This window comes from Chiloscyllium punctatum, chromosome 11 (genome assembly GCF_047496795.1).
Source record: "Chiloscyllium punctatum isolate Juve2018m chromosome 11, sChiPun1.3, whole genome shotgun sequence".
NCBI classification, from domain to species: domain Eukaryota; kingdom Metazoa; phylum Chordata; class Chondrichthyes; order Orectolobiformes; family Hemiscylliidae; genus Chiloscyllium; species Chiloscyllium punctatum.
In genome coordinates this window covers 34,255,049-34,399,227 of record NC_092749.1, presented here as the reverse complement: position 1 = coordinate 34,399,227, position 144,179 = coordinate 34,255,049, and the positions used below count along the sequence as shown (strand labels likewise).

At 44.4% G+C, this 144,179-nt stretch overlaps 1 protein-coding gene across 1 annotated transcript; it reads right to left on the bottom strand.

Annotated features, from left to right (window-relative positions):
* Nucleotides 1–28,060: 28,060 nt before the first annotated feature.
* LOC140482587 (potassium channel subfamily K member 12-like) lies at nt 28,061–118,613 on the bottom strand. Its single transcript, XM_072580117.1, has 2 exons — nt 118,280–118,613; nt 28,061–29,316 (listed from the first exon to the last, which is right to left on the bottom strand). Exons 1-2 carry the CDS (start codon nt 118,611–118,613, stop codon nt 28,418–28,420), a joined length of 1,233 nt encoding a protein of 410 aa, XP_072436218.1. The 3' UTR covers nt 28,061–28,417.
* Nucleotides 118,614–144,179: the final 25,566 nt, after the last annotated feature.

Below are 144,179 nucleotides of genomic sequence, written 5' to 3'. Positions count from 1 at the left end.
AGCAATTAGGTGAAATTACTGAGATTTCAGCAGGTGGATAATATACCTTGAAACAGTTTTTTGGAACATATCAAAATGCCACCATCATTCCCTTTTTAGTTTCACAGATTGAAGAGCATCATCACCCTATTGACTATCCTTATTATCTGCTCAGCTTCTCAATAGTTTCTCAATAGGATTTCAAGGTTCTATGAGCTGGCCAATTTTATTTTAAATAACATAAAATTGCAGAGCTCCAGATATATTGAAAATTGATATTTTCTGACAAGTAAGTGAAAGTTAGTGATGTCCACTTGTTCTCACTAACTCCAAACTTGTCAGAGTAACTCAGAATGTCTTCTGGTCGTGGTTCTTTGGATTCAAAATTGGGCTGTCAGTATTTGACATTGTTCATTTTCCTTAATTTTTTAACATCCATGCATTCCTCAGTTTAGTTTCAGAAAATGAATGCAAAATCAGCTGCAGATATATTCTGATGGGTAAGTATGACACAATGGTTGGAGGGGACAGGGCACAGCTGTGTCTCTGACCATTGTGGTACAGACAACTCACAGCAGCTCAAATGTACCGGCACATGATGGGGTGCAGTGTACTCAAGGGCTATGTCTGAAGTGTGTCATTTGCTTTCCGTGCCCTAGAGGGGACAATCTGTCCTTTGTAATGTGGTACAGCAATGAAGGTCAACAGTCTTGAACTTAGAGTGTCATTCCAGGTACTCACAGGTGAACCATATAATCTTTTGCACTGTGAAAGAACGACAGATTAAAGTTCAGGTAAAATTATTTTAATTTGGTGTGCTGTGAAATTTTTGAACATTTTGAATGTGTTTGTACATACGTTTGCCTCTTGCATGGTTTAGAATTCACTTTTGTATACTAAGAACTCCTCTGTTTGAAGGGTAGATTGCTTGTTATTTGAGCATATCCAAACTGTACATGACTTCATTGTCTTCTCTTGGTTCTTTCATGCCAGCCGGCTGCACAGACTACTAGAGAGCATGAAGACTGGCAGATGTTCTGCCACTTAATGCATCAATGCTGGAATAATTCTTTGCTGGAGAAAACACAGAAATCTTTGGAGAAACTCAGCAGGTCTGGCAGCCTCTGTGGCAAGAAAGCAGAGCTGATGGAATGCTGTGTTTTCAAATGTGATACCTTCTGCTTTGTCACTTTCGCATAATCTACACAATGGCAAAGACCTCAGGTTTAAGTTCCTCCATGACTTCATCCCTTCCTCATCTCTATAATCTCCTCCAACTTTACTATCTTTCCACAGCCTGTGATCCTCCCTGATGTGGAGGAGCCAGTGTTAGACAGGGGTGGGCAAAGTTAAAAATCACACATCACCAGGTTAGAGTCCAACAGGGTTATTTGGAAGCTTAGCTTTCAGAGCGCTGCTCCTTCATCAGGTGGTTGTGGAGTATAAGATCATAAGACACAGAATTTATAGCAAGAGTTTACAGTGTGATGTAACTGAAATTATTTATTAAAAAAGACCTGGGTTGTTTGTTAAGTCTCTCATCTTTTAGAATGAACATGTTGGTTTCAGTTCTTTCACATGGAAATAGCAGAACATTTAAAAGTTACATTCTCAAGTGAACTTTAACAATTGGTGTCATGTTGGCCCAGATAATGCATTTTAGGTGTGAGCTGCTCTGTGTGAGGCTGTCTGTGTCACAATGGTCAGACTGATTCTTATCTAAAAGAAAATGATTTACAGAATCTTACATGGAGTCATGCAGTTTTTGAGCAAAGTAAAATGTAATTCTGCAAGTACAAATTCACCCCACAAACGTATATGTGTATGTGTGCATGTGGGTGTGTGTGTAGGGAGGTCGGGGATAAACGGGCGTTATGAGTGTCTGTGAAAGTGTGTGTGAATGTGTGTGAGTGTGAGTGTAAAGGAGTAAGTCTGTGAGAGGGTGCATGTGTGAGTGTGGGAGTGTATGTGTGAGCGTATGAGAGAGGGTCTGTGTGAGAGTATGGGTCTGCAGGAGATTGTATGTGTCTGGAGGAGTGTGTGTGTGTGTGTGTGTGTGTGTGTGTGTGTGTGTGTGTGTGTGTGTGTGTGTGTGTGTGTGTCTGTGTGTGTATACAGTGCAATGGGATCATGTGTAGTGTGACATGAACCCAAGGTCCCGGTTGAGGCCCTCCCTATGGGTACCGAACTTAGCTATCAGCCTCTGCTCTGCCACTTTTCGTTGTTGCCTGTCCCAAAGTCCACCTTGGAGGATGGTCACCTGAAGGTCCAAGGTCGAATGTCCCACGCCGCTGAAGTGTTCCCCAACTGGGAAGGAACCCTCCTGTCTGTTGATTGTTGTGCTGTGCCCATTCATCCGTTGCTGTAGCCTCTGTTTGGTCTCACCAATGTACCATGCCTCAGGGCATCCTTGCCTGCAGCGTTTGAGATCGACAACATTGGCCGAGTTGCATGAGTACCTGCCACGTACATGGTGGGAGTTGTCCCCACGTGTAATGGTGGTATCTGTGTCGACACTCTGGCAGGTCTTGTAGCATCCATCTTGACAAGGTTGTATGTGTTGGCCTGAAAACCGCACAGTTTGCTGCGAACAATGATCTGTTTGAGATTTGGTGGTTGTTTATAAGTGAGGAGTGGAGGTGTGGGGAAGGTCTTGGCGAGGTGCTCATCCTCATTGATAATGTGTTGCAGGCTGTGAAGAACATGGGTACCCTGCAACTCGTGTCTGTCTCCTGAGGAGGTCCTTACGGTTTCTCGCTGTGGCACGTCGGAACTGGCGGTCATTGAGTTGAGCATCGTGCCCTGTTCTTATGAGGGCATTCTTGAGTACTTCCAGAAGCCTGTCACAATCCTCCTCATCTGAACAGATCCTATGTATGTGTTGGGCTTGTCCATAGGGGATGGCTGTTTTAATATGTTTCAGCTAGAAGCTGGAGAAATGTAATATCGTGAGGTTATTCATGTGTATGCAGTAGAGTGAGGTGCTGAGGTGTCCATCCTTGATGGAGGTGCATGTGGCCAAGAATGAGACAGATAGTAGAGAGTAGGCCATGATGAGTTTGATGGTGGGATGAAACTTGTTGATATCACTGTGTGCTTGTTTCAGTGACCCCCTGCCATAGGTCCAGAGGAAGAAAATGTCGCCAATGTCCCTGGTATATAGTGTTAGTTGGAGGTTCTGCTTGTTTGAACCTGTGCATGAAAGTGTTGGCATATTGGGGTGCAAATTTGGTCCCCATGGCTGTTCCGTGTGTCTGGATGAAGAACTGGTTGTCAAAGGTGAAAATGTTGTGGTCGAGGATAAAGTGGATGGGTTGTAGGACAGTGGTCAGAGATTGGCAGTTTTTGGTGTTGAGTATTGAGGTTGTGGCCGCAATGCCGTCGTGGTGGGGGATGCTGGTGTAGAGAGCTGAGACATTCTCCAAGTCTGGTTTCTTGTGCATCCCTCACTTAATATGTCTCACAAGTGGTGACTAGCTTTCAACTGTCAAGGTTCAATGTTTTACACCTTATTGCCTCTCCACCTCACTCCCTCCCCACCTTTATAACCATCCTTTTTACCATCTTTTTAGTCGCCCTGCTAAAATTTTCTCTTTGGCTTGCCATCATTTTTTATCATTTCCATTGCTTGGGCACTATATAAAGAACAAAGAGAACAAAGAAAATTTACAGCCCAGGAACAGGCCCTTTGGCTCTCCAAGCCTGTGCCGATCCAAATCCACTCTCTAAACCCATAGCCCAATTCCTAAGGATCTGTATCCCTCTGCTCCCCACCTACTCATGCATCTGTCCAGATGCACCTCAAATCAATCTACCATACCTGCCTCTACTACCTCTGCTGGCAACATGTTCCAGGCACCTACCATCCTCTGTGTAAAGTATTTTACCCCCTTAAAATATTCTCCTCTCACCTTGAACGGATGACCTCTCATTATTGAATCCCTCACCCTGGGATAAAGCTTATCTCTATCTATCCTGTCTATATCCTTCATGATATTGTAGACCTCAATCAGGGTCCCCCCTCAATCTCCTTTATTCTAATGAAAACAATCCTAACCTACTCAGCCTGTCTTTATATCTAGCACCTTCCATACCAGGCAACATCCTCATAAATTTTCTCTGCACCCTCTCCAAAGTGTCCACATCCTTTTGGTAATGTGGCGACCAAAACTGTACTCAGTATTCTAAATGGGGCCGAACCAAAGTCTTGTACAATTTTAATATGACCTGCCAACTCTTATCCTCAATACCCTGTTCAATGAAGGCATGCATACCGTATGCCTTCTTGACCACTCTATCCACCTATGCAGCCACCTTCACATTACAATATACCTGAACTCCCAGATCACCCTGCTCATCAAATTTTCCCAAGGCTCTTCCATTTACAGAATAGTTTGATAAAAGCAGATTACTGCGGATGCTGGAATCTGAAACCAAAAGAGAAAATGCTGGAAATTCTCAGCAGGTCTGGCAGCATCCATAATGAGAGAAAAGAGCTGACGTTTCGAGTCTAACTGACCCTTTGTCAAAGCTTTGACAAAGGGTCAGTTAGACTCGAAATGTCAGCTCTTTTCTCTCCTTACAGATGCTGCCAGACCTGCTGAGATTTTCCAGCTTTTTCTCTACAGAATAGTTTGATCAGGAATTAGACCTTCCAAAATGCATCACCTCACATTTGCCTGGATTGAACTCCATCTGCCACTTCTCAGCCCAACTCTCCAGTCTATCGATATTCTCCTGTATTGTTTGATAGTCCCTTATGCTTTCTACTACTCCACCAATCTTCATGTCACCTGCAAACTTGCAGATCATACCAACAGTGCCCTCTTCCGGATAATTTAAGTATATTACAAACAACAGTGGCCCCAGCACTGATTCCTGTGGAACACCACTGGTCACCTTTCTCCATTTTGAGAAACTCCCTTCAACTGCTTGGACCGAAGGGTCTGTTTCCATGCTGTACATCTCTATGACCCTGTCTCCTGTTGCTCAACCAGTTCTTTATCCAGCTAGCTAGAACACCCTGCACACCATGTAACTTCACTTTCTCTATTAGTTTACCATGGGGAACCTTATCAAACACCTTACTGAAGTCCATGTATATGACATCTACAGCCCTTCCTTCATCTATCAACTTGGTCACTTCCTCTAAAAACTCTATTAAGTTGGTAAGGCATGATCGCCCCTGCACAAAACCATGTTGCCTATCACTGAAAAGCCCATTCTTTTCCAAATATAAATAGATTTTATCCCTCAGTATCTTCTCCAGCAACTTTCCTTCCACTGACGTCAGGCTCACTGGTCTGTAGTTACCTGGAATATCGCTACTACCTTTCTTGAACAGGGGTACCATATTAGCAACTCTCCAGTCACCTGGCACTTCACCTGTGTTTAAGGATGCTACAAAGATACCTGTTAGCTATTTCCTCTCTTGTGTTCCTCCGCAACCTGGGATAGATCCCATCGAGTCCTGGGGATTTGTCCACCTTAATATACTTTAATCTACCCAACATATCTTCCCTCCTTATGTCAATGTGATCCAGAGTAATAAAACTTCTATCTCTAATCTCAACATTCATCATGTCCCTCTCCTGATGCAAAGTAATTGTTGAGAATCTCACCCATTTTCTCAGGTTTGACACACAACCTTCCTTCCTTATCCTTTAGTGGACCAATCCTTTCTCTAGATACCCTTTTCCCTTTTATATATGAATAAATGGCCTTTGGATTCTCCTTAGTTCTGCTCACTAAAGTTATTTCATGACCCCTTTTAAGATTGGTCCCACTCTCCCAATATTCCTCCAAGGCCCGTTCTGTTCTAAGCTGCCTGGACCTTATGTATGCTTCCCTTTTCTTATTGGCTAGTCGTACGATTTCTCCTGTCATCCACGGTTCACGAATCTTGCCTTTCCTATCCTTTGCTTTCAACAGGACATGCCTTTCCTGCACTATCTTTAACCTATCTTTGAAAGCCTCCCACATGTCAAATGTCGACTTCCCTTCAAATAGGTGTACAATCCACATTTCCCGGCCCCTGCCTGATTTTGATATAATTGGTCTTGGCCCAGTTTAGTACTCTCCCCTTTAGACCACTCTCATCTTTATCTACGAGTATTCTAAAACTTACAGAATTGTGGTCATTATTCCCAAAGAAATCCCCTCCTGCAACTTCTATCACCTGGCCTGGCTCATTCTCCAACACCAGGTCCAATATGGCCTTAATTGGATTATTGACATACCGCTCTAGAAAGCTTTCCTGAAGGCCACCAGTTCCTCGGTGTTTGTCTGCTCTCTGTCTACTCTTCCCCTTGGTAGTGCTAACTTCATGATCCTGTTCCTTACAGTCTCTAGTTTCCACCTTACTGTATACTAATCTTCTCTTCTGGTTCCCAGCCCCCTGCCACTTTAGTTTAAAACCTCTCCAATTTATAAATTTTACCCCATCCAGACCTCTGACACTAAATGTATCCCAGTCAATGTTGGGAAAATTAAAATGTCCCATCACCACCACCCTGTTGCCTCTACATCTTTCCATAATCTGTTTACCTCTCGCTCACTGTTGGGACGCTTGTAATACAGCTCCAACATTGTAATTGCACCCTTCTTATTTCTCAGCTCTTCTCAAAGTGCCTCACTGCTCAAGCCCACCATAGTGTCCTCCTTTAGCACAGCCGTGATATCATTACTGACCAGCAATGCAACTCCTCCCCCACCCCCCCCTTTTACTTCCCTCGCTGTTCTGACTGAAGCATCTATATTGTGGAACATTTAGTTGCCTTCCTTCAACCAAGTCTCTGTGATTGCAATAATGTCATACTCCCAGGCACCAATCCTAGCCCTAACTTCATCTGCCTTGCCCACTATACTCTTTGCAATAAAATGTATGCACTTCAGGCCATGAGTTCCTTGGCGTTTGTCTGCTCTCTGTCTAATCTTCCCCTTGGTAGTGCTAACTTCATGATCCTGTTCCTTACAGTCTCTAGTTTCCACCTTACTGTATACTAATCTTCTCTTCTGGTTCCCAGCCCCCTGCCACTTTAGTTTAAAACCTCTCCAACAGCAGTAGCAAAAACTCCCCAAGGACATTAGTTCCGGTCTGGTTCATGTGTAGACCATCCAATTTGTAATAGTCCCACCTTCCCAGAACCGGTCCCAATGTCCCACAAATCTGAATCCCTCCCTCATACACCACCCCTCCAGCCATGTGTTCATCCTGCCTATTTTTTCATTTCTGACCTGGCTAGCATGTGGTACTGGTAGCAATCCTGAGATCACTACCTTTGAGGTCCTCCACTTTAACTTCTCTCCTAGTTCCCAGAATGCTGCTTTCAGGACCTCATCTCGTTTTCTACTTATATTGTTGGTGCCTATATGCACCAAGACAACTGGCTGTTCACCCTCCCCCTTTTAGAATGCTCTGCAGCCAATCGGTGACATCCCTGACCTGGGAGGCAACATACCATCCAGGAGTCCCGTTTCTGGCCACAGAACTGCCTATCTACTCCCCTCACAATAGAATCCCCTATGACTATGGCCCCTATGAGTCTTTTTCCTGCCCTCCTGAACAGCAGTGCCCACCACGTTGCCATGATACTGGCAACTGCTGCCCTCCCCTGGTGAGCCATCTCCCCCAATATTATCCAAAATGGTATACCTGTTTTGGTGGCAGATGACTGTAGGGGACACCTCACTGCCTTCCGACTCTTTTTCTGTCTTTTGGTCACCCATTCACTGTCTCCCTCAGCAATCCTAACCTGCGGTGTGACCAATTCACTAAAAGTGCTATCCACGACCTCCACAATATCGTGGATGCTCCACAGTGAGTCCATCCGCAGCTCCAGAGCCGTCGTGCGGTCAAACAAGAGCTGCAGCTGGACACACTTAGAATCACAGAGTCAAAGAGATGTACAGCACGGAAACAGACCCATCAGCCCAACCCGTCCATGCTGACCAGATATCCCAACCCAATCTAGTCCCACCTGCCAGCACCCGGCCCATATCCCTCCAAACTCTTCCTATTCATATACACATCCAGATGCCTTTTAAACGTTTTAATTGTACCAGCCTCCACCACTTCCTCTGGCAGCTGATTCCATACATGTACCACCCTCTGTGTGAAAATGTTGCTCCTTAGGTCTCTTTTATATCTTTCCCCTCTCACCCTAAACCTATGCCCTCTAGTTCTGGACTCCCCCACCCCAGGAAAAAGACCTTGCCTATTTATCGTAACGTGCCTCTCATGATTTTATTAATCTCTATAAAGTCACCCCTCAGCCTCTGATGCTCCAGGGAAAACAGCCCTAGCTTATTCAACCTCTCCCTGTAGCTCAAAACCTCCAACCCTGACAACATCCTTGTAAATCTTTTCTGAACCCTTTTAACATCTTTCTAATACGAAGGAGACCAGAATTGCACACAATGTACCAAAAGTGGCCTAACCAATATCCCGTACAGCCACAACATGACCTCCCAACTCCTGTACTCAATGCTCTGATCAATAAAGGAAAGCATACCAAATGCCTTCTTCACTATCCTATCTATCTGCGACTCTACTTACAAGGGGCTATGAACCTGCACTCCAAGGTCTCTTTGTTCAGCAACACTCCCTAGGACCTTACCATTAAGTGTATAAGTCCTGCTAAGATTTGCTTTCCCAAAATGCAGCACCTCACATTTATGTAAATTAACCTCCATCTGCCACTTCTCAGCCCATTGGCCCATCTGGTCCAGATCCTGTTGTAAATCTGAGGTAACCTTCTTCGTTGTCCACTACACCTCCAATTTTGGTATAATCTGCAAACTTACTAACTATATCTCTTATGCTCACATCCAAATCATTTATATAAATGACGAAAAGTAGAGGACCCAGCACCGATCCTTGTGGCACTCCACTGGTCACAGGCCTCCAGTCTGAAAAACAACCCTCCACCACCACCCTCTGTCTTCTACCTTTGAGCCAGTTCTGTATCCAAATGGCTAGTTCTCCCTGTATTCCGTGTGATCTAACCTTGCTAATCAGTCTCCCATGGGGAACCTTGTCAAACGCCTTACTGAAATCCGTATCTTGCAAGTGTAAGTGTCAGGGACATCAGCCACGTCCTGAGCTCCCACATCAAGCAAGAGGCACTCTTGCAGAGCAACAGGTCTGAGTTCCCCTGCCATTGTAAGCCTTAGCTTTAACTCAGCTAAGTCATACCAAACAATGCATTTAGATATATAAATGAAAAGGGAAAAAAAAGAAATGTACCTTACAGAGTCCTTTCATTCGGGTTAGAGGAGCGGGGTGGGAAGGAGACGCTATATGTGTAGTATCTCAGATTTAGCTGCTGCCCAAATATATACCAAGTCCTTCCCTTCCCAGTAACCTCCTGGTCCCAACGTCACCTCCGCTATATGCAAGTGCAAAGTTGTTGTTATATGATTGCTATTTCATCATGTCTTCTTCAGGGCAATTTGAGATGAGCAATAAATACTGGCCTAGCCAGTAACACCCATGTCCCACAATCAAATAAAATACATAACACTTGTGGAGATTACATTTTTGAAAATGGCACACTCCCTTGATTTTATTAGCAAGCTATCAGAAAAGATGACTCACTTTTTAATGAAGGAAATAACTCTTTCTATCCTGTATTAGTAATGAGCTCCCTGAGTAAGATGTACAGCTGGGGAGTTTTATATACTGCCTTAAACCAAAGAGGTACTGGAATGTACTTCAGATGTAACCTTTCTTCAGGACTGAGTGGGAGTAAGAGGGAGCTGCGGATTAAGGGGTGGAGGGTGGCAGGGTGGTGAAGTGGGGATAAATGAAGACAGGTAGAGGGTCAATGGGAGGAATGAATCTAGCAGGTGGCTAGGAGGGATAGAAGAGCTGGGAAGGAGTCGGGGGATGGGAAGGGAGGTTATTTGAAATTGGAGAGCTCAATGTAGAGTCCTCTGGGCTGTAGGCTGCCCAGGCAGAAGATGAGGTTTTGTTCCTCCAAGTTGTGGTTTGGTTCGTTGTGGCAATGGAGGAGGCCAAGGATGGTCATGTCAGAAAGGGAGTGGAAAGGGGAATTAAAATGGGCGGTGATTGGGAGGTCCGGTCGGTCCCTGCTTGGTGAACTGTCCCTTAAGTTTACAATTGGTCTCCCCGATGTGGAGAAGAACTGCTCTTCACCCTCAACAACATTTCCTTTAACTCCTCCCATTTCCTCCAAAAGCAGGGGGTAGCCATGGGCACCCAGATGGCCCCCAGTTGCGCCTGCCTCTTTGTTACCTACGTCGAACAGTCCCTCTTCAGTACCTACACAGGCACCATGCTGCAAATCTTCTGCCATTATATCAATGACTGCAATGGCGCAGAAACCTGCACCACCCAGGCTGAACTGGAGCAGTTCATCAACTTCACCCACAACTTCCACCCTGCCCTCAAATTCACTTTGTCCATCTCGGACACTTCCCTCCCCTTTTTTGACCTCTCCATTTCCATCTTCGGCAACAAACCTGCAGACTCCCATAACTACCTAGACTACACCTCCTCCCACCCTGTATCCTGCAAGAACTCCATTCCATTCTCCCAATTCTTCCGTCTCCACCACATCTGCTCGGATGAAGAGACATTCCACTCCCAAGCATCCCAGATGTCCACCTATTTTGAACAACATGCTTTCCCTCCCTCTGTCATCCAGACACCCCTGCACTGCACCACCTTCATTCCACATTCCACTGCTCTAAACCCCCCTCAAGCGCAATAAAGACAGAGTTCCCCTTGTCCCCATCTACCACCCCACCAATCTCCACATCCAACACAGTATCCTTAAACACTTCTGCAAACTCCAACTAGACCCCACCACCAAGAACATCTTCCCCATCCCACTCCTCTCTGCCTTCTGCAAGAACTGTTCCCTTCGACAGTCCTTGGTTTGGACCACTCTCCGCTCCAAACCTCCCGAACCCCCCTTCCCCTGTAAGCGGAAAAGACATAAAACTTGCTGGCACGCCTCTCCCCTTCACCTCCATCGAGGGCCCTAAACAGTCCTTCCAGGTTAGCCTCTCTTCCAACCTACTTCACTACATCAGGTGCTCCTGGTGTGCACTTCTCTACAACGGGGAGAATAAACGTAAACTTAGGGAACGGTTCACCAAACATCTCAGCCAGGCCCACAGAGGCCAAATGGACCTCGCAGTCACAGCCCAGAGGACTCAACATTGAGTTCTCCAATTTCAAATAATCTCCCTTCTCATTCCCCGACTCCTTCCCAGTCCTCCCCCTCCATTCCACCCCTCCCAGCCACCAACCGGCTTCATTCATCCCATTGACCAACCAATCCATACCCTCTGCCTGTCTTCACCTCACTCCACTTCACCACTCTTCTTCCCCCCCCACCCCTTTATCTGCAGCTCCCCCTACACCCACCCCCAGTCCTGTAGAAGATTTATACCCTAAATGTCGACTTCTCCACCTCCTGATGCTGCCTGGTTTACTGTGTTCTTCCAGCCTCCGACTTGTGTGCTTTGCAATTTTTAAAAGGCATGCTACTTAAACAACTTGACAATTTGATAGTTCTACAGACCTTATCTGCCTTTTATAATCCTTTCCGTCTACTCCAAAACCTCATGATTCTCACATTGTATGGTCCAGCCTTTGCTCCAGTCAAGAAAAGAGATTGTTTGACTATGCACTGGTTGAAATGGCCCTGTTCAGTTTGGTTTTCCCACATGTGGGAGTCATGTCCAAACCTCATTCCCACAGCTCTGTGAAATCTAAGTCTAACTCAGGAAAAGATACAAAGTTAATCGGTAAGCAGGGGATATACTTTACTGAAATTATAGGAAGCTTTCAAATTGTGCTGCATTTTTAATTTCCACTAAACAAAATCAGCTTCTTTTAATACACAAAATTGGTTCTTGCAGTTTAAATGCTGAGACCTCATCATTTTTTAACAATGAGGTCTCTTCAATGTTTTCTTTGCTTTGTTGCGCTTTGAAAAAAGTAAAGTATCAGGCTACTCTCTCGTTGGACAGAGAATTGGTTTAACCTGAGCGTCACAATATCTCAGGCAAGGGTAGAGATTGAGGAGGAGGGACCTTCTTGGTAATGTCAGCTGGTACAGGAACTGAACCCATGCTGTTAGTGTTATTCTGTATGCCAAACTGTCCAGTCAACTGAGCAAACTAACCCCCTTGTTCTACTTAAGGTATGATGAGAAATACCTAAGAATGAGTATAATTGAAGGATTAAGAGACTATTCCAAATCATAAATACTCATTACCACATTCTCAAATATAAACAATTGGCCTTGTCAGTAATGTTCTCGTGCCATGACCCCAAGGCCTGACATTGCCTTGGGCATATCTGCTTATCACCAACAAGATGCAGATAGCAATTGGGCAGCTTGCAGAATCCACAAGGAGCCAGTATGGGAAAGTCAGTCAGCCTTTCCAGAGCAGTTGGGTTGACCCTGGAAAGGGTGGAATGGGGGTGGGGGGGAAAGGCATTCTGGGGGGGCAGAGGTGATTAGGTGGGCTCCCACAAATGGTTCTGGGGATCATCATAGGACTGCTAGAGGAGGACCTCTCCTCCTGGCTGCACAATCAGCTAAATATTTAAACAAAACCATCCTTTCTTATTGGCAGCCTTCAGCAGTCTCTGCAAAGGCCATTAGTATAGTGGCAGGTAAACAGATGGCATAAGGCTGAATGCACATGCCTAGCTCCTGCTGTGTTCAGAGTAGCTCAGATTTTGGAAGGGAGCCTCATACATGTGCGAGGCCCCTGATTTGCACAGGCAAAGTCCTGAATGCCTGCTTCAGGCCTGGAACACCTCTTCTAGTGCCTTGACCAATGTGATAGGCAGTACCCAATGAAGAGAGTATTGTTGGGGTGGAACGATCCTCAATAATGTGCCAGCAAATGAGAGAAACACCACCTTGGTCATTTGGTGGATCCTGCAGAATTTTCAGCCAATTAGTTAATGTCAGGTATCCTGTCCCTTTAGAAGACCAGTGTCTGCTTGCAAGATCTGCAAACCAATTGGAGGTCTAGCAGCACCTGAGTCTCAACAACGCCACAGTGCATAGTGGCCTCGGCTGGGACTGCACCCAGCCACAATAGTGCAGTGATGGACACTACAATGGGAGGATGATGGACACCCCACCCCATACCTTCCCTTGGCAACCCCAGCCACTGCCCAATCTTAAAGGTTTGGTAAAATCTATTCTGCTTACACAGAATGATCCTCACACCATATCAGATTACTTAAAGGACTGTGATTAACCCTCTAGCCAAATAGGCCCACAATTAAATTATAGTCACTTGAGTGAGGACTGCAAGCTGTTGGTTTCTGTGGAATTATATACGAGTATAAGTCATTGCCTTCATAACAATGCAGAAAACCAGAGGGAAAGAAGTGGAGTGTTATTATGAATATAATTTAATTAGGATAGAATGGTTTTCTGCTCTTATGAAGCAATGCCTTTATGCTATTCCAGTAATCCTGCACTTGAAATGAAATGCTTTCTTATTATTGAAGTAACAATTTCTGTGGTTCTTTTTTAAAAATTTGTTTATTGCCCATAGGAAGGTTAAGCGTAAACCACATTGCTCTGGGTCTGGAGTCACGCGTAGGCCAGACCAGCTAAGGATAACAGTATTCTTCCTTCAAGGACATTAGTGAGACCAGATGTGATGACCCTCAAACCATGGCTTCATGTTTATCATTAGACCCTTAATTCCAGATTCTTTGTTGAATACAGAATCCACCATCTGCCACGTGGGATCTGAACCCAGGTCCCCAGAATATTAGCAGAATGTTTACATTAACAGGTGAGCAATAATACCACTAGGTTATTGCTCCCTTCTTGATATTATGAGGGCTGTTCATATTAGCAACAAGGTACCACTGCCATGAAATAGGGTAACCATGGGACAGAGGCATTATTTATCACCAATCTTAATAGTCAGTCCAGACATTTTTATGAAAAAGTTGTTTAATTGACAAGTGTTTTCATTAACGTTAATGTGATAGAATGACAGGCAATAATTCACATCAACTGTTTTCATGTTCTGTGGTTACTTCTGTTGACTTGTCAAGAATATATTACCACTACATTCTGTAATAACAGCTGCATAAAAGGCCATCATCTTTTGTTGCCTTGATTAATGAACAACGTACTCTTATATTACTTTACCAACAGATAACCAAACTTGAATTAACTGTACCTTTCAGCAATTGTAGTTTCTAACAAAACATTTTTGAAAAACATTTCAGTTTTGTTTTAAAACCTCCAGCCATTAACCACGTAAGGCTTCATACACTTGAAAATATACAAGGGGACTGCTCCAGGTCACTAAACTGTACGATGTTCAAAACAATATTGGTCGATAACCACTAATGGATCAGTTCAATACCACAACATTAGAAAATCTCTCTACTCAAGGAAACTGAGTGGTGTCTCGATCACCGAAGATCATGAATAAAAGATATGAGTGTGTGGATGTGACCCATCTGGATTCAGGAGACTCCAGATTCGATCACAGACTGTATTGGTTTAGTTGACTTCATCCAGAATAATGGCAACGTCCTCTATAATTGACTTTAGTGCTCCTGGCATGGAAACAAAATTGTGGGGATCTCATTCCTAGCAATTATCTAGTCATCCAGTCAAATGAATCTGGGTAGACACCAGATTGGTAAAGGATTGGAGTCAAGCCTACCTTCTGCTAATACTTTTCTCAGTAGGATAATGAGATACTGACAAATTGCAAAAAGGCACCTGTGTAGGAATTAAAGGTACAGATCGCCCATGATTTACCTGAACAGTGGAGCAGGATTGATCAGTTGAATGGCCTACTCTTGTTCCTATCTCCCTGTAGTCTGCAGGGAAAGAGGCAGCAAAAGAGAAACTCATAGAAAACAATGTACACTAAAAGAACAGGGGAAAAAGACATGTTGGCAATAATGAGCACTTACTGGTCTGTGTCAATAAATACCATTGACTATTGATAACTCTGAGGGATCAGTATGAGAAGTCTTTGAACATTCACTGCCAAAACTTCAACTTAAACTTTATTGAATTAGAAAAGTACAATCATTGGTATAAATGTGCAACTTGAAACAAATATTCATTTCGCATACACTGGTGCAGCACAATGCAAGCACTAAATTACTCATAAGAAAATTACACATACGAATTTTCTGGGTTTATGTCATTGCTTTGCATGTGCTGAAACTGTTGTATCCTTTTGTACTTGTGTGTCTTGGAGAAGGGTGTGCACATTGCTTATTCTAATTTATTGTAATCAATGGGAATATATTTTGCCAATGTAAAAACAATTGAAATGTGGTCATTAATTGAAAAAGTTTGCTTCCTAGTGAAGTTGCTATATTTTGCCAAGACAAAAGCAGGACAGGGTATAGATTTTCTCTGTGGTCTGGGTTCTAATATTTTTGCTGTCACTAATGAATGTTTTTTGAAAGTGTTAAACTTAATGATTGACACCTTCACATTATAAGGCAAAGTAGAAAAATAGCACTTGTAAAGTAAAAATACAAGTTTTGATGTGATTTTGTGCAACTTACAGACCCACAAATTGTACCGACCAGTCCAGAATGAAAGAGGTTCCATATCTTGTCCTGATTTTTAAATGGGTTGTAATTTAAAAGGAAGAGAGTAAATGCATTTAAAATAACTGTCATTTTCAAAATTACAAAGGTAGACATGCATCATCGTACAGATAACAAAATATTTTTTAAGTATGTATGGCTGCAAACCTTCAAACGAGCAAGAATCTTTTTGTTTATTTCCTCTATTTAGAGATATCGAGGAGATCTTTTTCCTTCTTTACATGCACGCATGCATTGACATGAATTTGTGCCTTCAGGAAGTATCCATTACAAACCAGCAAGAAGATAGATCGATGAAATTTCTTAAAACTGGTGAAGTGGATTTAATTCAGTAATTTTGTGCACTTATTCAATATCTCCTATTAATGTTTGGATACAAATATGAATGTTTATAAAAAGGATTATTAGTCATCTATGAATACTTTTGTTGTTCAGCATTTCTTTCACCTTTTGGACTATGATCAGTGTAAACATGGTGAACTACAGGGTGAACATTCATTTGCTTATTCAGATATGTTGAATCAGTTTGTTTAACTTGAAACAGCAAAATGAGGGACAGATGGGATCATTAAAATGAATGAAGTGCATTCCCTGGTAGGATAAAACAGCAATACTGCAGAATCATCAGTGCCATAAATCCATAATTATATAACTATCTGTGGGTGGAATCCAACAGCTAACAATACAAAGACATTTACGCACACAAAAGGGATTTTGAGGATTGAAAATAATGTGAGGAAAATTGCACCATAAAATTATGATGAACTGTTTTGCTTGCTTCAACAAAAAAGGAAGAAGTGTGTGCTGATACAGTTATTGTAAATGTTGGAATACTTGCATCTGCTTTTGTATTTGGAGTGGTAAATTTTCTATCACTGGTGGAGAGCTGTCCTTGCAAGAAACTCTAGCTGGTCTCTGATCTCTACCTCCTTGACTGAAGCTTGCCTATCACAAATATAAATAAGATAGAAGTGTAGAATTTACTTTATAACATACTTATTTGCTTATATATTCATTTTTAATTGTTTAATGTATACCCATTGATGCAATTCAATTGACAATCATCACCTGGATAATTTGCACTGATCACAATACAGTCCTTAATCTTCATTATAGATACCCTCACTCATGAGTAACATGGCACTTATTGTACATTCTGGCCCCAATTAGCTAGAAAAGAAAAGAGTTAAATTTGATGATGGGTGGGTATTGGGATGTAAACTGGGAAACAAACTTGTTCCATTTCTATCTCCAGAGTCAGCTTCATCCCACCAGGCTAGTTGGAACATCACCATTGGCACAGAAATGTTGCTGTAACAATTTGCATTGAACTCATACCCAGAAGGCTAATTTTAATACATCAGTGCAATTTCTTTATTATTTTCCCCCACATAAGGATCTTTTACTAACCTTTTTTGAGGGAGATGGACCATTTAATGCAAAGTTTTAGATAGATTCAAACTCTATGGCAACAAACACTGGAAACTGGACTAAAATGTCCAAGCTCATTTCACGGAGGACCCTTACAGTAATTAAAGTGGGTCTCCAAAATACACACAATGTTTGTCTGTCTGTTTGTGTCATTGTGAGGTTGAACCATTGTGAAGGTTGACCATGCTGCATTTCACCTCTCTAGGGTAGGTGGAAATTTGGTCTAACTCCACACAGACCAGGCCAAAAAGTTGAGCCTGGTTTGAAGAAGGCCTCAGACTAGGGTTTATGAATGGGGATAGGGGCAGGAGGATCAGGACAGCTTGGTGAATTGTATTGAGCAAGTGTCAATTCTTTTCATGGGAAAAATGCAGGTAAAATTAGCAAGAGGTTCAGTCACGATTCATGATATTCACTATAGTCAGTGTCTGGAAATCACATTCTCACATGCTACACATGTAGCACTGTAGATTGAAAGGGTCAGATATATGAACAGCAATGGTAGCTAACAGGAGATACTGCTAAGGGTTATATATGCTCTGCTTTGTTCCTTGCTGATGCTATTTATTCAACTTAGGACTTTGGACATCATCAACATTGAGAAATACGTTAAATAAAAACAGGAAATGCTGGAATTACTCAGCAGGTCGGACAACATCTATGGAGAGAGAAGCAGAGTCCATGTTTCAGGTAAATGATCTTTTTCCATGTAGTCATCTGAAACATAAACTCTATTTTCCTCTATCTCCTAAGATGCTGTTTGACATGTTGGTTCTTTCTAACCTCTTCTGTTCCTTTTTCATATTTTCAACATTTGCAGTACAAAGAACAGAGAACAAATAAAATTTACAGCCCAGGAACAGGCCATTCGGCCCTCCAAGCCTGAGCCGATCTAAATCCACTGTCTAAACCTGTCGCACAATTCCTAAGCATTTGTATCCCTCTGCTCCTTACATACTCAGGTATCTGTCCAGACACATCTTAAATGAATCTACCATGCCTGCCTCTACTGCCTCTGCTGACAATGTGTTCCAGGCATCTACCACCCTCTGTGTAAAGTACTTGCTGCTTGTATCCCCCTTAAACTTTTCATCTCTCACCTTGAACAGGTGACCACTTGTTATTGAATCCTTCACCCTGGGAAAAAGCTTATCTCTATCTGCCCTGTCTATACCCTTCATGATATTGTAGACCTCAATCAGGTCCCCACTCAATCTCCTTTTTTCTAATGAAAACAATCCTAACCTACTCAGCCTGTCTTTATATCTAGCACCTTCCATACCAGGCAACATCCTCATAACCTTTCTCTGCACCCTCTCCAAAGCGTCCACATCTTTGTGGTAATGCGACGACCAGAACTATACACAGTATTCTAAATGCGGTCAAACCAATGACATGCATAATTTTAACATGACCTGCCAGCTCTTATTACTCAATACCCTGTCCGATGAAGGCAAGCATACCATATGCCTTCTTGACCACTCTATCCACCTGTGCTGCAACCTTCAGGGTACAATGGACCTGAACTCCCAGATCTCTCTGCTGATCAAATTTTCCCAAGGCACTTCCGTTTACTGTATAATTCGCTCTAGAACTAGACTTCCCAAAATGCATCACCTCACATTTGCCTGGATTGAACTCCATCTGCCACTTCTCTGCCCAACCCTCCAGTCTTTCGATATTCTCCTGTATTCTTTGACAGTCCCCTATGCTTTCTACTACTCCACCAATCTTCGTGTCATCTGCAAACTTGCTGATCATACCAACAGTGCCCTCTTCCAGATAATTTAAGTATATTACAAACAACGGTGGCCCCGGCACTCACCCCTGTGGAACACCACTGGTCACCTTTCTCCATTTTGAGAAACTCCCTTCAACTACTACTCTGTCTCCTGTTGCTCAACCAGTTCTTTATCCAGCTAGCTAGAACACCCTGCACACCATGTAACTTCACTTTCTCTATTAGTTTACCATGGGGAATCTTATCAAACGCCTCACTAAAGTCCATGTATATGACATCTACAGCCCTTCCATCATCTATCAGCTTGGTCACTTACTCAAAGAACTCTATTAAGTTGGTAAGGCATGATCTCCCCTGCACAAAATCATGTTGTCTCTCACTGATAAACACATTCTTTTCCAAATATAAATAGATTTTATCCCTCAGTACCTTCTCCAGCAACTTTCCCACCACTGACGTCAGGCTCACTGGTCTGTAATTACCCGGAATATCCCTACTAACCTTGGACAGGGGTACAACATAGGGAACCCATCAGTCTTCCAGCACCTCACCTGTATTTAAGGATGCTACAAAGATATCTGTCAGGGCCCCGCTATTTCCTCTCTTGCCTCCCTCAGCAACCCATGACAGATCCCATCCGGTCCTGGGGATTTGTCCATGTTAATAACTTCTAGCCTTCCCAACTCATCTTCCCTACATATATCAATGTGATCCAGAGTAATCAAACTTCTATCTCTAATCTCAACATTCATCATGTCCCTCACCCCAGTGAACACTGATGCAAAGTAATCGTTGAGAATCTCACCCATTTTCTCAGGTTCGACACACAACCTTCCTTTCTTATCCTTTAGTGGACCAATCCTTTCTCTAGTTACCCTCTTCCCTCTTATATATGAATAAATGGCCTTGGGATTCTCCTAAACTCTGCTCACTAAAGTTATTTCATGACACCTTTTAGCCCGCTTGATTCCTCGTTTAAGAGTGGTCCCACTCTCCCAATATTCCTCCAGGGCCCGTTCTGTTCTTAGCTGCCTGGACCTTATCTATGCTTCCCTCTTCTTCTTGGCTAGTCGTATGATTTCTCCTGTCATCCACTGTTCACAAATCTTGCCTCACCTATCATTTGCTTTCAATGGGACATGCCTATCCTGCACTACCGTTAACCTATCTTTGAAAGCCTCCCACATATCAAATATGGGCTTCCCTTCAAATAGCTGTGTCCAAGCCACATTGCCCAGTTCCTGCCTAATTTTGATATAATTGGCTTTGGCCCAGTTTCCCTAAGGACCACTCTCATCTTTGTCTACGAGTATTTTAAAACCTGCAGAATTGTGGTCACTGTTCCCAAAGAAATCCCCCACCGCAACTTCTACCTCCTGGCCTGACTCATTCCCCAACACCAGGTCCAATATGGTCCCTTGCCTCTTTGGACTATTGATATACTGCTCTAGAAAACTCTCCTGGATGCTTCTTACAAATTCTGCCCCATCCAGACACTAAGTGTATCCCATCACCACCAGCCTATTGCCTCTACATCTTTCCATAATCTGTTTACATATTTGTTTTTCTATCTCATGCTCACTGTTGGGAGGCCTGTAATACAGCCCCAACAATGTAACTGCACCTTTGAAGCAGTATTTTGCTTTTATGTTAGAAGCCAAACCTTACATAAATTCTGAAATTCAGCTCAAATTTGGAGGTTTGTTTTCTTAAATGGGAGAAACATCATGAAAAACTGAACATGCTTGAACTAAAAAAAAGCTCATCAACACTTGAAAGAGAAAAGTTATTTCTGATGAAAGCTAAATACTTTCAAGATGGTGGTGCCAGCATAGAAGGCAGTGCTTGGGTTTGTAGGAGCTCATCCACTCCAGGATGGCAGCATTCTTTCCCCATGTACTTCTTGTCCTTCTCTGTTTTTTATCTTCCATCATCTTCGAGGCCGTAGTGGTGTTGGTGGAGTGGTGGCTGCAGAATCGGCAGCATGGATCAGGACTCCTAGTGGCTGTAGCTGTGCCTGGACTCTTGGTGGTGGCAATGACTGGAGTAGAGACAGCTGGTGGCAGTAGGCCTGGCGCCTGGACTCGTGGTGGTGGCAGTGACTGGAGTAGAGACTCCTGGTGGCAGTAGGCCTGGAGCCTGGACTCTTGGTGGTGGCAGTGACTGGAGCAGAGATTCCTGGTGGCAGTAGGCCTGGAGCCTGGACTCTTGGTGGTGGCAGTGACTGGAGCAGAGACTCCTGGTGGCAGTAGGCCTGGAGCCTGGACTCTTGGTAGTGGCAGTGACTGGAGCAGAGTCTCCTGGTGGCAGTAGGCCTGGAGCCTGGACTCGTGGTGGTGGCAGTGACTGGAGTAGAGACTTGTGATGGCTGTTGCAGTGCCTGGACTCTTAGTGGTGGCAGTGACTGGAGCAGAGACTCCTGGTGGCAGTAGGCCTGGAGCCTGGACTCTTGGCAATGTCGGACAGCGGCAGAGCTGGGGTCTCCTGGGGCATTAGCATTGTCATTAACTGTTCCCGGAACGGGACTCCTTGAGGACCGGAACACTTTGCAGAAACTTTGTAGAAGCCCTGGAGCTGTGCTTGAGGTTTCAGTTTGTACAGAAGATGAAGTATTATTTAAGTAATTTCTTTTTATTCTGTTTGTAACTCAAAATGGTGCCAGATTGTGGTGACAAAACACTTCTCACTCTATCTTCAAGATGTACATGACAATTAAATCATTCTTTCATTGATTAATATTTAACTGCATATCAAACAATTACTTAAAATCTAAGCAAAGTTTTACTTGACAAAGTTTTTAAAAATCTGTCCTAATATTTTCTTCTGTGGCTCAAAGCTAAATTGTGATTTAAAACACTCCTGAGAAGCAGCTTTGGACATTTTGTTATGTCAAAGGCACTACATAAACACAAGTATTTGTTAAATAATAAAATAGGCCTGAAGGACTATTTAGCCTATTTTTGATCTTATTTCTTATAGTTATAGTTATAGTTCTTATGTCAGGGTCAAGTACGCAGTTTTGAACTCCACAGTATAGAATGAATGTTAAAACAGTTGAAAGCATACAGAGGATTTACCAGGAAGATACTTGGATAGGAACTGGTAGTTTGCAAATGGAGACAGAGAGATTGGACAGGATTTATTCACCAGGACGAGGAAACAGAAGTTGGCACTGTTTCCAGGTACTGCAACTGCTGTGGAGTAGAAAACAGTGGGGCAGGGTAGCACAGTGCCAGGGACCTGGGTTCATTTCCACCCTCAGGTGTGGAGCTTGCACATTCTCCCTGTGTCTGCGTGGGTTTCCTCCAGGTACTGTGGTTTCCTCCCACAGTCCAAAGATGTGCAGGTTAGATGCACTGGCCATGCTAAATTGACCACCGTGTCTAGGTGGATTAGCCATGGGAAATGCAGGGTTACAGAGATAGGGTGGGTCTGGGTGGGATGCTCTTCAGAGGGTTGGTGTGGACTCGATGGCCCAAATGGCCTGCTTCCCCAGTGTAAGGATTCTATGGATTCTCTGAATTAAAGTCACTCACCTGTGAGTTTCACCAGAGCAGCAAATAATGGGCATCTGGTTGGGTCCCATTAAGAGTGGAAAGCAGAAACTTGGAGGCAGTTAGAGAACCATCTGCTTGAAAGGATCAGCTTGTTGCTCTTGTGGGTCAGTAAGAGGGTACTTGGATATAGAGGAACCCTCTCTCCAATGTTTTAAAATCTACTTAAAAATATTGATTCAGCAGCTAGACTATTACTCTGCCTGTGTTTTTTCCTGCACCCACATTGGCAGGAGCCCTGGGCCCCTGTTTGGTTACTGTAAGGTGCCTGCGTCCACAGGCCTAAACCAGGCTTCTGTAGGAAGCCAGAGGCAGTCTGGAAAATTCCAGCTGGCCTCTTTCATTTTCCTTCAATTCAGTTTGCAGTGAGCTCGATGATCTACCTGTTCTGTGTGCCCAGTATTGATTGTGTCCAATTCAGCTTCTTCCAAAATAGTCAGTGAGCAGGATGGAGTTTGGGAATGGGCCCACTGACTGACAGGGCAGTGGTGAAGATTTGGCCCACTAAGTGAGCGGGTAATATGATGGCTGAATGAGTTCAGCATGGGGAAGTGTAAAGTATTCTACATTAGATGTAAATAAAACACAACTTGTTACATTTTCTTTGTGGTGAGAGACCAGAAGTTGGAGGAGCCAGAGGATATATGTCTCCTTGCACACAAGCCAGGGATAAAATGCTAATAAAAAAATGGAATGTTATCCTTTATCATGAGGTGTTTGTCTCCAAAGGAGAGAAATTTGTTGTATAGAGCCAATTCTACATCGACTTGGTCAGACCTCATTCTGGAATACTGTGTCCAATTTCGAAAAGTACATTCCAGGAAGGATATATGATTCTTGGATGAAGCCAGAGTGATTGCAAGGCTTTATCATCATAATCAAACATGCACTAAGCTCAAAGGCAAACCCTGAGTGCAAACTAGCATTTGCACAGCACTATATCTCAAGCCATTCTTTGCAGTTGCTAATAATTTACTTTAAGTTTGAAGTCATCCATCATTGATAGTCTCAGCCTCCTCTTCTTTCTTCAGGTCTATCCTCCACAACATGTCTTACAAAATCACTTCCTTTTAAAGTTGGACTTTGCCTTTTCCTAATTATGTTCCACAAGATTCTTTGTTCATTCACGCTCCACAGAACTTTACCATTTTTTGCATTGATGCACAACGTAAACTTGTCAAACTGTTAACTGATTGACTGATGTCTGGTCTTGCATAACCTCTGCTGTAAAGAAAGCAAAATGTTCAACCAGTAGTTCCAATCTCTATTTTTCTGATTGGGATGCCAACAATCTTTTCAATAGTCTACGTGACCTGTTCAGGGTCATATATTTCAGGAGCAGTAGCCCAATGAAGGTGTAAACTATCTGACAATAAGTCATCCTCAAGAGCTGCTGGCGTCCAGTAGTCCCGGCAGTGTGATTAACTCAGCAGCAGGAGCTGCCAGACTGCAAACATTTCCATGAAGAGGAGTGATAGTGATTGAGGTGTATTCGGCTTTGGACTTCTGAGTGATGACTTAGTCTGAGGGTGTCAATGGAGGAGCGAGACAAGAAGGTGATGATGGGTTTAAAGGCCAATTGGGGAGGAGAGAAAAACAGGGGGTGACATCTTGTCACTGCCCCTGATGTGCACTGGGCACCATCTCATCAATATGGTTCTCACCTTCCTTCTTTTGAGCAACTGCAATGGCAATGGAGTCAGGATTTTAATTGACACTTAATTGGGCAGTTAAGTACCTCTTCATAGAAGAAGAGTCCCTACAGTGTGGAAACAGGCCATTTGGCCCAACGAGTCCACACCAATTCTCCAAAGAGTAGCCCCCAACTCCAGACCCGTTCCTCTACCCTTTACATTTCTATAGGAGGAAACTCATGCAGACATCAGCGGATGTGCAAATTCCGCACAGGACATCACGAGGGTCCCTGGTGCTGTGAGGCAGCAGTACTAACCCCTGAGCCACCATGCCACCCTCTGTAATTCAGGAACCATGGTGAACAAATTAATTAAGAGACACAAGGCTCATGTAAGATAACATGTTTACCCAAATAATGTAAGAAAAGGTTTCATACAGTATATGAAGCAGTGAAAAAAGGAATATAAGAATGCTTGCAAGAGATTTCACAGCTAACTTCATGTTTTCTTATTAAAATATTTAGAAAAATAGAATGGTAAAAGCAAATGAGGGCCTGTTAATGACTGATGCAGGTAAAATGAGAATGGAAATAAGGAATTGAAAGACTGGTCACATTAATACTTTGTATTTATTTTTACATTAGGACAAGAAATAATATCGACAGCACAAGATTCTGGAAATAAATCAAGTGCAGGAACTTTGTGGGTTAAATCTAACTTTTAAACATTAATAAAGAAAATAAAGGAACTTAAGATAAACAGCCCTCCAGGGCCTGCTATGCTCACTGTTTCCATGGAAACAAACATTAACAATTAATTAAATTAAGATAACACTTGTTACAGACTTCTAAGGCCTTCATGAATGGCCAACTTTAGAAGCCAAGTGAAATAATTAAGTTTCTTTTGAGTGAGTTATAATCGAATCCATGGGAGTTTTCAAACGTCAATCTAGTTAATATTTTTTGTCTAAAAATAATCTAAATATATATAATACCACTACATGAACACGCACAAAAAAAGAATTAAAACAAGGGGGAGATTGAATATATTCTATAATTGATATAAAAATACAGTGATTGTGTGGAAGTAAAAACGTCTTGTATAAAAAAATAAAGCCATTTGACATGCAAAGATATTTTCAATAAATTTCATTTGATTTTAATGAAGAAGTAGCAGCACTTTTTAAAAGATTCAAGTATGATAATACTAGTTCTATTCACTGAGTGTTAACTTTCTACTGGATATATTTGTACTCAAAATCTCTGGCTTCTGCTTTAATGATGGCCATGTTGTTTGTTCTGCTCTATTTTACTTAAAAGCTTTACGGGTGTTTTGAGCTTGGTGTGTTAGTGTAAAGTTGACATTAATGACTCAATACACATTTTACATCTCTTCCAAATTTTATTTTGATTGAACTCAAAGAAAATAGCAACTGGAGAGAGATATAAAATGGTAGCCACGTCATTATGACTAATTTGACTCTGTTGTGCAAAGTCAAAATTATCTCCCATTTTCTTTTTGGCACAACCAACAAATCATATGCAGGATATATTCACCTAGGGAAATGTTATAATTCATTGAATGGGGATGGTGTTTGAGTGTTATGGGACCTGTTGTCGTTGCAGGAATGTGGCTGTTGAGGGCATGGCATGTATAGACCCAAGAAACTTTCCTGAGGTGTCTGAAATTACCTCTTGTGGTTCGTTCCTTCTACATGTTGCTTTTGTTCCATTCCTAAATGCACATCCCTGCGGCCACCCCCAAATAGGTGAAGAAATGATGTGTGGCTTCTGAATCACTGACACATTGGCTGTTGTTCAGAAGCATCTGAGATCACCACACTGATATGTGTGCAATGATATCATGTGTTTTGTGGTCCAGTTGCTGAGACTTTCTTAAGCAGTACCTGTCGGTAATTGCATTGGACAATGTGATAGGCCAGAGACATCACTACTCCTGTCAGTAGAAGCTTCCTTTGCTTTGCTATGCTACTGGAGACACATAACTGACTGAAGGTAGAACAAGGAGTGTCCATGATGTATGGGAGATTCCAATAATGCCTTATCCTCATTGACATGCAATAGCTGTAACATATCTGAAGCAAGTGCAGTGATTTTGCTTCATTTTCATTGGAAACTGTTGGCCAATATGTTGTCTAAAGAAGACAGCAGATGGGACATTATTAGTGTTTGCGTACATTTCTCCATTTGGAAACTGTATTTTCATTCATTGAACTATGAAGAACCGAAATATATAACGAGGGCTGAAATATATAAAGAGGATAGTACATACCATCCCTCCAAGAGTTCCCATTGCCACAAACTCACTACATGTTAATCATGTTTTGATTGAGGTTTCTTCCAGTCAGTCCTGCTTCATACATTGCCCTAGTATTTAGAACAAAGTGGCCTTCAATCATAAGAAGAACATACATTAACAATTGCACTGCATTCATGGTTTTACTGGTGTGAAAACTGCATGTCCTTCACTGAGTTTGATACCAAAATGTAAAATCTTGAACTCCACATTACAGTTCATGTGGTTTATGGCATTATATTCATCAGTTGGCTGTTAAAAATAGTATTTAATACATGTTAACAAAATATACTAAAGAGAATTCTTAGCATGTGTCCTTCAATACAGATTAAGATATGTTAAAATACGTAACGCAGCACCCAAATTCTGGTATGCTTTTCAGATCCAGTATAATCTTCTAGATGTCTCTCTCACCACTGGGACCTTCAGGCTTGGACTGAAACATTTAGCACTTTATCTTCAGAAAACTATCTATTGGAATCTCAAAGTCCAAGTCCAAGCTGTTAATTTCTATTTTATTGGGTTTGTGCATGTCACAGCTTGATCAATCAAATACTTACTGTCTTTAACAAGGACACGGTCTGTGTCCATGGTTCAGTCTAGTCATGTTGGTCCCTCTCAGTTGCATTCAGATAAAATGGAAACATCAAGCAAAACCAAAATGGCCAACTGCCTCAAATTCAGCACAAATTGGCATAAAATCTGATCAGCACCCTCAGTTTTAGAGGCTGTTGATCAGATGGTAAGGATATAATGGAAATACCACTAATGAAGTCGAGGGTGAGGCTCAGACACATTGAGGGGCAAAGATTTGTTCTGAATCCAAACCACATGAATACAAATTGAGAAAAACCACACGATATTCATTTTAGCCTCGGGTTTTCCACTCCGTTTCTAACTAGTTAATTTTTTTTTATCACCTTCTCAACAGCTACCATGTTCCATGAACTGATAGGAATTATTTTTACATTCATCTATTTAATTCTCAACTCAGTTCAAACTCTGAAATTTGGCAGGACCTTTTTAACTCCAAAACTGTTAATTCCCTTTGGATGTGTTTTTCAAATGCATTATTGGAAATTTCTTAGGAATTCAGAAAGTGGCTGATTCATGAATAGTAATTACTTTCTAAATTTAATGTTTTGCTTGTTCAGCACTTTGGTGTCCCTGTTTACCTACCAAATATCCATATGTAACATTGCTTAGTCACAGTGTGATGTGAAATACAGTAAAAGCAAAATACTGCAGACATTGGAAATCTGAAATAAAAACAGTAAATGTTGGAGAAGCTCAGCTGGTCTGGCAGCATCTATGGAGAGAGCGACAGAGTTAATGTTTCAGGTCTGTGACCTTTCATCAGAACTGTTCTGATGAAGGGTTGCAGAGTTGAAAGGTTAGCTCGGTTTCTCAGTGGGAGGGATTGTTAACAGGCAGTCAGAATGGATGTGGAGTTGGGATGGAGGCTGGGCCTGTCCGGGTGAGTAAAAACTGGCTCAGCATTTCTGTGGAACCAGAATCTGTCTTCTTGGTGCCAAAAGGGATTGAGGTTTTGATGTGGACAGGCTACTTTAAACTCCTCCTGGTAGAAATGTGCAGGGTATTCACAGCACAAGCCCTTCTAGAGAATCGTGTGGAACCCTAACTTGCACATTTAAAAATATCTCTTATCCGAAACAAGGGGATATGTACTCATTCACAATAATGGGTGAAAATTGCTTCAACAAAAGCTTAGAACCTCCGAGAAAGTCTCAACTTCTTTCCCTCCTGCTATATTCTCATGAGAAATGAGTGAGCAGCAGTTCCAAATTGGTGCTTTTGTGTCTACTCCAGCCCTAGCAAGGCTGCCATTCATTTCTGAGGAATTGATCTTCCTCTAAATGCCCCATTGATGGAAAGAATCACATAAACTTATGGCCAGCCAAAGAAAAGCAGATGAGAAGAGGAAAGCACTCTCTAAAAACCTCTAGTAATAATCCAGATGTTTCCTCAGAAATTTATTCATTTTAAGTGGATGTTCTGTAGACCTTATCTAGACTGAGAGATAATGCTTCAGACTGGGTATAATGGAGATTGGTTGTAGAAAACACTAGGATGCCTTGGAACGTCAGAATAAAAATCGGACTGTCCTGATTGTGCTAAAGCTATTGTTTATTTATCACCTACTTTCACTGGTTTCTGCCAACCTGTTATTCATAATGGCTAAAGCACCCACCCCACCTGAGAAGCCGTTCTGCCTTGTGTTGACACACACTGTCCGAGGGTGACCATTGGCAGTTTCTGACAGCTGCTTCTGCAGGATGGCAAGTGACACCTTGTTGGAGGCAGTGAGGTCCCTCATGGAGATCATTTCTCCAGAGAGCCTCCGTCCCTCCCCGTCACTGTCACATGGCCCCTCGGCATCTGCAAAGACCTGGTTTCTACGGATACGAGATTGCCCTGGGGTGATGGCATTCCGCCGTCCAGTCCGTATCTTTCCTCTCCGACACCTTGGGCAGCATCTACACTCCAGTTTCTTCAATAACCAGTTGAGGAACTGTTTGATCACAATGGAGATGACATTGAAGAGTGAATAGATGCAGCACACCCCCAAGAGTATGAATACAAAATTACCAAATCTGTACAATCCCTGATTTGTATAGGCTGCGTTCTGACTGCTGACCAGATCCCCAAAGCCAATAGTACTGAAGGTGACAAAGCAGAAGTACAAAGAGTCAGCATAATTCCATCCTTCCACTGGTGTGTACATTGCTGATGCACAGCAGGAGATTATAATGGCTGCGATGCCAAGGATCAGCATAATGTAGTACACGGATGGCTTCCATCCGCTCAAGCTAGCCATGTCTGTTACGGCTGATTGCCGGCGAATCGTAGGAGGGAGCAGGTCTTTACTCCTCAGCTGCCTCTGGTGGCACGCCTTCATGATGAAAGCCAGCAGGGTGATGGTCCGCTCCAGGAAGAGGTTAAAAAACAAAATGGTTCCTGCACATCCAAGAAGGCCGTAAAATATCAGAAACACTTTTCCTGCCATGGTTGCTGGAGTCGTCATGCCAAAACCTAAAGCGAAACCAAGAAAAAGAACAGGTTTTATGATTTTGTCAATCACACTTTATAATTGTTTAAGAGTGTAGTGAGGAGCAATCAATTACCAGGTTCCCCATTTCCCAATCATATAAACTGTCCAGAACGTCCTGTATGATTAATTAGCGAACAGCTTCAATGTGTCATTAACATAACTTAGAACAGTTCAACACAAATTATTATACTTTCAGTTCTATAAATTATTAATTTATGCAAATAGGGTTGTTTCCCAAAGGGAGAACAAATTGTATTCCATTAAACATTATTTTCTGTTTTAGCTGCCAACAGGTTTATTAAACAATAAAGAGGTATATATAATACCGAATCACGTATATTTTTCACAGAAATAGTTAAACTCATTTGGTTTTTCATTGAAGAAATTAATTAGTGACTTGCACATTTTGTGCTAAGCTAACTTTGAATTGAATTTTATGCCTTGCTGTTCTCTTTATCTTGACATGAACTGCAGCAGTTTCTGGCTAACTAATGGTCACAAAGACACAGGAGGAAAGTAGACTATTTGACAACTCCAGTTTGCTCTGCCACCTGAGGAGCTCATGATTGATCTGATTAACCTCAACTCCACTTTCCTGATTTTTACCCATAACACTTTCTGCTCTTAATGATAAGGAATCTGGCTATCTCAGCCTTCACTGGACTCAATCACAGCCCTCTGTGGTGAAGAATTCCACAGATTCACCACCACATGAGAGAAACAAATTCTCCCTCATCTGTTTTAAATTGGTCACAATTTGCTCTGAGATTATGGCCTCTGGTCCTAGACTCTGCCATTAGGGAAAACAACCTCTCCACCCTCAATCCTTGCCAAGCCTCTAAGAATCATATATGTTTCAGTAAGGTTGCCTCCCATGTTTTTTAAAGCCCAGTGAGCACATGCTCAAACTGCTCAATCTCTCCGCATAAAAAAAATCCCTCCATACCAAGGATCATCTTGTCTGAACTGCCTCCAATGCCAGTATATCTTTCCTTAGATGAGGGGACCAAAGCTAATCATTGATTCCACCTGGACTCCAACTTGTGCCTCATATTATAGTTTTAATGTCAAGAGTGTGGTCCAGGAGAAGCACAGACGGTCAGGCAGCATCCAAGGAGCAGGCGAATCAACATTTTGGGCATTAGCCCTTCATCAGGAAGGGTTCTGCTCCTCGGATACTACCTGACCTGTTGTGCTTTTCCAGCATCACACTCTTGACTGTGATCTGCAGTCCTCACTTTCTCCTCATACAGTTTTAGCAAAACTACTCTAATTTTGTACTTCATTCCTTTTGAAATAAAGACCAACATTCAATTTATCTTTCCTATCACTCACTGAACATAGATGCTAATCTTTCACCATTTAAATATCTGTTCATTCATTCTTTCTGTCAAAGTGCATAACCTTATATCTTCCCACAATATATTCCATCTACCAATGCTTTGCTCGCTCATTTAACTAGTTTGAATCCCTCTGTAGACCCCTTGTATCATGCTCCCTACTTGCCTTCCTACCTATTTTTGTATCATCTGCAAACTTAGCAACAAATATATTTACTTCCATCACCCAAGTCATTAATATATTTTAAATAATTGACCCCAGTACGGAACTCTGTGGTACTCTATTAGTCATAAATTGTCATCCTTAAAATGCCCCCTTATCCCTCTATGTGTCCTCTATTAATTAGCCAATCCTCTATCAATGCTAAATACTACCTCCAACACCAAGGGATTTTATCTTATTTCACAGCCTAATGAATTGTGCCTTATCTAATGCCTTTTTGAAATCCGCATAAATCACATCTGCCGGTTCCCCTTTATCTACCCTACTTGTTAGTTGTTCAATGAAGTATAATAAATATGTCAGAGATGATTTCTCCTTTAGATTCTTTGGAAATTTCTCATGGATTTACTTTGAAGATCTGTATTAACTTATGGTATATATCTTAGCATACATGACTGAGCCAGACGGTAATGCTTTCAAGTCCCACTTTTTGAGTTCAGGTCAAAATTCAAGACTGACACTCCAGTGTAGTGATGCACAGCTGGAGGTACCATTTTTCTGATGAAATATTAAACTGTGGTGATGTCCTTTCCCTCTTAGGTGAACATTTTAAAAATCCCTAGGCACAATTTCAAAGGAGAGTAGGAGTGTTGACCAGAAATTCTGTCCAAAGTTATTCCTCAGTCAATGACACAGAAAAAATGACCTGGTCATTATTACACTGCTCTTTGTAGGAGTTTAGTGCACAATTTATCTGTTACATTTCCTATACTGTAGGAGTGACTACGTTTCAAAAGTAGTTGCTTGGTTTTTTTTATTACAGTCACCCTTTGCCTTTATGAAGGCATCTTGGAGACATTAATTAGAAAAAAATCAGACAGATTTATCCCTTTAAAAACAGTAACTAGAGACATATGGAAGCTAAATAGCTATTTATTAAATTCCAAAAAGCTGAAGACCAGACACATATTTGAATAAATAACACTGTATGATAATATTTCAATTGAATAACTCACCTCCTACATAAATCAAGCAGCCCATCAACAGACTAACTGTGCCAGCCATGTCTTGAATTAAAGTAGATTCTGAGTTCTGTGAGTGGCTGTCTTTAATTTATTTTTGTGCTTTGACAGAACAAAGGCCAATATGAATTGAATCTTCAACATAAATGCTTAATTTTCCATAAAGATTATATTGAAACTAACGCACGTATGATATGAACTAGTCTGTTTTTATTCCACACAAATCCTCTCAACGCTAATTATCACCCACACACACACACCCACGCTGTCTTGGCTTTCTCATCCTTTCTCTTTATCTATGAATGCCTCACCCCGAAGATATCAATGCTTTGATCATTCCATGCTTTCACTACTCTCCATGTAAAAAAATCCTTCTAAATTCTTCACTTCATCTGTTTACATTTAACCTTTGTTTAATATTAAATTTATATGACTGATTTTTAAAGTTTAATTCTAATATTACAGAAATATAATGTAACACTTCCAAATATCAAAAAGGGAGACAAAAATCAGATAAGCTAGCTAGTATTTGTAATTGAGAAAATGTTAGCACATACTATTAGAGTATTTGAAAATGCATAACATAATCAAACAGAGTTAGCTTGGCTTCATAAAGGGGAAATCATGTCTGATAAATTTATTAGAGTTCTCTGACGAAGTACAAGCAGGATAGCTTTGCATTTAAGAATGGCTTTCCATTAGATCCTGCACGTAAGTCTACTTCAATAGATAACAACCCACAGTGTTGGGGATAACGGATTAGCTAACTTATAGAAGACCAAGAGTTGGAATAAAGGGCATTTTCAGGATTGTAACATGAACCGAATGGAGTGCCACAGGGACTCAATTATGTACAATATATACTAATGATTTGGATAATGGAAGTAAAGATGTTATCTCCAAATTTGCAGATTGCACAAAAATAGGTGGGAAACTAACTGGTGAGGATGACTCAAAGCATCTGCAGAGGGATATAAAGATTAACTGAGAGGGGTCAAATCTTGGCAGAAGGAACATAATAACAGCAGGGAGGGCAGCACAGTGGCTCAGCGGCTAGCACTGCTCACTCACAGCGCCAGGAGCCCAGTTTTGATTCCAGCCTTGTGACTGTCTGTGTGGAGTTTGTGCATTCTCCTTGTGTCTGCTCTGGGTGTTCTGGTTTCCTCTGGAAGGGGAATGGGTTTGGGTGGGATACTCCTCGAAGGTTTGGTGTGGACTTGTTGGGCTGAAGGGCCTGTTTCCATGCTGTAGGGATTCTAAATTTAAAGAATATTATGGGACAATATGAGGCTATGCAGGTTGGTGTGAAGAGTAGAGGAGGTGAATATTACTTAAGTGCAGAAAACCTGCAGAAAACTACTGTATAGAGTAATCTGGGAACCTCAGGTATTAATCACAAAAAAATTATCCTCCGTTTTCAGCAAGAGTAGGAGCAGTGAATTTGAGGACCATGGGACTGCTGGGAAGCTAAATGTCCCTCTAAAAGGACTTACCTTAAGACTCAGCACCAGCGGGAGGAACGAGAGTGAGGACCAGGGGGCTGCTAGGAAGGTAAATTCTGTCTTTAAAAACTTACCTCATGAATAGGAGGAGCAGACACAGGACAGCTGAGGTAATATTTTCGCCGGTTGCTTTACTTGAAACACTATTTGGGTAGTATCACCTAGGTCCTCCATGAACCAAAGAAAACGTTCTGTGTGCCTGATTGGTAAAGTTACTACATTTTTTTCAATAGTCTCTTTGGAATTCATAACAGTGGGAATGGATGTTAGGGCAGTTGAACGCTCCTCCTGTAGAATGTGGGAGGTAAGGATCATCACTAGTATCCCCACTAACTTCATCTGCAGGAAGTGCACCCAACTCCAGCTCCTCGGAAACAAAGTTAGGGAACTGGAGCTGGAGCTGGAAGAACTTTGGATCATTCCTGAGGCTGATGGGTTAATTGAGAGGAGTTACAGGGAGGAAGTCACACCTCAGGTACAGGAAAAAGGTAGATGAGTTACAGTCAGGCGATGGAAAGGGAATGGGCAAACAGTGCCGTTCCCCTCAATAACAAGTGTACGGTTTTGGATACTGTTGGGGAGGGATAACTTACCAGGGGTAAGCCATGGACTTCAGGTCTCTGGCACAGAGTCTGTCCCTGTTGCTCAAAAGGGAAGGGGAAAGAGGAACAGAGCATGAGAGATTGGGGACTCCATAGTTAGGGGGACAGATAGGAGATTCTGTGGGAATGAGAGAGAGTTGCGGTTGGTGTGTTGCTCCTAGGTGCCAGGGTCTGTGATGTCTCCAACCATGTTTTCAGAATCCTTAAGGTTGGGGGGGGGTGGGGGGAGCAGCCCCAAGTCATAGTCCACATAGGCGCCAATGACATAGGTAGGAAAAGGGATGGGGATTTAAGGCAGAAATTCAAGGAGCTCGGTGGAAGCTTAGTTCTAGAACACCGGTTTGTTACCCATGCCACATGCTAGCAAGGTGAGGAATAGGGAGAGAGAAGAGTTGAACATGTGGCTACAGAGATGGTGCAGGAGGGAGGGTTTCAGATACCTGGATAATTGGGGCTCATTCTGGGGTAGGTGGGACCTTTGCAAACATGATGGTCTACACCTGAACCAGAGGGGTACCAATATCCTAGAGGGGGAGTATTGCTAATGCTCTTCGGGAGGATTTAAATTAATTCAGCAGGAGGATGGGAACCTGAATTGGAGCTCCAGTGTACAGGAAGTTGAGAGTAGTGAGGTCAGAAATAAGGTTTCAATGTTGCAGGAATGTACTGGCAGACAGGAAGTTGATTTGAAGTGTGTTTACTTCAACACCAGGAGCATCTGGAAAAAGGTAGCTGAACTTGCAGCATGGGTTGGCACCTGGGACTTTATGTTGTGACTATTTCTGAGACATGGATAGAGCAGGGACAGGAATGGTTATTGCACTTTCCGGGAGTTAGATGTTTCAGTAAGATCAGGAAAGGTGGTAAAAGAGGGGGAGGTGTGACATTGTTTGTCAAGGACAGTATTACGGTGGCAGAAATGACATTTGATGAGGACTCATCTACTGAGATAATATGGGCTGAGGTTAGAAACAGGAAAGGAGAGGTCATCCTTTTGGGAGTTTTCTATAGGCCTCCAAAAGTTCCATACACATAGAGGAAAAGATTGCAAAGATGATTCTGGATCGGAATGAAAGTAACAGGGTAGTTGTTATGGGGGACTTTAACTTTCCAAGTATTGACTGGAAACGCTATATTTTGAGTACTTTAGATGGGTCAGTTTTTGTCCAATGTGCACTGGAGGGTTTCCTGACACAATATTTAGTTAGGTCAACAAGAGGTGAGGCCACATTGGATTTGGTACTGGATAATGAACCAGGCCAAGTGTTAGATTTGGAGGTAGGTGAGCACTTTGGTGATAGTGACCACATTTCAGTTATGTTTACTTTAGGGATTGAAAGCGATAGGTATGTACATGGGTGAGAGTTATAGTTTGGGGAAAGGCAATTACGATGCAATTAGGCAAGGTTTAGGATGCATAGGATGTGGAAGGAAACTGCAAGGGATGGGCACAATTCAAGGTTCAGCTACTGGAGGTCCTTGATAAGTATGTACCTGTCAGGCAGGGAGGAAGTGGTCGAGCAAGGGAACTGTGGTTTACTAAAGAAGTTGAATCTCTTCTCAAGAGGAAGAAGGAGGCTTATGTAAAGATGAGAGGTGAAGGCTCAGTTAGGGTGCTTGAGAGTTCCAAGTTAGCCAGGAAGGACCTAAAGAGAGAGCTGAGAAGAGCCAGGAGGGGACATGAGAAGTTGTTGGCAGGTAGGATCAAGGAAAACCCGAAAGCTTTGTGCAGGTATGTCAGGAATAAAAAAAATGACTAGAGTAACATTAGGGATAGTCAAGGACAGTAGTGGGAAGTTGTGCGTAGAATCCGAGGAGATAGGGAATGCGCTAAATGAATACTTTTCATCAGTATTCACAAGGGAAGAGACAATGTACTCAAGGAGAATACTGAGATACCGGCTATTAGTCTAAATGGGATTGAGGTTAAGGAGGAAGTATCAGCAATTCTGAAAAGTGTGAAAATAGATAAGTATCCTGGGCCAGGTAGGATTTATCCAAGAATTCTCGGTGAAGCTAGGGAGGAGATTGCAGAGTCTTTGGCTTTGATCTGTATGCTGTCATTGTCTACAGGATTAGTGCCAGAAGACTGGGGAATAGCAAAAGTTGTCCCCTTGTTCAAGAAGAGGAGTAGAGACAACCTTGGTAATTATAGATCAGTGAGCCTTACTTCGGTTGTGGGTAATGTCTTGGAAATGATTACAAGAAATAGGATTTAAAGTCACCCAGAAAGGAATAACTTGATTAGGGATAGTCAATATGGTTTTGTGAAGGGTAGGTTGTGCCTCACAAACCTTATTGAGTTCTTTGAGAAGGTAGCCAAATAGGTGAATGAGGGTTAAGTGGTTGATGTAGTGTATATGGATTTTGGTAAGACATTGATAAAGTTCCCCATGCTAGGCAAGTGCAAAAAATAAGGAAGCATGGGATTGAGGGTGATTTAACTGTTTGGATCAGAAATTGGCTAGCTTTTTCAGACAGAGGGTGGTGGTTGAAGGGAAATATTCATCCTGGAGTTCAGTTACGAGTGGTGTACCGCAAGAATCTGTTTTGGGGGCCATTGTTGTTTGTCATTTTTATAAATGACCTGGATGAGGACACAGAAGGATGGGTTAGTAAGTTTGCAGATGGCACTAAAGTGGGTGGAGTTGTGGACAGTGCAGAAGGGTATTATAGGTTACAGCTAAATTTAGATAAGCTGCAGAGCTGGGCTGAGAGGTGGTAAATGGAATTTAATGTGGAGAAGTGTGACGTGATTCACTTTGGAAGGAGTAACAGGAATACAGAGTACTGGGCTAATGGTAAGATTCTTGGTAGTGTGGATGAGCAGAGAGATTTCGGTGTCTGAGCACATTGATTCCTGAAATTTGCCACCCAGGCTGATAGGGTCGTGAAGAAGGCGTATGATGTATTAGCTTTTATTGGTAGAGGGATTGAATTTTGGAACCATGAGGTCATGTTGCAGCTGCACAAAACTCTGGTGCGGCTTGGAGTATTGTGTACAGTTCTGGTCACCACATTATAGGAAGGATGTGAAAGCATTGGAAAGGGTGCAGAGGAGATTTACCAAAATGTTGCCTGGTATGGAGGGAAGGTCTTATGAGAAAAGGCTGAGAGACTTTAAGGCTGTTTTCGTTAGAGAGAAGAAGATTAAGAAGTGATTTAAAAGAGACATACAAGATTATTAGAAGATTAGATAGGGTGGAGAGTCAGAGTGATGGTGATGGCTAGCATGAGGGGACATAGCTTTGAATCGAGGGGTGATAGAAATAGGACAGATGTCAGAGGTAGTTTCTTTACTCAGAGAGTAATAAGAGCTTGGAATGCCCTGCTTGCACAGTTGTAAACTCGCCAACTTTAAAGGCGTTTAAATGGTCATTGGATAACCATATGGATGAAAATGGAATAGGTTAGATAGACTTCAGATTAGCTTCAAGGTCAGCGCAACATCGAGGGCTAAAGGGCCTGTGCTGCGCTGTAATGGTCTATGTTCTATGTTCTAAGATCAGCAGGTTATAGGAAGGCAAATGGAATATTGGCATTAATTTAAAATGGAATGGAATATAAACATAATGAAGTCTAGCTAAACTATACAAGGCGCTAGTTAAACTCTATCTAGAATACTGTGAACAATTTTGGTCCCTTTATCTAAGAAAAAATGCACTGGCATTGGAGGCATTCCCAAGGAGATTCACTGGGCTGATTCCAGACATTCCAGATTTACTTGTCAGAAGAGATTGAGCAGATTGGGCCTGTACTTATTGAAGTTTTGAAGAATGAGAGACAACTTTATTGAAATATACAACATTCTTTGAGGGCTTGACAAGGTAAGTATGGAGGTTATTGCCCCTTGTGGGAGAGTCTAAGATCAGCGGGCACAATATCAGAGTAAATGGCCACCAATTTAAGACAGAAATGAAGAGGATGTTTTTCTCTGAGTCCATGGTGAATCTGTGAAATTCTTTACGAAAGAGTTGTTGGGGCGGGGTCATTTACTGTATTCATGGCTGTTATAGACAGAATTTTAATCAGTAAGGGAAGGAAGGGCTATTGGGAAAAGGCAGGAAAGTGGAGTTGTGTACCATCAGATCAGCCATGATCTCATTGAATGGTGAAGCTGAATGGCACACACTAGGTCCTTCATTTTAGTTTCTTATAGATTTACTTATCTCTTTTATTTCTATCTGCCTACCAACATCGTCATAGCAGATATTATTCACTCATAATGTGAAGTTACTTCCTGACATCAGTTTCAGACAAGTTTACATCTCTGTCACCTTAGCCTGCAGCTGTGATTTGAGACAATTGTGTTGAGAAAGAATGACTTAAGTGTAGTTTTAATACTGTGTAGTTTGTTTCTCACTGAGGACCTGAATACTGCCAAAATCACCTTATTTGGGAGATTGTAACTCCAAAACAATACAACAGCATATAAAACAGTAATTGCTCCTCCTGGAATTTGAGGAAATCACCTCCAACACCTAAAATACCTGAAAAAAGGAGCAGCTCTTACAGCCACAATTTTTCCCGTCTTCCATCTTGGATTACCCAGAATCCTGTTAATTTAGCTGCTCCTCTAAGACCTCTGTAAATCTCCTCTGCACCCTTTTCCAATGCTTCCACATCTTTCCTATAATGTGGTGTCCAGACCTGTATGCAAAACTGCAAGCCACACCAGAGTTCTGTGCAGCTGCAACATGACCTCATGGCTCTGAAATTCAATCCCTCTACCAATAAAAGCTTATACACCATACGCCTTCTTAACGACCCTATCAGCTTGGGTGGCAACTTTCAGGAATCAATACACTTGGACACCGAAATCTCTCTGCTCATCCACACTACCAAGAATCTTACCATTAGCCCAGTACTCTGTATTCCTGTTATTCCTTCAACAGCCTACAGTGGTTCCTGGTTGAGCAAGACCTTAATTCTGATCTTTAATTCTGACTTCTTGTGAATTCCCAGTTACAATTACCCACTGTTTTATATTCCTAGCTTGCACTCCTCCTTTATCAGGTGAAGTTACTTTACTTGACAAGGGAGCAATGCTCTGAAAACTTGTGATTTTAAATAAACCTGTTGGACTATAACCTGGTGTCATGTGACTTCTGACTTTGTCCACCCTGTCTAACATCGGCACCTCCACATTACAGTAATGGAAGACTGTGTATGGCAGATCAGGAGCCAGATGGTGATAGACAAATGACATTGATACACACGAGAGGGCTATCACAGCCAAAGGACAACTGCTTAGCCAGGGTACTCAGTGATATTCATCTCAGTGATGTTCATATCAGAAGGGTACAGTGAATGGAAGATTCATGAGAACAGGGAAAGTTACTAGTAAGTATAATTATTGGATAAATGTCCAAATTAATGGACAAGAAAAAAGATCTAAGGACTAATAGAATTGGGTGAAAGAGTTGAAAGTAAGAAATTGTAGTGTGAGATCTCATTGTGAATATAGAAGTGACTCCTGTGCTGGAAAAGGATCCCATGGATCTTCAGATCATGGGATGGAGAGATTCTGTAGCTGTAGTGCAGTAAAATATCAAAGACAAAGTAGAGGCTGAGGCTTGACTAAATGATGTAATACAACGAGGGCTACAGAACAATCAAGAACATAGTTTTCATCGATTTTCATGGGTGTGTATTTTTTCTCTTGATAGGGGATCGATTAAGTTTAGTAGGCTGGACAGCTGGTTTGCGATTCAATGTAAAACCAATAGCATGGGTGTAATTCCCAATGTCACCATGAAGGTCTCTCCTTCTCAACTTTGCCCCTCATTTGATGTATGGAGATCCTCAGGATAAACTCAACACCAGTCAGCTCTCCAATGCTGGCGTGAAACGATGGTCATTGTAATTTTTCTCTTACCTGGGGTGGGAAAGTGGGGAGCTGAACATGTTTCAGAGAGTAAAGGATTTTGTCAAAAGTCAACACAAATTTCATGGAAAGAAATTCTAAATCAACACTTAATAATTTAAATAAATAATTTATAAAAATTATGATTAAAAAGTGTGAAGCAGCAGGACTGAGGGGAAGTGAATGTACTGTCATATTGTCACTGGATTTGTAAGGCAGAGACCCCAGCTAATGCTCTGGGAACATGGGTTCGAAACCCACCAGAGCAGATAGTGACATTTGAGTTTCATTGACTTGGAATTTTTAAAGAATTTACTTTAATGACTAGCTAATAAAATATTTTAATTTTGTCTTTTGGTTAAGGAGAAGTGAGTTAAAAAGATCAGGCCCCAAGGTCTGATCAAAAGGGAAGGGGCTAGGATCAGACAAGCAAAGTATTTGAGTTTAATTAACCACAACCCCAGTTCATGTCTGGTCAGGCACATTATGAGCTGGTCTTTGGGGAAGTCACATGGAAGTGGGGGTTAGAAGTGGGTTGCCTTTCAGCCTGCAAGTTCCTCATCTCCCAGCCTGTTTGGGTCTTTGAGGATGGAGAGCAGGACGAGAAGGCTGGCTGTATGTCTTGCTCAGGATCATTCTCTCAGCCAGTCAGCTATTCACTCACTCACTCACTCACTCACTCGCTCACCCAGCTATTCACTCAATCAGTCAGTCAGTCACTCACTCACTCAGCTACTCACCCAATCACTCACTCACTTGCTCACTCATTCACCCACTCACTCACTCATCCAGCTACTCACCCAATCACTGACTGACTCACTCACTAACCCATTTACTCACCCAATCAGTCACTGACTCATTAACCCAGCCAAACAATCATTAAGCCAGCCACTCATTCCTTCAGCCAGCTGTCCCAGGCTGTGCCGCTGCTACAATTGCTTCTCCTTATGAGTTCCTTATTTCTCTCCTGCCAGTCATTACTGAAGATAAGGATTTACTTTCTCTGCCTGCAGTTCCCTCCTTAAATAAAAAAACCTTCTTCAGCATGCTGCTCCTGGGAGGCAGCTCAATCCCAATGCAGGGTTGATCTGCTGATGCCCTGGAAAATTGATCCTTAAAAACAACTGTCGAATATTTCAATTGACTTTCTGGCAACAGGAATTATATCCTTAGCCAGTTACTGCAAGTAATATTCCCCCATGTGGGCTGGCCAAATACTCCCTGTCACTCACTGCTAGGAAGACAGATGAACTAATAATTCTCAAGATTCTGTTAATTGCTATTTTTCCTAAGGCACAAGTCAGACTCTCAAACCTGCTCCTTACATTAGTAACCCGAATCTTGTTCCACCCTTGAGGAAGCCTGACTCTCAATCTACTTTCATTGATCGACCAGGTTCTCAATACCAACCCCTCCCACTAAATCCCACTGGCTGCCTTGGTGGAATGTGAAGGCTTGTCTCCAGTATTTTAGCCTGACCCTCCGAAATCCTTGCCTGGTGACATTATGCCAGCCTAAAGAGGCAAGTCTTACACAAAGGAAGGCATGGAGATTAAAGCAGTTCATTTATGGATTGAATGGTACATTAAGGATACGGTATTAGTTTGAATCTGTCTTACAGAATGTAGGATATTCTCAACTGAAAGCATTTCCAGCATAGATCTGCTGGTACCACAAAGGGAAACTTATGATTCATGTTAATGGTTTTCTATGGATGGTGTGTGAGGGGAGGTTTTATGGAATTTGATAAATTGATATAAATAAGATTAAAGGGAAATTTAAGAATAGGTCTGTAGTAACCTTGAATCAATGATCTTATCTAGAAAGATCAAATCCCAATCAATCACATTATGTTCTCGCAGAAACGTTACTTCACATCTGAAAAAGAAGCAGAGTGGTTCAGAAGTTTGATTGGTCAGTTAATTGGCTGGGGATTTAGATAAGACCAGATGCTGGTTTTGATGTTTTGGAACTAACTACAGTGATAAAACAAACATTAAAATATTGAATACTGAAAAATGTGTACTCAAGTTTCCAGACTTGGTAGACCCAAAGGACACAAAATGGTCATTTTTAGATATGTTACCCATGTCTACCTTTTGGATGGGTATTCAAGCATTGATAGTCATATAATATTCTTGGCAGTCCCTTGGCATGGGAAGCTGAGAAAATGAAATGGGTGCTTCAAAGTATTTTAGCTGCAGAAACACAGGCTCATTTATAAGCAATTGGTGTGGGGTGCCACTTGTCAAATATTTTAGGCAAAATTCTATACAAGGGGGCATTTTACAAATAGTTTGCCCAATAAGTGATTTTACACCATTATTTCTTGAGTGGTGACAAAAATGTGACTGAAAGAAGATTCAAGATTGATCTTGTTATCATGAATGTGGAACTAGAAAGCATAGTGATCTCTAAACTAAAATTGGTTCATTTAAGTCATCAGCTGTCGGATTACTTTACAAGAAGGAATGCACGCACAACGAGATTATTCAAAGTCCTCGAAGAGGAATGGCTGGCATTATATTGTGGGATTGAGAATCTGGAAAATCTTTTTTTTGGCTCTTTCCCGAGACTTGTTTTGAAATATTGTTTGGAAGTCATAAAGATTTGAGTTATACAGAGGGGCATCTGTTTACGGTATGCAAATGATATTATTACGATTAAGGACATATTGATGTACTAATACAACTCTGTCAGGTTACTGTTAAATCAGTTGGAAACCAGTTGGTGAAGTAGGGAACCAGACAACTATCTTTGATACTAGATTTATTCATAGAATACAACATTATATATGTCTATTCCTTGCCTTGCCTTGCCTTGTCAACATTGAGAGCTATTTCTTTAAAACTGATTTAAATCATGAAACATGACTTTAAAATATACTAAGTCATTTACTAGTGTCATCGATGTACACTAGCCAGTTTCTTAGAAGATGAAAACATGTTTGAAATGTACAAAGTTAAACATCACACAACACCAGGTTATAGTCCAACAGGTTTATTTGGAATTTTTAGCTTTTGGAGGGCACTGCTTCAACAGCTGCTCCTTCATCAGGGGCAGCGCTCCAAAAGCTAGTTCTTCCAAATAAACCTGTTGGACTATAACCTGGTGTTGTGTGATTTTTAACTTTGTACACCCCAGTTCAACACCGGCATCTCCAAATGATGTTTGAGATGAACAGCTTTTAAAATGTGCCTACTGCTATCTGTTTGGAGAGCTGATTTTTAGCTGTCCTGCTGGGAAGAAGTCAAGAGCAATTGGCTAGCTCCTTGGAGTCAGGAGTTAGATGTCTTGCAGAGCTGCAAAGGTAGCACAGTCACTGGCTTTATCTTGGTGGAGGCTACGGGAGGCTTGGAAGAAGCCTGTGAGCTTTAAACCTCAGTGCAATGAGAAAGAATGAGGATCAAAAGGTCAAGCAGTCTTTGCATCTTACAATTGTGCAAGATTAAATCTAATGGTTGGTGAAAACTGCAGTTACCGAAAGGTTATGTCAGTGAGTAAGTACCGAATTGCAAGTTCTCGAAAGGGAGTTTTAAGAAAAATGGATAAAAGAGAAGATTGTAAATCCTTGAGAAATTTAATGAGATTTGATTAGAGGGAAGTGCTGCAAAATCTTCAATTTTCTATTTAACATGCACTGCAGGGTATTCAACCACAGTCCATTACCTTGCTTACAACATTCATACTGGGTGTTAGAAGTAAGTTGTACATGTATTGTAAATTTCATTACTCTTCTAACTTGTATAACAAATTATGTTGAAGGAGAAGGTGAGGGCTGCAGATGCTGGAGATCAGAGCTGAAAATGTGTTGCTGGAAAAGCCTGAAGAAGGGCTCATGCCCGAAACGTCGATTCTCCTGTTCCTTGGATGCTGCCTGACCTGCTGCGCTTTTCCAGCAACACATTTTCAGCTCTAATAAATTATGTTCCAAACTTTGGAAACTTGTGGCTTTATTCTCTTAGTAATCACCTGAATCTTACCTTTTGTGTAGTTTAATAATAAAGGTTATTGGTCTCTAACCAGATCGTCACATAATTCTGTGGGCTCATTCAGGAGATAATAAGGAGATAATGTTAGCAGTCTGGTCTGGGTTCATAACAACTGTTAAATAGAGTCAAACATCATTAACTATATATAAAAAATTGGCAATACTTTCTACTCCTTATCTTTGCACTACTTCATCAAATTATCTTCTAATGTTTTCTTACACATATGAGCCATTCTGCCTGTTCAGTGTCCTCTTTCACGTTTGTGAATTCAGCTTCTCAGTTATTGCTCATGTTGGGGTTATAGATGCAAGGGTTGGGACTTGGTCTGCCCCCTTGTCTGCCCAGTGTTGCACATTCCCTGCTTTTTCCCACTGACAATGCAACTCTCTTCAAAGGGGTTGCAGGCTGCCTTTTATCATAGCAACCACAATGTCTTATTTCACACTTTCTCAATCAGTGAGCTACCCACTGAGAGTGTTTTTAGTTCAGGCTACTCGCTGAGATGAAATAAAAAGTCTCAAGTTGTCTTCATAAATATCCAGGTACATGCTGTACCTATGGTATAATTAATGCTGGAACCCAAAGTGTGACTCTAAAGGCATCAGTCCAATTTCAGAGTTAGCAGAAAATGACAATACTCAAATATTACATTTCTTTGATGCATGTCATCTGAAATCCACAACTGGATTAATGGTCTACAATTCACAAAGATGAAACCATCATTCGCAGAGCACTTATCTGGGAACCAGCCCTGTAAACAGCAAAAACCAATGAGTTGTCACAAGGTAAACTGCCATAGTTATAACCATACATTTTTGGAATATATCAGTGCAAATGCTAGAAACATAGAATCCCTACAGTGTGGAAGCAGGCCGTTCGGCCAATTAAGCCCACACTGTCAATCACCTAAGGGTGGAATTGAACCTGGGCCCCTGGCACTGTGAGCCACTGTGCCGCCACTACCAACTGTAGCAATTTGGTTGGGTCATACTTTATATGTTTGGGAGCAAACAGCTCAATGGAAGTGAGGAAAAGGCAGCAGGATGCAGTTTAGACCATCCTAATACTGTAGAGTTTAGAGATGTAATTGAGGTATATAAGATGGTAAAGGAGATTGACAAAGTGGACGTAGAGAAGGTGTTTTCTCTTGTGGATCAGTCTAGAACAAGAGGTCATAGTTTGAGTTGTGAATCTGTGGAATGCACTACCCGAGAGTGTGGGGGATGCTGGGACATTGAGTAAATTTAAGGTGGAGAAAGACAGATTTTTAATTAGCAACAGGTTGACGTTATGCAGAGTAGGCAGGAAAGTAGTGTTGAAGCCGAGGTGAGATCAGCCATGATCACATTGAATGGCTGAGCAGGCTCAAGGGGCTGAATTGCCTAGTCCTGCTCCTCGTTCTTAAGTTTTTATGATAGGGTTGTCTGAAATTGTAACCTGGCATCAGAGGTTTGGCTTGCTATATGTACAGTGAATGTATACTAAGCTTTTAACAAAGGGACCTTGGGAACTGTTGCACAATGGTGTGAGCCATTTGACTTAGATGAAAAATCAACACCAAAAAAATGTCAGGTAATTAGTTTGAAGTTACTTTATATGTATAGTTTTCAAATCTAACAGCCTGTGAGCAGGATTTTTCTCTTCAAACCAGAGATCAGGCAGAATGGCTCATACATGGTCAATTACAAATTGGAGGCTGGAATTTTCAGTCTCTTGCCAGTTGTATCCCAGAAGAATGAAACGCACTGACCTACAATCCTGTCACCACAATTACTGTCATCATAGTGATGTTCTAGGCCAGGGCAACCCATGAGTCAGGAAGTAGTCCCATTTTCCAGGGTCCTGTACTTAGAGAGCTCCAGCCACCATTATGAAGTGGTTGAAATAAGTCCAGTTTACACTCGAACACTATGTGTGAATGGACTATTCTATGAGGATCCCCTCAGTAAAACTATACATGACATTGTTATGGTCTCCCTACCTAAAAGATATGGTTGACATAGAGGGAATGAGGTGAAGGTTCACTGGGCTGGTGCCAGGAATGACAGGACGGTCCTGTGTGGACAGATTGGATTGACTGGCCTGTATTCATTGCTGTTCACTGGAGAGGGGATCTGATTAAAGCATGTAAAATTCAAACAGGGCCAGACAGAGTGGATTCAGGGAGGATATTTTTCCTGTTTGGAGAGTCTATAATCAGGAGTCACAGTCACATGATGCGGGGTAGGCCATTTAGACTGAGATAAGGAACTATTTCTTCACTCAGACAGTGGTCTGCCTGTAGAATTTGCAACCACAGAATGCTGCGATTGCCGAGTCTCTGAGCTTATTCAAAAAATAAATTGATTAAACATCAAAGACATCAAGAGAAATGGAAGGAAAATGGGAGTATGGCATTGAGATAGAGGATCAGCCATGATCAGACTGAAGGCAGATCAGGCTCAAAGGGCTGAATGGCCTGTTCCTGCTCCTAGTTTCTATGTAAATGTATGTGGAATTGCAAGATAAAGACTGGATCACTTCTGGTTCAACTCTGGACATCCTCTCCTCTATTACTCAGGCCCATCCTCTTACTGATCTTTGATAGCTAGACACTGTCTGGTTTGCTCAATGCTGCCTGGGATCTGAGTAGGCACCCAGCATGAGGGCACTTGCCTTCATTTGTATCTGATTACAAAGTGCTTCTGCACATATGTGAGCAAACACATTATCTGAAGCAAATCGCCACGAACATAAGATTCTGGAAATGGAATGAGGTAGTGAGGAACCAACAATGGTCAGCTACAGTGATCCAATTCTCCTCAAGTTTCTTCAGCTATGCAGGATGCAATTCAGAATCCCATCTCCCTGGTGCAGTGGGCATCTCAGTCCCTGATATGAGTACCATATATTATGTCAAATATCAAATAACTCCATCCATGTGATTTGGGATTAGGCCAGTGTCAGGACAAGGAGGTCAGCAGAAAATGGCACTCCCCACTGCACTTCTGCCCCCTCAACAGTATCTGTGAAATTTCAGCAATTTTATTTGGCTTGAGAATCAGAAAAACTGAATGGGTTTTGATTCCAACAACCTGGCAGTAGATGCAGTGCATTAATTTTCCTGGCAACCCATTAAAATGACCAGATGGTATCAAACCTCAGCATTCTGCTCAACCTTCAGCTGTCCTTCCGACCCCTAGATCTGGTCATCTGCCATTTTGGATTTGCATCTCTCCCCATTGGCTTCTCATCAATTCCAGGTTTTACTAATCTTCTTCTCAATCGTCATCACATTCCTATCCTTCACAAATTTCACTCAACCAAGAATTCTTTAGGCACACTTCTATTCCATCAAGGAGAAAGTGAGGACTGCAGATGCTGGAGATCAGAGTTGAAAAGTGTGGCACTGGAAAAGCACAGCAGCTCAGGCAACATGTGTGGAGGAGGATTTTCTGTTGAAGGGCTTTATGCCCAAAACATCGACTCTCCTGCTCCTCGGATGCTGCCTGATCTGCTGTATTTTTCCAGCATGACATTTTCAAATCTATTCCATCTATCCAACACGCTTGTTGACGTAAAATATCTTAATTTTCTTGTCCACCAGTGAATCAATATCAGGATCATAATCTTTATTTTCAAATCTCTCCCTATTTTTAGGCTGCTTCATCTGGGTGATCTGCAGATAAATGTCTTAGTCTGCAGTCCACCTCCACATTGCATTATGACACCCCATTCTTGAGTTTTCAGCCACTGCCCTTTGGAAATATCTCCCTAAATATATTTTAATCTTTTCCCCTTCTACTAACACCTTGCAGGAACCCATCTTCTTAACTGTGTGTGGGTTTGCAGATGCAGACCTCAGTCTGTGCCCTTCTGTTAGGTACTCTGAGGTGGTCATCTGTCTTTAGGCATTATGAAAATGTACATCTTTTTATACCAAACATATGAATTATAATCCTCAGTCACCATCAGGTGCTGTTCCCTAAGGATAATCTCCTGTTGCCCTGAATCGTCCCTCCCACTTCCTGACCAGACAACATTTTCTGCTAGGGTTGGATGAGATTTGGAGCCTGGAAAAAAAAGGAGGTTCAGGAGTTCAAATCTCTCCAAGCGGTGATGTGTGAACACTTTGCTTGTCTAAATCTAGGGCACAGCATGATCCCACCAGGCATTCAAGTCAACACAATTGATACTTCAAAACTTGTTGTAGCAGTTAAGCAGCTACTTTTCTGTTTTTGAGACTTTAAGATATCAATGATACACCCAGAACAGTGTTGTCCAAAACACTCATCCCTCATTACTTGCTACAAGCCCCAGGTGACACATAGTAGTGAATGGTTGCTGTCATTTGTAAAGCCACAGAACATGGAATTGTTTTAAAGTTGCAGCAGTGGGTACAATTAAGGGTGTCATTCACTAAATTGCTATTTGTAATCTGTCTGAGCAAGGAAGATTGAACAATACTTCTGTTCGACAGGAGTCTATGTTTAGCAGAATACAGTTCAGTGGTTGAGTTTCTAGTGACTTGGAAGCTGGGGGAGGAGGAGCATTTGTTCAATGAAATGAGAAAAATAGTTTGCTGTTTATTACCTTCTCTGTTTCTTTTTCATTGGTGCTTCAAAATGTCAATGTGTTTCTGTCAATGGGATGATTTTGTGGAACGCTGTGAAGACATAGCCAGCCTCCAGAAGGACAACACTGCAATCACTTTGGAAGCTTTTACAGGACATTCAGTGGCCCAAAACTAAGTGGTGACCTTTGTTTGGATCATTGTTTACAAGGCAGCAATGGGTTAGGGTTAGGGTTAGGGTCAGGGTTAGGGCCTGCCAGTACAATGTGTGATTAAGTGCAGCAACATCCAAATACATTCAGGCTTCGTAGAACGTAAGAGCAGGGGTAGGCTATTCAGCCCTTTAAACCTGCCCTGCCCTGCCATTATGACCAGACTGATTATCTGACTCAATAGCCTGATCCTGATTTTTCCCCATATTCCTTGATTCGTTTCCCCCAAGACCTATATCCAATTCCTTCCTGAAATCACACAATGTTTTGGAATTGACTGCTTTCTGCAGTAGTGAATTCCATAGGCTATCCACTCGCTGGGTGAAGAAATTTCACCTCATCTCAGTCATAAGCCATTTACTCATTATCCTTGGACTGTGATCACTGGTTCAGAACTCTCCCTGCCATCAGCAATATAGTTCCTCCATCCACCATGTTTCGTCCTGTTAGAATGTTATAGGCTATGTGATTCCCCCTCAATCTTTCAAACTCCAGCAAATGTGATCCTAACAAATTCAGTGACTCTTTATCATGACAGCCACCTCAGGAATCAGTCTGGTAAATCTTCGCTGCACTCCTTCTATCACAAGAACACCTCTGTTCAAATAAGATGACTAAAACTGCATAAAATACTCCAGGTCTGGTCTCACCATGACCGTGTACAATTGCAGCAAGACGTCCCTGCTCCTGTATTTGAGAGCTTGTGATAGGGTTACAATTACCGATGGTGGGTGGCACAAAGAGGGGTGATGGGCCTTGTTCAGAGACACTCAGTGCCTCATTGAGTGACTAGGCATCAGGAAGCAGGACTAGTGCTGGGGGTGGGGCCACTCTTCTGTTCTTTCTTCCCACCAACTCCCTGCAATCCCTGGTACCACACTCACCTTTTTCTTATCAGGGATCTATTGATGATCTCTGAAAAGGTGAAGCTTGTCACCGGGCAGCAGCAAGTGGCATTACCAGTAATGCCAGACTCTGACGTGACTGGCAGCTCCAAGCGGCAGGACTTCTGACCTATTGAGTGAGGTGCATCAATTTAATCAGGATCAGGAGCCCTGGTGCCGTGGCTCCCACCTGCCAATGAGGGATATTATTCTCTCCAGGCTCCCGGAGACCAGAGATGGGAAGGTCACTGGTTTTGATGGTGGAAAAATGGCGAGCACATCTCTGAAATTCCAAACCAACATTTCGAGTGTGACTTGGTATAAGGTGGTAACTTAGGTATTAGAGTCATAGAATCATAGAGATGTACAGCATGGAAACAGACCCTTTGGTTCAACCCGTCTGTGCCGACCAGATATCCCAACCCAATCTAGTCCCACCGGCCAGCACCCGGCCTAAATCCCCCCAAACCCTTCCTATTCATATACCCATCCAGATGCCCTTTAAATGCTGCAATTGTACCAGCCTCCACCACTTCCTCTGGCAGCTCATTCCATACACGTACCACCCTCTGTGTGAAAAAGTTGTCCCTTAGGTCTCTTTTATATCTTTCCCCTCTCACCCTAAACCGATGCCCTCTAGTTCAGGACTTCCCCACCCCAAAGAAGACACTTTGTGTATTTATCCAATCCATGCCCATCATGATTTATAAACCTCTAAAAGGTGACTATTGACTGCAACTGAAATCCATTTGAAGAAGTTATATTTAGTTAAAACTTGTTCAAAAGTAATTGAAAGTCATTTAAAATCATGAAGAACCAAATGAGGCCATTAATTTCCTTCCAGTACACCCAAATCCTTCCCTATAGTCCTGCAACCAGCTGCTTTTCCACAGGTCTGAAGTACAGGGTCTTGATCTTCAGAACTGGTGACTTGTCAGTCCTCCGAATTGAGGGTGAATAGAGATGAGACCAATTGCATTTAACAAAGCTGGATTCCCTGCAGAAACGAGCATCTGTTAGCTGCTGAATGGACAGTTGACATGTCTAATGCTTGGCAGGAACGAAGCAAAGCTCTTCACTTTCATCTGACGAGGCTTGATAGGAGGGAGAAAGTGATAGGAGGGAGAGTGGAGAGTGGGTCAGGAGGTAGAGTAAAGAGTGTGATAGGAGGGAGAGTGGAGAGTGTGATAGCAGGTAGAGTGGAGAGTGTGTCAGGAGGTAGAGTAAAGAGTGTAATAGGAGGGAGAGTGGAGAGTGTGATAGGAGGTAGAGTAAAGAGTGTAATAGGAGGGAGAGTGGAGAGTGTGATAGGAGGTAGAGTGGAGATGTGATAGCAGGTAGAGTGGAGAGTGTGATAGGAGGGAGAGTGGAGAGTGAGATAGAAGGGAGAGTGGAAAGTGCGATAGCAGGTAGAGTGGAGAGTGAGATAGGAGGGAGAGAGGAGAGTGTGAAATGAGGTAGAATGGAGACTCTGATAGGAGGGAGAATAGAGAGTGTGATAGAAGGTAGAGAAGAGAGTGTGATCGGTGGTTGAGTGGAGAGTTTGACAGGTGGAAGAGTGGAAAGTGCAATAGAAGGTAGAGTGGAGGGCGTAATAAGTGGTAGAGTGAGAGTGCGATAGGAGGTAGAGTGGAGAGTGTGATAGGTGGTAGAGTGGAGAATGTGATGGGAGGTAGAGTGGACAGAGTGATAGCAGGTAGAATGGAGAGTGTGATAGGAGGTAGAGTGGAGAGTGTGATAGGAGAGAGAGTGGAGGGTTTGATAGGAGGTAGAGTGAAGAGAGTGATAGGTGGTAGAGTGGAGAGTGCAGTTGGAGGTAGAGTGGAGATTGGTTAGGGGGTAGAGTGGAGAGTATGATAGATGGTTGAGTGGAGAGTGCGAAAGGAGGTAGAGAGGAGAGTGCAGTTGGAGGTAGAGTGGAGAGTGTGTTAGGGCGTAGAATGGAGAGTATGAGAGGAGGTTGAGTGGAGAGTGCGAAAGGAGGTAGAGAGGAGAGTGTGATAGGAGATAGAGTGTAGAGTGCAGTTGGAGGTAGAGTGGAGAGTTTGATGGGGTAGAGTGGGGAGTGTGATAGGAGGTAGAGTGGAGAGTGAGATAGGATATAGAGTGGGGAATGTGATAGGAGGTAGAGTGGGGAGGGTGAAAGGATGCAGAATAGACAGTGTGATAAGAGGCAGAATGGAGAGTGCGATAGGAGGTAGAATGGAGAGAGTGAGAGGAGGTAGAGTGGAGAGTGAGATAGGATATAGAGTGGGGACTGTGAAAGGATGCAGAATAGGCAGTGTGATAGGAGGTAGAATGGAGAGTGCAGTGGGAGGTAGAGTGGCGAGTATGACAGGAAGTAGAATGGACAGTGTGTTAGGAGGGCAAATGAAAACGGCGATAGGAGGTAGAATGGAGAATGTTATAGGAGGTAAAGTGAGTGCGATAGGAGGTAATGTGGAGCATGTGATAGGAGGTCGAGAGGAGAGTGTGATGGTAGGTAGAATGGAGAGTGTGATAGGATGTAGAGTGGAGAGTGCAGCAGGTGGTAGAGTGGGGAGTGTGATAGGAGGTAGAATGGAGAGTGTGATAGGATGTAGAGTGGAGAGTGCAGCAGGTGGTAGAGTGGGGAGTGTGATAGGAGGTAAAGTGGAATCTGTGAGAGGAGGTAGAGTGGAGAGTGCGATAGGAGGTAGAGTGAAGAGTGTGATATGAGGTAGAGTGGAGAGTGTTATAGGAGGTAGAATGGAGAATGTGAAAGGAGGTAGAGCAGAGAGTGTGATAGGAGGTAGAGTGGTGAGTGTGAAAGGAGGTAGAATGAAGAGTGTGATAGGTGGTAGAATGGAGAGTGAGATAGGAGTTGGAATGGAGAGTGTGATAGGAGGTAGAGTGGAGAGTGAAAAAGGATGTAGAGTGGAGAGTGCGGCAGGAGGTAGAGTGGGGAGTGTGATAGGAGGTTGAATGGAGATTGTGATAGGATGTAGAGTGGAGAGTGTGATAGGAGGTAGAGTGGAGAGTGTGATAGGAGGTAGAGTGAGTGCGATAGGAGGTAGAGTGGAGAGTGTGATAGGAGGTAGAGTGAGTGCGATAGGAGGTAGAGTGGTGTGTGTGTTGGGAGTCAGAGTGGAGAGTGTGATGGGAGGTAGAGTGGAGAGTGTGATAGGAAGTAGAGTGGAGAGTGCGATGGGAGATAGAATGGAGAGTGCGATTGGAGGTTGAATGGAGAGTGTGATAGGAGGTAGAGTTGAGAGAGTGATAAGAGGTAGAGTGGACAGTGTAATAGGACGTAGAGTGGAGAGTGCGTCAGGAGGTAGAGTGGGGCGTGTCATAGGAGTTTGAATGGATAGTGTGATAGGATGTAGAGTGGAGAGTGCGAAAGGAGGTAGAGTTGAGAGTGTGGTAGGATATAGAGTGGAGAGTGTGACAGGAGGTAGAGTGGAGAGTGTGACAGGAGGTAGAGTGGAGAGTGTGGTAGAAGGTAGAGAGGAGACTATGATAGCAGATTGAGTGGAGAGTGCGATAGGAGGTAGAGTGGAGAGTGTGAGAGGAGATTGAGTGGAAAGTGTGATAGGATGTAGATTGGAGAGTACGAAAGGAGGTAGATTGGAGAGTGTGATAGGAGGTCGAGTGGAGAGTGTGATAGGAGATTGACTTGAGAGTATGATTGGAGGTAGAGTGGAGAGTGCGATAGGAGTTAGAATGGAGAGTGTGATAGGTGGTAGATTGGAGAGTGTGATAGGAGATAGAGTGGAGAGTGTGTTTGGAGGTAGAGTGGAAAGTGTGAGAGGAGTTAGAGTGTAGAATGTGATAGGAGACAGAGTGGACAGTGTGATAGGAAGTAGAGTGGAGAGTATGATAGGAGGTAGAATGGAGCATGCGATAGTGAGTAGAATGGAGAGTGTGATAGGAGATAGAATGGAGAATGTGATAGGAGGTAGAGTTGAGAGTGTGATAGGGTGTAGAGTGGAGAGTGCGATAGGAGATAGAGTGGACAGTGTTATAGGAGGTAGAGTTGAGAGTGTAATAGGACATAGAGTGGAGAGTGCGGCAGGAGGTAGAGTGGGGAGTGTGATAGGAGGTTGAATGGAGAGTGTGATGGGATGTAGAGTGGAGAGTGCGATTGGAGGTAGAATCAAAAGTGTGATAGGAGGTAGAGTTGAGATAGTGAGAGGAGGTAGAATGGAGAGTGTGATAGGAGGTAGAGTGGAGAGTGCAATAGAAGGTAGAGTGGAGGGTGTAATAGGTGGTAGAGTGAGAGTACGATAGGAGGTAGAGTGGAGAGTGTGATAGGTGGTAGAGTGGAGAATGTGATCTGAGGTAGAGTGGAGAGAGTGATAGGAGGTTGAGTGTAGAGTACGATAGGAGGTAGAATGGAGAGTGAGATAGGAGATAGAGTGGAGAGTGTGATAGTGGAGTGAGTGGAGGGTTTGATAGGAGGTAGGGTGAAGAGAGTGATAGGTGGTAGAATGATGAGTGCAGTTGGAGGTAGAGTGGAGAGTGTGTTAGCGGGTAGAGTGGAGAGTATGATAGGAGGTTGAGTGGAGAGTGCGAAAGGAGGTAGAGGGGAGAGTGCAGTTGGGGGTAGAGTGGAGAGTATGATAGGAGGTTGAGTGGAGAGTGCGAAAGGAGGTAGAGTGGAGAGTGCAATAGGAGGTAGAGTGGTGAGTGCAGTTGGAAGTAGAGTGGAGAGTGTGATGGGGGTAGAGTGGAGAGTATGATAGGAGGTTGAGTGGAGAGTGCGAAAGGAGGTAGAGAGGAGAGTTTGATAGGAGGTAGAGTGTAGAGTGCAGTTGGAGGTAGAGTGGAGAGGGTGATGGGGTAGAGTGGAGAGTGTGATAGGAGGTTGAGTGGAGAGTGTAATAGGACGTAGAGTGGAGAGTGTAATAGGACATAGAGTGGAGAGTGCGGCAGGAGGTAAAGTGGGGAGTGTGATATGAGGTAAAGTGGAGAGTGTGATAGGAGGTAGAGTGAAGAGTGAGATAGGAGGTAAAGTGGAGAGTGTGATAGGAGGTAGAGTGGGGAGGGTGAAAGGAATCAGAATAGACAGTGTGATAGGAGGCAGAATGGAGAATGCGATAGGAGGTAGAATGGAGAGAGTGAGAGGAGGTAAAGTGGAGTGTGTGATAGGAGGTAGAGTGGAGAGTGCGGCAGGAGGTCGAGTGGGGAGTGCGATAGGAGGTAGAATGGAGAGTATGATACGAGGAAGAATGGAGAATGTGATAGGAGGTAGAGTGGAGAGTGTGATAGGGGAGAGAGTGGAGAGTGTGATAGAAGGTAGAGTGGAGAATGTGATGGGAGGTAGAGTGGAGAGTGAGATAGGAGGTAGAGTGGAGAGTGTGATGGGAGGTAGAGTGGAGAGTGAGATAGGAGGTAGAGTGGAGAGTGTGATGGGAGGTAGAGTGGAGAGTGCGATAGGAGGTAGAGTGGAGAGTGTGATGGGAGGTAGAGTGGAGAGTGAGATAGGAGGTAGAGTGGAGAGTGCGATAGGAGGTATAGTGGAGAATGCGATAGGAGGTAGAGTGGAGAGTGCGATAGGAGGTATAGTGGAGAATGCGATAGGAGGTAGTCTGGAGAGTGCAGTCGGAGGTAGCGTGGCAAGTATGACAGAAAATAGAATGGACAGTGTGTTAGGAGGATGAATGAAAATGGCGATAAGAGGTAGAATGGAGAATGTTATAGGAGGTAAAGTGTGTGCGATAGGAGGTAATGTGGCGTGTGTGATAGGAGGTCGAGAGGAGAGTGTGATGGTAGGTAGAATGGAGAGTGCAATAGGAGATAGACTGGAGAGTGTGAAATGAAAGAGAATGGAGAGTGTGATAGGAGGTTGAATGGAGAGTGTGATAGGAGGTAGAGTGGAGAGTGTGATAGGAGGTAAAGTGGAGAGTGTGATAGGAGGTAGAGTGAGTGCGATAGGAGGTAGAGTGGAGTGTGTGTTGGGAGGCAGAGTGGAGAGTGTGATAGGATAGGAGGTCGAGAGGAGTGTGTGATGGTAGGTAGAGTTGAGAGAGTAATAAGAGGTAGAGTGGAGAGTGTAATAGGACGTAGAGGGGTGAGTGCGTCAGGAGGTAGAGTGGGGAGTGTGATTGGAGGTTGAATGGAGATTGTGATAGGATGTAGAGTGGAGAGTGTGATAGGAGGTAGAATGGAGAGTGTGAGAGGAGGTAGAGTGGAGAGTGTGGTTGGATGTAGAGTGCAGAGTGCGATAGGAGGTAGAATGGGGAGTTTGATAGGAGGTAGAATGGGGAGTTTGATAGGAGGTCGAGTAGAGAGTGTGATAGGAGGTAAAGTGGAGTGTTTAATGGGAGGTAGAGTGGGGAGTGTGAGAGGAGTTAGAGTGGAGAGTGTGATAGAAGGTAGAGTGAGTGCGATAGGAGGTAGAGTGGAGAGTGTGATAGGAGGTTGATTGGAGAGTGTGATAGGAGGTAGAGTGGTGAGTGCGATGGGAGATAGAATGGAGAGTGCGATAGGAGGTTGAATGGAGAGTGTGATAGGAGGTAGAGTTGTGAGAGTGATAAGAGGTAGAGTGGAGAGTGTAATAGGACGTCGAGTGGAGAGTGTGTCAGGAGGCAGAGTGGGGCGTATCATAGGAGTTTGAATGGAGAGTGTGATAGGATGTAGAGTGGAGAGTGCGAAAGGAGGTAGAGTTCAGAGTGTGATAGGATGTAGAGTGGAGAGTGTGATAGGAGATAGAGAGGAGACTGTGATAGCAGATTGAGTTGAGAGTGTGATTGGAGGTAGACTGGAGAGAGTGATAGGAGGTAGAGTGGAGAGTGTGTTTGGAGGTGGAGTGGAAAGTGTGAGAGGAGTTAGAGTGAAGATGTGATAGGAGACAGAGTGGACAGTGTGATAGGAAGTAGAGTGAAAAGTGTGATAGGAGGTAGAATGGAGAGTGAGATAGGATGTAGAGTAGAGAGTGTGATAGGAGGTAGAGTTGAGAGTGTGATCGGGTGTAAAGTGGAGAGTGCGATAGGAGGTAAAGTTGAATGTGTGATAGGAGATAGAGTGGAGAGTGTTATAGGAGGTAGATTGGAGAGTGTAATAGGACGTAGAGTGGAGAATGCGGCAGGAGGTAGAGTGGGGAGTGTGATAGGAGGTAGAGTGGAGAGTGTGATAGAAGGGAGAATCTAGAGTGTAATAGAAGGTAGAGTTGCGATAGTGATAGGAGGTAGAATGGAGAGTGTGATAGGAGGTAGAATAGAGAATGTGATAGGAGGTAGAGTTGAGAGTGTGATAGGGTGTCGAGTGGAGAGTGCGATAGGAGGTAAAGTTGAGTGTGTGATAGGAGATAGAGTGTTATAGGAGGTAGAGTGGAGAGTGTAATAGGAGGTAGAGTGGAGAGTGTAATAGGACGTAGAGTGGAGAGTGCGGCAGGAGGTAGAGTGGGGAGTGTGATAGGAGGTTGAATGGAGAGTGTGATGGGATGTAGAGTGGAGACTGCGATTGGAGGTAGTGTGATAGGAGGTAGAATCGAGAGTGTGATAGAAGGTAGAGTTGAGATAGTGATAGGAGTTAGAATGGACAGTGTGATAGGAGACAGAGTGGAGAGTGCGATAGGAGGTAGAGTGGAGAGTGCAATAGAAGGTAGAGTGGAGAGTGTGATAGGTGGTAGAGTGGAGAATGTGATGGGAGGTAGAGTGGAGAGTGTGATAGGATGTAGAGTGGAGAGTGTGATAGGAGGTAGAGTGGAGAGTGCAATAGAAGGTAGAGTGGAGAGTGTGATAGGTGGTAGAGTGGAGAGTGTGATAGGATGTAGAGTGGAGAGTGTGATAGGAGGTAGAGTGGAGAGTGCAATAGAAGGTAGAGTGGAGAGTGTGATAGGTGGTAGAGTGGAGAGTGTGATAGGATGTAGAGTGGAGAGTGTGATAGGAGGTAGAGTGGAGAGTGCAATAGAAGGTAGAGTGGAGAGTGTGATAGGTGGTAGAGTGGAGAGTGTGATAGGAGGTAGAGTGGAGAGTGTGATAGGAGGTAGAATGGAGAGTGTGATAGGAGGTAGAGGTGAGAGTGTGATAGGGTGTAGAGTGGAGAGTGCGATAGGAGGTAAAGTTGAATGTGTGATAGGAGATAGAGTGTTATAGGAGGTAGAGTGGAGAGTGTAATAGGACGTAGAGTGGAGAATGCGGCAGGAGGTAGAGTGGGGAGTGTGATAGGAGGTTGAATGGAGAGTGTGATGGGCTGTAGAGTGGAGAGTACGATTGGAGGTAGAGTGGAGAGTGTGATAGGAGTTACAGTGGAGAGTGTGATAAGCCGAAGAGGGGAGAGTGATAGGAGGTAGAAAGGAGAGTGTGATAGGAGGTAGAGTGGAGAGTGTGAAAGGAGGGAGAATGAAGAGTTTGATAAGTGGTAGAATGGAGACTGTGATAGGAAGTAAAGTTGAGTGTTTAATAGGAGGTAGAGTGGGGAGTGTGTTGGGAGGTTGAGTGGAGTGTGTTATAGGAGGTAGAATGGAGAGTATGATAGGAGGTAGAGTGGAGAATGTGATAGGAGGTAGAGTGGAGAGTGTGATAGGAGATAGAGTGGAGAGAGTGATAGGTGGTAGCGTGAAGAGTGTGATAGGAGGTAGAATGGAGAGTGTGATAGGAGGTAGAGTGGAGAGTGCGATACGAGTTACAGTGGAGAGTGTGATAAGCCGAAGAGGGCGAGTGTGATAGGAGGTAGAGAGGAGAGGTTGAAAGGACATAGATTGGAGAGTCTGAAAGAAAATACAGTGGAGAGTCTGATCGATGGTAGAATGGAGAGTGTGAAAGGCGGTAGAGTGGAGATTGAGATAGGAGGTAGAATGGAGAGTGTGATAGGAGGTAGAGTGGAGAGTGTGAAAGGATACTGAATAGACAGTGTGATAGGAGGTAGAGTGGACAGAGCGGGAGAAGGTAGAATGGAGAGTGCAATAGGAGGTAGAGTGGAGTGTGCCATAGGAGGTAGACTGGAGAGTGCAGTTGGAGGTAGAGTGGCGAGTGTGACAGGAAGTAGAATGGACAATGTGATAGGACGTCGAATGAAAACGGCGATAGGAGGTAGAATGGAGAGTGTGATAGGAGATAAAGTGGCGTGTTTGATAGGAGGTAGAGTGGGGAGTGTGATAGGAGTTAGAGTGGAGAGTGTGATAGGAGGTAGAGTGAGTGCGATGGGAAGTAGAGTGGAGAGTGTGTTGGGAGGTCGAGTGGAGTGTGTGATAGGAGGTCAAGAGGAGAGTGTGATGGTAGGTAGAGTGGAGAGTGTGATAGGTGGTAGAGTGGGGAGTGTGATAGGATATAGATTGGAGAGTGTGATAGGAGACAGTGTGGAGAGTGTGAGAGGAGGTAGAGTGAGTGCGATGGGAGGTAGTGTGCAGAGTCTGTTGAGAGGTAGAGTGGAGTGTGTGATAGAAGGTAGAGTGGAGAGTGCAATAGGAGATAGAATGGAGAGTGCGATAGAAGGCAGAATGGAGAGTGTGCTAGGAGGTAGAGTTGAGAAAGTGATTGGAGGTAGGGTGGAGAGTGTGATTGGAGGTAGAGTGGAGAGTGCGATCGGATGTAGAGTGGAGAGTGCGATAGGAGGCAGAGTTGAGAGTGTAATAGGAGGCAGAGTGGAGAGTGTGATAGGGGGTAGAGTGGAGAGTGAGATAGGAGATAGAGCAGGGAGTGTGATTGGATATAGAGTGGGGAGTGTGAAAGGATGCAGAATAGACAGTGTAATAGGAGGTAGAGTGAAGAGAGCGGCAGGAGGTAGAATGGATTTTGCGATAGGAGGTAGAGTGGAGAGTCCAATTGGAGGTATAGTGGAGAATGCGATAGGAGGTAGACTGGAGAGTGCAGTTGGAGGTAGAAAGGGGAGTGTGACAGGAAGTAGAGTGGACAGTGTGATAGGATGTTGAATGAAAACGGCAATAGGAGGTAGAGTGGAGAATGTGATAGGATGTAGAGTGGAGAGTGCGATAGCAGGTAGAGTGGAGAGTGCGGCAGGAGGTAGAGTTGGGAGTGTGATAGGAGGTAGAATGGAGAGTGTGATAGCAGGTAGAGTGGAGAGTGTGATAGGAGATAGAGTGGAGAATGTGATTGGAGGTAGAGTGGAGAGTGTGATAAGACGAAGAGTGGAGAGTGTGTTATGAGGTAGAGTGGAGAGTGTGATAGGAGGTAGAAAGGAGAGTGCGATAGGAAGTAGAATGGAGAGTGTGATAGGAGAAAGAGTGTAGACTGTGATAGGAGACAGAGTGGAGAGTGTGATAGGGGATAGAGTGGAGAATGTGATAGGAGGTAGCATGGACAGTGTGATAGGAGTTATAATGGAGAGTGTGATAAGACGAAGAGTGGAGAGTGTGATAGGAGGTAGAGAAGAGAGTGTGATATGAGGTAAAGTGGAGAGTGTGATAGGAGGTAGAATGGTGAGTGTGATAGGAGGTAGAGTGGAGAGTTCGATAGGAGGTAGAATGCAGAGTGCGATAGGAGGTAGAGTGGAGAGTGTGATAGGAGGTAGAGTGAAGAGTGAGATTGGAGATAGAGTGGGAAGTGTGATAGGTTATAGAGTGGGGAGCGTGAAAGGATGCAGAATAGACAGTGTGATAGGAGGTAGACTGGAGATTGCAGTCGGAGGTACAGTAGCGCGTGTGACAGGAAGTAGAATGGACAGTGTGGTAGGAGGTCAAATGAAAACGGCGATAGGAGGTAGAATGGAGAGTGTGATCGGTGGTAAAGTGGAGTGTGTGATAGGAGACAGTGTGGAGAGTGTGATAGGAGGTAGAGTGGAGAGTGTGATCAGAGAAAGAGTGCAGACTGTGATAGGAGACAGAGTGGAGAATGTGATAGGGGTAAGAGTGGAGAGTGTGATAGGAGGTAGAGTGGAGAGTGTGATAGGAGATAGAGTGGCGAGTGTGATAGGCGGTAGAATAGAGAGACTCATAGGAGATAGAGTGGAGAGTGTGATAGGATGTAGAGTGAGTGCGATAGGAGGTAAAATGGAGAGTGTGATAGGAAGTAGAATGGAGAGTGGGCAAGGAGGTAGAGTTGAGAAAGTGATAGGAGGTAGAGTGGAGAGTTTGATTGGAGGTAGAGTGGAGAGTGCGATAGGATGTAGAGTGGAGAGTGCAATAGGAGGTAGAATGGAGAGTGAGATAGGAGATAGAGCGGGGAGTGTGATTGGATATAGAGTGGGGAGTGTGAAAGGATGCAGAATAGACAGTATGATAGGAGGGAGAGTGGAGAGTGCAATAAGAGGTGGAATGGAGAGTGCGATAGGAGGTAGAGTGGAGAATGCGATAGGAGGTATACTGTAGAGTGCAGTTGGAGGTAGAAAGGCGAGTGTGACAGGAAGTAGACTGGACAGTGTGATAAGATGTCGAATGAAAACAGCGATAGGAAGTAGAATGGAGAGTGTAATAGGACGTAGAGTGGAGAGTGCGGCAGGAGGTAGAGTGGAGAGTGTGATTGGAGGTGGAGTGGAGAGTGTGATAGGATTTACAGTGGAAAACGTGATAAGACGAAGAGTGGAAAGTGTGATAGGAGGTAGAGTGGAGAGTGTGATTGGAGGTAGAATGGAGAGTGTGATAGGAGATAAAGAGGAGAGTGTGGTAGGAGGTAGAGTGGAGAGTGTGATTGGCGGTAGAATGGAGAGTGTGATAGGAGGTAGAGTGGAGAGTGTGATAGGAGGTAGAGTGGAATGTGTGATAGGAGGTAGACTGGAGAGTGCAGTTGGATGTAGAGTGGCGAGTGTGACAGGAAGTAGAATGGACAGTGAGATAGGAGGTCGAATGAAAACGGCGATAGGAGGTAGAATGGAGAATGTGATAGGAGGTAAAGTGGAATGTTTGATAGGAGATATTGTGGAGATTGTGATTGGACATAGAGTGGATAGTGTGACAGGAGGTAGAGTGGAGAGTACGATAGGAGGCAGAGTGGAGAGTTTGACAAGCGTTCGAGTGGAGAGTGCGATGGGAGGTAGAGTGGAGAGTGTCATGGGGGGTAGAGAGGGATGTGTGATAGGATGTAGAGTGGAGAGTGTGATAGGACGTAGAGTGGAGAGTGTGATAGGATGTGGAGTGAAGAGTGTGACAGGAGGTAGAGTGGGGAGTGTGATAGGAGGTAGAATGGAGAGAGCGATAGGAGTTAGAGTGGAGTGTGTGCTAGGCGATAGAGTGGAGATTGTGATCGGAGGTAGAGTGGATAGTGTGACAGGAGGTAGAGTGGAGAGTGTGATAGGAGATAGACAGGAGAGTGTGATAGGAGATAGAGAGGAGTGTGTGATTGGAGGTAGAATGGAGAGTGTGATAGGAGGTAGACTGGAGAGTGCAGTCGGATGTAGGGTGGCGAGTGTGACAGGAAGTAGAATGGACTGTGAGATAGGGGGTCAAATGAAAACGGCGATAGGAGGTAGAATGGAGAATGTGATAGGAGATAAAGTGGAATGTTTGATAGGAGATAGAGTGGAGAGTGTGATAGGATGTAGAGTGAGTGCGATAGGATGTAGACTGGAGAGTGTAATAGGACGTAGAGTGTAGAGTGCGGCAGGAGGAAGAGTGGGGAGTGTGATAGGAGGTAGAGTGGAGAGTTTGATTGGAGGTAGAGTGGAGAGTGCGATAGGATGTAGAGTGGAGAGTGTGATAGGAGGTAGAATGGAGAGTGTGATAGGAGGTAGAGTGGAGAGTGAGATAGAAGATAGAGTGGGGAATGTGATTGGATATAGAGTGGGGAGTGTGAAAGGATGCAGAATAGACAGTATGACAGAAGATAGAGTGGAGAGTGCGATAAGATGTAGAATGGAGAGTGCGATAGGAGGTAGAGTGGACAGAGCGGGAGAAGGTAGAATGGAGAGTGCAATAGGAGGTAGAGTGGAGTGTGCCATAGGAGGTAGACTGGAGAGTGCAGTTGGAGGTAGAGTGGCGAGTGTGACAGGAAGTAGAATGGACAATGTGATAGGACGTCGAATGAAAACGGCGATAGGAGGTAGAATGGAGAGTGTGATAGGAGATAAAGTGGCGTGTTTGATAGGAGGTAGAGTGGGGAGTGTGATAGGAGGTAGAGTGGGGAGTGTGATAGGAGTTAGAGTGGAGAGTGTGATAGGAGGTAGAGTGAGTGCGATGGGAAGTTGAGTGGAGAGTGTGTTGGGAGGTAGAGTGGAGAGTGTGATAGGTGGTAGAGTGGGGAGTGTTATAGGATATAGATTGGAGAGTGTGATAGGAGACAGTGTGGAGAGTGTGAGAGGAGGTAGAGTGAGTGCGATGGGAGGTAGTGTGCAGAGTCTGTTGAGAGGTAGAGTGGAGTGTGTGATAGAAGGTAGAGTGGAGAGTGCAATAGGAGATAGAATGGAGAGTGCGATAGAAGGCAGAATGGAGAGTGTGCTAGGAGGTAGAGTTGAGAAAGTGATTGGAGGTAGGGTGGAGAGTGTGATTGGAGGTAGAGTGGAGAGTGCGATCGGATGTAGAGTGGAGAGTGCGATAGCAGGTAGAGTGGAGAGTGCGGCAGGAGGTAGAGTGGGGAGTGTGATAGGAGGTTGAATGGAGAGTGTGATACCAGGTAGAATGGAGAGTGTGATAGGAGATAGAGTGGAGAATGTGATAGGAGGTAGAGTGGAGAGTGTGATAAGACGAAGAGTGGAGAGTGTGTTATGAGGTAGAGTGGAGAGTGTGATAGGAGGTAGAAAGGAGAGTGCGATAGGAAGTAGAATGGAGAGTGTGATAGGAGAAAGAGTGTAGACTGTGATAGGAGACAGAGTGGAGAGTGTGATAGGGGATAGAGTGGAGAATGTGATAGGAGGTAGCATGGACAGTGCGATAGGAGTTATAATGGAGAGTGTGATAAGACGAAGAGTGGAGAGTGTGATAGGAGGTAGAGAAGAGAGTGTGATATGAGGTAAAGTGGAGAGTGTGATAGGAGGTAGAATGGTGAGTGTGATAGGAGGTAGAGTGGAGAGTTCGATAGGAGGTAGAATGCAGAGTGCGATAGGAGGTAGAGTGGAGAGTGTGATAGGAGGTAGAGTGGAGAGTGAGATTGGAGATAGAGTGGGAAGTGTGATAGGTTATAGAGTGGGGAGCGTGAAAGGATGCAGAATAGACAGTGTGATAGGAGGTAGACTGGAGATTGCAGTCGGAGGTACAGTAGCGCGTGTGACAGGAAGTAGAATGGACAGTGTGGTAGGAGGTCAAATGAAAACGGCGATAGGAGGTAGAATGGAGAGTGTGATCAGTGGTAAAGTGGAGTGTGTGATAGGAGACAGTGTGGAGAGTGTGATAGGAGGTAGAGTGGAGAGTGTGATCGGAGAAAGAGTGCAGACTGTGATAGGAGACAGAGTGGAGAATGTGATAGGGGTAAGAGTGGAGAGTGTGATAGGAGGTAGAGTGGAGAGTGTGATAGGAGGTGGAGAGGAGAGTGAGATGGTAGGTAGAGTGGAGAGTGTGATAAGAGATAGAGTGGCGAGTGTGATAGGCGGTAGAATAGAGAGACTCATAGGAGATAGAGTGGAGAGTGTGATAGGATGTAGAGTGAGTGCGATAGGAGGTAAAATGGAGAGTGTGATAGGAAGTAGAATGGAGAGTGGGCAAGGAGGTAGAGTTGAGAAAGTGATAGGAGGTAGAGTGGAGAGTTTGATTGGAGGTAGAGTGGAGAGTGCGATAGGATGTAGAGTGGAGAGTGCAATAGGAGGTAGAATGGAGAGTGAGATAGGAGATAGAGCGGGGAGTGTGATTGGATATAGAGTGGGGAGTGTGAAAGGATGCAGAATAGACAGTATGATAGGAGGGAGAGTGGAGAGTGCAATAAGAGGTAGAATGGAGAGTGCGATAGGAGGTAGAGTGGAGAATGCGATAGGAGGTATACTGTAGAGTGCAGTTGGAGGTAGAAAGGCGAGTGTGACAGGAAGTAGACTGGACAGTGTGATAAGATGTCGAATGAAAACAGCGATAGGAAGTAGAATGGAGAGTGTAATAGGACGTAGAGTGGAGAGTGTGATAGGAGGTAGAGTGGAGAGTCTGATAGGAGGTAGAGTGGAGAGTGTGATAGGATTTACAGTGGAAAACGTGATAAGACGAAGAGTGGAAAGTGTGATAGGAGGTAGAGTGGAGAGTGTGATTGGAGGTAGAGTGGAGAGTGTGATAGGATTTACAGTGGAAAACGTGATAAGACGAAGAGTGGAAAGTGTGATAGGAGGTAGAGTGGAGAGTGTGATTGGAGGTAGAATGGAGAGTGTGATAGGAGATAAAGAGGAGAGTGTGGTAGGAGGTAGAGTGGAGAGTGTGATTGGAGGTAGAATGCAGAGTGCGATAGGAGGTAGAGTGGAGAGTGTGGTAGGAGGTAGAATAGAGAGTGTGTTTGGAGGTAGAGTGGAGAGAGTGGAATGAGGTAGAGTGGAGAGAGTGAAAGGAAGTAGAGTGGAGAATGTGATAGGAGGTAGAGTGGTGAGTTTGATGAGGGTAGAGAGGAGAGTGTGATAGGACGTAGAGTGGAGATTGTGACAGGACGTAAACTCTAGAGTGTGAAAGGAGGAAGAATGAAGAGTGTGATAGGAGGTAGAATGGAGAGTGCGATCGGAGGTAGAATGGAGAGTGTGTTTGGAGGTAGAGTGAAGAGAATGATAGGAGATAGAGTGGAGAGTGTGATATGAGGTAGAGTGGAGTGTATGATAGGAGATCGAGTGGAGAGTGCGATTGGAGGTAGAATGGAGAGTGTGATTGGAGTTAGAGTTGAGAGAGTGATAGGAGATAGAGTGGAGAGTGTGATAGGATGTAGACAGGAGAATGTAATAGAACGTAGAGTGGAGAGTGTGGCAGGAAGTAGAGTGGGGAGTGTGATAGGAGGTAGACTGGAGAATGTGATAGGAGGTAGATTGGAGAGTGTGATAGGTGGAAGAATGGAGAGTGTGATAGGAGGTAGAATGGAGAGTGCGATAGGAGGTAGAGTTGAGAGAGTGATAGGAGGTAGAGTGGAGAGTGCCATAGGAGGTAAAGTGGAGAGTGTGATGGGGGTAGAGAGAAGAGTATGATAGGACGTAGAGTGGATAGAGTGATAGGACATAAACTCTAGAATGTGATAGGAGGTAAAATGGAGAGTGTGATAGGAGGTAGAGTAGAGAATGTGATAGGAGGTAGAGTGGACAGTGTGATAGGAGGTAGAGTGGAGAGTGGGATAGGAGGTAGAATGGAGAGTGTGATAGGAGGTAGACTGGAGAATGTGATAGGAGGTAGAATGGATAGTGCGATAGGAGGTGGAGTGGACAGTGTGATAGGAGGTAGAATGGAGAGAGTGATAGGATGTAGAGTGGAGAGTGCGATAGGATATAGAGTGGTCAGTGTGATAGGAGGTAGAGTGGAGAGTGGGATAGGAGGTAGAATGGAGAGTATGATAGGAGGTAAAATGGAGGGTGTGATAGGAGGTAGAGTGGAGAGTGTGATAGGAGGTAGAGTGGAGAATGTGATAAGAGGTAGAGTGGAGAGTGAGATAGGAGGTAAAATGAAGAGTGTGACAGGAGGTAGAGTGGAGAGTGTGATAGGAGGTACAATGGATAGTGTGATAGGAGGTAGAATGGAGATTGTGATAGGAGGTAGAGTGGATAGCGTGACAGGAGGTAGAGTGGAGAGTGTGATAGGAGGCAGAGTGGAGAATGTGACAAGAGATAAAGTGGAGAGTGCGATGGGAGGTAGACTGCAGAGTGAGATCAAAGGTAGAGTGGAGAGCGTGATAGGAGGTAGAGTGGAGAGTGTGATAGGAGGTAGAATGGAGAGTGTGATGGGGGTGGAGAGGAGAGTGTGATAGGATGTAGAGTGGAGAGAGTGATAGGATGTAAACTCTAGAATGTGATAGGAGGTGAAATGGAGAGTGTGATAGGAGGTAGAGTGGAGAGTGGGATAGGAGGTAGAATGGAGAGTGTGATTGGAGGTAGAATGGAGACTGTGATAGGAGATAAAGTGGGGAGTGAGATATGAGATACAGTAGGGAGTGTGATAGGAGGTAGAATGGAGAGTGTGATAGGAGGTAGAGTGGACAGTGTGATAGGAGGTAGAGTGGAGAGTGGGATAGGAGGTAGAATGGAGAGCGTGATAGGAGGTAGAATGGAGAGTGTGATTGGAGTTAGAGTTGAGAGAGTGATAGGAGATAGAGTGGAGAGTGTGATAGGATGTAGACAGGAGAATGTAATAGAACGTAGAGTGGAGAGTGTGGCAGGAAGTAGAGTGGGGAGTGTGATAGGAGTTAGAATGGAGAGTGTGATAGGCAGTAGAATGGACAGTGTGATAGAAGATAGAGTTGAGAGAGTGACAGGAGGTAGAGTGAAGAGTGTGATAGGTTGTAGACTGGAGTTTGTGATAGGAGGCCAAGTGGAGTGTGTGATAGGCGATAGAGTGGAGAGTGTGATAGGAGATGGAGTGGAGAGTGTGAAAGGAGGTAGAGACGAGAGTGTGATAGGAGAAAGAGTGGAGAGTGTCATAGGAGGCGGAGTGGAGAGTTTGATTAGGGTAGAGAGGAGAATGTGATAGGTCGTAGAGTGGAGATTGTGACAGGACTCAATTTCTAGAGTGTGAAAGGAGGTAGACTGGAGAGTGTGATAGGAGGTAGATTGGAGAGTGTGATAGGTGGAAGAATGGAGAGTGTGATAGGAGGTAGAATGGAGAGTGCGATAGTAGGTAGAATGGAGAATGTGATAGGAGGTAGAGTTGAGAGAGTGATAGGAGGTAGAGTGGAGAGTGCCATAGGAGGTAAAGTGGAGAGTGTGATGGGGGTAGAGAGAAGAGTATGATAGGACGTAGAGTGGATAGAGTGATAGGACGTAAACTCTAGAATGTGATAGGAGGTAAAATGGAGAGCGTGATAGGAGGTAGACTGGAGAGTGTGATAGGAGGTAGAGTAGAGAATGTGATAGGAGGTAGAGTGGACAGTGTGATAGGAAGTAGAGTGGAGAGTGGGATAGGAGGTAGAATGGAGAGTGTGATAGGAGGTAGACTGGAGAATGTGATAGGAGGTAGAATGGATAGTGCGATAGGAGGTAGAGTGGACAGTGTGATAGGAGGTAGAATGGAGAGAGTGATAGGATGTAGAGTGGAGAGTGCGATAGGATATAGAGTGGTCAGTGTGATAGGAGGTAGAGTGGAGAGTGGGATAGGAGGTAGAATGGAGAGTATGATAGGAGGTAAAATGGAGGGTGTGATAGGAGGTAGAGTGGAGAGTGTGATAGGAGGTAGAGTGGAGAATGTGATAAGAGGTAGAGTGGAGAGTGAGATAGGAGGTAAAATGAAGAGTGTGACAGGAGGTAGAGTGGAGAGTGTGATAGGAGGTACAATGGATAGTGTGATAGGAGGTAGAATGGAGATTGTGATAGGAGGTAGAGTGGATAGCGTGACAGGAGGTAGAGTGGAGAGTGTGATAGGAGGCAGAGTGGAGAATGTGACAAGAGATAAAGTGGAGAGTGCGATGGGAGGTGGACTGCAGAGTGTGATCAAAGGTAGAGTGGAGAGCGTGATAGGAGGTAGAATGGAGAGTGTGATAGGAGGTAGAATGGAGAGCGTGATAAGAGGTAGAATGGAGAGTGTGATAGGAGGTAGAATGGAGAGCGTGATAAGAGGTAGAATGGAGAGTGTGATAGGAGGTAGAATGGAGAGTGTGATGGGGTAGAGAGGAGAGTGTGATAGGAGGTAAAGTGGAGAGTGTGATAGGAGGTAGAGTGGAGAGTGTGATAGGAGGTAGAATGGAGAGTGTGATAGGAGGTACAGTTGAGAAAGTGATAGGAGGTAGAGTGGAGAGTTTGATTGGAGGTAGAGTGGAGAGTGCGATAGGATGTAGAGTGGAGAGTGTGATAGGAGGTAGAGTGGAGAGTGTGATAGGAGGTAGAATGGAGAGTGTGATAGGAGGTAGAATGGAGAATGTGATTGGAGGTAGAATGGAGACTGTGATAGGAGATAAAGTGGGGAGTGAGATATGAGATACAGTAGGGAGTGTGATAGGAGGTAGAATGGAGAGTGTGATAGGAGGTAGAGTGGAGAGTCTGATAGGACGTAGAGTAGAGAATGTGATAGGAGGTAGAGTGGACAGTGTGATAGGAGGTAGAGTGGAGAGTGGGATAGGAGGTAGAATGGAGAGTGCGATAGGAGGTAGAATGGAGACTGTGATAGGAGATAAAGTGGGGAGTGAGATATGAGATACAGTAGGGAGTGTGATAGGAGGTAGAATGGAGAGTGTGATAGGAGGTGGAGTGGAGAGAGTGATAGGAGTTAGAATGGAGAGTGTGATGCGAGATCTAGTGGAGAGTGTGATAGGAGGTAGAGTGGAGAGTGTGATAGGTGGTAGAATGGAGAGTGTGATAGGAGGTAGAGTTGAGAGACTGATAGGAGGTAGAGTGGAGAGTGTGAGAGGAGGACGAGTGGAGAGAGTGATAGGAGAAAGAGTGGAGAGTGTCATAGGAGGTAGAGTGGAGAGTGTGATGGGGGTACAGAGGAGAGTGTGATAGGATGTAAAGTGGAGATTGTAATAGGACGTAAACTCTAAAGTGTGATAGGAGGTAGAATGGAGAGTGCAATAGGTGGTAGAGTGGAGAGTGTGATAGGGGGTAGAGTGGAGTGTGTGATAGGCGATAGAGTGGAGAGTGTGATCGGAGGTAGAGTGGAGAGTCTCATACAGGGTAGAGAGGGGAATGTGATAGGATATAGAGTGGAGAGTGTGATAGGACGAAGAGTGAAGAGTGCAACAGGAGGTAGAGTGGGGAGTGCGATATGAGGTAGAGTTGAGAGACTGATAGGAGAAACAGTGGAGTGTGTCAAAGGAGGTAGAGTGGAGAGTGTGATGGGGTAGAGAATAGAATGTGATAGGATATAGAGTGGAGATTGTAATAGGACGAAAATTCTAGAGTGTGATAGGAGGTAGAATGGAGAGTGCGATAGGTGGTAGAGTGGAGAGTGTGATAGGAGGTAGAGTGGAGAGTGAGATAGGAGGTAGAATGGAGAATGTGATAAGAGGTAGAGTGGAGAGTGAGATAGGAGGTAAAATGGAGAGTGTGACAGGAGGTAGAGTGGAGAGTGTGATAGGAGGTAGAATGGATAGTGTGATAGGAGGTAGAATGGAGATTGTGATAGGAGGTGGAGTGGATAGCGTGATAGGAAGTAGATTGGAGAGTGTGATAGGAGATAGAGTGGAGAGTGCGATACGAGGCAGAATGGAGAGTGTGATAGGAGGTAGAGTGGAGAGTACGATAGAAGGCAGAGTGGAGAGTGTGACAAAAGGTAGAGTGGAGAGTGTCATAGGAGGTAGAGTGGGGAGTGTGACAGGATGTAGAGTGGAGAGTCTGATAGGATGTAGAGTGAAGAGTGCGACTGGACTTAGAATGGTGAGTGTTATAGGAGGTAGAGTGGAGAGTGTGATGGGGGTAGAGAGGCGAGTGTGATAGGACATAGAGTGGAGATTGTGATAGGACGTAAACTCTAGAGTGTGGTAGGAGGTAGAGTGGAGAGTGCGATAGGAGGTAGAATGGATTGTGTGATAGGAGGTAGAATGGAGATTGTGATCGGAGGTAGAATGAAGAGCGCGATAGGAGGTAGAATGGAGATTGTGAGAGGAGGTAGAGTGGAGAGTGCGATAGGAGGTAAAATTGAGAGTGTGACAGGAGGTAGAGTTGAGAGACTGATAGGAGGTAGAGTGGAGAGTGTGAGAGGAGGACGAGTGGAGAGAGTGATAGGAGAAAGAGTGGAGAGTGTCATAGGAGGTAGAGTGGAGAGTGTGATGGGGGTACAGAGGAGAGTGTGATAGGATGTAAAGTGGAGATTGTAATAGGACGTAAACTCTAAAGTGTGATAGGAGGTAGAATGGAGAGTGCAATAGGTGGTAGAGTGGAGAGTGTGATAGGGGGTAGAGTGGAGTGTGTGATAGGCGATAGAGTGGAGAATGTGATCAGAGGTAGAGTGGAGAGTCTCATACAGGGTAGAGAGGGGAATGTGATAGGATATAGAGTGGAGAGTGTGATAGGACGAAGAGTGAAGAGTGCAACAGGAGGTAGAGTGGGGAGTGCGATATGAGGTAGAGTTGAGAGACTGATAGGAGAAACAGTGGAGTGTGTCAAAGGAGGTAGAGTGGAGAGTGTGATGGGGTAGAGAATAGAATGTGATAGGATATAGAGTGGAGATTGTAATAGGACGAAAATTCTAGAGTGTGATAGGAGGTAGAATGGAGAGTGCGATAGGTGGTAGAGTGGAGAGTGTGATAGGAGGTAGAGTGGAGAGTGAGATAGGAGGTAGAATGGAGAATGTGATAAGAGGTAGAGTGGAGAGTGAGATAGGAGGTAAAATGGAGAGTGTGACAGGAGGTAGAGTGGAGAGTGTGATAGGAGGTAGAATGGATAGTGTGATAGGAGGTAGAATGGAGATTGTGATAGGAGGTGGAGTGGATAGCGTGATAGGAAGTAGATTGGAGAGTGTGATAGGAGATAGAGTGGAGAGTGCGATACGAGGCAGAATGGAGAGTGTGATAGGAGGTAGAGTGGAGAGTACGATAGAAGGCAGAGTGGAGAGTGTGACAAAAGGTAGAGTGGAGAGTGTCATAGGAGGTAGAGTGGGGAGTGTGACAAAAGGTAGAGTGGAGAGTGTCATAGGAGGTAGAGTGGGGAGTGTGACAGGATGTAGAGTGGAGAGTCTGATAGGACGTAGAGTGAAGAGTGCGACTGGACTTAGAATGGTGAGTGTTATAGGAGGTAGAGTGGAGAGTGTGATGGGGGTAGAGAGGCGAGTGTGATAGGACATAGAGTGGAGATTGTGATAGGACGTAAACTCTAGAGTGTGGTAGGAGGTAGAGTGGAGAGTGCGATAGGAGGTAGAATGGATTGTGTGATAGGAGGTAGAATGGAGATTGTGATCGGAGGTAGAATGAAGAGCGCGATAGGAGGTAGAATGGAGATTGTGAGAGGAGGTAGAGTGGAGAGTGCGATAGGAGGTAAAATTGAGAGTGTGACAGGAGGTAGAGTCTAGAGTGTGACAGTAGGTAGAGTGGAGAATATGATAGGAGGCAGAGAGGAGAGTGTGACAAGAGATAAAGTGGAGAGTGCGATGGGAGGTAGACTGCAGAGTGTAATCAGAGATAGAGTGGAGAGCATGCTAGGAGGAAGAATGGAGAGTGTGATAGGAGGTAGAGTGGAGAATGTGATAGGAGGTAGAATGGAGAGTGTGATAGGAGGTAGAGTGGAAAGTGACATAGGAGGTTGAGTGGAGAGTGTGATAGGAGGTAGAGTGGAGAGTGTGATAGGAGGTAGAGTGGAGAGTGTGATAGGAGGTAGAATGGAGAGTGCGATAGGAGGTAGAATGGAGACTGTGATAGGAGATAAAGTGGGGAGTGAGATATGAGATACAGTAGGGAGTGTGATAGGAGGTAGAATGGAGAGTGTGATAGGAAGTAGTGTGGAGAGTGCGATAGGAGGTACACTGGAGAGTGTGATTGGAGGTAGAGTAGAGAGCGCGATAGGAGGTAGAATGGAGAGTGTGATAGGAGGTGGAGCGGAGAGAGTGATAGGAGGTAGAATGGAGAGTGTGAGAGGAGATAGAGTGGGGAGTTTGATAGGAGGTAGAGTGGAGAGAGTGATAGGAGGTAGAATGGAGCGTGTGATGGGTGTAGAGTGGAGAGTGTGATATGAGGTAGAGTGGAGTATATGATAGGAGATCGAGTGGAGAGTGCGATAGGAGGTAGAGTGGACAATGTGATAGGAGGTAGAGTGGAGAGTGGGATAGGAGGTAGAATGGAGAGTGTGATAGGAGGTAAAATGGAGGGTGTGGTGCGAGATCGAGTGGAGAGTGTGATAGGCGATCGAATGGAGAGTGTGATAGGAGGTAGAATGGATAGTGTGATAGGAGGTAGAATGGAGATTGTGATTGGAGGTAGAATGAAGAGCGCGATAGGAGGTAGAATGGAGATTGTGAGAGGAGGTAGAGTGGAGAGTGCGATAGTAGGTAAAATTGAGAGTGTGACAGGAGGTAGAGTCTAGAGTGTGAGAGGAGGTAGAGAGGAGAGTGTGATAGGAGGTAAAATGGAGGGTGTGATGCGAGATCGAGTGGAGAGTGTGATAGGCGATAGAATGGAGAGTGAGATAGGAGGTAGAGTTGAGAGACTGATAGGAGGTGGAGTGGAGAGTGTGATAGGAGGTTGAATGGAGAGAGTGATAGGAGAAAGAGTGGAGAGTGTCATAGGAGGTAGAGTGGAGAGTGTGATGGGGGTACAGAGGAGAGTGTGATAGGATGTAAAGTGGAGATTGTGATAGGACGTAAACTCTAAAGTGTGATAGGAGGTAGAATGGAGAGTGTGATAGGCGATAGAGTGGAGAGTGTGAAAGGATGTAGAGTGGAGAGTCTCATAGAGGGTAGAGAGGGGAATGTGATAGGATATAGAGTGGAGAGTGTGATAGGACGTAGAGTGAAGAGTGCAACATGAGGCAGAGTGGGGAGTGCGATATGAGGTAGAGTTGAGAGACTGATAGGAGAAACAGTGGAGTGTGTCAAAGGAGGTAGAGTGGAGAGTGTGATGGGGTAGAGAATAGAATGTGATAGGATATAGAGTGGAGATTGTAATAGGACGAAAATTCTAGAGTGTGATAGGAGGTAGAATGGAGAGTGCGATAGGTGGTAGAGTGGAGAGTGTGATAGGAGGTAGAGTGGAGAGTGAGATAGGAGGTAGAATGGAGAATGTGATAAGAGGTAGAGTGGAGAGTGAGATAGGAGGTAAAATGGAGAGTGTGACAGGAGGTAGAGTGGAGAGTGTGATAGGAGGTAGAATGGATAGTGTGATAGGAGGTAGAATGGAGATTGTGATAGGAGGTGGAGTGGATAGCGTGATAGGAAGTAGATTGGAGAGTGTGATAGGAGATAGAGTGGAGAGTGCGATACGAGGCAGAATGGAGAGTGTGATAGGAGGTAGAGTGGAGAGTACGATAGAAGGCAGAGTGGAGAGTGTGACAAAAGGTAGAGTGGAGAGTGTCATAGGAGGTAGAGTGGGGAGTGTGACAGGATGTAGAGTGGAGAGTCTGATAGGATGTAGAGTGAAGAGTGCGACTGGACTTAGAATGGTGAGTGTTATAGGAGGTAGAGTGGAGAGTGTGATGGGGGTAGAGAGGCGAGTGTGATAGGACATAGAGTGGAGATTGTGATAGGACGTAAACTCTAGAGTGTGGTAGGAGGTAGAGTGGAGAGTGCGATAGGAGGTAGAATGGATTGTGTGATAGGAGGTAGAATGGAGATTGTGATCGGAGGTAGAATGAAGAGCGCGATAGGAGGTAGAATGGAGATTGTGAGAGGAGGTAGAGTGGAGAGTGCGATAGGAGGTAAAATTGAGAGTGTGACAGGAGGTAGAGTTGAGAGACTGATAGGAGGTAGAGTGGAGAGTGTGAGAGGAGGACGAGTGGAGAGAGTGATAGGAGAAAGAGTGGAGAGTGTCATAGGAGGTAGAGTGGAGAGTGTGATGGGGGTACAGAGGAGAGTGTGATAGGATGTAAAGTGGAGATTGTAATAGGACGTAAACTCTAAAGTGTGATAGGAGGTAGAATGGAGAGTGCAATAGGTGGTAGAGTGGAGAGTGTGATAGGGGGTAGAGTGGAGTGTGTGATAGGCGATAGAGTGGAGAATGTGATCAGAGGTAGAGTGGAGAGTCTCATACAGGGTAGAGAGGGGAATGTGATAGGATATAGAGTGGAGAGTGTGATAGGACGAAGAGTGAAGAGTGCAACAGGAGGTAGAGTGGGGAGTGCGATATGAGGTAGAGTTGAGAGACTGATAGGAGAAACAGTGGAGTGTGTCAAAGGAGGTAGAGTGGAGAGTGTGATGGGGTAGAGAATAGAATGTGATAGGATATAGAGTGGAGATTGTAATAGGACGAAAATTCTAGAGTGTGATAGGAGGTAGAATGGAGAGTGCGATAGGTGGTAGAGTGGAGAGTGTGATAGGAGGTAGAGTGGAGAGTGAGATAGGAGGTAGAATGGAGAATGTGATAAGAGGTAGAGTGGAGAGTGAGATAGGAGGTAAAATGGAGAGTGTGACAGGAGGTAGAGTGGAGAGTGTGATAGGAGGTAGAATGGATAGTGTGATAGGAGGTAGAATGGAGATTGTGATAGGAGGTGGAGTGGATAGCGTGATAGGAAGTAGATTGGAGAGTGTGATAGGAGATAGAGTGGAGAGTGCGATACGAGGCAGAATGGAGAGTGTGATAGGAGGTAGAGTGGAGAGTACGATAGAAGGCAGAGTGGAGAGTGTGACAAAAGGTAGAGTGGAGAGTGTCATAGGAGGTAGAGTGGGGAGTGTGACAAAAGGTAGAGTGGAGAGTGTCATAGGAGGTAGAGTGGGGAGTGTGACAGGATGTAGAGTGGAGAGTCTGATAGGACGTAGAGTGAAGAGTGCGACTGGACTTAGAATGGTGAGTGTTATAGGAGGTAGAGTGGAGAGTGTGATGGGGGTAGAGAGGCGAGTGTGATAGGACATAGAGTGGAGATTGTGATAGGACGTAAACTCTAGAGTGTGGTAGGAGGTAGAGTGGAGAGTGCGATAGGAGGTAGAATGGATTGTGTGATAGGAGGTAGAATGGAGATTGTGATCGGAGGTAGAATGAAGAGCGCGATAGGAGGTAGAATGGAGATTGTGAGAGGAGGTAGAGTGGAGAGTGCGATAGGAGGTAAAATTGAGAGTGTGACAGGAGGTAGAGTCTAGAGTGTGACAGTAGGTAGAGTGGAGAATATGATAGGAGGCAGAGAGGAGAGTGTGACAAGAGATAAAGTGGAGAGTGCGATGGGAGGTAGACTGCAGAGTGTAATCAGAGATAGAGTGGAGAGCATGCTAGGAGGAAGAATGGAGAGTGTGATAGGAGGTAGAGTGGAGAATGTGATAGGAGGTAGAATGGAGAGTGTGATAGGAGGTAGAGTGGAAAGTGACATAGGAGGTTGAGTGGAGAGTGTGATAGGAGGTAGAGTGGAGAGTGTGATAGGAGGTAGAGTGGAGAGTGTGATAGGAGGTAGAATGGAGAGTGCGATAGGAGGTAGAATGGAGACTGTGATAGGAGATAAAGTGGGGAGTGAGATATGAGATACAGTAGGGAGTGTGATAGGAGGTAGAATGGAGAGTGTGATAGGAAGTAGTGTGGAGAGTGCGATAGGAGGTACACTGGAGAGTGTGATTGGAGGTAGAGTAGAGAGCGCGATAGGAGGTAGAATGGAGAGTGTGATAGGAGGTGGAGCGGAGAGAGTGATAGGAGGTAGAATGGAGAGTGTGAGAGGAGATAGAGTGGGGAGTTTGATAGGAGGTAGAGTGGAGAGAGTGATAGGAGGTAGAATGGAGCGTGTGATGGGTGTAGAGTGGAGAGTGTGATATGAGGTAGAGTGGAGTATATGATAGGAGATCGAGTGGAGAGTGCGATAGGAGGTAGAGTGGACAATGTGATAGGAGGTAGAGTGGAGAGTGGGATAGGAGGTAGAATGGAGAGTGTGATAGGAGGTAAAATGGAGGGTGTGGTGCGAGATCGAGTGGAGAGTGTGATAGGCGATCGAATGGAGAGTGTGATAGGAGGTAGAATGGATAGTGTGATAGGAGGTAGAATGGAGATTGTGATTGGAGGTAGAATGAAGAGCGCGATAGGAGGTAGAATGGAGATTGTGAGAGGAGGTAGAGTGGAGAGTGCGATAGTAGGTAAAATTGAGAGTGTGACAGGAGGTAGAGTCTAGAGTGTGAGAGGAGGTAGAGAGGAGAGTGTGATAGGAGGTAAAATGGAGGGTGTGATGCGAGATCGAGTGGAGAGTGTGATAGGCGATAGAATGGAGAGTGAGATAGGAGGTAGAGTTGAGAGACTGATAGGAGGTGGAGTGGAGAGTGTGATAGGAGGTTGAATGGAGAGAGTGATAGGAGAAAGAGTGGAGAGTGTCATAGGAGGTAGAGTGGAGAGTGTGATGGGGGTACAGAGGAGAGTGTGATAGGATGTAAAGTGGAGATTGTGATAGGACGTAAACTCTAAAGTGTGATAGGAGGTAGAATGGAGAGTGTGATAGGCGATAGAGTGGAGAGTGTGAAAGGATGTAGAGTGGAGAGTCTCATAGAGGGTAGAGAGGGGAATGTGATAGGATATAGAGTGGAGAGTGTGATAGGACGTAGAGTGAAGAGTGCAACATGAGGCAGAGTGGGGAGTGTGATATGAGGTAGAGTTGTGAGACTGATAGGAGAAACAGTGGAGTGTGTCAAAGGAGGTAGAGTGGAGAGTGTGATGGGGTAGAGAGTAGAGTGTGATAGGATATAGAGTGGAGATTGTGATAGGACGAAAATTCTAGAGTGTGATAGGAGGTAGAATGGAGAGTGCGATAGGTGGTAGAGTGGAGAGTATGATAGGAGGTAGAGTGGAGAATGTGATTAGAGGTAGAGTGGAGAGTGAGATAGGAGGTAAAATGGAGAGTGTGACAGGAGGTAGAGTGGAGAGTGTGATAGGACGTAGAGTAAAGAGTACGACAGGAGTTAGAATGGTGTGTGTTATAGGAGGTAGAGTGGAGAGAGTGATAGGATAAAGAGTGGAGAGTATCATAGGAGGTAGAGTGGAGAGTGTGATGGTGGTAGAGAGGCGAGTGTGATAGGACATAGAGTGGAGATTGTGATAGGAAGTAGAGTGGAGATTGTGACAGGACGTAAACTCTAGAGTGTGAAAGCTGGAAGAATGGAGTGTGCGATAGGAGGTAGAGTGGAGAGTGTGATAGGAGGTAGAATGGAGAGTGCAATAGGAGGTAGAGTGGAGAGTGTGATAGGAGGTAGAGCGGAGAGAGTGAAAGGAGGTACAGTGGAGAGTCTGATAGGAGGTAGAATGGAGACTGTGATAGGAGATAAAGTGGGGAGTGAGATATGAGATACAGTAGGGAGTGTGATAGGAGGTAGAATGGAGAGTGTGATAGGAAGTAGAATGGAGAGTGTGATAGTAGGTAGAATGGAGAGTGTGATAGGAGGTAGAATGGAGAGTTTGATGAGGGTAGAGAGGAAAGTGTGTTTGGAGGTAGAGTGGGGAGAGTGAAAGGAGGTAGAGTGGGGAGAGTGATAGGAGGTAGAATGGAGAGTTTGATAGGAGGTAGAATGGAGAGTTTGATGAGGGTAGAGAGGAGAGTGTGATAGGATGTAGAGTGGAGATTGCGACAGGACGTAAATTCTAGAGTGTGAAAGGAGCAAGAATGGAAAGTGTGAAAGGAGGAAGAATGGAAAGTGTGATAGGAGGTAGAGTGGAGAGTGTGAAAGGAGGTAGAATGGAGAGTGTGTTTGGAGGTAGAGTGGGGAGAGTGTAAGGAAGTAGAGTGGAGAGTGTGATAGGAGGTAGAATGGAGAGTTTGATGAGGGTAGAGAGGAGAGTGTGATAGGACGTAGAGTGGAGATTGTGACAGGACTTAAACTCTAGAGTGTGAAAGGAGGAAGAATGTAAAGTGTGATAGGAGGTAGAGTGGAGAGTGTGATAGGAGGTAGAATGGAGAGTGTGATAGGAGGTAGAATGAAGATTGTGAGAGGAGGTAGAGTGAAGAGCGCGATAAAGGTAGAATGGAGATTGTGAGAGGAGATAGAGTGGAGAGTGTGATAGGAGGTAGAATGGAGAGTTTGATAGGACGTAGAGTCTAGAGTGTGACAGGAGGTAGAGTGGAGAGTGTGATAGGAGGCAGAGTGGAGAGTGTGACAAGAGATAAAGTGGAGAGTGCGATGGGAGGTAGACTGCAGAGTGTGATCAGCGATAGAGTGGAGAGCGTGCTAGGAGGTAGAATGGAGAGTGTGATAGGAGGTCGAGTGGAGAGTGTGATAGGAGGTAGAATGGAGAGTGCGATAGGAGGTAGAGTGGAGAGTGTGATAGGAGGTAGAATGGAGAGTGTGTTTGGAGGTAGAGTGGGGAGAGTGAAAGGAGGTAGAGTGGGGAGAGTGATAGGAGGTAGAATGGAGAGTTTGATAGGAGGTAGAATGGAGAGTTTGATGAGGGTAGAGAGGAGAGTGTGTTTGGAGGTAGAGTGGGGAGAGTGAAAAGAGGTAGAGTGGGGAGAGTGATAGGAGGTAGAATGGAGAGAGTGATAGGAGATAGAGTGGAGAGTTTGATGATGGTAGAGAGGAGAGTGTGATAGGATGTAGAGTGGAGATTGTGACAGGACGTAAATTCTAGAGTGTGAAAGGAGGAAGAATGGAAAGTGTGAAAGGAGGAAGAATGGAAAGTGTGATAGGAGGTAGAGTGGAGAGTGTGATAGGAGGTAGAATGGAGAGTGCGATAGGAGGTAGAGTGGAGAGTGTGATAGGAGGTAGAATGGAGAGTGTGTTTGGAGGTAGAGTGGGGAGAGTGTAAGGAAGTAGAGTGGAGAGTGTGATAGGAGGTAGAATGGAGAGTTTGATAGGAGGTAGAATGGAGAGTTTGATGAGGGTAGAGAGGAGAGTGTTATAGGACGTAGAGTGGAGATTGTGACAGGACGTAAACTCTAGAGTGTGAAAGGAGGAAGAATGTAAAGTGTGATAGGAGGTAGAGTGGAGAGTGTGATAGGAGGTAGAATGGAGAGTTTGATAGGAGGTAGAATGGAGATTGTGAGAGGAGGTAGAGTGAAGAGCGCGATAAAGGTAGAATGGAGATTGTGAGAGGAGATAGAGTGGAGAGTGTGATAGGAGGTAGAATGGGGAGTTTGATAGGACGTAGAGTCTAGAGTGTGACAGGAGGTAGAGTGGAGAGTGTGATAGGAGGCAGAGTGGAGAGTGTGACAAGAGATAAAGTGGAGAGTGCGATGGGAGGTAGACTGCAGAGTGTGATCAGCGATAGAGTGGAGAGCGTGCTAGGAGGTAGAATGGAGAGTGTGATAGGAGGTCGAGTGAAGAATGTGATAGGAGATAGAGTGTGAATTGTAATAGGACATGGTGTGGAGAGTGTCATAGGAGGTAGTGTGGAGAATATGATCGGAGTTAGAAGGGAGAGTGTGATAGGAGGTAGAATGGAGAGTGTGATTGGAGGTAGAGTGGAGAGTGTGATAGGAGGTTGAGTGGAGATTGTCATAGCAGGTAGAATGGAGGTTGTGATAGGAGGTAGAGTGGAGAGTGTGATAGGCTGTAGGATGGAGAGTGTGATGCAAAATCGAGTGGAGAGTGTGATAGGAGGTAGAGTGGAGAGTGTGATAGGCGGTAGAATGGAGAGTGTGATTGGAGGTAGAGTGGAGAGTGTGATAGGAGGTTGAGTGGAGATTGTCATAGCAGGTAGAATGGAGGTTGTGATAGGAGGTAGAGTGGAGAGTGTGATAGGCTGTAGGATGGAGAGTGTGATGCAAAATCGAGTGGAGAGTGTGATAGGAGGTAGAGTGGAGAGTGTGATAGGCGGTAGAATGGAGAGTGTGATAGGAGGTAGAGTTTAGAGACTGATAGGAGGTAGGTTGGAGAGTGTGATAGGAGGTCGAGTGGAGAGAGTGATAGGAGAAAGAGTGCAGAGTGTCATAGAAGGTAGAGTGGAGAGTGTGATGGGGGTACAGAGGAGAGTGTGATAGGATGTAAAGTGGAGATTGTGATAGGACGTAAACTCTAAAGTGTGATAGGAGGTAGAATGGAGAGTGTGGTAGGAGGTAGAGTGGAGAGTGCGATAGGGGGTAGAGTGGAGAATTCGATAGGAGGTAAAATGGAGAGTGTGATAGGAGGTAGAATGGAGATTGTGATAGGAGGTAGAGTGGATAGCGTGACAAGAGGTAGAGTGGAGAGTGTCATAGGAGGTAGAGAGGGGAGTGTGTTAGGATGTAGAGTGGAGAGTGTGATAGGACATAGAGTGAAGAGTGCGACAGGAGGTAGAGTGGTGAGTGTTATAGGAGGTAGAGTGGAGAGAGTGATAGGATAAAGAGTGGAGAGTGTCATAGGAGGCAGAGTGGAGAGTGTGATGGTGGTAGAGAGGCGAGTGTGATAGGACATAGAGTGGAGATTGTGATAGGACGTAAACTCTAGAGTGTGATAGGAGTTAGAATGGTGTGTGTTATAGGAGGTAGAGTGGAGAGTGCGATAGGGGGTTGAGTGGAGAGTGCGATGGGGGTAGAGTGGAGAGTGCGATAGGAGGTAAAATGGAGAGTGTGACAGGAAGTAGAGTGGAGAGTGTTATAGGAGGTAGAATGGATATTGTGATAGGAGGTAGAATGGAGAGTGCGATAGGTGGTAGAGTGGAGAATTCGATAGGAGGTAAAATGGAGAGTGTGACAGGAGGTAGAGTGCAGAGTGTGATAGGAGGTAGAATGAAGATTGTGATAGGAGGTAGAGTGGATAGCGTGACAAGAGGTAGAGTGGAGAATGTCATAGGAGGTAGAGAGGGGAGTGTGTTAGGATGTAGAGTGGAGAGTGTGATCGGACGTAGAGTGGAGAGCGCGATAGGGGGTAGAATGGAGATTGTGAGTGGAGGTAGAGTGGATAGCGTGACAAGAGGTAGAGTGGAGAGTGTCATAGGAGGTAGAGAGGGGAGTGTGTTAGGATGTAGAGTGGAGAGTGTGATAGGACATAGAGTGAAGAGTGCGACAGGAGGTAGAGTGGTGAGTGTTATAGGAGGTAGAGTGGAGAGAGTGATAGGATAAAGAGTGGAGAGTGTCATAGGAGGCAGAGTGGAGAGTGTGATGGTGGTAGAGAGGCGAGTGTGATAGGACATAGAGTGGAGATTGTGATAGGACGTAAACTCTAGAGTGTGATAGGAGTTAGAATGGTGTGTGTTATAGGAGGTAGAATGGAGAGTGTGACAGGAGGTAGAGTGGAGAGTGTGATAGGACGTAGAGTGAAGAGTGCGACAGGAGTTAGAATGGTGTGTGTTATAGGAGGTAGAGTGGAGAGAGTGATAGGATAAAGAGTGGAGAGTATCATAGGAGGTAGAGTGGAGAGTGTGATGGGGGTAGAGAGGCGAGTGTGATAGGACATAGAGTGGAGATTGTGATAGGACGTAGAGTGGAGATTGTGACAGGACGTAAACTCTAGAGTGTGAAAGGTGGAAGAATGGAAAGTGTGATAGGAGGTAGAGTGGAGAGTCTGATAGGAGGTAGAATGGAGACTCTGATAGGAGATAAAGTGGGGAGTGAGATATGAGATACAGTAGGGAGTGTGATAGGAGGTAGAATGGAGAGTGTGATAGGAAGTAGAATGGAGAGTGTGATAGTAGGTAGAATGGAGAGTGTGATAGGAGGTAGAATGGAGAGTTTGATGAGGGTAGAGAGGAAAGTGTGTTTGGAGGTAGAGTGGGGAGAGTGAAAGGAGGTAGAGTGGGGAGAGTGATAGGAGGTAGAATGGAGAGTTTGATAGGAGGTAGAATGGAGAGTTTGATGAGGGTAGAGAGGAGAGTGTGATAGGATGTAGAGTGGAGATTGCGACAGGACGTAAATTCTAGAGTGTGAAAGGAGCAAGAATGGAAAGTGTGAAAGGAGGAAGAATGGAAAGTGTGATAGGAGGTAGAGTGGAGAGTGTGAAAGGAGGTAGAATGGAGAGTGTGTTTGGAGGTAGAGTGGGGAGAGTGTAAGGAAGTAGAGTGGAGAGTGTGATAGGAGGTAGAATGGAGAGTTTGATGAGGGTAGAGAGGAGAGTGTGATAGGACGTAGAGTGGAGATTGTGACAGGACTTAAACTCTAGAGTGTGAAAGGAGGAAGAATGTAAAGTGTGATAGGAGGTAGAGTGGAGAGTGTGATAGGAGGTAGAATGGAGAGTGTGATAGGAGGTAGAATGAAGATTGTGAGAGGAGGTAGAGTGAAGAGCGCGATAAAGGTAGAATGGAGATTGTGAGAGGAGATAGAGTGGAGAGTGTGATAGGAGGTAGAATGGAGAGTTTGATAGGACGTAGAGTCTAGAGTGTGACAGGAGGTAGAGTGGAGAGTGTGACAGGAGGTAGAGTGGAGAGTGTGATAGGAGGCAGAGTGGAGAGTGTGACAAGAGATAAAGTGGAGAGTGCGATGGGAGGTAGACTGCAGAGTGTGATCAGCGATAGAGTGGAGAGCGTGCTAGGAGGTAGAATGGAGAGTGTGATAGGAGGTCGAGTGAAGAATGTGATAGGAGATAGAGTGTGAATTGTAATAGGACATGGTGTGGAGAGTGTCATAGGAGGTAGTGTGGAGAATATGATCGGAGTTAGAAGGGAGAGTGTGATAAGAGGTAGAATGGAGAGTGTGATTGGAGGTAGAGTGGAGAGTGTGATAGGAGGTTGAGTGGAGATTGTCATAGCAGGTAGAATGGAGGTTGTGATAGGAGGTAGAGTGGAGAGTGTGATAGGCTGTAGGATGGAGAGTGTGATGCAAAATCGAGTGGAGAGTGTGATAGGAGGTAGAGTGGAGAGTGTGATACGCGGTAGAATGGAGAGTGTGATAGGAGGTAGAGTTTAGAGACTGATAGGAGGTAGATTGGAGAGTGTGATAGGAGGTCGAGTGGAGAGAGTGATAGGAGAAAGAGTGGAGAGTGTCATAGAAGGTAGAGTGGAGAGTGTGATGGGGGTACAGAGGAGAGTGTGATAGGATGTAAAGTGGAGATTGTGATAGGACGTAAACTCTAAAGTGTGATAGGAGGTAGAATGGAGAGTGTGGTAGGAGGTAGAGTGGAGAGTGCGATAGGGGGTAGAGTGGAGAATTCGATAGGAGGTAAAATGGAGAGTGTGATAGGAGGTAGAATGGAGATTGTGATAGGAGGTAGAGTGGATAGCGTGACAAGAGGTAGAGTGGAGAGTGTCATAGGAGGTAGAGAGGGGAGTGTGTTAGGATGTAGAGTGGAGAGTGTGATAGGACATAGAGTGAAGAGTGCGACAGGAGGTAGAGTGGTGAGTGTTATAGGAGGTAGAGTGGAGAGAGTGATAGGATAAAGAGTGGAGAGTGTCATAGGAGGCAGAGTGGAGAGTGTGATGGTGGTAGAGAGGCGAGTGTGATAGGACATAGAGTGGAGATTGTGATAGGATGTAAACTCTAGAGTGTGATAGGAGGTAGAATGGAGAGTGTGGTAGGAGGTAGAGTGGAGAGTGCGATAGGGGGTTGAGTGGAGAGTGCGATGGGGGTAGAGTGGAGAGTGCGATAGGAGGTAAAATGGAGAGTGTGACAGGAAGTAGAGTGGAGAGTGTTATGGGAGGTAGAATGGATATTGTGATGGGAGGTAGAATGGGGAGTGCGATAGGTGGTAGAGTGGAGAATTCGATAGGAGGTAAAATGGAGAGTGTCACAGGAGGTAGAGTGCAGAGTGTGATAGGAGGTAGAATGAAGATTGTGATAGGAGGTAGAGTGGATAGCGTGACAAGAGGTAGAGTGGAGAATGTCATAGGAGGCAGAGAGGGGAGTGTGTTAGGATGTAGAGTGGAGAGTGTGATCGGACGTAGAGTGGAGAGCGCGATAGGGGGTAGAATGGAGATTGTGAGTGGAGGTAGAGTGGATAGCGTGACAAGAGGTAGAGTGGAGAGTGTCATAGGAGGTAGAGAGGGGAGTGTGTTAGGATGTAGAGTGGAGAGTGTGATAGGACATAGAGTGAAGAGTGCGACAGGAGGTAGAGTGGTGAGTGTTATAGGAGGTAGAGTGGAGAGAGTGATAGGATAAAGAGTGGAGAGTGTCATAGGAGGCAGAGTGGAGAGTGTGATGGTGGTAGAGAGGCGAGTGTGATAGGACATAGAGTGGAGATTGTGATAGGACGTAAGCTCTAGAGTGTGATAGGAGGTAGAATGGAGAGTATGGTAGGAGGTAGAATGTAGAGTGTGACAGGAGGTAGAGTGGAGAGTGTGATAGGACGTAGAGTGAAGAGTGCGACAGGAGTTAGAATGGTGTGTGTTATAGGAGGTAGAGTGGAGAGAGTGATAGGATAAAGAGTGGAGAGTATCATAGGAGGTAGAGTGGAGAGTGTGATGGGGGTAGTGAGGCGAGTGTGATAGGACATAGAGTGGAGATTGTGACAGGACGTAAACTCTAGAGTGTGAAAGGTGGAAGAATGGAAAGTGTGATAGGAGGTAGAGTGGAGAGTGTGATAGGAGGTAGAATGGAGTGTGCGATAGGAGGTAGAGTGGAGAGTGTGATAGGAGGTAGAATGGAGAGTGCAATAGGAGGTAGAGTGGAGAGTCTGATAGGAGGTAGAATGGAGACTGTGATAGGAGATAAAGTGGGGAGTGAGATATGAGATACAGTAGGGAGTGTGATAGGAAGTAGAATGGAGAGTGTGATAGGAGGTAGAATGGAGAGTTTGATGAGGGTAGAGAGGAAAGTGTGTTTGGAGGTAGAGTGGGCAGAGTGAAAGGAGGTAGAGCGGGGAGAGTGATAGGAGGTAGAATGGAGAGTTTGATGATGGTAGAGAGGAGAGTGTGACAGGACGTAAATTCTAGAGTGTGAAAGGAGGAAGAATGGAAAGTGTGAAAGGAGGTAGAGTGGAGAGTGTGATAGGAGGTAGAATGGAGAGTGCGATAGGAGGTAGAGTGGAGAGTGTGATAGGAGGTAGAATGGAGAGTGTGTTTGGAGGTAGAGTGGGGAGAGTGTAAGGAAGTAGAGTGGAGAGTGTGATAGGAGGTAGAATGGAGAGTTTGATAGGAGGTAGAATGGAGAGTTTGATGAGGGTAGAGAGGAGAGTGTGATAGGACGTAGAGTGGAGATTGTGAGAGGAGGTAGAGTGAAGAGCGCGATAAAGGTAGAATGGAGATTGTGAGAGGAGATAGAGTGGAGAGTGTGATAGGAGGTAGAATGGAGAGTTTGATAGGATGTAGAGTCTAGAGTGTGACAGGAGGTAGAGTGGAGAGTGTGATAGGAGGCAGAGTGGAGAGTGTGACAAGAGATAAAGTGGAGAGTGCGATGGGAGGTAGACTGCAGTGTGTGATCAGCGATAGAGTGGAGAGCGTGCTAGGAGGTAGAATGGAGAGTGTGATAGGAGGTAGAATGGAGAGTGTGATAGGAGGTCGAGTGAAGAATGTGATAGGAGATAGAGTGTGAATTGTAATAGGACATGGTGTGGAGAGTGTCATAGGAGGTAGTGTGGAGAATATGATCGGAGTTAGAAGGGAGAGTGTGATAGGAGGTAGAATGGAGAGTGTGATTGGAGGTAGAGTGGAGAGTGTGATAGGAGGTTGAGTGGAGACTGTCATAGCAGGTAGAATGGAGGTTGTGATAGGAGGTAGAGTGGAGAGTGTGATAGGCTGTAGAATGGAGAGTGTGATGCAAAATCGAGTGGAGAGTGTGATAGGAGGTAGAGTGGAGAGTGTGATAGGCGGTAGAGTGGAGAGTGTGATAGGCGGTAGAATGGAGAGTGTGATAGGAGGTAGAGTTTAGAGACTGATAGGAGGTAGATTGGAGAGTGTGATAGGAGGTCGAGTGGAGAGAGTGATAGGAGAAAGAGTGGAGAGTGTCATAGAAGGTAGAGTGGAGAGTGTGATGGGGGTACAGAGGAGAGTGTGATAGGATGTAAAGTGGAGATTGTGATAGGACGTAAACTCTAAAGTGTGATAGGAGGTAGAATGGAGAGTGTGGTAGGAGGTAGAGTGGAGAGTGCGATAGGGGGTAGAGTGGAGAATTCGATAGGAGGTAGAATGGAGATTGTGATAGGAGGTAGAGTGGATAGCGTGACAAGAGGTAGAGTGGAGAGTGTCATAGGAGGTAGAGAGGGGAGTGTGTTAGGATGTAGAGTGGAGAGTGTGATAGGACATAGAGTGAAGAGTGCGACAGGAGGTAGAGTGGTGAGTGTTATAGGAGGTAGAGTGGAGAGAGTGATAGGATAAAGAGTGGAGAGTGTCATAGGAGGCAGAGTGGAGAGTGTGATGGTGGTAGAGAGGCGAGTGTGATAGGACATAGAGTGGAGATTGTGATAGGACGTAAACTCTAGAGTGTGGTAGGAGGTAGAATGGAGAGTGTGGTAGGAGGTAGAGTGGAGAGTGCGATAGGGGGTTGAGTGGAGAGTGCGATGGGGGTAGAGTGGAGAGTGCGATAGGAGGTAAAATGGAGAGTGTGACAGGAAGTAGAGTGGAGAGTGTTATAGGAGGTAGAATGGATATTGTGATAGGAGGTAGAATGGAGAGTGCGATAGGTGGTAGAGTGGAGAATTCGATAGGAGGTAAAATGGAGAGTGTGATAGGAGGTAGAATGGAGATTGTGATAGGAGGTAGAGTGGATAGCGTGACAAGAGGTAGAGTGGAGAGTGTCATAGGAGGTAGAAAGGGGAGTGTGATGGTGGTAGAGAGGCGAGTGTGATAGGACATAGAGTGGAGATTGTGATAGGACGTAAACTCTAGAGTGTGATAGGAGGTAGAATGGAGAGTATGGTAGGAGGTAGAGTGGAGAGTGCGATAGGGGGTTGAGTGGAGAGTGCGATGGGGGTAGAGTGGAGAGTGCGATAGGAGGTAAAATGGAGAGTGTGACAGGAAGTAGAGTGGAGAGTGTTATAGGAGGTAGAATGGATGTTGTGATAGGAGGTAGAATGGAGAGTGCGATAGGTGGTAGAGTGGAGAATTCGATAGGAGGTAAAATGGAGAGTGTGACAGGAGGTAGAGTGGAGAGTGTGATAGGAGGTAGAATGAAGATTGTGATAGGAGGTAGAGTGGAGAATGTCATAGGAGGTAGAGAGGGGAGTGTGTTAGGATGTAGAGTGGAGAGTGTGATCGGACGTAGAGTGGAGAGCGCGATAGGGGGTAGAATGGAGATTGTGAGTGGAGGTAGAGTGGATAGCGTGACAAGAGGTAGAGTGGAGAGTGTCATAGGAGGTAGAGAGGGGAGTGTGTTAGGATGTAGAGTGGAGAGTGTGATAGGACATAGAGTGAAGAGTGCGACAGGAGGTAGAGTGGTGAGTGTTATAGGAGGTAGAGTGGAGAGAGTGATAGGATAAAGAGTGGAGAGTGTCATAGGAGGCAGAGTGGAGAGTGTGATGGTGGTAGAGAGGCGAGTGTGATAGGACATAGAGTGGAGATTGTGATAGGACGTAAACTCTAGAGTGTGATAGGAGTTAGAATGGTGTGTGTTATAGGAGGTAGAATGGATATTGTGATAGGAGGTAGAATGGAGAGTGCGATAGGAGGTAGAATGAAGATTGTGATAGGAGGTAGAGTGGATAGCGTGACAAGAGGTAGAGTGAAGAGTGTCATAGGAGGTAGAGAGGGGAGTGTGTTAGGATGTAGAGTGGAGAGTGTGATCGGACGTAGAGTGGAGAGCGCGATAGGGGGTAGAATGGAGATTGTGAGTGGAGATAGATTGGGGACTGTGATACGAGATCGAGTGGAGAGTGTGATAGGAAGTAGAGTGGAGAGTGTGATGGTGGTAGAGAGGCGAGTGTGATAGGACATAGAGTGGAGATTGTGATAGGACGTAAACTCTAGAGTGTGATAGGAGGGAGAATGGAGAGTGTTATAGGAGGTAGAATGGATATTGTGATAGGAGGTAGAATGGAGAGTGCGATAGGTGGTAGAGTGGAGAATTCGATAGGAGGTAAAATGGAGAGTGTGACAGGAGGTAGAGTGGAGAGTGTGATAGGAGGTAGAATGAAGATTGTGATAGGAGGCAGAGTGGATAGCGTGACAAGAGGTAGAGTGGAGAGTGTCATAGGAGGTAGAGAGGGGAGTGTGTTAGGATGTAGAGTGGAGAGTGTGATCGGACGTAGAGTGGAGAGCGCGATAGGGGGTAGAATGGAGATTGTGAGTGGAGATAGATTGGGGACTGTGATACGAGATCGAGTGGAGAGTGTGATAGGAGGTAGAATGGAGAGTTTGATAGGACGTAGAGTCTAGAGTGTGACAGGAGGTAGAGTGGAGAGTATGATAGGAGGCAGAGTGGAGATATGACAAGAGGTAAAGTGGAGAGTGCGATGGGATGTAGACTGGAGAGTGTGATCAGAGGTAGAGTGGAGAGCGTGCTAGGAGGTAGAATGGAGAGTGTGATAGGAGGTAGAGTGGTAAGTGCATAGGAGGTAGAATGGAGAGTGTGATTGGAGGTAGAGTGGAGAGTGACATAGGAGGTTGAGTGGAGAGTGTGATAGGAGGTAGAATGGAGAGTGATAGGAGGTAGAATGGAGAGTGTGATAGGAGGTAGAATTGAGAGTGTGATAGGAGGTAGAGTGGAGAGTGTAATAGGCGGTAGGATGGAGAGTGTGATAGGAGATAAAGTTGAGGGACTGATAGGAGGTTGACTTTGTTTGAGAAATTTTGGGAAGAATTACATCCGATTTCCACCCTGTGAGATGTCTTCCCAGAGCAACTTTCCACTGAACAGCTGTCCTTCCCACAACCTGCTATTCCCCTTTCAGGGGCACTCCATCTGGAAGCTGTGCTGCTCAGCTGCAGAAGGAGTGAGGAGAGGTGGCAGAGAAGGGGTGGCTGGCTCCATCCTTCTCTGAGAGGGACCGGAACTGTCTTTTGGGCAGAAGAGGAGGTATGTACTCTTCCTGGAGGACTGGCAGAGGAAGACATCCCACCAAACCATGCCAGTCTGGCTAGAGATCGCCACCTCGGTCAATGCTGGGTCATGATGAAGAGAAAAGGCACAAGTATAAAAAGAAAACCAATGATCAATGATCTCTGCCAGGGTCACTGCGATATTCTGCTGTGCGACCCTTCCTGTCAGTGATTTTGCACCCATCTCCCCCTGATGATTCTGGCCTTACTGCTACCTGAACATCTTTCCTCAGTGCTGTTGTTACGCTCCATCCTCCCACACCATTAATTGTGCATGAGCTCTGTGCTGCCTCCTCACTCCCTCTGAATACCTCAACACATTTCCTCCGCACTGCCAGCCTGCACAGCCACACCATCCAACTGCATCTTACTCATTCAGCCTCTTCTTGTTTTGACAGGAGAACACATCCCATAACAGGGCGAGGGTTGAAGGGGTAAGCTGGATGTCTGTGTCCTCACCCTACCTGGGTAAATGATAATCCCTCCTCACAGGACAACTGCCAAACCTTAAAGAGACCATTGTTTGCATCAAACTGCCCAGCCTTTTGGACAACAGTACAACCCTGTCATGTCAACCACTGCAAGATGTATCAGAGTGTCGACATAGATACTACCATTATATGTGGTGACACCACCCACCACGTACATGACAGGTTCTCGTGTGACTTGGCCAATGTTGTCTATTTCATACGCTGCAGGCAAGGATACCCCAAGGAATGGTATGTTGATGAGACCGAGCAGAGGCTGCGACAACAGGTGAATGGACACTGCGCATCAATCCTTAGATAGGGATGTTCCCTCCTAGTCAGGGAACCCTTCAGTGGTCAGAGACGTTTGGCCTCAGATCTTCAGGTGACCATCCTCTAAGCCGGACTTCGGGATATGCAGCAATGCAGAGTGGCCGAGCAGAGGCTGACAGCCAAGTTCAGTACCCATGAGGATGGCGTTAACCAGGACCTTGGGTTCATGTCACACTACAGGCAATCCCACTGCACTATACTCTTTCACACATTCACATGCACGCACATTCTTACATCCTTGCACACTCACACAGACCCTCTTTCATACACATGCTCTCTCTCAGACATGTACACATACCCCCCCGAGAGTTGCACACACACAAACATATACTCACACGCACTCACATGCCTCTCACATGCACTCACATGTGCACACACACTCTCTCTCTCTGGGTGAATTTGCATTTGCAGAATTGTAATTGCAGATACATTCTATTTTGTTCAAAAAGTGCACAATCTGCAGGCAGTCAATCCATGTGACATTTTAAAAATTACTATTTTGGAAATAGAACCAGTCTGACCCAAGATTGGGATACAGACAGACTCTAGCAACACACCTTTAATACATTGTCTGAGCCGAGATGTCGCCTTTTTTTGATAAAATCTTAAGTTATCTCAATAATTTGATTTGAAAGACATTCTGGGATTTACATATTAATGAACTGAAACCTGCAACCCATTCTAAAAGATGAACGACTTAACAGCAATCTAGGCTTGTTCAATATATCGTATCACTGTGATCTTTTGCTATAAATTCTGTGTCTTGTGATCCTGCTTCACAACCATCTGATGAAGGAGCAGCACTCTGAAAGATAGTGCTTCCAAATAAATCTGTTGGACTATAGCCTGGTGCTGTGTGATTTTTAAACTCTGCCTCACAGGAGAAGACACAGGGATTGTTCCGGGGAGGGGGGGTTTTGCAGAGATATCTGTTAACCAACAGCTATGTGGGTAACACTGTGCAATAGTCACATTATCTAGGGTTTGAAAACCTCATCCCCTCTAACCAGTGGCTGCAATGCCTTCTACCTCTTATGTCTCATAGCTGAAGTGACCATCCCAAGGACCAGCCCATCTCCTGCAGAGCAATCTTCCTCAACCTCCCAGCTTTATCTTGGGGAAGCACGGGGTTGGGGAACTATTGCCTGCACTGACTCATGGGAGCCCTCAGCAGTACGGTGGAGGACATATTGCTGGGATCTGTGAGCTCACTCGAGTTTCACACTCCATCAGCTCTGCACATGGCTGAGGGAGAAACTGCCTAGGCCACTGGCAGCCAGGGACTGACAGAGACGAGGCACCTGCTGAGCCACCCAACTCCTGCCGTGGGAAATGTCCCTGTGTCTCAGTCTGACGGACTTGGTGCAGATGCAAAGAGAAGAGCAGTAACTGCAGGGCAATGTGCAGGAGGGTGGGATAATGGTGCCGCTGCATTGAATCACTGCCTGTCATTGCACAGACCCTGCAGCATTTAAGCCTGTCCATCAATTCCCTGCCCATCATCTCTTATACTCTGCAACAGTACAGCCAGTCTTGCGACCATCCGCCTGTCTCCATAGCATATCCGGCCTGTCCAGACGTCAGCCCCTCCAGTGTCACCTAACCAAACCTCCCCAGGCCAACGGGCTGCAGTACAGGGCCAGCTGTGGAGACGGGAGGTCAGTGTTACAGGAGGAGAAAACATTATCACACAAATGGGTGACAGGTGGGAAACTATGGAATTAGTTTGTGCAACATACACTGTGATGTCAATAGTTTCGGTTTAGCATTGATTAGGATGTGCATTCTTTTTATAAACAATGTTGTGTTCAAAGTTAGTTCTCAAACAGTGTTAATTCAATAGTATTAACATTTCATAAACTTTGCAATTCATTATTCATTTAGTTGTTCCTGTCTCTGTCATGACTGTACAGGCCTTACTCTGCCCTGCAGCATCATTGCCTTTTATTCATCATTGCCTACTGTTTGACTGGCTGTGTGCCCAGGGTTGTGTTTATCAGGGAGCTTCCCAGCAGTGATAGGAACACCAAGGTTCAACAAGACGGTCAATGCTGCAGGATAGCTAAGAATTCTGCGTCTTGTGTGGCCAACAAATCACGTGGTGGAGGACAATGTTGTTCCACTGTGAAATCCAGTGAATAATAACAGATGCTGTCCCCTCTCTTGTCAGTTGGATCACTTATCCCCGCCCCTCCAATTGTGAGTCCCCCGGAGCCGTTCTCCAGTACATTGTGCATTATCTCTGTACTTCACGATTGGTACAACAGCAAGTGGTCCTCTGTGTACAGCTGTCAGCCTCGGTGTTAACGTGATGCTGAAAAAGCCAAATTCAGGCTTTTCTCTCTGGGCGCCCATTCCATTAACCTCACAGACTTTGCGGATCCCTAAGCCATGTCCATGTGATCTCAAAGGCCTACCTGTGCCCCTACTTCCTCAGCACCCCCTTTCCCCCAACTAATGAGATGACCATAGTCCAGCCCTTCCTGTAATCTGACTTTCCAGCACTGGCCCTCACCTGCCCAGACCCCATGACCCCAACTGAGAAAGTCCTCTCCTTCCCTATCCTTGGGTTTGTTTGTGTGAAGGTAAAGGACTGACTGTGACCCATTCCCTGGAATACAGGGGCATGAACAATGTCACCTTGACCAGGCTTCTGACTGTGGTTGAAGCCTGGGACTGATATGAACTGAATTCCTAAGGGTCACTGAACCTGAATGTTAACTCAGCTTTCTCTCCACAGATGCTGCCAGACCTGCTGAGTTTTCCCAGCAATTTTTGATTTTGTAGTGGTTTTCTGTCCCTGTGTAGTACCTTTACCCACTGCAATGTAACTGCTGATTGCTGTAAGCCCTCCTAGACCAGTCTGCCCTAGCTGGGCACAGTGCCATTGCATTAGAGGATGCCAGGATGGTGGCCATGTCTCCCTGAGAGTGGAGTGCCAATGTCCGTGGTAGAAGGGTATGCGTGGCTGGTTTTGGGAAATTGTGCTCTGCTCTGCAGTTTGTCTAGGGGCAAGATACATCTCCTGACACAAGCTACGAGTTGAGCCCACCATGAACACATTTTGGTTTCCATGTTAAGTCTTCCTGTCGGCCGGTTTGTATAGTGAGTTTGGCAAGATTGCAATCTCTGGCAAGTTGAGCTGTTAACAAGCTGTTTATCAAGCAATAATGATCATCAAATGGTAACTTGCTGCTGACTAGTGAGAATTTCGCCAGACTGCTTGAGAAAAATGAGCAAGGTACGATGGGATGATCTTAGCATTGAGAGCAGCATCACTGAACACCCCAGCCAATCCACCACTCATCTCGCCATCACCCACTCTGCTCAAAGACTGGTAAGATTCTACCCTGAAATAAAACAAAGATCTGCAGATGCTGGAAACTTAGAATATAAATTACTGGAGAAACCCGGTAGGTCTGGCAACATCTGTGGTGAGAGAATCAGAGTTAACATTTTGAGTCCAGTGACCTTTCTTCAGTTTTTGTATTTTGATAAGATTTCTACCCCATGTGTTTTCATTTCAGCAATGTGCCATTCCATACCCTAATGTTATGAATGTATTCAGGAGCAAGAATCAAGGCAGCAGTAGATCAAGTATGGTACCAATAAGTGACAGCAAAATCGGGAGGTCAAAGGGACAAAATCCCTTCTCCTAGTCTGGGTAGCTGCTCAGGAGCATTTAGCTGAAATGACAAGTCATACAAACACATTGAGCCCAAACATTAGTCCTGATTCGGCAAGTGTTTGCTACGCAGCAACACGGATATTGGAAACCCAGCCACGCAGTCGTACTGAAAGTGCAATAGTAACTTGACCTAACTCAATTTGTAGCTAGATCAATATTCAATGTACTTGTACATAGTGATGACAAAAACAAATATCAAGAGGTTCGTTTGCTCTTTGTGGAAGGCAGTTGTGGAAATATAATGGTATTTTGTTCTGCTAAATCTGGCTGTTAAATGATTTATTTGGTTATCCCAGTGAAACAGAAACGCAATCCATTCCCAACCCAATACACCAAACACACCTTTCCTTCCTGTCCATTACCCTACCCATATCCAGACTGTCACTGTTCATCTTCCACCATCCAAACGGATGCTGTTACAATTCTGCCTGCTCCTTCTCCAGTTCAGAAATGCTCTCCTCTCTGCCAAATCAGATAATCACTCACTCTCAAGGTCTTGTTAGCATCTTCCTTCCCTCCACTTCAGCTTGTGCTGGCATACACCCACCTAGCTCAGTTCGTACTGACAACCTCTCCCTCAATTTATATTACAGCCCAGCTCTGTCCAGCGTGAAACTCAGATTAGTGCAGAAGATAGAAGCTGTGATCAGTGATGAGGGAGGAATTGGAATCGGTGATGAAGGGGAGTTGGAATCAGTGATGAGGGTTGAGTTGGGATCAGTGATGAGGGGTGAGTTGGGATCAGTGATGAGGAGGAGTTGGGATCAATGATGAGGAGGAGTTGGGATCAGTGATGAAGGGTGGATTGGGATCAGTGATGAGGGAGAGTTGGGATCAGTGATGAGGGGTGGATTGGGATCAGTGATGAGGGAGAGTTGGGATCAGTGATGAGGGGGAGTTGGGATCAGTGATGAGGGAGAGTTGGGATCAGTGATGAGGGGTGAGTTGGGATCAGTCATGAAGGGTAAGTTGGGATCAGTGATGAAGGGTAAGTTGGGATCAGTGATGAAGGGTGGATTGGGATCAGTGATGAGGAGGAGTTGGGATCAGTGATGAGGGATGAGTTGGGATCAGTGATGAAGGGTGGATTGGGATCAGTGATGAGGGGGAGTTGGGATCAGTGATGAGGGAGAGTTGGGATCAGTGATGAAGGGTGGATTGGGATCAGTGATGAGGACGAGTTGGGATCAGTGATGAGGAGGAGTTGGGATCAGTGATGAGGGATGAGTTGGGATCAGTGATGAGGGAGAGTTGGGATCAGTGATGAAGGGTGAGTTGGGATCAGTGATGAGGGGTGAGTTGGGCTCAGTGATGAGGGGTGAGTTGGGATCAGTGATGAGGGGTGAGTTGGGATCAGTGATGAGGGGTGAGTTGGGATCAGTGATGAGGGGTGAGTTGGGATCAGTGATGAGGGGGAGTTGGGATCAGTGATGAGGGGTGAGTTGGGATCAGTGATGAGGGGTGAGTTGGGATCAGTGATGAGGGGGAGTTGGGATCAGTGATGAGGGATGAGTTGGGATCAGTGATGAAGGGTAAGTTGGGATCAGTGATGAGGGATGAGTTGGGATCAGTGATGAAGGGTGGATTGGGATCAGTGATGAGGAGGAGTTGGGATCAGTGATGAGGGAGAGTTGGGATCAGTGATGAAGGGTGGATTGGGATCAGTGATGAGGGATGAGTTGGGATCAGTGATGAAGGGTGGATTGGGATCAGTGATGAGGGGGAGTTGGGATCAGTGATGAGGGGTGAGTTGGGATCAGTGATGAGGGATGAGTTGGGATCAGTGATGAAGGGTGGATTGGGATCAGTGATGAGGAGGAGTTGGGATCAGTGATGAGGGGTGAGTTGGGATCAGTGATGAGGGGGAGTTGGGATCAATGATGAGAGGGATTTAGGATCAGTGATGGGGGTGAGTTGGGATCCGTGATGAGGGAGAGTTGGGATCAGTGATGAGGGGTTAGTTGGGTGGCACGGTGGCACAGTGGTTAGTACTGCTGCCTCACAGCGCCAGAGACCCGGTTCAATTCCCGCCTCAGGCGACTGACTGTGTGGAGTTTGCACATTCTCCCAGTGTCTGCGTGGGTTTCCTTCAGGTGCTCCGGTTTCTTCCCACAGTCCAAAAATGTGCAGGTTAAGTGAATTGGCCATGCTAAGTTGCCCGTAGCATTAGGTGAAGGGTTAAATGTAGGGGAATGGGTCTGGGTGGGTTGCCCTTCGGCGGGTCGGTGTGGACTTGTTGGGCTGAAGGGCCTGTTTCCACACTGTAAGTAATCTAAAAAGTAATCTAGTAAGGGGTGAGTTGGGATCAGTGATGACAGGGATTTTGAATCAGTGATGAGGGGAGAAGTTGGAATAGTGATATGGAGGAGTTGGGAACTGTAGTGTATGTCAGTGCAAGGAGCAGGTCTGAAGCCACGATAGGGAGCAGCTTTGATGAGTGCTGGCGATATTCATTCATTGACTTCAAAATGCAGTCTCAGTGAAGGATGGCTACTTGCCAAATGATTTGTTAAAGCAGGGACTGTATCTGGACAGGCATGGATGACTCAGTATAGACTCTGCATTGGAAATTAATTCCCGGGGTGTTGGATCTGTGATGGGTGTGAACTTATTCCCTGACATTGGCTGCTCTGTCTCCTGTTTCCAGGGTGGCATCAGCACTTTGTGTTGAAGCCAAGACTAATATTAACAAATTGACTCAGGGAGCACAAGGCTGTTTGGCAGTGACAAATTCTGCATATACTTTCTCTCCCAAGTGCATTCTCCTACACATGCATATAGCAAATAAAAGGCATTATTGGTAGATTTCATATCCAGCTATCTCACTGCTTACTAGAAACAAAAAAAATGCAATGGCATCTTTTTAGATGTTCAGATGCTAAAAATAAAGGTTCAAAAAAGAAACAGTAAATGTGTAAAATTCACTCAATAATTGCTAATTTACTTTGGCCACTCGAAAGCATTGCTGATTGACCGACTGAAAAGTTAATCATTGGCTAATTTGACAGCTATAAGTCTGATCGCTGGACAGTACTGTGAGTTCAATGCAAATCATAAGAAATGTAAATAAGATAGAGTATTGACTGATTAAAAGAAGTGATATCAGAGAAATGTAAAATCAAAAATAATAAAAGTGGAACGGAGGTAAGGCAGATCGAGGAACAAATGAAATGAAGGGCAAGGGAAAATGCTGATTAACTTCCTTTAACGTTGGGTTTAAGTCATTGTTTTGCACATCAGGTCCTTGTCAGATTTCTCAGAATTAATTTGTATAATGTAGCACTTGCAAAGGCTGGCCATTCCTGAATGTTCTCCCTCTGCTGACCAAAAGAATGCTGTCCAGCCATTCTTGATTGCCCTATATTCATCAAATTAAATCAATATTGTTGCTTTGATCGGAACAATGATCCAAACTGCTTCACAAATGGAAACTGAGAGGACAATAAATGCTGAAGGAATGGGATTGTCTGGAGGTCTAGTTGGAACAGTATAAAGAGATGATGGAGAAGTGTAAAGCTTGGGTAGAAATACTGGTTCTGAGGTTCTCATTCATTTGTTTGATAATAGCATTCGAGATGTGCATATTTACATCCAGTGGGAGCTGGGCAGGAAACCATGTTGCACAGAGGGTTGTGCATGTCTATTATAATCACCATTGACATACAGAGATTATGATGTCCATAACGATACATCTTAAAATCAATGCTAGTGCTGTCATTTACAAATTCCACCCACCAGCCTGCACACTCTCTTATCCTGAGAGCTGAATATGCCATTGAACCGTCCCTTCCTTCCCTCCACAACGATGCTGCTAATAGAGATCATGACTGATTTGCAGGTTAAATGTCTGATTATTTCTCTGGCTGCTGGTTTCAATTTTACCCTTTTCCAAAGTTTTCCTCTCCTTGTTTAAAGTTTGTATTGTCAATAGTGATATGACTGGGGGTGAAATAAAATTTGGCCGGTTTACAGGTTGGTATTGAAATGAATTGTTTCCAAGTGAGCCGAACGACCTGGTCAGCTTTCCTCTTCAAGTTGAATGTGATAGGGAGAATGAAGACAGGCAACACAGAGGAGGAGGGAAAGGAGAAGGATGATCCGTGTGGGAGCTGTCTTTGCTTCGAGATCATGATTGAAATTTTCCAACAGGACAAGGGCAAAAATCCCAATGAAGCTATCAAGATGACTTATTTGTGGATTTATATGTGCCTGCTTATGTTCAGGCTGCAATTGGACGTATATAAAACATCTGTAATACACTGCTATGTAAGGGATGTCACTGAGTCAGCTTTGTCTCATTCCCTCTTGCCAGAGACAAGCAGATGGAGTGTATTGTGAACTTCCCTATGGAGCAGGCTGCCATTGACTATGTGCATATTACTTACCAGGTTCCTTGTGGGAATCCACCAATTTCCTAAACTCGAGAGATTTCCTTGAACTGCTGGCAGTGAACACATCTTGCAGTTAATCCCTGATATCCAGCCAGCAGTTGCAACTCCTTCATTCTGCAGCAGTCCTCTGAGACAGCTGCATTTGACCCAACAATATCAAGGCTAGTTTCTGGATGACAACAGTTCTTCACTCATGATGTGGCCCGTGACTCCAGGTCAGGGATCACACACATGTGCATAGCAGGCATTCAATGAGAACCACACACAGTATCATGGAATGTACCCTCCAATAGATGGACCATTGAGAGCAACTCTGCAATACTTAGTTAACTTCCTACGTTCATAAGATATAGAAGCAGAATTAGGCCATTTGGCCTATTGAGTCTGCTCTGCCATTTGATCCTGGCTAAAATGCTCCTCACGCCATTTTCCTGCCCTCTACACATAGCCCTACAACCCATTGCCAATTAAAAATCTGTCTAATTCCTCCTTAAATTTGCTCACCATCCCAGCATCCACTGCAACTTGTGACAACATTATCAATATAAGGTAGCAGCTCTCGCCATCACCTCAGGTGAGGAAGAGCTTTAAGAGGGATAGGAGGAAGTGGATAAAGAACATATGCAAGAAGTGGAGGAACAAGAGAACGGGAAGATACAATGAAGATAGTCCCTTTCTGGCTGGGCTCCAGTTGATCAAATGACTCATGTATAATACCGGTAATCTTGGCCGCAAGTCTCTATGAGACTTCTCAACAAAAGGTCTTTTATGGAACAGAGACTTGAATCCAAAAGGTATGGATGAAAGAAGATGATTGAAACCACCCCACTACCTCTATCTAGCAATAATAGGGAGTCAGTATTCAGACATCGAAACCATCTTCCTAGAAGAAGATATAATTATATGTTTGTGTTTTTTTCAAACAGAACTAGCTAACATCCAGAAAAGATCCAATAATATTGAAAAGATCTCTCTCTCCTCTTTCTCTCTCTCTCTCTAAGTCTTTTCCACAGTTCAGCAAAAGTGACCAGACCAGAAAACTAACTGTGAACTGAGATCTGTTTAAACATGGAAATCTACTCCATAAAGCTATGTCCAGGAGAACAACTCAATCAGTTCACCATAACCCTCCACCACAACCTCAAGATCAACACCTGAGCATGTAATTGCATCACCTAAGAACTGTAACTTTCGTTCAGTCACACATCACTCACTATGTGCCTTGTTCAGTCATTTTATCTTCTGTTTATCGTCTTGTTTGAGCAGGAAGAGCACGAGGATAATTGCAGTGCTCTCAGGATGCACAGAAGTGGGAAAAAAGCTTTTTGCCAACTCCTTGGAAGACTGCGCTTTCCATGAGAGGCATGACTGAATGGTGGCAGTTGTCAAACAGCAGTTGGCATAGCACAAAAAGGAGACCTTTGTCTCATTGAGATCTGAAGCCCCCACAAAATGATTACATGTATGTAACAATCTTTTAAATTGTCTCATAGGATGTGGCCACCACTGGCTGGGCCAGTATTTACTGACTATGCCTAGTTGCCTTTGTAAACAGGTTCAGTGATCAGTCAAGAATTTGACAAATGGAATGTAATGCAGCGAAATGTGAGGTTATGTATTTTGGCAGGAAGAACAGAGGAGCTGAATGTTATTTAAATGGAGAAAGATTGCAAATGGTTACAGACAATGGATAATGTTCCATTTGTCTTCCCTGCTGAGCTTGCATGCTACCTTTTTGTGATTCATGGATGAGGATTTCCAAATTCCTCTGTTCTGTAACCATTTGCAATCTTTCTCCATTCAAATAACATTCAGCTCCTCTATTCTTCCTGCCAAAATACATAACCTCACATTTTCCTGCATTACATTCCATTTGTCAAATTCTTGGAAGGTGAGTTGGCTTCTTAAATTGCTGCAAGCTATGTGTTGTAGGTAGACCGACAATACCTTATGGAGCACGTTCCAGGATTTTAACCCAGTGAAGGAACAGCAATATATTTTCAAGTCAGGATGATAAGTGGCTTGGAGAGGAGCTTGCAGGTGGTGGTGTTCCTATGTATATGTTGCCTTTTCCGTTCTGGATGGAAATGGTTTGAAAAGTGCTGTCTAAGGATTTTTCGCAAATTTCGGCAGGGCATCTTGTAAGTAGTAAACACTCCATTGAAAATTGAAACAAGTCTGTTAATTGCTCTTGTTGAATGTGCCTTCACACTTCCTTAAGACCACAAGACATATGCACTGAAGCAGGTTATTCAGCCAATCAAGTCTGCTCTGCTGTTCAATGATACCATGCTGATCTGATCCTCAACTTCATTTTCCTGCCTTTTCCCCATAACCCTTGCTTCCCTTCATGATTAAAAATCTCTCTGAGCCTTGAGTATATTTAATGAGCCAGCCTCAACAGCCCTTTGTAATAAAGAATTCCACAGATATACAACACCCAATAGAAAAAGTTCCTCTTCATCTCTGTCTTTATTCTGAGATTATGCTGTCTGGTTTTAGACTGTTCCATAAGGAGTTGCAACTTTTCTGCATCTACCCTATAGGTCCCTTAAGAATCAACATGTTTCAATAAAGTCACTTCTCTTTCTACAATACACCAACAAGTACAGGCCCAATCTACTCAAGCTCTCCTAATAAAACAGTCCACACTTCAGGCTCACTGCCTTTATTCCTAATGAAGGGCTTTTGCCCAAAACGTCAATTTCACTGCTCGTTGGATGCTGCCTGAACTGCTGTGCTCTTCCAGCACCACTAATCCAGTATTTGGTTTCCAGCATCTGCAGTTATTGTTTTTACCTCCATAACTAGTGTCAGCCTAGTGAGTTTCCCGGGATTGCCTCCAATGCCAATATATCTGTCCTTAGTTAAGAAGCACACAGTAGTCCAGATGTGGTCTGACTAGTGCCTTGTACAGTTCTAGCAAAACCTCTCTCTCTTTTTATATCCTTTCCCTTTGAAATACTGGATAATGTTCCATTTGTCTTCCCTGCTGAGCTTGCATGCTACCTTTTTGTGATTCATGGATGAGGATTTCCAAATTCCTCTGTTCTGTAACCATTTGCAATCTTTCTCCATTTAAATAATATTCAGCTCCTCTGTTCTTCCTGCCAAAATACATAACCTCAACTTTCCCTGCATTACATTCCATTGGTCAAATTCTTGACTGATCACTGAACCTGTTTACATCCATCTGTAGTCTCTTTGTATCATCCTCACCAATGCCTTCCTACTGATTTTTGTGTATTCACAAACTTGGCTATACTATAGTCTGTTCACTTTCCTCATCCAGATCATGACTATATATTGTAAATAATTGTCGTCCCTACACTGATCTCTGTGGCACAGTACTACTTACAGGTCGAAAATACCCCTAACATATTAACAGCTATCTTTCATTTGGAGATAATTCTGTCGCTATTTCAAATGACTTTCCTCTACTTTGCCCCGAATCATTTTACAATTTGCCACAGATCAATCTATACCACGAGAGATTGAAGCCATTGCCCCTTGACATTCAATGGCATTACCATCATTGGATCCCACCATTAATGTCCTGGGTGCTACATTGACCAGAAACTGAACTGGATTAGCTATAGGAAGTTTCCAAAGAGCAGGTCAAAGGCTAAGAGTCCTGCAGTGAGTAACTCACCTCTTGACTCCCAAAACCTGTCTACCATCTACAAGGGACAAGTTAGGAGGGTAATGGAATATTCCCCAGTTACCTATATGACAGCAACTTCAACAAAACTCAGGAAGTTTGAAGCCATCGAGAACAAAGCAATTCATTTGCTTGACATCACATTCACAAATGAGGTAAAAACAATGACTGCAGATGCTGGGAACCAGATTCTGGATTAGTGGTGCTGGAAGAGCAAGCAGTTCAGGCAGCATCCAAGGAGCTTCGAAATCGACGTTTCAGGCAAAAGCCCTTCATCAGGAATAAAGGCAGTGAGCCTGAAGTGTGGAGAGATAAGCTAGAGGAGGGTGGGGGTGGGGAGAAAGTAGCATAGAGTAAAATGGGTAGGTGGGGAAGGGGATGAAGGTGATAGGTCAGGGAGGAGAGGGTGGAGTGGATAGGTGGAAAAGGAGATAGGCAGGTAGGACAAGCCCTGACAAGTCATGGGGACAGTGCTGAGCTGGAAGTTTGGAACTAGGGTGAGGTGGGGGAAGGGGAAATGAGGAAACTGTTGAAGTCCACATTGATGCCCTGGGGTTGAAGTGTTCCGAGGCGGAAGATGAGGTGTTCTTCGTCCAGGCGTCTGGTGGTGAGGGAGCGGCGGTGAAGGAGGCCCAGGACCTCCATGTCCTCGGCAGAGTGGGAGGGGGAGTTGAAATGTTGGGCCACGGGGCGGTGTGGTTGATTGGTGCGGGTGTCCCTGAGATGTTCCCTAAAGCGCTCTGCTAGGAGGCGCCCAGTCTCCCCAATGTAGAGGAGACCGCATCGGGAGCAACGGATACAATAAATGATATTAGTGGATGTGCAAGTAAAACTTTGATGGATGTGGAAGGCTCCTTTAGGGCCTTGGATAGAGGTGAGGGAGGAGGTGTGGGCGGAGGTTTTACAGTTCCTGCGGTGGCAGGAGAAAGTGCCACGATGGAAGGGTGGGTTGTAGGGGGGTGTGGACCTGACCAGGTAGTCATGGAGGGAACGGTCTTTGCCGAAGGCGGAAAGGGGTGGGGAGGGAAATATATCCCTGGTGGTGGGGTCTGTTTGGAGGTGGCGGAAATGTCGGCGGATGATTTGGTTTATGAGAAGGTTGGTAGGGTGGAAAGTGAGCACCAGGGGCGTTCTGTCCTTGTTACGGTTGGAGGGGTGGGGTCTGAGGGTGGAGGTGCGGGAGATAGACAAAATGCATTGGAGGGCATCTTTAACCACGTGGGAAGGGAAATTGCGGTCTCTAAAGAAGGAGGCCATCTGGTGTGTCCTGTGGTGGAACTGGTCCTCCGGAGAGTAGATCCGGCGGAGGCAGAGGAATTGGGAATATGGGATGGCATTTTTGCAAGAGGTTGGGTGGGAGTCGGTGGGTTTGTATAAAATGTCAGTGTCAAGTCGGTCATCATTAATGGAGATGGAGAGGTCCAGGAAGGGGAGGGAGGTGTCAGAGATGGTCCAGGTAAATTTAAGGTCAGGGTGGAATGTGTTGGTGAAGTTAATGAATTACTCAACCTCCTCGTGGGAGCACGAGGTGGCACCAATGCAGTCATCAATGTTGCGGAGGAAGAGGTGGGGAGTGGTGCCAGCGTAATTACGGAAGATCAACTGCTCTACGTAGCCAACAAAGAGACAGGCATAGCTGGGGCCCATATGTGTGCCCATGGCTACCCCTTTTGTCTGGAGGAAGTGGGAGGATTCAAAGGAGAAATTGTTAAGGGTGAGGACCAGTTCGGCCAAACGAATGAGAGTGTTGGTGGAAGGGTACTGTTGGGGACGTCTGGAGAGGAAAAAACGGAGGGTTTGGAGGCCCTGGTCATGGCGGATGGAGGTGTAGAGGGATTGGATATCCAAGGTGAAGATGAGGCGTTGGGGGCTGGGGAACGGAAGTCTTGGAGGAGGTGGAGGGCTTAGGTGGTGTCTTGAACATATGTGGGGAGTTCCTGGACTAGGGGGGATAGGACAGTGTCGAGGTAGGTGGAGATGAGTTCAGTGGGGCAAGAGCATGCTGAGACAATGGGTCGGCCAGGGTGGTCAGGCTTGTGGATCTTGGGAAGGAGGTAGAACCGGGCAGTGCAGGGTTCCTAGACTACGAGGTTGGAAGCTGTGGGTGGGAGATCTCCTGAGGTAATGAGGTTCTGTATGGTCTGGGAGATGATGGTTTGGTGATGGTGGGTGGGGTCATGGTCGAGGGGGCAGTTGGAAGAGGTGTCCTCGAGTTGACGTTTGGCTTCAGCGGTGTAGAGTTCAGTGCACCCCCTTTATCCGCTGGCTTAATGGTGAGGTTGGGATTGGAGCAGAGGGATTGGAGGGCTGCGCATTGTGAGGGTGAGAGATTGGAGTGGGGGAGGGAGGTAGACAGGTTGAGGCGGTTAATGTCCCGGCGGCAGTTGGAAATGAAGAGGTCGAGGGCAGGTAATAGACCAGCGCGGGGTGTCCAGTTGGATGCAGTGTGTTGGAGGTGGGTGAAGGGGTCCTCGGAAGGTGGGTGGGAGTCCTGATTGTGAAAGTAAGCTCGGAGGCGGAGGCGACGGAAGAAGTGTTCGATGTCACGGCGTGTATTAAATTCATTGATGCGTGGACGGAGGGGGATGAAGGGGAGTCCTTTGCAGAGGACTGATCGTTCATCCTCAGTGAGGGGGAGGTCTGGGGGGGGATGGTGAAAACTCGGCAGGGCTGGGAGCTGGGATCTGATGTGGGCGTTGAGCTGGGAGTGGGGGCAGAACCTGTAACTGGAGTGAGTGTGATGGTGGAGGGAATGGGGGTGGAGTCATGAGCAGGGGTAGTGTTCCCCTCGGGGTTCTGGAGGGTGGGGATAGTGATAGTGAGGTCTGTGGGGGGCATGTCAGCAGAATCCAGGTGAGTGGCGCTGGTGGGGGCGGAGGTGGTAGCAAACACGGCAGTAGGGGTGGCGGGAGTCACTGAGCGTGTGACATCAGCGATGTGAGGGGCGTAAGTGATGTCACGTGTGATGTATGAGGAATTGTGAGGGGTGGAAGTGGTTGTGGGAGTGGCCATGATGGGGGCAGAAGTGACATCATCAATCAGCGTGGGGGTGGCAGCTGCATCAGCCTCTTGGCTAATGGCGGAATAGATTCCGAAGCCAGTTACGGAGGTGGGTAGATAAAAGTTTGTTGTCCTTACAGTTTTTGATGTTTGAGATGGAATTGAAATACTGTTTGTTGAGAGTATGAATTCTCCTGAGGATGTAGTACAGAGTGGGTCCTTTGCAATTCTGAGAGAGTGTGGCCCTCAGCTGAGGCAGGGCTGACTGGAGAGAGGTTAGGTGCCGGCGCATTGCTGCAAGCATAGAGCGGAGGATCCTGAAGGAGAACCATTGCTGGTGTTTTTGAATCTGTAGTCTGTACTGTTTGTCCTGTTCGGATCCAAACTCTGCTGGTTTAAAGGTGGTCCGGAGTCCATGTGGGATGAGTTGGTTACGGAGGCAGGCACTGAGGAAGCGAATGTGGCTGTGGTAGCGAGTTTGTTTCACGACATGGTTGAAGAGCTTCAGGGCAGAGGAAATGACCTGGGAATTGCAGTGGAAGAGGGACTCCCTGAGATTCTTGTGGAGAGAGGAGGAAAACTTCTTCAAGGCAGGCATCCTTGCAAGAGGATTCACAGTAGGGTTAAAATCAAGGAGGTAAAAACAATGACTGCAGATGCTGGAAACCAGATTCTGGATTAGTGGTGCTGGAAGAGCACAGCAGTTCAGGCAGCATCCAAGGAAATCGATGTTTTGGGCAAAAGCCCTTCATCAGGAATAAAGGTTGTGAGCCTGAAGCATGGAGAGATAAGCTAGAGGAGGGTGGGGGTGAGGAGAAAGTAGCATAGAGTACAATGGGTAGGTGGGGAAGGGGATGAAGGTGATAGGTCAGGGAGGAGAGGGTGGAGTGGATAGGTGGAAAAGGAGATAGGCAGGTAGGACAAGTCCGGACAAATCATGGGGACAGTGCTGAGCTGGAAGTTTGGAACTAGGGTGAGGTGGGGGAAGGGGAAATGAGGAAACTGTTGAAGTCCACATTGATGCCCAGGGGTTGAAGTGTTCCGAGGTGGAAGATGAGGCGTTCTTCCTCCAGGCATCTGGTGGCGGAGCTACATTGATGACTGCATTGGCGCCACCTCGTGCTCCCGCGAGGAGGTTGAGCAATTCATCAACTTCACCAACACATTCCACCCTGACCTTAAATTTACCTGGACCATCTCTGACACCTCCCTCCCCTTCCTGGACCTCTCCATCTCCATTCATGACAACCGACTTGACACTGACATTTTTTACAAACCCACCGACTCCCACAGCTTCCTGGATTACACCTCCTCCCACCCTACCTCTTGCAAAAACGCCATACCATATTCCCAATTCCTCCGCCTCCGCCGGATCTGCTCCCAGGAGGACCAGTTCCACCACAGAACACACCAGATGGCCTCCTTCTTTAGAGACCGCAATTTCCCTTTCCACGTGGTTAAAGATGCCCTCCAACGCATTTCGTCTACATCCCACACCCCCGCCCTCAGACCCCACCCCTCCAACCGTAACAAGGACAGAACGCCCCTGGTGCTCACCTTCCACCCTACCAACCTTCACGTAAACCAAATCATCCGCCGACATTTCCGCCACCTCCAAACAGACCCCACCACCAGGGATATATTTCCCTCCCCACCCCTTTCCACCTTCTGCAAAGACCGTTCCCTCCGTGACTACCTGGTCAGGTCCACGCCCCCCTACAAGCTACCCTCCTATCCTGGCACTTTCCCTTGCCACCGCAGGAACTGTAAAACCTGCGCCCACACCTCCTCCCTCACCACTATCCAAGGCCCTAAAGGAGCCTTCCACATCCATCAAAGTTTTACTTGCACATCGACTAATATCATTTATTGTATCCGTTGCTCCTGATGCGGTCTCCTCTACATTGGGGAGACTGGGCACCTCCTAGCAGAGCGCTTTAGGGAACATCTCAGGGACACCCGCACCAATCAACCACACCGCCCCGTGGTCCAACATTTCAACTCCCCCTCCCACTCTGCCGAGGACTTGGAGGTCCTGGGCCTCCTTCACCGCCGCTCCCTCACCACCAGACGCCTGGACGAAGAACGCCTCATCTTCCGCCTCGGAACACTTCACCCCCAGGGCATCAATGTGGACTTCAACAGTTCCCTCATTTCCCCTTCCCCCACCTCACCCTAGTTCCAAACTTCCAGCTCAGCACTGTCCCCATGACTTGTCAGGGCTTGTCCTACCTGCCTATCTCCTTTTCCACCTATCCACTCCACCCTCTCCTCCCTGACCTATCACCTTCCTCCCCTCCCCCACTTACCCATTTTACTCTATGCTACTTTCTGCCCACCCCCACCCTCCTCTTGCTTATCTCTCCATGCTTCAGGCTCACTGCCTTTATTCCTGATGAAGGGCGTTTGCTCGAAACGTCGATTTCGAAGCTCCTTGGATGCTGCCTGAACTGCTGTGCTCTTCCAACACCACTAATCCAGAATCACATTCACAAATGATGCCCTCCAACTCATTTCAGGGGGTGAGAGCATGTGAGGAGCTCTGCATTGCAGCCTGGTTGAAACTAGCAGCCTGACCCTGTGTTCACAATGTCCTGGCAGTCACTTTGCAAAGCTGGTGTGCCCCAAAGTGCAGCATTAAAGTGCAGAACCACATTGTAAGTTGGTCGGGGTTTGTCTCGATGTTTTGATGAGGCTGTTACCTGACTGGTGCCAATTCCATGGATGGAATGTGTTGCCCATGGAATAGAGATATTGGCCACTGCTATCCAAAATAGAGGGCCGTATAAGCCAGCAGCGAGCTGAAGTCGACAAGTACTTTCATATCACCTTCTAGCCACCCACAATCTGGAAGATGTGAGAATCGGAAATTTTATATAAAAGAGGTGAGATGATCCAATAACGAGAGGTTAATGTATGCTAATGCAGGCAAGTAAGTCTCTCACTGTTCACCAGCGAGGATCTTGCTTTGCCGTTCAGCACTTGGTTGGAAAGTAGGATTAAGGCTCTAGCTGTCAAGAAGCTTCTCACTGTGATCTCACATGATTTTACTAACTCTCCCACAAACCAAAGTTCACATTGTTCAGGGATGGGAAAATTCCACCCTTGATGTAGTTATTAGATGGGCTGCAGAATTGGTGATGCGCAGTGATGTGTAGGGTATGATTAGAATTTGGAACCTGAAAGTATGCTGCTTGGACACATCTTAAGCTGCAATGTCATTAGCTCCATTTGGTGCACTCTTTCCAAATTATTACAATAATGTACATTGTGATTAGATTTATGCAAACAATTAAACATCACCTCACAGAACTGAGCAGCATGGAGTAATAATTGGGAAATCTTGATCCGATTGTGTCTTTATTATTGCATTTTCATATGATCAAAATGTCCTTAAAGGTCACCTGTCTCAGGCACTTTTTACTGAAGGTACTAACAGCCTGTATATAGACTCTTCAAAGATAAACCACATTATCTTCTGATACAGACAAAGAATCATTTCTAAGAGAAAATCCTGAAATGATTGACTATACCATTGTTTGTTGTGTTTCAGACCAAATCTCTCAGCTGGAGCTTAATCATTTCTGGATTTTCTAAGAAGCACAAAATCCACCAGCCCAGAGTGTGACTGGTTAACTAACCACTCCCCATCCCCTCCAATATACATTAATTTCACATTAGGGGTAACTTCACTATTTCCAATACCCTGCTCAGTCCCCATTACAGCAGATGACTTTTGGCTTGAACTCTCTCTATGTCATGTTTGATTCAACCTCAGGAGTCACTTGTATTACTTCTGACCTGGTAGCTGTTTGTATGAATTAAATCTATGACTCCTGTTTCTTGAACTTTATGCTGATTTAATGCTTGCTGCTCCTGCAATGTAAATACTAAACTGAAATAAAAACCTAATTCTATGAAGAAGCAATGGTCAATTTGTAACAAATACAAATTTTAACAGACAGGTTTAAATTCACATAAGTCCAGCCTCGGGACCAGTGATAATGCATCTCAGTCTGAAAGTGCCACCAATCGCGTGATGGTCATTGTTTTGTCGGCTCTTATTAAATCAAATTACACAAAAGTATAGAACAAAAGGACAGCCATTGGAATTAAGTTTAGAATAAGCTTAAAAATGTTTTTTTTGGATTCAAACTGTGATAAATACTTGGAGCAATCTGCCAAGCAAAAGAAATTTTAATGGAACAGATGGTCTTCTATCCTCTCTGAATTTCTTAATATTTTCTTATGAAATGAAAAGAAACATTTAGTTCATTAACCACAGTCGTTCCAACAACCAGGTAGAATTTGCATTGTTAAGCACTCAGTCCAGCTGATCTAATTTGCTGGCAGCTAAGAAACAGAAAGGAATCATATAAAAAAATTATCGGAACGGGGAATGGAGCAGGAAACCTCACTAGTCCAATCCATTTTGATCTATCAATTCCCCTACCAAATGTTATTATATTTCTGGACCATTGGCTCTAACAATGATGTGTGGTGGACAGTTGCCTGAGGAAGGAGCGAGTGCTCCAAAAGCTTAAAGTTTCAAATAAACCTGTTGGACTATAACCCAGTGTCATGTGATTTTTGGCTTGGTTCTAATAATGACATTCTTTATTTTAAACACAGCATATTCAAGTGATTACAATAGTCACCTTAGCTTCTTGAAGTCCCATCGAATTTGCAAACCTACAGACAAATTAATTAAAGCTTCATGCATTTATGCTCCTATTCTTTCTAAGAGTCACAGATGTAAGTTCTTTGAATTAGGTAGCTGCCCAACAAATTAACGAAAATCACACAAAAACTTTCAGGACAAATATGATGCTTTTCCCCTCAGATTTCCTTTATGAATACTTCAATGTCAGTGCAAAAGTTTAATTAGTAAATTTATTTGTGACTGTGTTCTTTAGATTAGATTAGATTACTTACAGTGTGGAAACAGGCCCTTCGGCCCAACAAGTCCACACCGCCCCGCCGAAGCGTAACCCACCCATACCCCTACATCTACATTTACATTTACATTTACCCCTTACCTAACACTACGGGCAATTTAGCATGGCCAATTCACCTGGCCTGCACATCTTTGGACTGTGGGAGGAAACCGGAGCACCCGGAGGAAACCCACGCAGACACGGGGAGAACGTGCAAACTCCACACAGTCAGTCGCCTGAGGCGGGAATTGAACCCGGGTCTCAGGCGCTGTGAGGCAGCAGTGCTAACCACTGTGCCACCGTGCCGCCCACCGTGCCGCATTCTGTTACAGCATGCACACTAACATCCTGTCTTTTTGTAATGTCTTTAATGTATTGTAGTGAAAATTTCGAAGACACTTCATAGATGGTCATCAGACAATAACTGGCATTGGATTAAATAAAGAGAAGAGATGATCTAAAGCCAAGCCAAAAAGATAGAATGTTAATACCAATTGGTAGCCAACATAGATCAACATGTCAAGTGGTGATAGGTGAATAGGTCTTGTTAAGTTATGACATGGCAGCTGAGTTTTACATGAATTTAAGTTGAGGGAAGGTAGAAGATGACAGGTCAGCTAAGAGTGATTTGAAAGACTTGAATGAAGTATTAACAGAAGCACTGAAAAGGCAGATTGGCAGCAGTTAAACAGAAACACTGGCAGAAGCAGGGTTATTACAGAGGGAGGAAATACAATAATTCCCTGTTGTCTGGCATTTATAGGGAAATGTGCCAGAGACATGAATATGCGGATTGTGTGAGAAATATGCATACAGAAACCCAATAAAGTGACCTCCAGTATTCATTGAATAAAAAAAATCATAAAATTCAAATGTCATTAAGGCAGTGTAATTTATTCACTGGGTTTTGGAAACTCTGATAGTATTTCGTCAACAGAATCAGCACTTGCATGTTGAGCAGCAGCTAATGATGAGACTGAGGAAATGGGGATTTTGGCCAAGTAGCCTTCTTGAATTAATTTCTTATATCTGCCAGCTTGCATGTTTTCCTTCTTTCATTGGGAATGTAGGAAGTGAAGCTGCATTACAGGTTGTGCAGTAAAGTAATTTCACTGCTCAAGAAGCTTCAGGACATCCTCACATCCTTTGGCAGCTGTCTTTCAAACTGTGACCTCTCATCATCACTTTCCTCTTCTTGAACTTTATGCTTGTCCTGAATCAAAACATATCAGCAATGTCAGTCCAGGGTCAAACAGTGTGACAAGATTTGAACAGTCTGCTTCAGTTTAACAGTGGACAGGAAGGAGAATGGAATCAATGGTTGGAGTTGCAGGAATCAAAGATAATGACTTCAGTTCTTCCATAGTTAATCAGGTATTTACTTTGACAGCACAAGGGCATTGGTGAAATCAGTGAAGTGTCAGTACAATAGTGTCATTAGTGCATATTTGTAACTCCATGTTGCATTTTCCGATTATGTCTGCAGTAGAATTGGGTAAAGGATAGAATTTTAAGCAACTCAGTAATTACATTGCAAGGCAGAAAGGTAAGCCACTCCAAAGACCTTTTCTGGGAATGACTGGATGGATATATGTCATGTGGACATGTCATTGAAACATCCAGGACTTTTTAAGGGGTTTGACAGGGCAAATGCTGAGAAGATGTTACCCCTCATGGGATGAGTCTACGACCTGAGGGCATAGTCTCAGAATGAAGGGGCAGCAATTTAAGTCTGAAATAAGGAAGAATTTCTTCTCTGAGAGGTTTGAGAGTCTTTGGAACTCCTTGCCACAGAGAAGTGCGTGGGCAGAGTCCTCATGTATACATAAGGCTGAGATAGATAGATTCTTGATCCGTTGGGTTACAGGAAGAAATGCAGGACAGTGGACATGAGGAATGTCAGATAAATCATGATCCTATTGAATGGTGGAGCAGGCTCAAGGGGCCAAATGGTCTGGTCCTGCTCCATTTCTTCTGGCCTTTTGTTTCAAGAAAACAAGAACAAATGCATTCAAGGGTGTATTTGATTATCTGTCCAAATAGTTTTTCCTATGGTTCAGTGTCAGTTTTTTTTTGATCACCCCTTTGTGAGATTCCTTGACAGATTTTTCTATGTAGAAGTTGTCATGTAAATGAAGGCTATTATTTCTGGTGTCTCCATCTATAATTTTCCCTGCACTCTTGAAACTAGTTTTTAATAGATAACCATCTAATTCCTTTCTAAAGTAGTTAATTAACACCATGTAATTTGATGAAGATCTAGACTACAAATGAACTGTTACCCAGTACACCTGGCTACTCCTCTTCTATAGTCTTCTGTTTCTGGCACATTTCTCTCACAAGCATTACATCACTTTGGACTTGTTTTCTTCTGCCCTGACTTTTCTAGAGACTGCTAAATTGCACTGCTGCTGGTACAGGCCTTTCTCTCTGAGTTACCTGAGAAAAAAAAACACAACCCACTCACTGTCCTTCTGGCAAATTCACCCTTAATAAAAGAATTCGTCTCTATCTCCCTGTATCGTAGCGCACCTTGTTGCTAGGCAATAGTCCTTTTTTCTCCTCTTGTATCTTTGTTTTCTAAATCACTGACCTATCAGCCTCAAAGTATTTTGTTCTCAATAGCCCTCATTTAAATGCAGGTAAACAACCCCCAGACAAGTCATTGGCACTTTCAGAATTCATCGAACCAAATCTATGCTTTCTCCATTTTTGCCATAGTATAGAAAAATAAATCAAGAATAATGCTATATATAGTTCTATACACTTTAGAATCTGAGTGTCCAAATAGTAAGAATAATATCTCATGAAACTTCATGTTTTGAATGAAACAAATGTATTTTTGTGCATTTAGCAAATAAATATTTAAAAAGTGGAAAACAATGCGACATAAATTATTTGCATTCTGAAATGACACTGGAAATATGTGATGAAAGTTGTTTCCTATAAGTCAGCATTGAAAACCCAGTCAGCAAAAACCAGATTTTGGTGAATTAGACAACCACATATAAACAAAAACCTGGATCAATGTCTTCAGTCTTTAAAGCACGTATTCTAAAGATAGTTCCACTTGCTGAATCACTTTTAAAGACAACCACGCTAATAAATTATGCTTAGCATTGTAAATCTGTTATTTTGGTCCATCCAATTTTGATTTCTCATCATAACCCTCAATCTCTTCTCTTCAGCTGTGCTTAATTTTTCTTGTGTCCATATATTGGTTCAAATCTTACCAGATAAATAAGAATGAGTCACAATGAATGCCTTTATTAATCCACAAATTGCCTTGAAAGATCAGGCAATTTACAGCGCACTGTAAATTACCCCACAGAAACAACAGCTCACTCTGATTTTCAATAAGTATAGCATCTTTCTAGATTTGCACATTACTTGTCCACTAATTATCCATTGCTCACTGTAGAATGTTAGAGGTGATACTTAACAGCTTCCAATAATAATACAATGTTCATAACCTCTTCAGGAGACAAACACAAATGTCCAGACCTGAAAGGGAGACAGTTAAATGGTTGATCCCCTTTCCTGTATGAAACTATGCTTAATAATTTTAAAAAGGAGTGAAGGGACAACCCTTTAGAACTTAGAGGGGAAGGATTGTTTCAGCTAAATTGTAGTGCAGAAAGGCTATGAAGTTTGAGTCATTGAGGGTATTTAAGTCAGAGATAGAGAGTTTATTGCTTAGTAAGGGAAGCAAAGGTTACAGTGAGAAGGCAGGAGAATAGGGGTGAGATACGTATCAGCCATGATCAAATCAGCCATTGATTCAGTCCTTGAGATGTTTTCATTGGCAGTGTATTCCACCAAAGGTCCCCAGATCTATTCATCACACAAACAGAACAATCCTCCAGAACTTCATTAGTTAGGATCATTAAATCTTGATGGCACAGATTTCCCAGCAACTCCTTTGACTTTTAATAAACCTTGTTAAATGATCTGATTGGATCCAGTGAAGCTAAAGCATAACCGTATAATTGTCCAGTTCACAATCCTTGCTTTAACTCTGTCTTCAGCTGTTTATCCTTACTGACTGTGTTACAAGTTCCTTATAACTGTGCTTTTTCTATTCTCCTGTCATCTTCAGCTCTTCTCTTATTTGCAATTGTCCTTTTCTTTTGACCACATAGCTTCTATCTTAACTTCTTTCCTGTTGATATTGCTTCCAGATTAAGGGTCTGCAGGTCACATTCATGAATATTTCTTATTCTCTAAGAATATTTCAATTTTGCATATTGTTACAAACTCTTAAAAGTGATTTTAAAGCAATCCGGCAATAATACTGAAGACTGGGCAGTACGGTGGCTCAGTGATTAGCACTGCTGCCTCACAGCGCCAAGGACCTGGGTTCAATTCCAGCCTTGGGCAACTGTCTGGAGTTTGTACATTCTCCCCTTGTCTGCAATCGTTTCCTCCCACAATCCAAGGATGTGCAGGATAGGTGAATTGGCCATGCTAAATTGTCCATAGTACTCAAGAATATATAGGCTAGGTGCATTAGTCAGGGGTAAATGTAGGGGAAGGTATCTGGGTGGGTTACTCTTCAGAAGGTCAGTGTGGACTTGTTGGGCCAAAGTGCCTGTTTTCACACTGTAGGGACTCTAATTCTAATATTTGTGCTCCAGAACTTGCCGCTTCCCCGGCCAAAATATTCTTGTACGGTTAAAACACTGGTATCTACCCAATACTGTGGAAAATTGTCCAACTACGTCCTGTACATAAAAAGCAGGATAAATCCAACCCAGCCAATTACTGCCCCATCAGTATACTCTCAATCATCAGTAAAGTTATGGAAGATATCATCAACAGTGCTATCAAGCAGCACCTGCTCACTGACATCCAGTTTATGTTCTGCCAGAGCCACTTAGCTCCTGACCTCATTAAAGCCATGAACAAAAGAGCTGAAGTCCAGAGGGAGGTAAGAATGACAGCCATTGATGTCAAGGCTGCATTCAACCAAGTGTGACATCAAGGAGCCCGAGTAAAACTGGAATCAATCGGCATGAGGGGGACATTTCTCCAGTGGTTAAAGTCATACCTGACGCACAGGAAGATGGTCGTAGTTGTTGGAGGTCAGTCATTTCACTCCAGGACATCTCTGCAGGGTAGAGTCCTAGGCCCAACCATCTTCAGCTGCTTCATCAATTACCTTCCTTCCATCATAAGGTCAGAAGTGGGGATATTGGCCAATGATTGCACAATGTTTAGCACCATTTGCAACTCCTCAGGTACTGAAGCTGTCTATGTCCAAATTCAACAAGATCTGAACAATGCCCAGGCTGGGGTTGACAAGTGGCAAGTAACATTTGCAACACATAAATGCCAGGCAATGACTATCACCAATAAGCGACAATATAATCACTGGCCCTTGACATTGAATTTCCCCAGTATCAACATTATCGCTGACCAGAAACTCAACTGAATTCACCACATAAACACAATGGCTACAAGAGCAGGTCAGAAACTCGGAATACTATGACAAGTAATGCACCTCTTAACTCCTTAAAGCCTGTCTATGAGGTGCAAGTCAGGAGTGTGGTGGAATACTCCCCATTTGCCTGGGTGAGTGCAGCCCCAACAACACTCAAGAAGGTTGACACCATCCAGGACAAAGCAGCCCGTTTATTGGCACCATGTCCAGATCATCCACCCCCTCCACCACCGACGTTCTACAATATGCACTGTAGAAATTCACCAAAGATCCTCAGATAGCACCTTCTAAATCCATGACCACTTCTATCTAGAACAACAAAGGCAGCAGAGATATGGGAACACCACCACCTTCAAATTTCCCCTCATACTACTCACCATGCTGACTTGGAAATATATCTCCATTCCTTCACTGTCACTGGGTCAAAATGTTGGAATTCCCTCCCTAATGGCACTGTGGGTCAAAATCCACAGCAGGTAGACTGCAGTGGATCAAGAAGGCAGCTCACCACCACTTTCTCAAGGGCAAGTAGGGGCAGGCAATAAATGTTGGCCCGGTCAGCAATGTCCATATCCCACAAATGAATAATAAAAACCTTCATGAGAGATATGTTTCAATGCTAGTTAATGCTAAGTCTGGTTTGCTGCAGTACAATTAACAACATATGATGTATTTCTGTAATTTGCAACTGCTATAGTTTGTTTACTGAAGAACGTTCCAATACATTCTATGTCAGTGGCAGCAGGAAAATGTTCAAATATGAATGGAAAATCCTACTCACACTATCTTACAGGCAGTCACTTTCAACAAACTCACACTTTCTCACGTCTTCACATCCTTGCTTTTTCACACATCGACAAGCATTGTTGTCAATTACCATTGTGTTATCAGATGGCAACCTTACACTTGCAATTTCTGGTGTGACTTTTGCAGTGAAGTTGTTCTGTATCATATGCTTTTTGCTATGCTAACACTTGTACAGAACAAATAGCAGCACGATTTCCTTGATCCAAAGGCAAACACAATACTTAATTTCCAAACCCCAAAAAAACCCTGCCTGATTACTAGTCATAGATATTAATTATGCATTTCATAGATCAGCTCAAACCAGACTAACAACTGACTCTAGCATCTAAAATAAGTAGATTGGGGTGGCACGGTGCTCAGTGGTTAGCACAGCTGCCTCATAGCACCAGGGTCCCAGGTTCAATTGTAGTCTCGGGCAGACTGTCTGTGTGGAGTTTGCACATTCTACCCGTGTCTGCGTGGGTTTCCTCCGGGTGCTCCAAAGATGTGCAGGTCAGGTGGATTGGCCATGCTAAATTGCCCACAGTGTTAGGTGCATTAGTCAGAGGGAAATGGGTCTGGGTGGGTTACTCTTCGGAGGGTCGGTGTGGACTTGTTGGGTCGAAGGGCCTGTTTCCACACTGTAGGGAATCTAATCTAAAAAAAAACAGCCACTAATTAATTAGCTACAGTGTTCCTCAGTTTGTCTGCCCCTGATTTAAGGTGGATCAAAAACTTTAAATGTATGGCACACTCGCCTTCATTGCTCATACCATTGAGTATACAAGTTGGGATGTCATGTTGTGAATGTACAGGGCACTGGTAAGGCCACTTTTAGAGTATTTGTACAGTTCTGGTAATCCTGCTTTTGCAAAGATATTACTAAACTGGAGAGGATGCAGAAAAATAGGCTGGGACTTTTTTCATTGGAGCATAGGAGGTTGAAGAGTGACCTTGTAGAGTTTTATAAAACAATGAGAACCATAAGTAAAGTGACAAGCAAAAGTCTTTTCCCTAGAGTTAAGGGAGTTCAAAACTAGATTGCATAATTTTAAGGTGAGAAGAGAAAGATTTAAAAGGAACCTGAGGGACAAAATTTTCACACATAGGATGGTTTGTGTGTGGAATAAACTGCAAGAGAAAGTATTTGTTGCGGGTTCAGTTACAACATTTAAAAGACATTTGAACTGTTACATGGATGGGAAAGTTTTAAAGGGGTTTGGGTCAAATGCAGGCAGATAGGATTAGTTTAGCTTGGGAAACTTTGTCACCATGGACAAGCTGGAGCAAAGAGTCTATTTTGTGCTCTATGATCATGACTCTATAACTCAGCATTCAGTGAGAATTTGCCATAACCATATGCATACTCGCAAATATGTATGCATTCTTTTCCACACTTAGACTCATTCACACTCAAATGTACATTGCCAAAAGCGCGAGTAATTGCATTCAAATCAACTTATGTGCACAAATACACACTCCACAGGCACATATTGAGCTCACATTTGCACAACCAAGCAGACACTATTTATATAATAACCTCATTTAAGCATTTGCATGCCACAAATGCCCAATACACATAAGCTCAGGTTATTGCAAAAAATAAAAGTTAATGGTGCAGAGGGTATCATATTCACATTGATAAAACATTGGCTAGCTAATAGGAAGTATAGATTGGGCGCAAACAAGTCCCTTTCTTGCTGGTACGTTGTTATGAGTGGTGTGCTACAGGGATCAGCAGTGGAACCTTAACTTTTTGCAAAATATATAAATGTCTTGGATGAAGGGATGGAAGTTATAGTTGTTAAATTTGCTGATGATACAAGGATAACTAGGGGACTAAGTTGTGAAGAGGACATAAGAGGCTCCAAAGGGTTATAGCTGGGTTAAGTAAGTGAGCAAGGTCTGGCTAATGGAGTACAATGTTGGACAATGTAAAATTTTGGCAGAAAGAATAAAAATGAAGTCTATCATCAAAATGGTGAGAGATTTGCAGAGCTCTGGGATGCAGAATGTTCTGGGTGTCCTAGTGTTTGAATTACAAAAGGTGCTGCCAGTAGTCTGGAAAGTTAACAAACAGAATTATTTGTGGTGTGGCAATTGAATGTAAAACAAAAATAGGGAGAGGGAAAGTGAGGCCACTTCTGGAGTACTGTATACAGTACTGATCCCATTTTTAAGCATGAAAGTAAATACATTGGAAGCAGTTCAGAAAAGGTTCATTAAACTCCGCTCTGGGGAGGGTGGGCTGTCTTATAGGGAAAGGTTGGACAGACTGGGCTTGTATCTGCTGGAGTTTACAAGGGTAAGATGTGACTTGACAAGCATAGACGTTTCAGAGAGAGATTGACAGGGTAGTTGAGGAAATGAAGTTTGCTCTTGTGGAAGTGGGGTGGGGTGGGGGGGGGAGGTGGGCACACTTCAAAATCAGAGGTTAGTTGTTTAAGACAGAAACAAGGAGATGTTTTCTTCCCACGTATGGTCATGGAATTGACTACATTCGTGCAACATATTTATGGGAGTGTAGACAATTTTTTTGATAAGCAAAGGGATGAAATGTTACTGGCGGTCAGCAGGCAATGTGGCGTAGAGATCAGCTATGATCTTATTGAAAGGTGGAGTAGGCTAGAGGGGCCGAGTGGTCTACTCCTGATCCTCTTTGGCAAGTTAGTATGTAAGTCTGAGCAACTGGGTCTTAGGAAATCCCATTTGGACTGTGTGGGCAGCAAGAGGCTGACTCTAGTGAGGGTCCAGTGGCAAGCCCCACTGTTAAAACTCGCCCATTGCTTCCAGTTAGAGACAGTTCAGACGGTGCGGACTCAACCCCCGAGCCCTCACTCTCTCTCTCTCTCTCTGGGCAGGTTGAAGCGGTCACTTACCGATGGTGGACACCACCGTCCCTACGAAGTAGAACGCTCCGGTGAAGTCCCACCTGGGTCTCAGGGTGTCAGCGTGGATCCCAGCGGCGATCGCCGCCTCGTACTCCCGCAGGAAGGCGCTCAGCTCCCCGGCGGCAATGTCGAACTTGTCGGCGAAGTGGCGGAGGGTCCGATTCCACTTGGCCCGAGCCTGCAGTTCGGTGGGCCGCTCGATGGCCGAGAAGACGGCGGCCCCGCACACCAGGTAAGCCACGATGAGGGCGGCGAGCAGCGCGAAGCGCCCGTTGTCTTCGTTGAGGTGCAGGAGAGCGCAGCCCCGGGCACTGCCCATCATCAGCCAAGTGGCAGCAGGTTCCCTGTGCCAGAGGCACCCAACGCCCCAGCACTCATCAACCTAACTTTCAGCTGCTGGCTGCGACGGCGTGGGGGTTGTTGGGGGGGGTGGTCAGGGGGCAAACTTCAGCCAGTAAATCCCAGCCCTCTGCCCCCACTACCAACCTGGCAGCAGCAGCCACCAGCTGGGTGATAGACCCCTGGTACCCCCCCCCCCCCCCTCCAGTACTGCCCTGGAAATGAGCCTTTACCCCAAATTCAACAGCTCTCTGAGAGGTGGGGCAATTCCTTTCTCCAACATTTCTTCTTGTTCTCCTACAACAATAAAACAAAACGAGCTGGAAATGTGCAGGATGTTCTTTTCTCTTCTCCTCGTCTGTTGAAGTTTCCAACATTGGTGCAGAGCCACATCAGACCGCTGCAGCATTTCTGTTCACTCTCTGAGGCACAGCGTCTCCCGTCTCCACAGCTCGCCGTCGGCTCTCAAGTCAATTTTGAATCTTGCCAATTTCTCCTCTCTCTCTGTCCGCGCTGCACCCCTCCCCAACCACCCCCCCCCCCCCCCCCACCTTTCCAGTTGCCAGTCAGTGACTCGATCTTCTACAGCAAATGCCCGAGCGCGATTGTTATTTTTTTCACAGCCAGTTGTTAACGAGGTTTCATATTGTCAGAGTCAAGAGCAGACTGGAATACAGGGGATGGCACATTGGCTTGGAGTGTGAGGCACTACCCCCCTCGAAGGACTTGTGTAGCCCATTCCTGAATGAAAGCCGCTCCCCCCCACCTTTGTTTGGAAATGTGGACCGTCTGAAAGAGAAGGAGAGAGAACGAGAGAAAATTAGGGCAACTGAGAGGCAGACCCCGTTCCCTGCAATAGCAACCACAACTTTCATTTCAGCACCATGGACAGAGAATCAGCGGGACAGGGACACGGGGACACACGGCCCATGCCCCAGCACCATAACTTTCATTTCAGTACCACGGACAGAGGCACCCGGGCTCCAGAGCCTCAGCAAGTTCTACATCACTCCTCTCGGCGTTTTGTTTTTAAGAGCTTTCCCCGCCCTCAGCGTCCATCTCCTGAGATCCCTCTCCCCACATCCCAGACGAACTCCACCTCCATCACGCGCTCTGGGCACATGAAGTGTTTGAGATGGGCCCCGAAAGCAACAAGCTGGAAGTTTCCCTGGTTTCCAGTGCTAGGGTGACTAACATTGAGTGGTAAAGTCACAGATTAAACACTGATGACTTTTCCTACCATCTGCATCAATCTTAACAGCATGACTTCCTGAGAGACCTTGCGTTTCCCAGGCTCCCGCTTCCCGCAGGCCTTATGTCACAGGGAAAAAGGGATCACACTGTTTTCTCCCATTTCTATTCCCTTGCCCAGCCACCATGAACCCACAGAGAGAGAGAGAGAGAGAGAGAGAGAGACGCATTGCTGCGGCTCCACTAAGCAACGTCGCCCGGGACATGGGCTAGAGCGGAGTGTCTGCTTTAGGATTAGACGGCACTTCGCTGGAACTAACGTGACAGATCCCAAGTTAAATAAAATTTTATTTGGAAAACAAAAACAGCCAAAAATGCAGCGGCTACTGAAATCCTTGCGATCGATGTTTTGTTATTGAGTGATCAATCTTAGGTTGACATTTAAACCATAAAACAGAAAAATCAAAGTGGCAGAAATTGCGGGGGGTGGGGGGGGGGGGGGCTGGTGAAAGGATGTTTAATCTCCTCTGGGAAGTTGGATTTCAGGAGTTAGCAAGGCTTTGCACATTAAAACTGGAAATACTTTATGCTCATCTCGCGGAGAAGGTTTGGAATCAAAACCCAATTCTTTTCGTGTTCATTATTTTTTACCGCGTTTTTCGTTTACTGGGAAGGAAAATAATTTCTTGTTGATGATACTTGTTCCTGACCTAATCCCCTCTTCACCAAACCCCCACCCCCGACCCCAACACAGCTGTCTGATCGCAGTCAGACCTACCTGGGATATTCTCACATTCGGACCTGGCAATCTGAGTTTGGACCAACGCTGTCAATAGAAGCAGTTGCTGGTTGGCATGGTGTGCCCGCTTTCATAGTAAGCTAGCCAGAGGGCCAGTGCTACCACAAGATGCTCGCTCGGTTCAGCTTGCTGACGATCTACTGAAAAGCTCCTTGCGTTTCACTGTTCGCCTGATGCACGTGTTTTATTCCAAGCAATATGCTGGGTTTTGTATTACTATTTTTAAAAAGTGCTCAACTCTGTCAAAAAAAAAATCTCTGACACAAGTTCCTGTAAATTTTCCAATCGTCGAAATTTCATTGCCAAGCATTGTTTCTTTTCCCGGTCATTTGCAGAGGGTTGCCTCATATTGCTAGATAGCTGAGCTGTCTGTATTGCTCATCACTTGCACGCTGCAGTCTGAGCCCCCCCATGGTTCCATTTATATATATATATATATATACAGCGAGCTCCCCGCCCACCGCTTTGGCAAACCATGCCCAGCAGCTCCCACCCAATCATTCCAGCATTTCAATGAACTCTATCTCCCTTTGACACTCTCAGGGCGTTAGATAACCTCACAGATTTGACACGAGAGTTGTACTGAATCTGATGTGAAGCCAGAGTGGAGTCAGAACTCTGTCTCGCTTCAGATCAAACCCCAGGTCTGGCTTACAGCAGAGATTTCTGACCATGGGGCCTGCAAACCCGACAGAACGTCAGAGAGTTAAAGATTCTTCACTGGTTGAAATTAGATGCAACCATTTCTCTCGTTACCATTTTCCATCACTCGGATGAGAGAGGGAAACCAGTCAAGGAAAAAAACTCTTTTGGTGTCGCTCATTAGAAAGTGCATGGAAATATCCCATTTGGTGAAATGTGTTAAAAGTTAGCTCCAATGCATTGATTTATTTGATTTCATTTTCATTGTCTGACATTTTATGTGATTGTGTTACCATCTTGTTAGAAACCCCACAACGTTTAATGAAGAAATCTGAGCACCAAGCAATTAACGAACAAAATTTCATGCTTTTAAGCAAAAATAACTTTATTGCCTATAAAGACAAGAGAAGGCAAGTGCCATGAATTTAAGACTTATACAGTAAACTACCTTTCTCTTCCTCTCAGTAGTTCCCAATTTTACATAACCTTAAAGATTCATTCACTTATCCAGGATAATCAAAAGACGTGCCACAATTCTCTGGAATTCCAGTTGCCGTGTGACTATACCACTCTCTACCTTTTCTTTACAGATTTCACCTCTGTGGGGCTAAATTCCTGGTTTGGGATGCTGGTTAATTTCTAATTGGCTTGCCACATCTTTCCAAGCCGAGTTCTTCTGATTTTGTGGCCACAAGGGTCTGTGGGGACCACTGTAAATTGTATCCCTCACAACAATAAAAACTGACATACAGCCCCACCATCCACATGCTAAGCAATGAAGTAAGCATTTTGTTTGCTTTGAGGGCAGGCCAGAAATAAAGATTGTGTCGGCTCTCTCAATCTGGTGAGATACATCCAATACCAAAGCAAAGCTCCAACATCTCTGCCTGTCCCCTAAACTGAACTGCTTGCTTCAGTTAGCAATTGCACACAGATACGTTAAACAAAAGATACCTCCACAGCCACAGTCCATCTCTATGACAAGATGGCATACTTTGGGATGTTTGTAAGCAAAATCCAAGTAAAGTATTCTATCTCCCATGCTATGTATTGATTCTGTAACTCATACTAATGATTTTTATTACTAATAATCTTATCCCCTTTTCCAGACTTCAGGTGTCCATAAAGAAGCTTCATGTTTACAAAGCTGCATTCAACTTCCTTTCCCAAAATAGACATTCATAATTGAACCTTTTTATTGTAATAGCCGACTCTAAAAATTGAGAAAGAAGACTCCATATGTTGTTTATTGCTTTCCCAACTCTGCCCATGACCTGGCAAGATGAACAATCTCCAAAACTGTTTGAATTATTTTTAGATTAGCATTATTATCAAGAACTTCTATTTATCCTACATTTTATATTTATTTCTATAACTATAAGTTATAATTAAAACATATAAACCATCAGCCAGATTTTCACATCAATTTTTATCATAGTATTAAATTTGTCACCATACAGTTTAATAAAATTCATTTTTGAATTTATATTTGAGATTTTTCTTGAAATGATAAAAATGCAGTTTGCACAGTCCAATGAAGCATATAATATTTAATATTGTCTTGCATATAGGACACGATGCATTTAGAGACTCTAAAAGGGTCAGTAGGTGCATTATGGTTTAATAATATCATTTGGAGCAGGCATTTGATGATCGTAGCCAAGGATCAAAAAAAGAACATCACCGGGTATGTTCAATCTGGCTCCACACACAGACTCAGTATGGTTTTATGCAGTCTCAGTATGATCCCATGAAACTGCAATATGGGACCATGAAGGTTTTGTATGACACCATGTGAAATCAATATAGTATGACATAACCTCAGAATAGTACCGGAGTAGTTCAATGGGGGCACTGCGGAGACTGAGTGCAGAACAACCCAGGCTCAGTGTGACATTAGAAGAACTCATGACAGCACTGAACAGACAAGGCAGATTTTTAAATGATTTAAGATTTTTGAAATGTGGTTGACATTGCTCCAAAGTGATAATAGAAAGCTAATAGTGCAATTGGTTTTCATTGGCCAGAGTATGAGATTTGACCAACAATATAACTTAGATATGTTAGCTCCGTGTTGCTGTTTGCATTTGAAATTCATTGGTTATAATATTTTTAAAATAAATAAAACAAAGGCAAAATATTCCAATGGAAGGAATGGGTCTGAAACATTAATTCCATAATCCTCTTCATAGATGCTACCAGACCTGCTGAGTATTTCCAGCATTTTTTGTTTTTATATTGGGTTATTTGAATTATATTATACTTAAATGATATATTACTTTTATTGTATGTTATAGGTAAAGGTAAAGTCACCATAGTCCAATTAGACCATAGGACTTCTCTCTCATTGATGAGAAATGATTGGTGATGGTTTAACCTGAGAATCACCTCAGGCATGGGGAGACATAGAGCAGGACAGTCCTTCATGGTAACATCAGGAATTAAACCTACGCTGCTGGCCTAATTGTGTACCTGTTTCATAATTTGAGGCCATAAATTATGATCTTAGTATAGAGACCCATGATGAGGTTTTCTTGCTGAATCCATTCAGAATTGGTCAGAATTTCCCTCTTGTATTTCTAATTGACTGGTGATGCTCAGAATGTACAATAAACTTGGCACATTAATTTCATCATCTGAATCTTGCGATGGTGTTATGGTCACCGAATTACACTGCTTATAGAATTGTCTTTACCTGATAATGGGTTTCAAGGTTACAATTCAATCAAATAACCTTAAGATATTGTATTTGTGATGCACCATCTGTAAACTCTGCATTTTAATGACTCATCAGCCTAAAGCCAATGCCAGTTATTTCACTTCCATGCCATTGCCTAGTTCCACCTCAGCTCAGCTCAGCTCAGCTGCCTTTACCACATCAAAATTTGACAATTCCAATGCACCCCTGCCTGATCTACCACATTCTACCCTTTATCAACTTGAAATAATCCAAATTTCTATCTGTATCCATACTTGCATTAATCACCCATCATCCTTGTTTTCACAGACCTAGTTTAGGTCCTGGGTAAGACAATTTTAAAATTCTCATCTCATGCAAACCAGTCAGTGGCATATCCTTTCAGTAGAAAGGTCTCATAGAAAGGATAGAAAAAGGGGCATGTGATGAGCAAGGGATGCCTGCCATTTTAGAAATAAAAAAAAGTGGGCGGCACAGTGGCACAGTGGTTAGCACTGCTGCCTCACAGCGCCTGAGACCCGGGTTCAATTCCTGCCTCAGGCGACTGACTGTGTGGAGTTTGCACGTTCTCCCCGTGTCTGCGCGGGTTTCCTCCGGGTGCTCCGGTTTCCTCCCACAGTCCAAAGATGTGCAGGCCAGGTGAATTGGCCATGCTAAATTGCCCATAGTGTTAGGTAAGGGGTAAATGTAGATGTAGGGGCATGGGTGGGTTACGCTTCGGCGGGGCAATGTGGACTTGTTGGGCCGAAGGGCCTGTTTCCACACTGTAAGTAATCTAATCTAATCTAAAAAAAAGTAATCTAATCTAATCTACTTTTATCATCTTGACCAGCTGTACCACCCTTTGAGACATTCATGCTCTCGACATCAGACATTTTGAGCATCTCAAAAGTTTAGTTGACCCATCATTGGTGCTCATGCCTCCAGCCGACAACCTCTATGATCTCAAATTGCCTTCCTAAATGTCCCTGCCTCTCCATCTCTTTTCCCTCTTTGAGACAACCTTTTATACCCCCATGACAAACTATTGGTGATGTGGTATTGCCTTGCGTGGCTTAGGGTCAGCTTTTGCTGTCTGGGACATTTCATTACGTAAAAGATGCTTTCAAGCTGATTTTCATTCCCTACCCTTTTGCAACTACCCTCTAATATTTCCCTTTTAGTTGCTTATCCAATTTTCTTTCAAAAAGCCACATTTAAAAATGCCTCCTTTGTCCTTACAGGCAGTACATTCCAGATCCCAACTAATCATATTGTAAATACATTTTTCTTCATGTCACCATCAGTTCTTTTGCTAATTGCTTTAAATCAGTGTTCTCTGTTTCTTGACCCTTTCAAGCATGGAAGCAATGTTTTTTTCTGCCTTATTACAAAATGGAGTAAACCCTCCTGCTTAATTTAAACCAGCAACGCAGAAGAGGTTCATCCCATGCAGTAATCTCTGAAAATTCGAGAGACCAGGAACGATTTAAAGTAAAAATTGACAACTTTATTTCTTAAAGTATTAAAGAGAATAATTAATTTACAACTATTTGCAACTCCTTCCATGAACCTTTTTTTTTACCTTCCCTTCTATAATACTAGTCCGATAAAACTCCCGAATAAGATTTACAAAACAAAACTTCTTATTTCAAAATCAGGCAGCTTTCAGTTTTCTCTGTATTCCTATCTTCTTTTCTTCTTTTTGAGGGTTCTGCTTCACAGGTTACTGAACAATAAAGGTATCTTTAAGAGAGCTATTTTTCAGACAGTCTTTACATGCTGGTGGCTTGGCAGTTCTCCTCCCAACCGTTCAATTTTCCCCGGTCTTATATCCCCAAAGCATTGAATTGTGTCATTGGCTTTTAAGATTGTCAATCTACTAAATTTAAACTCGAGTGGAGTTTAGAATTTTTTGGGGTATAATATAAACTGACTGGCCTAATTCAAATCTGTTTTTGTCTCCAGGCAACCAGCTACCCTAACTTCTGGACCACATGATACATTGTATCTTGTTGAGAACACTTGGTTCTGTCAGGCAGTTCTACTAGCTTTTAGCTTTCTTAAAGATACAGTACACCCACATCTTCATAACAGTCTACTTGGTCTAGACCCCTCATGAGCACCTGCATCAAATGTCCTCTTAGTTTTTTTTTCAATTTGAAACCCAACTTCTCCAGTCTAACTGTGTGTCAAAAATCCCTTGTCTCTGGTACCATTCTCATAAACCCTGCATATACCCCTGCATTTCACTTCCTTCCTAACATTGCAGTGGCCAGAACTGGACACAATACTTCAACTGAGGTTGAATCAATGATTTATAAAGCTGCATCATTACTTTCATATTTTTGTATACCTCTATTTAGTATCAGGAGATATTTTCCAATTAACCTGCTCAGTAATGTTATTGCACCCCTCTGGAGCAGATGGGTCTTGGACCTAGGCCTCCTGGCTCAAAGATAGGGACACTCTAAACCATTTTCTCAATCTGCATTGACATTTTCAACAAATTGTGCATGTTTACTGCCTGTTGCCTTTGTTCCTTCATACCCTGCAGAATTTGGGTAGCATGGTGGCTCAGTGATTAGGGACTTGGGTTCAATTCCATTGACTGTCTGTGTGGAATTTACACATTCAGCCCGTGTCTGTGTGGATTTCCTCCATGTACTCCAGTTTCTTCTACTTTTTGTCATTTATATAAATGATTTGGATGTGAGCATAAGAGGTATAGTTAGTAAGTTTGTAAATGACACTAAAATTGGAAGTGTAGTGGACAGTGAAGAAGGTTACCTCAGATTACAATGGGATCTTGAGCAGATGGACTGAGAAGTGGCAGATGGAGTTTAATTTAGACAAATGCGAGGTGCTGCATTTTGGTAAAGAAATCTTAGCAGGACTTATACACTTAATGGTAAGGTCCTCAGGAATGTTGCTGAACAGAGAGACCTTGAAGCGCAGGTTCATAGCTCCTTGAAAGTAGTGTTGCAGATAGATCGGATAGCGAAGAAGGTGTTTGGTATGCTTTCCTTTATTGGTCAGAGTATTGAGTATAGGAGTTGGGAGGTCATATTGTGGCTGTACAGGACATTGATTAGGCCACTTTTGGAATATTGCATGCAATTCTGGTCTCCTTCCTATCAGAAAGATGTTGTGAAACTTGAAAGGGTTCAGAAAAGATTTACAACATCCTTGTAAAGGGAAAGGTTGAAAAGGCTGGGGTTGTTTTCTCTGGAGCATCAGGGGCTGAGGGGTGACCTTATAGATGCTTATAAAATCATCACGGGCATGGATAGGATAAATAGACAAAGTCTTTTCCCTGGTGTCGGGGAGTCCAGAACTAGAGAGCATAAGTTTAGGGTGAGAGGGGAAAGTTATAAAAGAGACCTGAGAGGCAACCTTTTCATGCAGAGGATGGTACGTGTATGGAATGAACTGCCAAAGGAAATGATGGAGGCTAGTACAACCGCAACATTTAAAAGACATCTGGATGGGTATACGAATAGGAAGAGTTTGGAGGGATATGGGCCAGGTGCTGGCAGATGTGACTAGATTGGGTTGGGATATCTCATCAGCATGGACAGGTTGGACCAAAGGGTCTGTTTCCATGCTGTACATCTCTATGACTCTCTGACTTTATGTGCAGGTTAGGGTGAATTGGCCACGTTAAATTGTCCATAGTGTCCAGGAATGCATTGGTTAACCATGGGAAATGCAGGGTTATAAGGTAAAGGAGGGATCCTCTTTTGAGAGTTGGATGGGTTGAATGGTCTGCTTCCATACTGCAGTGATTCAAATTGCTCTCTGTATTTTATATTTCCTCTCCTTATTTGTCCCCCAAAAATGAATTGTTTTGCTCCTCCTTGCATTAAATCTAATCTGCCACTGACTAGTCCATTCCATCAACCTAATTATATCCTCTTGATATCTATCGTATTTTCCCTTACAATCCACAATTATTTCAAGTTTTGTGTTACCGGCAAAGTTTGTGATTGTGTCTTGTATACCAAGGTCTTGATCATAAATAAGATAATAGAAACAGTGTCATTGTACCTGCCTGTCTGGAACCCTCTGTTCAGCTCCTTCCTGTGCAGTTAGCAAATGTTTACTACTTCCCTGCTTCTTGTCACTTTGTCAAACTTGTTGTCTGTGTACCTATTATTCTCTTATACAAATTTAACTGAAAAATCCAATTACAAAACTCCTGTACTCTGTGTTCCTGTAATGATTTGGATTGCAGTTTGTATCTCTTCTACCTGATATATAACATGTTTCTAAATTATAAAATTGTGAAGTTATTGTGATAGTTTTAATTTCCTGCTCCTTTTCCTGTACCTGAATGAATGGCACCCACTTACCTTGAAAGATAATGGACTGTGCATTCAATGTATGTTGCTTCTGGATTCGACATCATCTGCTGTAGCTGTGGAGGTCAATTTGCAAGTGACTGGCCCTTCCATAGCTGGCACAGATGAATAATGTTGGCTCGATGTTGATTGATATTTTTCCCTTTCATAGTCTCCATTTTCTCTATATCACAATCTCAGTTGACTATCTCTTTCTTCCTCTGCTAGTTCCATTCCCTTCCTGATTGCTTGTCTCCAAGCATCCTCATCAATAGCAAGGACGTCCCATTCATTGACTCTGATTCCGGACAAATTGAGGTCCTCATTTGCATATATCCTAATGGCACAGATATGGCTGCTGTTTTGTTCTTGTGGGCTCACCACAAAGCGTGTGGTTGGGGATGTAGCTGTCATCCATTTGCCTCACTTGACTAAAGTGGTGTTGTCACTGCTGACTCAATATCGGAGACATGCTGGGGCTCCCTGCACATCTGTATACTTCCATACTCAGCAATCTGTCCAGGAGATGTCCAATATTCCCCTGAAGCAATGCAAGTGGAACCCGTCTCTGCTTGGCTTGCATTAGTTGTTCATGTTTCGCAGCTGTAGAGTGCTGAAAACACTCAAATGAAAGCGAAACGCCACAAATGCTGGAAATCTGAACCAAAAGCAGAGAAAAAGAACTGAAAACACAGCCTGATACTTACAGAGCTTTGTATTTTCAGTCTGTTTGCTGTTGGTCCACATTTGATTTCTTAACTTTTGACACATAGGCTGTGCTCCTGGTAATTCTGCTGATGCTTTTGGAAGCAAGAGGCAGTTTTTGTCTTGCACTGTACTTTGCACATTGCCCTATTTGAATTCTATCATACATTATGGATCTGGCTGAACAGAGATCTTATATTCAACGTCAAAGGAGTAGAAGTCAGGTTCAGATTTCCTTGACAAATCTACATGCCTTTGCCCCAAGCAATCTAGATTTGCTGAAGGAACATTTAGAGTAGAATCAAGGTTACATCTGTATTGAAAACATTGTCACAACAATTTTAAGTGGTTGAATTGGTGGCCTTTGGCCTGGTTCGGGTCAAACCAGGGAACAGATTATAAAATGTGGGTAAAATGCTTGAAGCATAAAGGCCTGTTGTGTACATTTCACCAGAAGACCACAGGGTGGCCACAACTAACTAAGTTTACAAGAATTTGCAAAGCAAATATCATAGGCACATATCGAGAAGAGCAAAGTTTAATGCTGAAAAATGTAATACTTTGTCCTCATGTTCAAAAGTAGATGTGTTCCTGCAATAGCTCATAGCTTACTGTTTTTTGAAGTCACCTCTTGATAGTGTCATAGAGTGTTACTGCATTTACCTAACCACAGCAGGGGAATGTGCTAGAGCTTCAACAGTGGCGGTTGATATTGTGTGCGTTCTTCTTTTCTTGTTGAATCAGTGGGATCTCACTCTCCTTGGGTGTGAAAATCCTCAAATACTGACACAGTCTTACCTGTTGATGCAGCAGCTGCCTGGCCATACTCATTCTGGGCAAATTTACAACTATTTGGAGGAGCAGGATGTAGCAACTTACTCCAGACATACTCTTACTTGTCTGGTACATCCAATGTTCAGCGTGAGAGTAAAACTAAGGCAGTAACGAGGGCAGCAAATCTGTGCGTTATGGTTTTCTCCATCTGAAGTCGCCGAATTGGACGAGAGAGGTTGAAACTCAAGACCCTGATAGCACTACTTGAGAGGTACTGACACTTGGCTTAAGTTACAGAGAGTTCCACTTAAGCCTGACTTCCAGATTTCCTTTACTCCACGTTGGGCTGCAGTTCTATCTAATAATTGAAGCACAGCTGCAGTAATGGACACCACCACAGTTGAGGTCATATCACACAGAGTCCTCAGCACATCCCCTAATAATTGGAACACGCGTTGGTGCTTGCTCAGCAATCGTCTAAATGTTGACCTTGAATCCAATCGTCTGCAGTTTGCTGCGTCTTGTGTTCGACCCTGCCATGCTGCTGAGTTGTTCAGTCCTTTCCCTGATGTACCCACCTAGAGTTGGCAGTGTAAACTCCTCAGGGTCCAAGCACCTATGCTAGTGCTTGATTGGAGTGGAGTGAGTGATGTTGCACTGAGTGCTGTGAAGCAGAGTTGAATGACTAGATGGGTTTGCTTAATTTTGGGGAATGCTTGTAAAAACAGAAGAATACATGTTGGAGAAGTGGCTTGCAATGTGTTATGATTATATAAACAGGGGTGATTCTTAATGAAGTTAAAGAGGTGCAATACTAATCAGTGCTATCAATGTACCTCATACAACATTGCTTTAGTAGTGGGACCCGAATGACTCCATAAGCATGTTCACTGATTTGCAAATATCAAACGTCTGCAAAAAAGGCCAGCCAAGGAGTGTACTATTGGGTACTTTAGGCTGAGAATTATAGAATGGTTACAGCACAGTAGAAGGCCATTTGGCCTTCATGTCTGTGATGGCACTCTGAAGGAGTAATTCACTGAGTGCAACTTCAGCTCCCAGTAGCCTTTCCCAGTAGTCCAGCATATTTTCCTGAGATAATAGTCATGATTTGGAGATGCCAGTGTTGGACTGGGGTGCACAAAGTTAAAAATCACACAACACCAAATTATAGTCCAACAGGTTTAATTGGAAGCACACTTCTTTTTATTTCAAAAATATACTTTATTCATAAAATATTTTGATGATCTGTACAATTGGTGGTGCCATTCATAGGCACCCTTGTATTTCTTTACATACAGAGATCAGAATTAATGATTTGTATATACAAGTCTGTATGTTTACCATCCAGGGAGCAGGGGAATCGACATTTCGGCATAAGCCCTTCTTCAGGAATGACAAGGGCTTATGCCTGAAACATCGATTCTCCTGCTCCTTGGATGCTGCCTGACCTGCTGCGTTTTTCCAGCAACACATTTTTCAGCTCTGATCTCCAGCATCTGCAGTCCTCACTTTCTCCTGTATGTTTACCATCCATATATTTAGCTGAGGGTTCAGCAGAGCCCACTTACTGAGTGGGCCCCCTGTTCTTCCAACGCCCCTCCCCCAAGTCCCTCCTCCTTACCTTTTATCTTAGCCTGCTTGGCACACTCTCCTCATTCCTGAAGAAGGGCTCATGCCCGAAGCGTCGATTGTCCTGCTCCTTGGATTCTGCCTGACCTGCTGCGCTTTTCCAGCAACACATTTTCACCCCTGTTCTTCTTTGGCAGGCAGATGTTAGACAGTGGTTTTTCCCCACCACACCTTGGCAGCAGCTGCCCAAGCTTCAGCGTGTCCCTCAACACGTAGTCCTGGAGCTTGGAATGTGCCAGTCTGCAACACTCAGTCGGGGTCAGCTCCTTCAGCTGGAAGGTTAACAGGTTTCGGGCAGACCAAAGAGGGCCTTTCACCAAGCTGATGATCCGCCAGGCACAGTTGATGTTCGTCTTGGTGTGCGTCCTGGGGAACAGACCGTAGAGCAGGGAGTCCCATGTCACTGAGCTGCTCGGGATGAACCTCGACAAACACCGCTCCATTCCTCTCCAGACTTCCTTTGCGTAGGCACATTCCAGAAGGAGGTGTGTGACAGTCTCATCCCCTCCACAGCCGCTTCGAGGGCAGCGTGCGGTGAGGCAGAGAGTCCGGGCGTGCATAAAGTATCTCACAGGCAGAACCCTTCTCACACCAGTCTTGGTGCTTGTTGGAAAGTTCTGGCAATGAGGCATTCTGCCAAATGACTTTGGCAGTCTGCCCAGGGAACCGCTCGATAGGATCCACCCTCTCCTTTTCCCGAAGGGTCTCAAGGACACTACGTGCTGACCACTTCCTGATGGACTTGTGGTCAAAGGTGTTTTTCTTCATAAATTTCTTCATGAAGGACAGGTGATACGGAACAGTCCAACTACTTGGAGCATTCCGCAGCAGCAAGACCAGGCCCATCCTTTGCAACATCAGGGACAGGCAAAACCTCAGTATGTAGTGACACTTAGTGTTTGCGTACTGGGGATCCACGCACAGCTTGATGCACACTAGCTTTCGGAGCACCGCTCCTTCATCAGGTGGGTGTGGAGGGCACAATTGTCAGACACAGAATTTATAGCAAAAATTTACAGTGTGATGTAACTGAAATTATACATTGAATAATACCATAATTGCTTGTTGAGGCTTTCATCTGTTAGAATACTATGATAGTTTCACTTCTTTCATGTGGAAATCACAAAGCCTTTTTTAAAAAAATTGCATTCTCCGGTTAACTATAACAATGGGTGTTAGCTAGACAATATGTTGAAGGTGTTAGCCCCCTGTGTTCTCTGTCTTTGCCATAATGTTTAGACTGATTGTAAACTAAAAAGTGAGATAACAGAGTTTTACATTAATTCATGCAGTTTTTGAGCAAAGTACAATGTAATTCTGTGTGTGTATGTCTGTCTGGGTTGGTAGGTTGTGAGTGAGAGAGTGAGAGTGTATATGTGTGTGTGTGTGAGTATAGAGTGTCTTAAGTCTGTGAGGGGGTGCATGTGTAAGTGTGGGAGTGTGTGTATCTGTAGGAATGTGTGTGTGTGTCTGGGTTGGGGGGTTGTGAGTAACTGTGAGAGAGAGTGTATGTGTGTGTGAATGAGTGTAGAGTGATCTAAGTCTCTGAGAGGATGCCTGTGTGAGTATGGGAGTGTGTGTGTCTGTAAGTGTGTGTGTGAGTGTCTGCGTGCGTGTCTGTGTGTATGCGTGTGTATAGGAGTGCCTATGTGTGTGTGGGGGTAGGAGTGTCTGTGTGTGTGCGTATAGTGCAGTGGGGTCACCTGTAGTGTGACACGAACCCACGGTCCCGGTTGAGGCCCTCCTTATGGGTACAGAACTTGGCTATCAGCCTCTGCTTGGCCACTTTTCGCTGCTGTGTGTCCCAAAGTCCACCTTGGAGGATGGTCACCCGAAGGTCCGAGATCGAATGTCCTGGACCACTGAAGTGTTCCCCAACTGGGAGGGAACACTCCTGCCTGTTGATTGTTGTGCGGTGCCCATTCATCCGTTGTCGTAGCCTTTGCTCGGTTTCCCCAATGTACCATGCCTCAGGGCATCCTTGCCTGCAATGTATAAGATAGACAACATCGGCTGAGTCACATGAGTACCTGCCACGTACAAGGTGGGAGGTGTCCCGACGTATAATGGTGGTATCCATGTCCAAGCTCTGACACATCTTGCAGCGCCCACCATGACAGGGTTGTATGGAGTTGTCCTGAAAGCTGGGCAGCTTGCTACGAACAATGATCTGTTTGAGGTTTGGTGGTTGTTTAAAGGCAAGCAGTGGAGGTGTGGGGAAGGTCTTGGTGAGGTACTCATCCTCATTGATAATGTGTTGCAGGTCACGAAGAACATGGCGTCATTTTTCAGCTCCTGGGAAATACTGAACAACGAAGGGTACCCAGTCGGTTGCAGCATCTCTCTGTCTCCTGAGGAGGTCATCACGATTCCTTCCTGTGGCATGTCGGAACTGGCGGTCAATGAGTTGAGCATCGTACCCCATTCTCGTGAGAGCATCCCTGAGTACTTCCGGGTGCCCGTCATGTTCCTCCTCATCTGAGCAGATCCAGTGTACGCGTAGGGCTTGTCCATAGGGGATGGCTGTTTTAATATGTTTTGGGTGGAAGCTGGAGAAGTGTAGCATTGTGAGGTTGTCTGTGGATTTGCGGTAGAGTGTGGTGCTGAGGTGTCCATCCTTGATGGAGATGCATGTGTCCAAGAATGAGACAGGTAGTTGACAGTAGTCCATGGTGAGTTTGATGGTGGGTTCATGTCACACTACAGGTGACCACCATTGCATTATACACACACACAGACACTCCTACATTGACACACAGACACACATACACACAGACCTACATGTACACAAACACGTGCGCAGACACTCACACACCGTTACAGACACACACACTCCCACACTCACACAGGCATCCTCTCAGAGACTTAGACCACTCTACACTCACTCACACACATATATACTCTCTCTCATAGATACTCACAACCCCCCACCCCAGACACACGCACACACACACACTCTTACAGACACACACATTCCCACACTCACACATGCACCCCCTCACAGACTTAAGACACTCTACACTCACATACACACACATATACACTCTCTCTCTCACTCACAACCCCCAACCCAGGCAGACAGACAGACACACACACATGCACACATATACATTTGTGGGGTGAATTTGGACTTGCAGAGTTACATTGTACTTTGCTCAAAAACTGCATGAATTAATGTAAAACTCTGTTATCTCACTTTTTAGTTTACAATCAGTCTAAACATTATGGCAAAGACAAAGAACACAGGGGGCTAACACCTTCAACATATTGTCTAGCTAACACCCATTGTTACAGTTAACCGGAGAATGCAACTTTAAAAAAAAAGGTTTTGTGATTTCCACGTGAAAGAAGTGAAACTATCATAGTATTCTAACAGATGAAAGCCTCAACAAACAATTAAGGTATTATTCAATGTATAATTTCAGTTTTGCTATAAATTGTGTTTGACAATTGTGTCTGACAATTGTGTCCTCCACACCCACCTGATGAAGGAACGGTGCTCCGAAAGCTAGTGTGCTTCACATTAAACCTGTTGGACGATAACATGATGTTGTATGATTTTTAACTTCTTGGAATAATTTATTTTCATTTGTTTTATTATGGGAAGCAGATATCTCTGTTGGGACTAGAGGGGAATGCTTTCTCAGGTGCTTCAACACTGATCTCAAGTACAGCAGCTAGAAACGGCCAGCCAAGCAGGTCCAAATGATTACTTTTGCAAATAATGGTCATTATCAAGATAATGTTGAGAAGTAAACCTTTCTGAGTGGGGTTAAAACAGAATACACACATGAAAGTAAAGTGGAAAATCAAAAGATCTGGGGTCTGTGCTTTTCTGCAGCAGTAAAATACGCAACATTTTTGCTTTGGTTCAGACATTTGACATATTACTTGAGTGTATTTGCTGCATAAATATTAACAGTAATATCATTGCCACATGTTGATTGCTGAGACCAAGAGCCCACTTCAAGCCCTAGAATATCCCAGTGCAGTACTTCAGGACAGCTATGAATATAAATAGCAATTAGTAGAAGGTGCTATTTTCACGGTTCATGACTATTTTCAATCTTTGCTTATGAACCAAACTACTTAACTACATAAGGTGTGAATCCAGAATGAGGAACTCAGTTAATGAGGTTACCCATGTTTATCCAGGATTCTACCTCCCTCTGGTAATTAAAAGGAAAAATTGATAGCTGTAGTTGACAGCTACATAATCCTGTGGTAATTAATGTAAAGTCTAATGTTAAAGTTATGCCAGTGCAGAGGTTACCTGGGATTGCCAGGATGCTGACTGATCACAATAAATCCTAAAATGAATGAAATGGAAAAATCATGTGTGTGTGTGTGTAAAATAAAGAGCCTACCATCTAAATTGTGCTTGTGCTGGTGCCTCCTAATGCCAGTTTTAAAAAGAACCGTGTCCCATTTCCTGTCAGTGTTCGATTAAAAATTGTGAAAAATAGAGCATGGCAGAAAAAGTGTAAACAGGAAATGCAGGTCTTCCATTTTGGTTTAGGCAGTTTGTCTGAAGTCAGATAGGGACCTGAGTGGCACTGTAAGTCTGCAATGTCCTTTAAAAGATCAGACCAGGGATTTCAAATCCAGATGAAAGCCATCAGATAAGTGTCTTTTTATTCTGCTTACTATAAGAGTTGTCCATATGATGAGTTTATGCAATCTCGTTTTTGTACAGCAGAATGCTTCCACATTTTGACACTGCCTTAACACTCATATTCACATATGTCTCACATTAAACACATTTCCAAGACTCCTTGGTGATAGTGAGCCATTGTAATGTCCAGTTCCATTTGTTATGATTACAACTGATGGTAATTTAGACAAATCAGATCCTAGTGTGAGACTTAGCTTGATAGACAATATGCCTTCTCTTTTTTGCTTTTTAAGTACAGTGGTATTTGTACACTGAACATATTCACAAGAGGCTGTCAATATACTTTTATTAAAAGAACATAATCATTTATAAATACAAAGGAAAACATCAGAAACAAAGGTTCTACCATTGTACCCCCCAACAACGTTATCATTACTCAAACCTTGGTGAAGGGGCACCTCTGTCTCTTTACTGTAGATCCTTTTTTAGCTCTGAGGGCTGTAATTAATTTCCTTTTTGGCAAGTTTATGTACATCCACTCATTGCTATTTTCTTTAGTTAATTTCTGTTCCTTAAATTTTTAAACAAGCTGCCACCTCATCTCACTATAAAAGATGTGTTCCTTATATTTACCTTTTTAACAGCTTTCTGCTTCTGAAGCTTTTTTTCTTTCTGACTTTGGTACGTGTGTGGAATGAGCTGCCAGAGAGAGTGGTGGACATAGAACATAGAAAAATACAGCACAGTACAGGCCCTTTGGCCCTCGATGTTGCGCCGATCCAAGCCCACCTAACCTACACTAGCCCACTATCCTCCACATGCCTATCCAATGCCCGTTTAAATGCCCATAAAGAGGGAGAGTCCACCACTGATATTGGCAGGGCATTCCATGAACTCACGACTCGCTGAGTAAAGAATCTACCCCTAACATCTGTCCTTTACCTACCACACCTTAATTTAAAGCTATGCCCCCTCATAATAGCAGACTCCATACGTGGAAAAAGGTTCTCATGGTCAACCCCATCTAAACCCCTAATCATCTTGTACACCTCTATCAAGTCACCCTTAAACCTTCTTTTCTCCAATGAAAACAGCCCCAAATGCCTCAGCCTTTCCTCATACGATCTTCCTACCATACCAGGCAACATCCTGGTAAACCTCTTCTGCACCCATTCCTTCCTATAGTATGGTGACCAAAACTGCACACAATACTCCAGATGCAGCCGCACCAGAGTCTTATACAACTGCAACATGACCTCAGGACTCCGGAACTCAATTCCCCTACCAATAAAAACCAGTACACCATATGCCTTCTTCACCGCACTATTTACCTGGGTGACAACTTTCAAAAATCTGTGTACATGGACACCAAGATCCCTCTGCTCATCCACACTACCAAGTATCCGACCATTAGCCCAGTACTCCATCTTCTTGTTACTCATACCAAAGTGAATCACTTCACACTTACCCACATTGAACTCCATTTGCCACCTTTCTGCCCAGCTCTGCAGCTTATCTATATCCCGCTGTAACCTGACACATCCTTCCTCACTGTCAACAACTCCACCGACTTTCGTATCATCCGCAAACTTGCTCACCCAACCTTCTAGCCCCTCCTCCAGGTCATTTATAAAAATGACAAACAGCAGTGGTCCCAAAACAGATCCTTGAGGAACACTGCTAGTAACTGCACTCCAAGATGAACCTTTTCCATCAACTACTACCTTCTGTCTTCTTCCAGCCAGCCAATTCCTAATCCAAACCTCCAACTCACCCTCAATGCCATACCTCCATATTTTTTGCAGTAGCCTACCATGGGGTACCTTATCAAACGCCTTACTAAAATCCATATACACCACATCTACCGCTTTACCCTCGTCCACCTCCTTAGTCACCTTCTCAAAGAATTCAATAAGGTTTGTGAGGCACGACCTGCCCTTCACAAAACCATGCTGACTATCCTTGATCATATTATACCTATCCAGATGTTCATAAATCCTATCCCTTACACTTCTCTCTAAGACTTTGCCCACAACAGAAGTGAGACTCACCAGCCTACAGTTACTAGGGTTATCCCTACTCCCCTTCTTGAACAAGGGAACCACATTTGCTGTCCTCCAGTCTTCTGGCACTATTCCTATAGACAACGAGGACATAAAAAATCAAGGCCAATGGCTCTGCAATCTCCTCCCTTGCTTCCCAGAGAATCCTAGGATAAATGCCATCAGGCCCTGGGGACTTATCTATTTTCACCCTTTCCAGAATTTCCAACACCTCTTCCCTACATACCTCAAAGCCATCCATGCTAATTAATTGTGACTCAATATTCACATCGGCAACAGTGTCCTGTTCCTGAGTGAATACTGATGAAAAGTATTCATTCAGTGTCTCCCCAATCTCTTCAGCCTCCGCACGCAACTTCCCACTACTATCCTTGACTGGACCTATTCCTACCCTAGTCATTCTTTTATTCCTGACATACCTATAGAAAGCCTTTGGGTTTTCCCTAATCCTACTAACTAAGGACTTTTCATGTTCCCTCCTTGCTGCTCTTAGCTCTCTCTTCAGATCCTTCCTGGCTACCTTATAACTCTCAATCACCCCAATTGAACCTTCACACCTCATCTTTACATAGGCCGCCCTCTTCTATTTAACAAGGGATTCCAATTCCTTATTAAACCACGGCTCCCTCATACGACCCTTTCCTCCCTGCCTGACAGGTACATACTTATCAAGGACACTCAATAGTTGCTCCTTGAACAAGCTCCACATATCAATTGCGCCCTTGCCTTGAAGCCTACTTTTCCAAGCCAGGCATCCTAAGTCTTGCCTCACCGCATCATAATTTCCCTGCCCCCAGCTATAACTCTTGCCCTACAGTACACACTTATCCCTCTCCATCACTAGAGTAAAAGTCACCGAATTGTGGTCACTGTCCCCAAAGTGCTCACCTACCTCTAATTCTAACACCTGGCCTGGTTCGTTACCCAGAACCAAATCCAGTATGGCCTCACCTCTTGTTGGCCTGTCTACATATTGTGTCAGGAAACCCTCCTGCACACATTGGACAAACACTGACCCATCTAACCAACTCGAACTATAGCTTTCCCAGTCAATATCAGGAAAGTTAAAGTCCCACATAGCAACCACCCTTTTACTTTCACTCTTCTCCTGAATCATCTTCGCAATCCTTTCTTCTACGTCTCTAGGACTATTAGGAGGCCTGTAAAAGACTCCTAACAGGATGACCCCACCTTTCCTATTCCTAACCTCAGCCCAAACTACCTCAGATGGCGAGTCTTTCTCCATCGTCCTTTCCACCGCTGTAATACTATCTTTGACAAGCAATGCCACACCTCCCCCTCTTTTACCCCCACCCCTGACCCTACTAAAACATTTAAACCCTGGAACCTGCAACAGCCAATCCTGTCCCTGTTCTACCATGTCTCCATAGTAGCCACAACATCGAAATCCCAGGTACCAACCCACACTGCAAGTTCATCTACCTTATTTCGTATACTTCCTGCTTTGAATGATTCACACTTCAAGCCACTTTCCTGTTCCTCCAAGATTAGTTGTGAATTTCACTGTTTGTTAATTTTCCCAAAAGCAGGTTCACTGCTCTGTCAGTTTCTTTCTCCTTCTCTCTCCTGCACTGACCTCACCATGTGCATCCTTTGTCTGTTCCTCTCCCTTTCAAAACTGTTGTTGTTTTAACTTTTTTTTCTCCAAAGTTCCAAAATAATGCAACAGCATATAAAACAATAATTGCTGCTCATGGAATTCAAGGAAATCACCTCCAGCACCTAAAATACCTCAAAAAAGGAGCAGCTGTTACATCCTGAACTTTTTCCAGTCCTCCATCTTGGATGACCCAGAATCCTATTTTTTCTCTGGTATAGATCAGCCTTTCAGATATGCTTTTGTTCTAAATTGGAGTGTGATTATGCATTGTTTCAATTGTTAGCATTGCGCTCACACGCAAGGTGAACATCAACAATTCTCTTTCTTCTCCTTAGTACCAAGCATTTAGAATGGACTTATAATGTAGCAAAGCATCCCAAGGTACTTCATCAGATTGTTATAGAACATAAAAAAGTACAGCACAGAACAGGTACTTTGGCCCATGCTGCTGTGCTGAGGATTAATCCTAATCCAAAATAAAATAACCTAACCTATACACCCCTCAATTCACTGCAGTCCATGTGCAAGTCCAGAAGTCACTTAAATGTCCCTAATGACTCTACTTCCACCACCACCACTGGCAATGCATTCCATGTGTTCACAACTTTCTGCGTAACGAACCTACCTATGACATCTCCTCTATACCTTCCTCCTGACACCTTAAAACTATGACCCCTCGTGGCAGTCAATCCTGCCCTGGGGAAAAGTCTCTGGCTCTCGACTCTATCCATGCCTCTCATTACTTTGAACACCTCGATCAGGTCACCTCTCTTCCTCCTTCTCTCCAGAGAGAAAAGTCTGAGCTTAGTCAACCTTGCTTCAAAAAACAAGCCCTCCAGTCCAGGCAGCATCCTGGTAAACCTTCTTTTGCAGCCTCTCCAAAGCTTCCACACTATAGGTCGAACAAAACTGGACATAATATTCCAAGTGTGGTCTCACCAGGGTCTTATAGAGCTGTAGCAAAACCTTGCACCTCTTAAACTCGATTCCCCTGTTAATGAAAGCCAAAACACCATATGCTCTCTTAACAACCCTATCCACTTGGGTGGCAACTTTGAGGGATCTATGTACTTGCACATGCAGATCCCACTGTTTCTCCCCACTGCCAAGAATCCTGTCTTTAATCCTATATTCAGCATTCGAGTTCAAACTTCCAAAATGCATCACTTCACATTTATCCAGGTTGAATTCCATCCGCCATTTCTCAGCCCAGCTCTGCATTCTGTCAATTTCGCACTGCAGCCTGCATAGCCCTCAATACTATCAACAGAACCTCCAATCTTTGTGTCATCGGCAAATTTACTAACCCACCCCTCAACTTCCTCATCCAAGCCATTTATCAGAACTACAAAGAGCAGAGACCCAAGAACAGAGCTCTGCGGGACCCCACTCAACACTAGCATCCAGGCAGAATACTTTCCATCTACAACCACTCTCTGTCTTCTGTCAGCCAACTAATTCTGAATCCAGATAGCCAAATCTCCCTGTATCCCATACCTCCTGACTTTATGAATGAGCCTACCATGGGGAACCTTATCAAATGCGTTGCTCAGGTCCATATACACCACGTCCACTGCCCGACCTTCATCAACCTGTCTCGTCACCTCCTCAAAGAACTCAATACGATTTATGAGGCATGATCTGCCCCTCACAATGCCATGTTCACTGCTTTTAATCAGACTATGCTTTTCCAAATAGTCATAAATCTTATCCATCATGAATTATTTCCAAAACCTTGCTGACCACAGATGTAAGACTGACTGGTCTGTAATTGCCAGAGATTTCCCTATTACCCTTCTTGAAAAGAGGAACAGCATTCACCTCCCTCCAATCCTCCGGTATGATTCCCGTGGAGAGTGAGGAAGCAAAGATCTTCGCCAGCGGTGTAGCAACCTCCTTTCTTTCTTCCTGGAGCCACCTAGGATAAATCTGGTCTGACCCTGGGGACTTACCAATCTTAATCTTAGCCAAATTTCCAGCACATCAAATTCCTCAAAAGTTCACAAAAAGTCCCTTTCCTTAGTGAAAGCCAAAGCAAAAAACTCATTTAAAGCTTCCCCCATTTACTGAGACTCCACGCACAAGTGCCCTATGCTATCCCTGATCAAACTGCCTTTGGGTTCTCCCTAATCCTTCCTGCCAAGCCTTTTTCATGCTCCCTCCTGGCTCTCCTCAGTCCATTTTTGAGCTCTTTTCTAGTAAGCCTGTAATCTTCCAGAGCTGTGCTAGATCCTTGCTACCTCCATATTATGTAAGCTGCCTTCTTCCTTTTGACGAGAAGCTCCTCTGTTCTCATCATTTATCTCTCCACCCTTCAGGCACTCTGCCTGTATTCCTGATGAAGGGCCCAAAACGTCGATTTTCCTGCTCCTCGGATGCTGCCTGAACTGCTGTGCTTTTCCAGCACACTCTAATGCAGAATCTGTTCTCATCATCCAAGGCTCCTTAATTTTACCCCTTCTTGCCTGTTTCAGAGGAACACATTTATGCATCACTCGCAACAACTGCTCCTTGAACAGTCTCCACATGTCTGTTGTGCCCTTTCTGTGAAACAATTCCTCCCAATCTGTATTTCCCAACTCCTATCTGAGACCATCATAATTTCCTTTTCCTCGATTAAATATCTTCCCATGTTAACTGCTCCTTTCCCTCTCCATGGCTATGGTTATGAAATAAAATTTGACACTCAGCTACATAAAGAGATACAGGGATTAATGACCAAATGCTTAGCCAAAGAAGCTGGTTTTAAAATGTTTTGTGAAGATGGAGAGAGGCAGCAAGCTGAAGGAATAAAGTCAAAAATCTAGGTCTAGGTTGCTGAAGACAAAGCCACCAATGATGGATTGGTTTAAATTGAGGGTTTGCAAGAGGCTGGAATCCTGAAGAGGCAGATATTTCAAAGGCTTGTCAGGCTGGAGGAACTCAGAAAAGCAGGGGGTAGTAAAGTCATGGAGGGATTTGAAGACAAGAGTGTGAGGTTTCAAATTTATATGTTTCTGAATCAGGAGCTAATGTAGGCCAATGAGCAGAATGTTGATTGGCAATTGGAATTAAATGAAACGTAGGGAAGTAAAGGAGGGATTCAACAGCAGTGTTCAAAAATGTGAACGGTTTTGACAGAAGGCAAAAGAAGAAATTGTTTCCACTGACACCAATCCAGATTTAACATAAATAGCAAAGCAATCAGGTGGGAAAGTAAGAGTTGAATTTAATATGGTACACTGTTATGATCTAAAAACATTGCCTGAAAAGTTGGAGGAAGCAGATTCAATTTTGAATAAAAAGTTGAGAAGGAAATGCTTAAAGGGCTACATCAACCAAGTAAAGGAATTGAACTAATTTGTATTTGTAACCATCTTCAGTCAGAAGTGCTGAGTGGATGAACCTCTTGAGGTTCCCTGTAACATGAAGCTAGTCTTCAATCAATTGGATTCATTCCGTGGGATAGCAAGAAACAACTGAAGACATGGATACTGCAAGGGCTATGGGCCCTGACAATATTATGGCAAAAGTAACGAAGACCTGTGAGCTGCAACTAGTTGTAGCTCTAGCCAAGCTGTCCTCCTCCAGGTACAGCACTGAAAATGTACATAATCGCCCAGATATGTCCAATACTCTGAAAAAGTAGGCCAATTCCAACCTGGCCAATTACTTTCACAGATTCAGGGGACTGAATTATTCTATCTTCATGATCAGCAAAGCGATGCAGGGATTGTTTAGAGAGCTATCGAGCACACTTGCAAAGGAATAACCTACTCACTAACACTCAGCTTGGATTCTGCGCTGGCCACTCAATTCCAACCTCATTATAGCCTTGGTCTAAACATGGTCAGAAGTGCTGAACCCTAGAGGTGAGGTGAGAGTGACTCTCCCTGACAGTAAAGAAGATTTTGAATGAATGTGACATTACGCAGCCCTAATAAAACTCAGTGGGAATCAGTGTGAAAACTCTCTGCTGGTTGGAGACATACCTGACACGTTGGAAGATGGTGGTTGTTCGTGAAGTTCAGTCACTTCAACTCCAGGACATTTCAGTGTTCAGCACCCTGTGCAATTTCTCAGATACTGAAGTAACTCATGCCCATATACAGCAAAAGCTGGACAACATTCAGGCTTGGGCTGACAAGAGACAAGTAACATGCACATTGCTCAAATTCCAGACAATGACCATTTTTTAAAAAACAGTGGATTAAACAGGACATTCAATAGCATGACCAGCACTGAATTCCCCAATGTCAACATCGTAGGGAGTTCCATTGGCTGCTCCATGGGCCAAATGTATAAGCACTGTGGCTACAATAACAGATTGGAGGCTGATAATCCTGAGATGAGTGATGTCTCCCCAGTGACCATTAACCATTTACAAGGTTCAAAGTGGGATGGTGAAGGAATAAACTCCACTTCCCTGCATGAGCGCAGCTCAAACAACTCTCAGGATGCTTGACACCATGCAGCCCAAAACAATCCATTTGATTGCCATCCCAGCC

Coding starts and splice junctions, on each gene's coding strand:
- LOC140482587 (XM_072580117.1), bottom strand. CDS start 118,613: ATGATGGGCAGTGCCCGGGGCTGCGCTCTCCTGCACCTCAACGAAGAC. Junction 29,317..118,279: donor GACGGTGGTGTCCACCATCG/GTAAGTGACCGC, acceptor GTTTCGCTTTAG/GTTTTGGCATGACGACTCCA.